At 46.8% G+C, this 144,179-nt stretch overlaps 1 protein-coding gene across 2 annotated transcripts; it reads left to right on the top strand.

The window, feature by feature from the left end:
* Nucleotides 1-45,079: 45,079 nt before the first annotated feature.
* On the top strand, nt 45,080-121,044 carry Baalc (BAALC binder of MAP3K1 and KLF4). 2 transcript variants are annotated; one of them, XM_059247665.1, is made up of 4 exons: nt 45,080-45,276; nt 107,822-107,988; nt 112,774-112,840; nt 118,851-118,960. In XM_059247665.1, exons 1-3 carry the CDS (start codon nt 45,117-45,119, stop codon nt 112,822-112,824), a joined length of 378 nt encoding a protein of 125 aa, XP_059103648.1. In that variant the 5' UTR covers nt 45,080-45,116; the 3' UTR covers nt 112,825-112,840; nt 118,851-118,960. The 2 variants fall into 2 exon arrangements, with proteins under 2 accessions (XP_059103648.1, XP_059103647.1); XM_059247664.1 differs by lacking the exon at nt 112,774-112,840 and having other exon boundaries at nt 118,851-121,044.
* Nucleotides 121,045-144,179: the final 23,135 nt, after the last annotated feature.

The following is a 144,179-nucleotide window of genomic DNA, read 5'->3' as shown; positions in this document are numbered from 1 at the left end:
TCCCTCCCCAGACTCCTGTCCTCTTGCCCTGTGCTTCAGACCTAGTCTTATGTTTCACAGATTGGAGACACTGGACTCCCAGAGGTTAGCTGCTATGGTCCTATAGCTGAACAGTGTGCGTGGTACATTCAGATCAGAACTAACTCAGCCCCACTCCCTATCCCGTGTGTGTGTGTGTGTGTGTGTGTGTGTGTGTGTGTGTGTGTGTGTGTTTCTCTGCAACCTGCACATGCCTGTGGAGAGATACTCCAAAGGGAGACAAGAAGGCAGTTTGGTTCAGCTTGGCCCAACAGCCACTGGTGATTGTGGGGGTCCCTGAATGCTCTACTGCTAGCAGAGAAATGAACAGCAAGGGGCAGGAGGGAAACTCTTATTGTAAATTTGTTTTTCTCAGTCAGTCTATAGGACCTATCTCTATGGGCTTCACAATGAGTTTCAATGTGGCCACATCTGACCTGTGTTCAGTTCACTTTGTTCCTCCACGAGATCTCTGTAGGTCTTGTTGTGCACTCGGGATTGAGTTAATTATCACCAGAAAAGTTTTCACCAAATTGTGCTGTTCAGCTCGACTTAACCAGCCCAGGCCGGTTCAAACTCCTGAAGTATGACGCTAGTTTATTTTGGACATATTAAGTACAGTACAATTTTGGGAAAAAGTTTCCTGGTAACAATTATTCCAATCTCATGTGCATAATAAAGCTTAAGGTGTGACTACATGGAAACTCTTTTGCAAAAACTCTTCATGTGACCTCTACCATGAAGATGGGTTCTACAGCTTAAGGGCCTAGGATCTGGTGTGGTCTCAGTCACATAGATAGCATAGAGGTCACCAAGCTATAAAGTACATGTGACATCCCCCCAAGGATGGGTTCTTAAGGACTGGAAATGAAACTAAAGATAAAGGCCTAGGGAGGAAGGGTCTGGACAAGCATTCTGGAGATTTGGGTGTGACCTTGGCCTACAGATAGCAAAAGTCACCAGGTTATTAACTCCATCCACCCCAGCCTTCTGGGTGGAAAACAGGTATACGTCCCTTCCATTGAAGAGATAAGCCTGCATGATTTAACATTTCTGGTTTCCCCAGTGCTTCTCTGTTGGGCTGTGCTCTCCCCCGTTGGTCTAAACTTCAGGAGTCTGACCCCAAGTTGTTTATTTTAGGTATGTTTAAGCACAGCACAATTTGGTGAAAACTTTTCTGGTGATAATTAACTCAATCCCGAGTGCACAACAAGACCTACAGAGATCTCGTGGAGGAACAAAGTGAACTGAATACAGGTCAGATGCAACCACATTGAAACTCATTGTGAAGCCCATAGAGGTAGGTCCTATAGACTGACTGAGAAAAACAAATTTACAATAAGTGTCTGGGGAGGAGCTGGTGCTGTAAAAGTCTCCGACCACACAGATAGCACAAAAGTCACCAGGCTAGTAAACATGTCCATGCCTGGCTTGGTTTTTATAGGAAAGAGAAGCTGGGGGGAGGGAACTAGAGCTCAGGGGCTGCAGAGGTTTAGGGTAGGGTAGGGGATGGGGAGTGGGAGGTGAGGGTGGGGAGTGGGGTGGGGGAGTCGGGAGTAGGGGAGTGGGCGTGGCTAGAAGTGCCTAGAGGACCCGGACTCCATCTGTTTTGAGATGTTAGTAGGCACCTCAGCTAGCCATTGTCCTGGGTTTCTTTGGGACTTAAGGAAGACACTTAGCCAAGCACCTTGGGTTTATTTTTGCTCATTCTTGCCATCTTCTCATTTGAATTTGGAAAGCAGATGTAAATGTTGGTGTAGTAGCTTGTCTGCTCCAGCTGCAGGCTCTAGTGGACCATGCTATTGTGAGTTCACAAGGGGAATAGCCAGGAACTGAGGTTCTGGTGGGAACCTCATCTCACCTAGACTGTCTGTGGCAAAACAACAGAGAACATTTAGAATCGTGGGGCTTTCGGGTTGATCAGTGAGGGATCCAGATGTGATACTTCTTCCTTATTTGCTTTAGCATTTTTATTGTCACTGTTTGTTTGAAATAGGGCCTCACGACACAGCCCAGGCTGGATCAGATGAATTAATGTAGCTAGGGCTGGTCTTGAACTCATGAACCTCCTGATTCAGGAGGCTGAGCAATTGCATTCTGATGTCAGGTTGTTTGGGACAAGCTATCCAGTCCCCCTTTATTGTTTAAAGACATGGCAAGATTTATCCAGTAAGCTGAAGGTATCATATCAACCACACAGAATGTTTGATAAGCCAAACATGCATGACATTGTTTAAACATGGACCCTGGACTATCCCTCCTGTTCTTTCCTGGGCCCTAACTGGCTCCCTTGACTTGTTTTCTGTGGGGCTGGAGCTAAGTTGACCAGGGAAGCAGCCACTGCAGAGCAGAACTGGAGATGGGGATCTAAAGGCCAAAGGGCGAGGGCCAGACCCTCAGGAAATCTCGCTTCCACGTCTAAAGCTGAATCACCTTCATTGTGTCATTTCTGTTACCCCCAAATGAGAACCGATTAAATACTCCCTAGTTTCACAAGCTATTTAATCATGAATTATATTATGTGTGTGTGTGTGTGTGTGTGTGTGTGTGTGTGCGCGTGTGTGCTTGTAGTATAACTGTGACTGTTTGATGTCCTGTTTGGTATTCTGTTTTCACTCATCAGTGCATTCTTAATGTGCCTAATTATCCATTCATAGTTTTACTGCAAGTGTTTTAGGTATTTGCTTTCAATGGGAAAGAAAACGGAACCAGGTATAGGTGATGGTGTTATCTGAGCCAGTTTTCCTTATAGCAGCAGTGTTCCCATGGCTTGGCTTTCAGAAAGTGTGACGCCTAAGTAGAAAAACAGCAGCCAGGGCTGGGGCACCACTCAGTGGTGACGCCCTTGTCTAACGTGTGCAGGGAAGGCCCTGAGTTCAACCTCCAGCACTCTGAAGAGAAATACAGGAGGAAGAAAAGGAGGAGAAAGAAAAGGGGCAAGGGAGGAAGAGGAAGAAAAGAGAAAGGAGGAGGAGGAGGAGGAGGAGGAGGAGGAGGAGGAGGAGGAGTCCTCACTACTGCACTGAATGCCACCTGCTACGTTCTCAGATCCAAGCTACTTTCCATCTACATGGCTTCCACATCACTCCTCAGTCCACATTACTTCCGCCAGCTGAGGCTGGTGGTGGGGAACATCTTCGGCTCTGTCCTGGCCTTGTGCTCACTAGTGATGTTTCTGTTTGCAGGTTTGGATGCCCAATCCAGAGCTCTCCAGTCTGGTGTAGTGGTTTGCTGAGGCTCTGGGAACTGGCAGGGAGGGGGGTGACCACATCTGAATTGAAGCATAGGAAGGAGTTGAGTCTGGAGAAAATTCCCCAGGGAGTCTGCTCAGGCATGTGTGTGTGTAGGTGTGTGGGAGGCCAACTGGGAGACTGGCTCCCACATTTTACCCCAGGGTACTCTTGAGCAGAGAGGGATAAGAGATTTAGATAGAAGGATAGAGGGGAGAGAGACAGATAGAAACACAGGACAGCCTCAGGACGGCCGGCCCCTTCTGTCTCTTCTAAAGGCTGTTTATAGGAATGCCAAGGGGTGGAGCAAAGACCTTACCCTAGTTCAGCCAAGTGCAGACCTTTTCCAATCACCTAGTAACCACGCATGTGGTCTAGCAATCCTCTAACGCAGCTCTGTGGGTAAAGCAAGCTCAGATCTCACTAGGAAACCTTTGTAGACCTCCACATAGGTGGTTCAGCCCCTTCTCTCCTTCATCCTGACTTCTCAAAGATGCCTTGTGTGAACCGGGGATATTAAAAGGTAAGCCCGGAATGGGCTGATTGAGTCCAGGCATGGATGGATGCCACTTTGGGAGAGTGGCTAGTGGCTAGCAGACCCTGCTGTCAGGTTGCAGCACCCACTGCTGGTTTCCACAGGAGAGACACAGTCCGCTCACCACCCCCACTCGTGGCCCGGTTTCGCTGTGGGAGAGCTCACTTTCCACACCACAGAGACAAGGGCCATTTCGTTAAGTTTGTTTTGGTTTTCAGGATCAAACCCCGGGCATCACACATGCTGTGTGCAAGTTCTACCACTGAGCTCCAGCACAGACACAGATGTTGCAGGAGCGGGGCCAAGGAGCACACGACTGAGTCCTAACCAATGAGCTGTAAGGGGACTCGCTAACCGCTTGTAGCAGCCATGCCTTCTGGCTGAAGGAAAACTGTGTAACGACCCTTCGCCCCTGCCTTCTGTTGTTCTACATGTGGTTCTTTTATGAACTTCTGTAGTGTGGGTATGCACTCACGTGCACATGTGTGGGTGCACATGTCTGAGGACAACCTGTGGTCAGTTCTCCTCTTCCGCCATGCGGGTCTCAGGGGTGAACTCTGGTCGTCAGGCGCCAGAATCCGCTTGCTGGACCGTGCCGCTCTGTTTTCTCGGAAGCAGCTCTCTGAAGATGTAATACTTGGAGCTTTGGCAATCATCTTGCACTCAAGAGGTGATGAGCCTAAGGAAAACCTCAGCCCTCTGAGAGTGAGCTGCTGAAACAGCCTTAAGATCGGCGTCTGTCGTCAGGCTGTGTGGAGACTGAAGGGTTAGTGAGCATCAGCATGGTGTGAGATTCAGCTGAGAGGTGGGTGGGACTCTGAGGGTGTTTGGCTCTCAGCCGAGGTTGAGAATGCGGACTCACTCCTGACTCGAGGGCACCTTTGTTTATTGTTTGTATTTTGATATACAATCTTGCTACAAAAACCAGGCTCATCTCAAAGTCATCATGCAGCCTATGCGGGCCTTGAACTTGTAATTTTCCTGCCTCAGTCTCCTAGGTACTGGGCTTGCAAGCTTCCATGCCCAGCCCTATGGCTCTTTCAGGGACAAAGTCTCCTTGTTACAGGCTCTGCCCACTCTTTCTTCTTCATCCCTGTTCTTGCTGCCCTCAGAAACCCGCTGAGTGGTTTTTCTTGTCTTAGCATAAAAACCTGGCTCTGACCTGTCAGTTTTTTGTGGGGCCTAGGCTTTTGGAGCTAAAAGCAGGCACACATACCTCTTCAACTGTAACGTTTTTTCTTTCTTTATCAAAGAATCCAGGAGCTTCAATGAGGAAGAGCCAAGAGGATTGGGCTGGGCAGGGCAGGGGTGAGGTGGTGCTGGGCAGGGGTGAGGTGGTGCTGGGCAGGGCAGGGGTGAGGTGGTGGCAGAAACCACCTGTTTATACATTTGAACCCAGGACTTTGTGGGATGCTCATCCAGCAGCTACCAGCTGAGCTGTATCTTCAGTTTGCACTTTGCTTTGTTGTGGTCTTTTTTTTCATCCGAGAACCATTTTCCCAGCCAGCTCTGCCAGGATCCACACGCTGGGGTTTCACCATGGGGGCGAGGGAAAGATAGCTCTGTCCTTGAGAAGAGCAGTGAAACAGGGTGTATGATGGTTAGTGGAGAGAGACAGCAAAAACAGGGGCAGGAGATAGTAGGGAGGGTTTTTTGGTTTGTTCTGTTTTGAGATTTTATTTATTTTTGTTTTATGTGTTTGGGTGTTTTACCTGCATACACATCTGTGTGCCGTGTGCATGAAGTGTCTGTGGAGGCCAGAAAAGGGCATATGACCCAATAGGGCTGGAGTTTACAGAGTTGTGAACTGTCATATGGGTGCTGGGAATCGAACCTACAACCTCTGCCAGGGCAGCCAGTGCTGTTCACCACTGAGCCATCTCTCCAGCTTCCAAGAGGCTTTGCTCTTCAATAAGATGTCAGCATTGCTGAGAAAAAGAGCTGAAGCAAAAGAGTCACAGAAGGGAACAGTAGGGTTGCCTAGAGCAGGAACACCCATGCTGGGGGAGGGGCAAGTACAAATACTCTGAGGCAGGAGACTGCCAGATGTTGCAGAATATTCCTTTACATTGTGTGAAGATGTGTCACTGTGATTGGGTTAATGAAGAGCCGAATGGTTATTAGCTAGGCAGGAAGAGGTTAGGCGGGACTTCCGGGGACAGAGAGGTCTAGGGAAGATGAAAGGCAGAGTTGCCAGTCAGATGTGGAAGAAGCAGGATGGGCAGTGCAGAGTAAAGGTAGCTGAGCCATGTTAAATAATGTAGATTTAAAAATATGGGTTAAGTTATAAGAACTAGTTAGAAACAAACCTAAGCTAAGGCCGGAGTTTAATTAGTAATAAGTCTCTGTGTCATTATTTGTGAGCTGGCAGCCTGAAGAAAAAGCCTCATACACGTGGCACCCAACGTCCAGCCACATATATCACAGAAGGCCTGAGAAAGCTTTAAAAAATAAAAGTTGAGAACACGGAGTCAAACGCTGCTTCCTGGTGACCACGGGTCTCTTGGGTAGTCTTGGCAGCATATAGAAACATAGCTACTGGCCACTTCCTGCAGGTTGGAGCCAGCTGCCAGCACCGTGCACTAAGCTGACTTGAGCAGTGGCTGACATAACAGCTTCAGATTTGTGTCATGTGATCAGAGAACACTGCAGATGCTTAGTAAAGGCAGGCCAAGACACATAAAACCTCTAAAAATACACAATATGTTTTAAAATGTGCGTAGGCTCAAATAAAGAAGAGAAAATGGGTATAGACAGTCATAAAAAGTTTATAAGATAAAGTCTTTAGAGAATAAAATAATACAAAAAAGATAAGCCACATAAACATAAAAAATACACAGAGAGTCTGGATCCTATATGATGTCTTGTTGACTTTGAATTTTTTGAATTCTGATGAGTGAATCACAGCTGCTGAGAGACATGTGTAACACGAATTGCTAAATGGTCTTATTAATAAAATACCCAGAGCCAGATATTGGGGTAAAAGCTGAAAGATCAGAGAGGCAGAGCAGCAAGCCACTAGTTCTTACCCCTACAAAATCCTCTGCCAAAAGAGAGTGAGCTCCTCTCTCCACCCCAATTTATCACTTCCTCTCTCCACCCAGCACTATCACTTCCTGTCTGTCTATACAGACCTCCAGACCTCTATGATTAACTAGTGGCTAGCTCTTTCTTCTGATTTTCAGGCAAGCTTTATTTGTTAGATCACAAATAAAATATCACCACAGACATGGGATTGTAAGAGGGACTGCTGAACTAAACCAGCCTAGATACTTTAGGAATGCCTTAACTTCAAAATGAAATTCAAAAAATGTATTGCATTGGGGAAGAGTTTACGTGTGGCAGGGTACTATGTTGTTCCCTTTGGGGGAGGGGGCTAAGTAGGCACAGAGTCAATGACACAGACTCTGGGAGAATGTTGAAACAAACAAACCCAACTTATTCAGGAAGAAGCAAGCCTTATATACCCTCCACCCCACCTTGGGGGAAAGTCTGACGAATATATATCTGCTGGTGTAACATGGCTGCCTCTCATTGGTCCAGGTCATCTCCAGATCATGTCTCAGCTGCTGTTGCTAAGGCCCTTAGGCAGACCCAGATTGGTTCACAGAAAGTATTGTATTAATGGTTTGGGCCAGCTGGCCCTCAGGCCTGTTAGGGATGAGTCATCCCACATATCCACCCCTTTTAATTATTTTATGGGACATGCTCAATGGGAGCTAGGGTGCATTGCCCTAACTTTGTTGACTCCACCTCAGGAGAGCTCAGCATAACGGACTGTGCCTGACTTAGGTTGGCTTGCCAAACAAGCTCATACCTGTCATTGACTACCAGCCCTTGAAGAGCATCAATCCTAGAGAGCTGTCCGGGCTTTAGGCAGTAGCCTTCTCGGTGAGCCATGTGTGCATTATCTCTCTAGGAAGACTTTTATCTAGGTGTCTGAGAGCCAATAAAACCTGTAGGGTTGCCTTTGTAATCACCTTTTGTTGGTGAACCTGTTGTAGAAGACATTTGAACAGGAGGATTAGTCAAAAATTCAATCTCAAGGACATGGGTGGGACCCTAGTCATATTAATTGTACCAATTGAAGTCTTTCTGGTGATCCATTAGTGACCCTGTAGGGGGCGAGGCAATTGCTTAATATCTAGGGTCACAAGCCAGTAATGACATGACCTTTACTAATGCCACAGTAGTGGGGCAAATTATACAATACCCCTCTGAAGCTTCTTCTTTGGCCAATGTCTCTTGGTCTGTTGCCAGACACACATCTCTGAAGGATATCCATATTGGCATGGTGGTATTCTGGGGGAAAATGCAAGCATACCCTTGCCCCCAGGTTAATATGGGAGCAGGGGGTTGTCACTGAAGGGTGATGGGATCTCTCCCACACACCAAGGGCAATGGTGTCTCCTAAGGCACATAAATAAGCATGTTGTCCAATTTGGGCTTATGTGACAGGGTTAACATATGAGATGCTCAGTCTGTGAGCATCTCAAGAGAAACCGCAATGTTGTACTGTATATTAAAATGAGCCTGAGCCTCAGCCTGGTCATCATGGGCAATGCGCCAGTTAAGGAAGACTACAGGCTCATACATAGCCTTCATCAAATGGTACCGGTCATAATAAGTCTGTAAATGCATTGCCTATTGCCGTAGGACTTGCTCAAAATATGGTGAGTCAGGACCTGATTCATTAGCAGCCTTACAGACCAAAGGCAGGTCTGCAAGAGGGGCAGGTATGTATGGCTTGTTGGCCACTTTGGGGCCCACATTAACTGGAAATGCCATGGTGGGCATGTGTGGCACCATAGGTGGAATAGGCGGGGAGGTATGCAGAGCAGCTGGTTCGGCAGGCAGACATCCAGGCAAATCACTCTATGGATATTGCAGTGGGGGGGGGTAGCCACTTGAGGCATGGGGGGAGGGGCTGCTAGTGTAGGCTTGGGAGCTGCTGCAGTCAGTTCCTTTTTCTTTCCATCCCTTTACTTTACACCTATTCTCATCCATCTCCTTGTCAGCAGAGGTGGAGGAAATATCAGTCATGGATAGAATGAAGGTAATAGATAAATTGGTGTTACATTGTTCCTGGCAGTGCTTATTGTGGGCCTTAATGACCTTCTCAGTAGAGGAGGACTTTAGGCCAGCAATTATAGCCAACAAAATGGGTATAAAAACAATTGGAGGGTTATTCCCGAGGCCACTTCTCTTTTTATGGCCAGGAACAAAACTCTCATCCAAAGATCAGGTTCCCACATGTTCTCTGAAAAGATCTGTGGAGCAAGCACTCTTAACTGCTGAGCCATCTCTCCAGGCATCATAACCCACAAGCACATGCATGCACTCACAAGCACACACACACACACACACACACACTCACAACTAAAAATAGTCAGACCATGGCTCCATTTCCTGAGGGTTTAGCACTTATATGGAAACACCGGGAGAGCCTGAACAAAAGTATGTGCCACCCTACTGTACAGACAGACTCACAAACAAGACAAACAAAAGAAGGAAGTGGGAGTCCCAGCATTTACCTGCTGAAGGGACTGAAAGCACAGAATGTAGAGGGGCCTACTCACCGAAATACACCACGCAAGGGGGCTGCTCAACCAGCACCGCACATGAGTAAAGGGAGACAAACAGACCCTGTTCAAGCCCCAGATGTCCCGAGTTTCAGCACCAGATGTGGCAGGGTCCTGTGCTGTTGTTCCCTTTGCGAGAGGGGCCAAGTAGGCACAGAGTCAATAACATAGACTCCGGGAGAATGTTGAAACAACAAGCTCAGTTTATTCAGGAAGAGGCAAGCCTTATATACCCTCCACCCCACCCTGGGGAAAGGTCTGATGAATATGCATCTGCTGGTGTGACATGGATGCTTGTCATTGGTCCAGGTCATCTCCAGATCATGTCTCAGCTGCTGTTGCTAAGGCCCTTAGGCAGACACAGGTTAGCTCTCAGAAAGTATCTTTTTTACTGGTTTGTGCCTGCTGGCCCTCAGGCCTGTTAGAGATGAGTCATCCCACATCCTGTGGAAACAAAAGGCTATGGATTCGTTCAAGGTTAAAGACAATCAGGCTTGATTGGGGGAGATCTCCTGAAAATTCTGCTACTGACATAAGTAAATAAATGTAAAAAACTATAAGACAGATGATATGTATTTTACCTGCTCAAACATAAAACAAAAAAATCATCTTTGGCTGGCTTGTGTACAACACACAGTTCATACTTGTGTTAATACAGGTATGTATGTTACCTTTAAAAGTTTATGTGTTTTCAGAGCAAAGGGACCAGACACCAATGAAAATGGGTAGCCCAGGTGATCCAGTCTCTCAGGGTGCCTCTGTTACAGTTTCCTCAGAATTCTACATCCAGAACAGGTTCAAGGCAGTTAGCCAAGGTGGTACACTCTCACAGACTATTCTAACCAGGACTGCAGATAAGGCTTGCACTTTTCCATGGCACAGAGATTGGACAACAAATGTTATGGCTAGTTTCTCCAGGACTTGACCATTATCTTAGTGTTCTCGGGGTCTCCCAAAGATGCCATTGCCCCCAGACAACAAGAAGCAGTCTAGAGAATACAATGCCCATATTCCCAAGAGGTGGGGTAGGTAGTTTTTGGTCATTTGGTGGGTTATGGATGATTGATATCGTTTAGGGGGTTTGGTTGCAAATTGTTGCTGGTCATGATCAGAGAAGAAAACTAAAAAAGGAGATTACATTCAGGAATCTCTTTCTGAAGAAAAAAAAAGGGGGATATATTATAAAAATGATAGAATTAAAGGGTAGATTGTTGAGTCTTCTTTTGAAGAACCCCTAATCTCAAATATTTTACATTGGTATAGATTTTTGTACATTGATACAAATTTAATATTATTTTTGTTATACTGTATATATGTTTCTACTCTTATTTAAGATATTGTACCTATGCAGCTCATTTAAAAATGTAATGCAAGTTTTAGTTCTTGAAAGCTATTTAGAATAATAAGAAAATACAGTTTAATAGTCATCTATAACAATCAAACTTATAGTCATGTTAGGTATGTTTTCAAGGTCATGCAGATATATTTTGGGTAGACAGATGGTCTTCAAACATTTCAAAGTCCTACAGAATATAGCATTTAAAATGTTTAATAACATAAGGCTTCTCATTAACAGTGAGACACATCTGCTCCTGGCAGCACCAATACACTTCAAAAACAGATGATGGGCATCAAAGAACCCCTATTCTTTGTGGCAAAAGCTAGCCATTTGGGCAAGAAACTGCCCTTGCTTCAACTGCTGACAGTATGCTGTCCAAACCGGACAAACAAGGCACAAAAGAAAATGACTGCCGAACATTGCCAAGACAGGGTAGCACAATCCTTCAGAATTCCTGCTTCACAAAAAAGTCTGTGAGATAGTCTAGACCTGTAGGCCAAAGATAGATGCCCCAACATCACAGAGGACTCTTGGGTGACTATCCAGATAGCCATATGTTTTTGTCATTTCTTAGTTTTGGAAGTTACTTGCTCTACACTTCCTGTTTACTCAGGTAATATTATATCCCTCTTGGACCTTTGATGGGGTTGAAGACTAGATAGTTATAGATACAGTTTCCCTTAGTCATGATAGAAAGTAAATTAGTAAAACTTTGGACTCATCAAGGGAGGATAGATAATGGAGTATTTTCTCTAAATTTACCAAATACAAATGGACTGGACATCGTAAATGTAATTCTAACCTGATAATTGTTCTTATTGTTTATAGTTTTACTATGTTAAACTTGTTTACTATGTTAAAACCTTTCCTTTTTATTTAGACAAAAAGGGAGAAATGTTGAAGAATATTCCTTTACATTGTGTGAAGATGTGTCACTGATTGGTTTAATAAAGAGCTGAATGGTCAATAGCTAGGCAGAAAGAGGTTAGGTGGGACTTTTAGGGACAGAGAGATCTCGGGTAAGAATAAAGGAGTAGTTGCCAGCCTGACACAGAGGGAACAAGACATGCAGGAGGAGAGGTAAAAGCCATTAGTCATGTGGCAGCACAGAGATGAACATAAATGGGTTAATTTAAGTTATAAGAGCTAGTGGGGCAAGCCTAAGCTATAGGCTGAGATTTAATAATTAATAACAAGTCTCTGTGTCATTTTTTTGTGAACTAGTAGTCCAAAGAAAAGTCTGTCTACAGCCAGGCATGGATGGAAATAGTTTGTGCTGGCATGGCTGCATGGGGTGGGGGGGCAAGATGAAATTAGTCCTGGTTCAGAGCTAAGGTTCAGGCAGATGGCAGAGGGACTGAGGGAGACACTTTCAGGGTGACTCCTTGTGGATCTGAGGCTGGCAGAAGCCTCTGTGGGTGCCATCAGGAGGTCCTGACCTGTTCATGGTGATCCTGTGTGATGGTCGATATCAAAGCAGGGAAGGCTGCTTTTCAGTGCACCTGCATAAGTGACACCCATGTGAAGGAATTTGTGTAAACCCCTGGAATTTCAAAGGGTATTTTCTCCAGCAATAGAGGTAGTAAATTTCTTGTTTTTTTCCCTTTCCTTTCTTTTCTTTTCTTTTCTTTTCTTTTCTTTTCTTTTCTTTTCTTTTCTTGTTTTGTCTTGTCTTGTCTTCCTTCCTTCCTTCCTTCCTTTTTTTTTTTTTTTTTTTTTTTTGAGACAGGGTTTCTCTGGGTATCCCTGGCTGTCCTGGAACTCACTCTGTGAACCATGCTGTCCTCAAACTCAGAGATCTGCCTACCTCTGGCTCCCCAGTGCTGGGATTAAAGGTGTGTGCCACCACTGCCCAGCTAGCAAAATGTTGGGTTTTTTTTTCTTGTTTGTTTGTTTTTTCGAGACAAGATTTCTCTGTATAGTTTTCATGCCTGTCCTGGATCTTGCTCTGTAGACCAGGATGGCCTCGAACTCACAGAGATTCACCTGGCTGTGCCTCCTGAATGCTGGGATTAAAGGCACAAAATGGTTTTAAAAAATTCTTTTTACTTCATTTAAATTTTAATTTTTAGTCAATAGGATTTGCATTTTCAGGGAGTAGGATTTTTAAAATCCAAACTCATTTTTTTTTAAATTTCAAAAAAAAATTTAAGATTATTATTACAAAATTTTTCCTGTAATTTTTTGAACCTCATTTGATATTGGCATCTGTCTCTTTTCCTTTCCCTAATATTTCCCTTCCTCAGAGGCAGCAGTGGCATTGAAGATGGGCTGGACATAGCTATGCACACACACACAGCCACTGCAGGAAGAAGGAAACCAATCCAGCAGGAAGTCTTGTCAACAATGGCGTTAGTTGGCATTAAAATCTTAACACTAAAGCCAGACACTGTGGGCACACCTGTGGTCCCCTGGGTGCTGAGGCAGGAGGGTTTTGTTTGAGGCCAGCCTGGACTACACCCTGAGACCCTGTCTCAACAATCAAGAGCTGTCATGCAGCTCAGTGGTAGATGCTTGTCTGGCATGGCGGAATGCTGGGGTGGGACTGGTGTGTGTGTGTGTGTGTGTGTGTGTGTGTGTGTGTGTGTGTGTCCAGGCAGAGCTGCGTTTCTTCTGTCGCCCCGTCTCTCCTCTGAAATTCTGGGCTGATATGAGTCAAGGACGCCTATCCTCATCCCGTCTTCAGCCAATGGCCAAAGAGGTGACAGTTCTGCCATGCCGTCTGTCTTACACTGTGTGGTGTGGTGTTCTGGTTAGCGGTGTCCACCAGCTAGCTGCTCATCAACCACACACTGAACCATGATCCTCCTGAAGGGAGGCCTGAGTACGATGATCATCACATGGAAGGGGCATCTGCTGGGTGTGTGCTGGGTACCCACTGTGTACTGGGTACCTACTGTGTGCTGGGTGCCCACTGTGTGCTGGTTACCTACTGTGTGCTGGGTGCTCACTGTGTGCTGGGTGCCCACTCTGTGCTGGGTGACCACTGTGTGCTGGGTGCCCACTCTGTGCTGGGTGACCACTGTGTGCTGGGTACCTACTATGTGCTGGGTGACCACTGTGTACTGGGTACCCACTGTGTGCTGGGTGCCCACTGTGTGCTGGGTGCCTACTGTGTCCTGGGTGCCCACTGTGTGCTGGGTGCCCACTGTGTACTGGGTACCCACTGTGTGCTGGGTGCCCACTGTGTACTGGGTACCACTGTGTGCTGGGTGCCCACTCTGTGCTGGGTGACCACTGTGTGCTGGGTGCCCACTCTGTGCTGGGTGACCACTGTGTGCTGGGTGCCCACTGTGTACTGTGTACCCACTGTGTGCTGGGTGCCCACTGTGTACTGGGTACCCACTGTGTGCTGGGTGCCCACTGTGTACTGGGTGCCCACTGTGTGCTGGGTGCCCACTCTGTGCTGGGTGCCCACTGTGTGCTGGTTACCTACTGTGTGCTGGGTGCCCACTGTGTGCTGGGTGCCCACTGTGTGCTGGGTACCTACTGTGTGCTGGGTGCTCACTGTGTGCTGGTTACCTACTGTGTGCTGGGTGCCCACTGTGTGCTGGGTGCCCACTGTGTGCTGGGTACCTACTGTGTGCTGGGTGCTCACTGTGTGCTGGGTGCCCACTGTGTGCTGGGTGCCTAGTATGCTGGGTGCCTACTGTGTGCTGGGTGCCCACTGTGTGCTGGGTGCCCACTGCATGCTGGGTACCCACTGTGTGCTGGGTACCTACTATGTGCTGAGTACCTACTGTGTGCTGGGTGCCCACTGTGTGCTGGGTGCCCACTGTGTGCTGGCCCTTGTCAGCTACAGGAGATACAAAGAAATAAAAGCAATTCTGACTCTGGAGGCATCCCTCCCCCTTTTCTTTAGCAATACGAAAAGGTTCAAAATAGGGCTCACCCTTCAGCTTCTAGATCCCTGGGGAGCCTTGTTCATGAAATGTCTGTGTCCTGGTCCATCCAGAGGAGAGGGAAGGTGGAAGCTCAGGTTAGGGATACTGGTGATCATCTGGACAACAACGAGGCTCAGGAAAGGCAAATGGGACCTCACGGCCGCCCTGATGCCGAGGCAGGCTACCCGGTGGTGCCAGGGAACTAGAGAGGCCGGTGTTGGTGTTCAGAAGTAGGAGAGAGGTTGGGATGACCTGCTGGGAGGCAGGAGTGTTTCACAGAGGACCGGAGAGGTTCCAGGCCACAGATGTCCAGGGGGAGGAAGCTCTGCCCTTCCGCCCTCTCTGTTTGTGTGGGAGTGTTGGTCTGAACTGTGTAAGCCGTTGAGCAGACTCACCTCTGCCCCATCCTTGCCAGTGTCCTGAGCCTAGATCCAACCCCTTTGCGATTTGTAAGTAGACTTCACTTCTGAAGGATGGAGGCCAGGTGTGGTTCCTAGCCATGCCACTTCCTCAGAGCAAGTGGATAGGGAAAGGAGCTGTCTGTCATGGATAGCTCTGTTTTTAACCCACATGCTAAAGCATCCTTGGGTACTCCCAGCAGAGAGGTCAGCGAGAGGACTGTCAGCCCTCTGTGAGGAGGATGGCGCCTCTGACTCGGAATCTGCATTGTGGCCTCCTCCAAAGGAGGAGAGGCAGATTCTCACGTTCTTAGTGCTGTGGGGTTAGTGGATTCATTAACCACTCCTGAGCCTCACCAGGGATCCTTCTAGAAGGGGCCCAAGAGTTTGTAAATAGAATCAATCAAGCACACAAACTCCACCACACCAAACTAAAAACATCAAAACCCGGTAAGTCAGGCTTGCCGGACAGTAGGGGGCTCTATTCACCCATACGATAAAGGAAAACTGCTTATGCTTAGGAATAGAGTACCACATTTTAAATTTAACAGATATTTAAGTAATGATTAAACTTAAATTATGCTTTGAAGATAAAACTGCCTAGCGCTGGGAGTGTAGCTCAGTGGTAGAGTACATACACACAGGAAGCTCTGGCTTCAGACCTGGCACACCCCTGCGCAAAAGCATGACAGAAATTTCTTAAAAGCTGAGACCAAACCCACGGCTTGCAGTATCTGACCCGCGCCAGCCATGCGCCTGGGGTAATTATCATCAAGTCACTGTAGTGGCTCCAGCATTTGTGGAGGGTTGGTAAGTGTCACCCTGAGCTAAGTGCGGCCCACGTTGTCTTTCATTTAATCTTCAGAGCAGCCCTGTGGTGATCACGGTGACAGGAAACTGGACAGAGTCAGCCGCCACCCGCAGACACACCAGTCCTCCTCCAGTCTGCCCGACTCCGAAGTTGAGACCTTAACCACTGGCACTACCACCCCCACCGTGTGGCAAATCACTTTTCCTTCTGGACTCTCAATGGTGGTCTGGAAAGCAGCCACGTCTTCCTAGGCAAGCTCTCATTTTGAACTTGGAAGGGTAGGGAGAGATTATTACTCATGATCTGAGAAAAAGTTGGGGGCAGAGGAGCACTCTAGCTGGTTCTGAAGTTGGGGGATCACCCCAGCTTGTTCTGAAGTCTGGGGGAGCACTCTAGCTGGTTCTGAAGTCTGGGGGAGCACTCTAGCTGGTTCTGAAGTCTGGGGGAGCACTCTAGCTGGTTCTGAAGTCTGGGGGAGCACTCTAGCTGGTTCTGAAGTCTGGGGGAGCACTCTAGCTGGTTCTGAAGTCTGGGGGAGCACTCTAGCTGGTTCTGAAGTCTGGGGGAGCACTCTAGCTGGTTCTGAAGTCTGGGGGAGCACTCTAGCTGGTTCTGAAGTCTGGGGGAGCACTCTAGCTGGTTCTGAAGTCTGGGGGGGCACTCTAGCTGGTTCTGACATCTGCAGTTGAATTGGAGGCAACCCAGTTATTTCAGGCAGCTGTGGTTTTACTGCTGATGGTATTTTGGGGAGAGGTTCTTACTCTCAGGCTCAAGAGCTTTCCTCCCTCTGCTGTAAGTTCAGGGCCAGGCCAGGAGGGAGGAAACTTAAATTCTAGCCTGGGCTTCTTTTACTTAGATGGGGGTCAAATCTCTAGCCTTCTGGAATCTTCTTGGAAAGTACAGATATTTATTTGCTTGGCTTCCCTCAGAACGCAGGTTGGACGGGTCAAGGATTGCGCAGGTGGGCGGCATCATGCGGTCAGGGCAGTGCAAAGGGAATGTCTTCTGTGGAAGGTACCAGTGTTTCCCTCCGAGGGAAGCGTGGTGTGCCACCCAGGGAGAGAAGCTCTGCACAGGGATATTTTTGAGACTGATGCAAAATCCTCAGCAGTGACGTTCCAGTGACTCAGCTGGTGGGCGGAAGTGATTTTAAATAATGACAGTATCACCATCTCCCTCCTACAGCGTCGCACATCACCAAAATACACGCTCACTGGCCCTGAACCCACTGACTCAGCTGCTCTGCACGGTGTTAAAGAGAACAAAGGGGGCACAGGTGGGTCGCAGGCTGTACCTCTGAACCACGCGAACCGTTCTGCATGTGGGGAGCAATGTCTTTCCCTTCCTCAGAGAGCAAGCACAGAAAAACAAGGGTGGGAAAAGGTCACCTTGTCCATCCAGCCTCCGATTTTAAAACAGTCCTCTAGGAGTTAAGTGCAGCATAATTATAGCCACCATTATTGGATAGAGGCCACTCGAGCTAATTAGAAAGGGAAGCCACCCAATTGCAGTTAAAAACATGTACAGACTGGTAGCGCTTTTGGAGAGGAAGAGACCGCAGAGATTGAATAGAACCATTTACAGATGTCTGCAGCCAGAAGAACAGGAGAATCAGCTCAGCTCAGAAGTGCAGGTCATGGCCATGCTTGGAGCTAATGAGTGACCAAAACAGTGCCTGTCACCAAGGCAGCCTTGTGTCCTCCCTGACCCTGGGGGCCTTCAGAGGTAAGGGGTCAGTTAAGGACTCGGGCTTGAGAGGGATTGCAATGACCCCAGCAACAGTCAGTGGTGGGAGGAAGGGAAGGGTGGTTTCCTAGGAGCTGCCTCCTCCTGAATAAACATGAGATTGAGGTAGAGAGGGCTGTGTTGGAATAGAGATGCCAAGTATGGCTAGAGTGTACCGTATGAACCGCAGGCTGCGATGGTTAGAGACTTCAGCTCCACGCCTCACCTATGCCAGAGTCTAGGGCTCCCAGTGGAGAGCTGAGACCTGATGGTTTGCTTTTATGAGTATTGTATTGAGAAGCAGTCATAAACTGGAGGCATGGCTCAGTGTGCCTGATGCCTTGGATTCTACAGAACCGCCACCCAGCAAACAAACAAACCATTGTAGACTGTGAGGACACATACAGATGAAATAAGGTCTGATTCTTGCTGAAAAGGAGTGTTGGGTGTGGTGGCTGATATCTGTGACACCAGCACGTGGGAGGCTGACAGGGGACCTCGGGGTCCCGACCAGAAAGCCAAATAGACTTCTCTCCAGTCTTTTCCTTTCCTTTCTGTTTCTCTGCACATTTACTTTAGAAAACTCAAAACTGTAAATTCTTTCTTCTTAGAAATGTCCATAAATCCTTTCGGAGAGTCTATTGCAGCAATAATATATGCATTTGGCTGATTATGACAAAGCTAGATAGACCTGGAGGAGTTGAGAACTCTTCCAGAGGATGAGGCCAAGGCTCAAGGAGTCTTGGTGATACTGGCTTTAGATTATTAGCTGTTTCCTGATACAAATTTCTCATAGGCTATTGCTTTTCCATCATTCACTGGGCACAATTTCCTCTATACAATTAAAGTGTTCATATATCTTCTCCAACTGTGCTTTGACAGACACAGTCAAAATCCCTAATTTCAGGCTTTTCTGTAATTATTGTCATTAACAGCATCCTGCCAGGATCATCCCTGGACAGATGAAAGTATCTTATCAGAGATACCTCACAGACTCTCTAAGAACAGACTTAAGCACCCAGACTATGTGTTTGAGAAGGCCTGGTGGATGTGCTAATTAAGCTTAACTTTCCCCTTTTCCAAATCTTATCTCTAGTTTTAGATCTCCCTTTAACAATTACCAGGAGCATCTAGCTGTGATGGAAGTTGCCTAGCCAAGTTGCCTAGCGACCGAGCACACTTCTCCCGCCCTGCCAGAAAATGGCAGAAACCTTGGACAGATAGGAGCCACAGAAAAAAAAGAAGGCAGTTTTATTTTCACTCATGACCCAGCAACTTATAGATTCTTAACATTTTCAACTAACCATGTCTATGAATATAGTTGAGAGTATAAATCTCTCTTCTTAGATATTAACTGAATTTAGCCTTTAGTTAATTCATTTCCCCATTAGTCACTTCCCTTTTGGGTTGCAGATGATGGTTGTCAATTACTGCTCTTTTGTGTGGATCTTATTGCTTCTCCTTTTGACCCTGAGGGAATTCAAGCCTGGTGACCTTACCTTAGCCAGAGCATTGCTATTGCATGAGTATGTAACTGTAAACCGCAGAGACTTGAGGACAACATTTACTGGAGAACGAGACGAAGAACTAGAAGAACAAGATGGAAGATGAGGAAGAGCCAGGTGGGGAAGAACTAATGGGTAAAAATGAGAGGAGAAAGACCAAGATGGGCAGAACTAAGATGAAGGAATCAAGACAGCATTTAGAGGGGACGGCAGATAAATGTAGAGAGAAATCCAGCAAGAAAGGAGGTAGGTAGGCATGAGAGCTGAATAGGAGCCATGGAGAGAGGACTGACTCTGAAGAATAAAGTGAATGGACTAAAGAGTTTCGTGTATGTAGATTATTAGAGAATCCCTCAGATTAATCCGCCACCGGTAGCATCTCTCCTGGGACTCTGGGTGAAGGCTATCAAAGGGCTGGACCCCAATAGCTTTTGGGAATTGAGCTCTCCCCCTCCCCCATCTTCATGTTCTATCTTGATTGTTAGAGTGGAGAGCACATTAAGTTTATGGAGAGGGATTAGAATGTATCAGCAGTGTAGAGCGTGATTAAACTTGAAGTGTACGTAGAGATGGACATCTTTGTCCATTCGTAATGCTACACTGAAAGGCCTTGGACCAGGTACCTTATCTACATGGAAATTTAGTTCTTGGAGTTCTGGAGTCTGGAGCCCAACCAGACGACAGCATGTTAGGGTCCCATGAAGACTCTTTTTGACAACTTTTCTCTGTATCCTCATTGATGAAGGGAAGGGACTGGGAGGCTGGGGGGCTGGGGGGTGAGGCAGCAAGTTTTCTGGGTCTCTTTTATCAAAGTGAATACTATTCATGAGGACCCTCTCTTAAGACCTAATCGCTTCCAATGACCCTACTTCCTGATACCATCACCTTGGGGCTTAGGTTTCAACATAGAAATTTTGATGGAAAACCCAAATACTCAGTCTCCAGCAGTGGATATAACTGATTGAATATAAAGTATATTTAAGTAACATTTATTCTAAGAAGCAATAATATATTTTCCTGTAACAAACCCTGAAATTTAAAAAAAAAATACAATTTCTTTCTTATCCCATGTGAGGTCTTGTTTACATGGTAGCATCAGGGTAGATGCTCCAGTGTGGAGTCTTGTGATGATACACAGTGCAAAGCTTGCCCAGGGTTACCCCCAGTCCATCCCTGTGATGATTCAGGCAGAGGCTGGTTAACAGGAAGCCCAGCATGTGGTGGCTCCATGCAGCTCCCTGGGGAGAACCTTTGCTGTCAGAATCCTGTGCAGCCCACAGTCACGGGTTTGTGGTGAGTCACGATCATCTGTCTACAGGGATGAAAACTCTGTGATTCAAACATGTCAAGGTTGATGGAAATATTAAGGGGTCTCTTCCTCAGGGGGAAATGAAAAGTCTGTCTTTAAATATTTCATTTCTTTTAAGAGATGTCACATTAGCTCACTGTTGAAGCACTGATTCGTTTAGAAGAAATCTTGTCAGGGTTTGTATTTGGTTAAGGACAAAAATTCTTCTTGGCGAAGACAGTGAAGGGCTCGGGAAGCAGAGATTCTTGTCAGTGTTTGTGAAACCTGAGGAGAACCTGCTTCTTTTCTGTCACAGGAGCCCTGGTTTCTGCTTCCAAGGTGGGGGACATGGGTATGTTTGTCACCAGCTGGGCAGAGACTAATTCTCTCCATAGGACTAGGCAGGGCTGAAAGAACCTGGATTATAGTTCTTATAATTAAGGAATCATCACAAAGTTGGCAGTTATCAAATGGGATCTGAGAGAGATTTTGAAAGAGGGTTGTGTCCGTTGTGAACATTGCTCAGCTATCCATTCCCTCCAAGGGGAGAGGGGAGAAAGTGAACCAGCATACGACTGCCAGTCTGGAAATCCTGCCCACCAGACAGCTTAGGATGTTTGCCAGTCACTCCTGGAGGGAGGGATGAGAGAGGGGGGAGAAGGTAAGGTAGGAGTGTGAAGTGTGTGTGTGTGTGTGATGTGTGTGTGTGTGTGAGATGGGTGTGTGTGTGATGGGTGTGTGTGATGGGTGTGTGTGTGTGAGATGGGTGTGTGTGATGGGTGTGTGTGTGTGTGAGATGGGTGTGTGTATGATGGGTGTGTGTGTTTGTGTGTGATGGGTGTGTGTGTGTGATGTGTGTGTGTGTGATGGGTGTGTGTGTGTGATGAGTGTGTGTGTTGGGTGTGTGTGATGTGTGTGTGTGTGTGATGAGTGTGTGTGATGTGTGTGTGTATGTGTGTGATGGGTGTGTGTGTGTGTGTGTGTGTGATGGGGGGTGTGCATATGAGAGCTTGTATATATGGCCAACACTGGTCTGGCTAGTGACGCTGCTTCTGGGCAGCCCAGAGCCCAACAAGCTCACCCTCCCCTGGTCATTCGAGGTCTCTCTGGATTCTGGAAACAGTGAGTCTGTGAAGTCAGTGATACCCTCAACCACTTCAGGAGACTTCAGTTTAAACCAACAGGCATGCTTCATTCTTAGAGGCCAGGGGAACTGGAGAAGGAACAGAAGGAGACATGATAAAAGCCAGCTCTAAAGCATTTGCTTTATTGGGCTTAATGGCAGCTCCAAATTCCCATAGGCATTCATTAAGTAATTAAAAAAAAGAGAGAAAACGAATGTGTTACTGTTAGGGTTGCTGTTGCTGTGATGAAACACCATGACTAAAGCAACTTGGGGAGGAAAGGGTTTATTTGGTTTACACTTCCATATTGCTGTTCATCATTGAAGGACGTCAGGACAGGAACTCAAGCAAGGCAGGAACCTGAAGGCAGGAGCTGATGCAGAGGTCATGGAGGAGTGCTGCTTACTGGCTTGCTTTTCATGGCTTGCTCAGCCTGCTTTCTTATAGAACTCAGGACTAGCAGCCCAGGGATGGCACCACCCACAATGGGCTGGGCCCTGCCCTATCCATCACTAGCTAAGATAATTCCCTACAGGCTTGCCTATAGCCCGATCTTATGAGACGTTTTCTCAACTGAGGTTCCCTCCTCTCAGGTGACTGTAGCTTCTGTCAAATTGACACAAAACTAGCCAGGACAGCTACAAAGTAATTAAGTAATTAAAAAGAGAAGGAAAACTAATTTGTTATGAAGTAAATTTTATTAGACACCAGAAAGCCAAGACTGGTGCCCTCCTGCAAGAATGGGCCCACCATTCAGCATTTTAGAAACAATAATAGTGGATGGTGGTTGAGATATATGAAAGAAATGGAAACGGCATCTCTGGTCCCAAACACACTGATGCTAATAACAAGTTATAGTTCTGAGTGGTACCAGAATCGATGGAGTTGGTCTTCATGCCTTCCCAGCCCTCTGTGAGGGAAGTGGTGTTGCCATCTCCGTTCTGATGAAGACACTAGAGAGTTAGACGGGGGAGGTGCCACAGCCCCCTCTTTTTAGTCAGAGGTGTCCCCTGGGGAGGAGCTGTTCTTATCTTCCAAAAACACTGTGGCTGGCACCGTGGGACCACAAATTGTCCTCTGACCTCCACAGACACACCATTGGCTTGAGTGCAACACAGACACACACACACACACACACACACACACACACACACACACACACGAGAGAGAGAGAGAGAGAGAGAGACAGAGACAGAGACAGAGACAGAGAGAGACAGAGAGAGAGAGAGACAGAGACACAGAGAGAGAGAGAGATCATTCTGCAAAGTTGTAAGGTAGAGCCTAATTGTAGTGGAGACCTCAGGCTGTTGGAAACGGCAGGACCATGGGACATCCCCCAGGGACAGACACAGGCATGAAGAGGAGCCCGCTCAGGAGAGGATTACGTGTGCTGAAGACAACGGAGCTGGAGAGGTGGTGCGGGCCAAGCCTTCGGTGCACAGATATTTCATCATTATCTCTAGCTGCTGGACACAGACTGAAGGATTTGGTATACACCTTGCTGACTTTTGATGTGGCTTGGGTCCAATCTTTCCTTTCTATGGCCCCATTTCTCTCTTTTTGGTGTTATTAATTAGAAATACAGCCAATCAGTTTTAACTGATACAGAAACTAGCTTAATCTTCTCAGGGTGTGTCAGTTCAAATAAAATTTGCTGAACTTTGCTGTGAGTAGAAAGTATACTCAATCTGTGTCCAGGGTTGAGTATAGCTCTTGCATATTTGATGATTAACAACTTATCCACTGATCCCCTTCCTGTGGGGAAGGATTTTATTTTCTTTAATTGTTTCAGATTCTCCAATATTATGTGTATTGCCATGCTCCAAAACACCTTCCTAACTCTACAATTTCCTTGTCCAATGTAATGCTTTAAGATAGTTTAGAAAACTCATGTTAACCCAAGTCATATGGTCCAATAAACAGCAATTGTAAGAATATTGTATCCTACTGCTGTTAGCATTCAGACCCGCCCCTTGGGAATCCACCCAGCCATTTTACATAAAACCCCCTTTAAGAGAAAAAAAACTCTCCCTCTCTTTTTTCTTCTTCTTCTTCTTCTTCTTCTTCTTCTTCTTCTTCTTCTTCTTCTTCTTCTTCTTCTTCTTCTTCTCCTTCTCCTTCTCCTTCTCCTTCTCCTCCTCCTCCTCCTCCTCCTTCCTCTCTTTCCCCCCTCCTATGAGGTGCACCTCTCTCTCTCTCTCTCTCTCTCTCTCTCTCTCTCTCTCTCTCTCTCTCATAACTGAAAGGTTTTCTGTTTCCTGGCTGGCAGGTGGTTGGGACAAATCTCTCTCCCCTGCCAGTCCCGCAGCCACTCAGAACCAAGTAAACACACAGAGGCTTATATTAATTAAAACTTCTTGGCCATTAGCTCAGGTCTACCACTAACTAGCTCTTACAATTAAACTCAGCCCATTTCTGTTAATCTATATGTTGCCATGTGTCCCGTGGCTTTACCTGTGTGCCATTACATGCTGCTCCCTGGACAGTGGCCTGGTGCCTCCTGTCTCAGTCTTCCTTTTCCCAGAATTCTCCTTGTCTGTTTATCCTGCCTATACTTCCTGCCTAGCTACTGGCCAGTCAGCTTTTTATTTATCAACCAATCAGAGCAACACATTCACAGCATACAGAACATCCCACAGCACTCTCTCTCTCTCTCTCTCTCTCTCTCTCTCTCTCCCCTTCTCCCTCCCTCCCTCCCCTTCTCCCTTTCCCCTTTTATAATAAAACTTTCCACATGGGCGCCACTTCTGCATGGTGTGGCTTTCCACTGTGCCCCCTTGCCCACCGCCTGCTGTATCTTCATGGTATGACTCTTTCTCATCCTCTGCGGGCACCTTGGCTTAAACCCGCTGAGGCCGCCCTGTGCTATTTTACAAAAGGTAGCCATAACAATCTTTCTCTCTATACATGTTCTTTCAGAACCTTGCTACTCCGTCATCAAGAGGTTGAGTCTCCATCCCTGCCCCTTGAGCCTAGTCTGAGAGAAGGGATGCTTTGAACTTCTGATGCTGGTGGTCATGAAAGATGGTAGTCCTTCTGTCTGCCATCCCTCCGTCCACCCCCACTTCCTGACCTCTGAGCCTCTGGGTAAGACATCTGGTGACCCAAAGCTCACTGTATTGTATTCCTTACAGCAAAGGGATAGAGAGAGAGAGAGTGGAGGAGCCAGCCCTGTCGTCAGCTGGCAGCAGCTTTGCAGACTAAGTGTGACCCGGCAGTGAACTTTCCGGCAGTTCTTTCTCTGGTCATCATGTGGGTACAACTATGAGAGAGAGAGAGAGAGAGACAGAGAGAGAGACACAGAGAAACAGAGAGAGAGAGAAAGATCCACATAGCGCTAGGCAATAGTGCATTGCTATTATTATTTTAGATCAAGTTTGAAACCAATTTGCTACACAGTAATGCTGAGGATGATATATATATATTGGATGCTAGGTGCTTTGTGGAGATTGCCTCATTTAATTCTGATTACCCCATAAGCATTTACACTCACTATAAGAGAAGCAATCTCTCCAAGGTCATATGGATGTGAACCTGAGATTTCAATTCAGAGACGCTCTCTAACACCCAAAAAGTCTCAATCACTGAGCCCAGCTCCTACAGCGTCCTTGTCTTCTGCTGGGTCACAACATGTTCTCTGAGTCACGTTTTTATTGCCCTGTCTCCCAGCAGCAGAGAAACATAGAGAGTGAGCAGACGGGGAGCCACCCAGCCTTCATGCCTCTAACCAAGTCTGAACCCCAATATTATAGCCTTATCCCTTTAGTTTTAAGAGTGAGAGTTGCTCATAAAAGTTCCCACTGGTGGGATGTGGGTGGAAGCATCTTATTTCACATTAGTCATATATGATCACTGAAAATGAGTTTATGGGGAGCTTTCCAATGGAAACCTTCCCCCCCCTCCAAGTTAGCAAATAAAGAAATGGGTTTCACTCTGGGGTTTCACGCACGTGTATCATTATACTTTATTCTTTTCAGCTCTACCACTGCCTTCTGCCTGCCTCTCCCCTCTGCTGGGAAGTTTTCATGACAGCTGAGGGGAGAGAGGAAGAAAACAAAGAGAAGGGAAGACACAGTGACCAGGACCAGATGCTCTGGAGCAAGGTGCAGCTGAGACGGAAGCGGGAGGCAGACATTCATTCACTGTCATTAAAAAGCTGCATTGGAGGAGGGGCAGGCGGGGCGGCTCAGTAGGTAGAGGCGCTTGCTGCCAAGCCCGGAGCCTGTGTTTGCTCCCCAGGACTCATGATGGAAGGAGAAAGCCAACTCCCGCAAGCTGTCCTCTGACCTCCAGACACACCGTGGCACATGCTCCCCACCCCGCCAGCCCCAAAAGTTGCATTGGCAGGCTCCGAGAAGGTAGGCCCTTCACTGAATGCTGGATGGCATTCCCCTCAGCTCAGGTGAGTGGAGCTGCTGAGTACCCGGATGGATGGAGTCAGTTACTCCTCCTCAGGAGGGATTTCAGGGGACACTTCCCAGAGGAAGCAGCAATAGAGTTGTCCCTTAAAGGAAAAAAATGGCGAGCCAGGCCAGCAGGAGGGGGAGGCCTCTCACAGGCCAGCCCAGGCCAGTAGGAGGGGGAGGCCTCTCACAGGCCAGCCCAGGCCAGCAGGAGGGGGAGGCCTCTAACAGGTCCGCCCAGGCCAGTAGGAGAGGGTGGCTTCTCACAGGTCCACCCAGGCCAGCAGGAGGGGGAGGCCTCTCACAGAGTGACAGTGCACATGTGGCATGGCATTCACAAAAGCCGGGAGCATTTAGCTCAGGAGGGCAGAGGGCTGGTTGGAGAGTACTGAGGGGGAGCCTGGCCTGGGGGTGGCAGAGGACCCTGGGAGCTGATACAGTTTAGATGTTGTCTCCTGGGTGATGGGAACCATGACGAGTCTGCTCACCTGTCACTTCTATTACCTGGAATGGATATGGTTTTGTCAGCACCAATCCTGAAACTGGGCCATGTATTTTTTCAAAGCAGGAATCTCCTCTTTCTCTCTCCCTCTCCCTCTCCCTCCCTCCCTCCCTCTCTCTCTCTCTCTCTCTCTCTCTCTCTCTCTCTCTCTCCTTTTTTTTTTTTTTTTTTGGTTTTTCGAGACAGGGTTTCTCTGTGTAGCCCTGGCTGACCTGGAACTCACTCTGTAGACCAGGCTGGCCTGGACCTCAGGGATCCTCCTGCCTCTGCCTCCAGAGCGCCACTACCACCGGCCAAAGTAGGAATCTTGCGATGAACATTTTCATTTTCTTTTATCTAAGTAAGGTCTTCCGGGTAAGGCGCCAGGGACCGAGTATGGAGATGAGACGTGCTGGTCCACCCTCAGTATGCTCACAGTCTGCAGAGAGGTGGGGACGTGCAGACACACTCCACATGGTGATGCAATGGCAGACCACACATTCTGAAGGTTACCGTGAAGCTGCAAAAGCCCCCATTTCCCAATGAGGACCTCCTCGCCATCACAGCTTCTCAGTATAACACATTGCACTCCTGTGTGTGGTAATGCAGGAATAAACAAGCCTATTGAGAGGCCAGCTGTATGAAAGTATAGCAGATACAATTAATGCACCATATGCAGTGCTTGAGAATAAATGGCTACATTACTGTATTTATGGTATATGTGTTTGCTCTATGATACTATTGATTACATTTGTTCTTTGGTAATTTCACACACACACACACAGCATTCTGATGAACTTCCCACCCCTCTTATTTCCCTCCCATCTCTGTACCCCCCCCCTTCCCATAAGTCCCTTTTCCACATTTGAATTATTTAATTTTCTTTTGTTGCTACTGATTTCCACCAGGGCTGTTTGCCTGACCACGGGTTTAGAACTACTCACTGGAGCCGGGTGGGCTCACTGTTGGGCAGACAACTAAGGACAATGACTACCCTGTCCCTCTAACATCAGTAACCAGTTGTTCAGTGGGGCGGGGGGAACCTGATGAGGCCCTCCTGGATTCATGATTGCCTGTTGACTGACCCAATCTTGTGCAGATCCAGTGCAGGCAACTTCGGCTTCTGTGAGATCATGTTTGCCATGGCTGTGTCAGAAAGGTTCCAGCTTTCAGGAAAGGAATAAAGTTAAATTCAGAAGTAACGTGCTCTTTGGCTGTCAACATGGTCCTTTGCTGTAGCCAGAAGATTTTCTGTGTCCTGGCCTGCCGGCAGTCGGGACAAATCTCTCCCACTCATGTTCCCCAAGTAAACACACACAGAGGCTTATATTAATTATAACTGCTTGGCCATTAGCTCAAGCTTAGTATTGACTGGCTCTTACACTTGAACTCAGCCCATTTCTGTTAATCTATATGTTGCCATGTGTTCCGTGGCTTTACCTGTGTGCTATTACATGCTGCTCCCTGGATGGCAGGCTGGTGTCTCCTGACTCAGCCTTCCTCTTCCCAGAATTCTCCTTCTTTGTTTATCCCACCTATACTTCCTGCCTGGCTACTGGCCAATCAACTTTTAATTTATCAACCAATCAAAGCAACACATCCACAGCATACAGAACATTCCACAGCACTTTGCTATTTCAATTATTTTTATTAGTATTCAAGTATATGTGTAGGTGTCTGTGTGTATATATGTCTGTGTATATATGCAAGCGTGTGCGGGTGCTCCCAGAAGGTAGAAGAGGACAGATGATTGTGAGCTGCTTGACATGGGTGCTGAGACCAGAACTCAGGTCCTGGGCAAGAGCCTTGAGTGCTCTTAACCTCTGAGCCAAGCCTTCATCCCTTGGTTATTCTCATGTGAAATAATTCTATGTAAAAAGATGGTTTCTATGTAGGTAATCTTCATAGCAAGTTTTATTAATTATGCTGAAATTCTTGACTCTCATCTGGTGAAAGCTTCCACCAGACTCTGGGCTGGGGTGCTCCTTTCTCTCTCCATAATTTCCCCTGACTTCATCCTGCCTCAAGTCAACAGAAGACACCATGAGATCTTTATTCTGAGAGAAATTAAGGATTCTATACAAACTCATGTCTCAAATGTATGTCCCTGTGTGTGTTTGTGTGTGTCTGTGTATGTCTCTCTGTACGTCTCTGTCCGTGTGTGTCTCTGTGTATCTATGTGTGTCCCTGTGCTTGTGTGTGTCTATGCGTCTCTCTGTTTGTGTCTCTGTGCGTTTGTATCTGTGTTTGTGTTGTGTGTGTCTGTGTGTATGGCTTTGTGTATGTGTCTGTTTGTATGTGTGCCTCTGTGTGTTTGTGCGTCTGTGTGTGTTTGTGCATGTGTCCATGTTTGTGTCTCTGTGTGTTGTGTGTGTGTCTGTGTGTGTGTGTGTGTGTGTGTGTGTGTGTGTGTGTGTGTAGGATATATACCTGAGCTCAATCTTGAAAGACCAGTAGGAACTGGTACAAGATGTTTCTGGCAGATTCTGAAGCAGCAGGTCTGCACTCGCCTCCTAACATGAGGAGATGTCATTCCAGAAGCCTCCAGGGCCTCTGCACCCAAACTCCTCTTGAGGAAATCTCCTTTAGAAGGTGTTAATAGACAGATGTAGAAAGAAAGCCGGCTCCAGAGAGCACAGTCACGCTAGTTTGTCTTGCTGATTTTCTGGGGGCCTTTCATATGTTACTATGCTATCAGCAACAGACTCTTCATCTGCAGAGCTTGAATTCTGCTCTCTGTGGAAGTTCTGGAAAGTTTGTGAAGTGCACACTCCTCAGTGAGGTGTAGAGTAACAAGTGATTCAGCAACTCCGGAGCCCTCCCATCCGGCACTCACTGTCCTCAGAAACAATCACAGGCTCCAGAGACAATACAATCTCTTGGGTGAACGATGGTGGTGCTGTGGACTTGCTCATAGTCCATCCTCACACAGCCTCTCTCCTTGTGACATATGAAGAGCTTGTGGCATTTTCTGTCCCCTGGAGTACAGCACCGACAGATACCTGGGTCAGCGCAGTGATGGTGAACACACATCAGCTTGGGTAGTGCAAAGCCCAATGTTAGTCACGCTGCTGAGGCAGGACGGAGGAAAGGAAAATTAAGCAGCTATGGGAAGGAGAAAGGAATCCAGCGGAGCCTCTCACCAGCTGCGAGTCAAGAATTCCAGCACAATACTTTCTGCTGTGAGGGCTACACAGAGACAAGATTCCCTTTATAGGGAGATATTTTCAAATACACATTAAAATAGTGAGCATGCATAAGAGTAGGGCTGTGTGACTGTTGAGTGTGGCCTCCTTCCTTTCCCAGACATTTTCTGGGAATCTCAGAGACAAGACTAAACCTTTGTTTACAGTAAACACATCCTAAGGTTCCCACAAGGCTGTGACCTAGGGTTTGACTTTATCAGCTGCCAGCCCACATCAAGCATGTCAGGAACACCCTATGATCAAAAAACAAAAAACAAAACAAACAAAAAAACAAAAATAAGAAAGAAAAGACTCAATTTAGGCTTCCCCTGGAGAAGCCCACACTCAGGGTCTAGGGTGTGTCTTGTTCCTTCCTGAGTGCCTTGCTTTCTATTGACTTCCATATTTAAAAATGTATGTTCAAAATGTTTGTTCTAGTCCAGTGAGACGGTCAGTAGATAAAAGTTTGCTGCACAAGTTTAATGACCTGAGTTTGACCTCTAGAACACACAGTGGAAATAAAGAACACAGAGAGAGAGAGAGAGAGAGAGAGAGAGAGAGAGAGAGAGAGAGAGAGAGAGAGAGAAATCATTTTAAAAATGCCAGAGCTAGAGAAATGGCTGAGAAGTTAAGAGCACTGGCTGCTCTTCCAGATTCCCAGCACCCATGTGGTACCTCAAAATCCTCTGTAAGTCCAGTTCCAGGGGATCCAATACCCACTTCTGGCCTTCCTGGGCACGAGGCATGCACGTGATGCACAGACATGCATGCAGGCAAAATACCCAAACACAAAATAATTAAATGAAATTTAAAGGAAGTTTTAAAATATCTTGAAATTCTCTGTGGTATCCACATACCCTGTTCACCTGAGTGGAGGGCCCCAAAACATGAGGAAACTCCTCGGGCTGCAGTGTGGAGCTGTGTCTTTGCCTCTGTGTGCCCCTGCCCCGTGAGTGTGACCGGGAAGGTGTGTCAGCAGGAGAGAGGTCTGTGTTGTAGTTTTCAGTGCAGCAGAACCAGGAGAGGGCACAGACCAGCGTCTCAAGACAAGGGTCTCGATCTCCAGCACCTGGCTGTGAGATCTCTGTTCGCTCATCTGTAAAATGGGGACACTGCTGATAAGGCTTACTTCAGGAGACATCAGTGAACAAGGGATGTGGACTTGTTTTTGAAGCTAAGAGGTCTTAGAAGTGGTTCCTTACCATCATTTCCCCCAAGAGCGAATCAGCCTGGGTCTAAGAATGAGATTGCTTTAGCAGGGTCTCTGTGATGCTGGCCTCAGCAGGGATCCAGCCCACTGGAGTCCTCCCAGTTCTGATCGGGAAGCACATACTGCCAAGCCGTGTGCACAGGTCCTCACGGCTTTCACCTGACCCCACCACCCTAGCTACACTTGGTGGGGGGAAGGTAGGCCTCCTCTCGGGGCTGCCGGCTGTGTACCGGAAACCCTGCCCCTTTCCTGCGCAGCTTGGCCTCAGGGGTAGTCCGAGGGAGCCCGGCACAGATGGAGTGGGGGTTGCTGTCTGAGCCCCGGTGCCTCCTGTGTGCCTGGAGCCCAGGGTGGAGTTGTGCTGCCTGCCTCCCCCCTCCCCCCAAGCTCCTTTTCAGCTTCTTTCCTTGTCTGACTGGTGCTCCTCCTCCATAAACACCTGATGCTGCTGTGGCCAAGGGTGTGGCTGTTCCCATAGTAAAAGAGCCTGACTCATGGGAGAGTCTTAGCGGATGGAGTGCAGTTTGTTCTAAGAATGGAATTGCAACTAACGGCTAGTGACGGGGCCCAGCAAAGAGGCTCCCAGCACCTCACACTACAGTGGAGTCCTGCCACCGGAGGACCAAGTGGGGAGTTCTTTGTGTTGACTGAATGGGCGGTAAAACACTTTCCTAACTGACAAGTAGGAAGCTTGTGATGGTGTATATGATCAGCTGTCACTTGTGTAGAAGTGACAAAATCAATAACGTATCCCTGGGCTATCACACGCTCTGATAATAACTGTTAGTGGTTGTGGTGGTTTGAAAGAAAACGGTCCCCAAAGGGAGTGGCACTGTTGGGAGGTGTGGCTTTGTTGGAGGAACTGTGTCACGGTGGAGGCGGGCTTTGAGGTCTCATATATGCTCAAGCCACACCCAGTGAGACAGACCACTTCCTGCTGCCTGCAAGATGTAGGACTCTCAGCTACTTCTCCAGCACCATGTCTGTCTGCACACTGCCATGTCCCACCGCGATGATAATGGACTGACACTCTGAACTGTAAGTGAGCCACCACCTAAATCAAATGTTTTCCTTTATAAGAGTTGCCGTGGTCATGGTGTCTCTTCACAGCAACAGGAACCCTAAGACGGTGGTGGTGGGACGAAGCCCCACACTACCACCGGTAGTTTGAGGAGGTCTACCCTCTAGGGACCTCCACTCCAGTAAAACTAGATACTCTACCAGCTTTGGAAGAGAATTTCAGGGCAGGTCAGAACGGAAGCACAGTTGGTGAGTTTGTTAGGTCAAGGTAAATCATCTACATGCTTTGGATCCAAGTGTAGGCTTTAGGGGTGCCTGCCAGATGCCCAGGAAAAAAGACAATGGCCACCTACAAGGCGCAGGCTTGTCTAAGGAGGGTCAACCACCCATAGGTGTTTTTGGAATCCTGTGTGCCTAAATTACATTCTCAAAGGATGTACTTACAAGGTTTAAAGATTAAACACAGTTTAAACAGTAAGCAAAAGGCTTATCTTTCTCATCTTAAAGAATTTCCATTTGTTCCCCCCCCCACACACACACACGTAATTTTTTGTTAATTATTTGGGACTTTCATACAATGCACCCCATCACACTTGCATCCCATTCCTCCTAGGTCCACCCTACCACCCTGTGCCACCCCCATTCCCCCCAAAAAAGCCCATGAAGTCCAATTTGTTTGTTCATACACTCATTGGAGCATGGTCAAACTCCCAGGGGCCAACCCCTTAAAGGGAACTGAGTCTTTCCCCATTCCCCGCCAGAGGCCGTCAACTGTGACAAGCGACATTTCAGCCTCTTTATCACAGTTTTAAAGACTGTCTCAATAGCATCACGTCTGGGCTGTTTCTTTTTTATAGGGGTGGGGAGGTTGTCCCAGCAGCCGTCAATGGCTCCCACTCCCAGATGTGAGTCTGCAGTCATCAGCACCACTGCAGAGGATGCCTCCCTGCCTGTAGCAGCCAGTAGCCACACGAATCACGGATATCAATATCGTTTCTGTTGGCTGCTCAGATCATGGAAGTCTTGCTTGTTGTTGTGTTTTTGTTTGTGTGTGTGTGTGTTTGTTTGTTTTTCAAGACAGGATTTCTCTGTGTAGCCCTGGCTGTCCTGGAACTCACTTTGTAGACCAGGCTGGCCTCAAACTCACAGAGATCCACCTGCCTCTGCCTCCCAAGTGCTGGGATTAAAGGCGTGCGCCACCAGCACCTTAAAGAGACTTAATCCAGAAAATGGACCATTCTTCATCTTGGATATTTTGTTGTTGCTCAGAGTCAGGTGATCGGATGGTTTGGCAGTGTATCTGGGGGCAGGGGCTGCATGAGCTCCAGGCTGCTTGCCCTCAGCGCCAGACGGCCTTTCAGCACCCCAGGAATGACCATTGTGTTGGCAGCCTGAGGGAAACCCAGGATCCAAGAATTTCCATTTGTGAAGGAAGCTGTAAGGTGGCTTCATGAGATACATTATTGGGTTTAGAGCCACAAACATCCTGGCCCTACATAAGCGCAATTTGGTTTTTTTATTTTTTAAGATTCATTTTTATTGTTTTTAATTGTGTGTAGGTGTGTGTGTGTGTGTGTGTGTGTGTGTGTGTGTGTGTGTCTGTATGTGGGTATGGACATGTGAGTACAAGTGCCAGTAGGTGCCAGAGGCATTGGATCCCCCAGAGCTGGAGTTATGGATGGTTGTGGGCTGCCTGACTTGGTGGCTGAACTGAACTCAGGTCCTCTGGAAAAGCAGCAGATGCTCTTAACTGCCAAGCCCACAGTTCGCTGCTTTTTATATCCTTGCTTGAGAACCCTTTAGGAAAACAAGCACTATGTAATTTCTACTTCGGTTTATTTATTCATGGTTTCTGTGTGTACATGCATGTGTGTGCAGGTGCATTCACCTGTGTGTGTGTGTGTGTGTGTGTGTGTGTGTGTGTGTGTGTGTGGTGTGCATGTGTAGGCCAGAAGTCCACATTGAGTGTCTTCCTCATTGTTCCTCATCTTATTTATTTATTTACTTTGCATTACTGGGGATTGAACCTAGGGTATCAAGCTGCAGCCCCAACTCACCACTTTATTTTTTAATTTGTATGTTTGTATACACACATACACACACACACACACACACACACACACACACACACTCTCAGAGGTCAGAAGACAATTTGTAGGATCATGTTTTCTCCCTCTATCACATGGGTCAAGCCCTCCAACCTGCTGAGCCATCTTTTAGGCCCTCTGCCTTTTTTAAATACAGGGTGTTACCATGTAGTCCTGCCTGACCTGGAACTTGCCGTATAGACCAGGCTGTCCTGGAACTCACATTGTTCTGCCTGCCAAGTGCTGGAATTGAAGGTGTGCACCACCCTTGTCAACTTTTCAGCCAGGCTACAGATCTTGTCTGCTGGACCTGGGATCTGAGGACCTGAAAGAATGGGGCGGACTACAGTCTACTGCTGTAGACAACCTTACCTCAGCTTCAGTGTACATTTATACACGAATGTAACAAAGAAAGCAATGAGCTAACGAAGATTGTTTGTGTTCAGAAAAACATGATCAGAAGAACATGTAAATAAACACCAGTAAGCACATACTAAATATTAATAGAGCAACCCTCTCCCTGAACTTTCTCAGGACAGAGCAACTGAAACACAGTTGCCTGGCTCATGCTATGGATTATATCTGGGAAAGGAAGAAAGCAAGGCTGCTGTGAATGTCTTTCTGTACGCTGGGAATATATGTTGTTCCCATCGGTTAATAAATGAGCTGCTTTGGCCTATGGCAAGGCAGCCTAGAGGCAGGTGGGAAATCCGAGGAGAGAGACAGGAAGAGAAAGGCAGCATCTGAGAGGAGACTCCAGCCAGCCACCCAAGGAGCAAGATGCCAGCAGACTGGTAAAGCCTCAGAACATGTGGCAAAACACAGATGAATAGAAATGGGTTAATTTAAGATATAAGAGCTAGCCATACAGTTCGTAATTAATATAAGCCTCTGTATGTTTATTTGGGTCTGAGCGGCTTCGTGACTGGGCAGGACACAGGAAAACTTCCAACTACACAAGGCAGAAGGCCATATCCAGATTCAGGGTACGCTGACCTGATTGGGTTCTATAGGTATGTTGTGACAACAAGAATAAACATGTCTTATAAATTGAAAATCAATGTTTATCACAGGAGCTATGAAATCATAGAAATCAAGAACAATCCAGGGAACACAATTCACCTGAGGTGAAAGGCGCTCCGCCTCTCCCCTGGATCCTCTCTTGTGGTTCCCCAGGGTGTTGTTCTCCACGCGTCATTCCTTTGACTGTGTCCCGACACTCCCTCACCTCTCCTACCTTATTTTTTGAGGCAGGGGCTCGCACTGGATCTGGAGCTTGCCATTTCAGCTACACTGGCTGTAAGCCCCCAGCATGCACTTGTCTCTGCTCCCTTCCCCCAGTGCTGGGACTGGGACAAGTGCTCCCGCACCAGCTTTTACATGGGTGCCGGGAATGCAAACCCAAGCCCTCAAACTTTACCCCTGGGCACCTTCCCAGCACTGGTATTTAGATTTGTCAGTTGAGTAGAAGTTTTTGACTCCTAGGCAGAGTCTAAAGTGAGGGGCTTCGTTCCTTGTGGAACTCTTCCAGAGCTGACTTCACAGGGGGCTCAGGCTCGCTCTCTCTCCTTGCTGCTGCTCCAAAAGTTAGCATCTGTGACCTGGCTGTGACAGTTTCCTCCTAAGGTTGGTGGCTCCTTCTGCCTCACTCACTTAGTCCAGATCTAATCACCATTAACAGTTTGCTCTTTCTTGTCGACTTTCCTGCACTAGAGATACCAGAGAGCAGGTTAGAACAGCACACTTCTTGGTGTGCCCATAAGAGCACTTCTAGAGATGTTTGGCATGTGGGATAGTAGCTGAGTGGGAAAGGCCTGCCCTAAATGTGGGTGACATCCTCCAGTAAGTTGGCAGCCTTGACAGGACAGGGTTTAGCCAGCTGAAGAAGGTGAGTTCTAATGTCTTGAGTGTGTAGACTTCTGTCGTTGCTATGGACATCAGGCTCCAGCTTCTTCGGCCGTCTACCATGGATTCTCACCATTGACTCTCAGCAGCGGGCTGGGGCTAGAGCACTGGTCTCTCCTCCAGAACTTTCTGGCCGCTCAAGTAGAGCAGCTCCCGGGTTCTCTGGCTCTCTAGTTTGCAGATAGCTGGGGCTATCCAGACTCTAACTGTGTAAGTCAATCTAATACATCCCTATATAATCATTTCCTATTCTATTTGTTCTGTTCCTCTAGAGAACTCCAGCTAATACAAGTCAATTAGCAATAGTCCCCATTTTCGACATGCCTAGCATTTTACCAGTAATCTGTTCTATATAAAATATGGTTGCCTTGTAAGGTATGGCCTCGTCATAGTATTAGGTCCACTATGTTGCTATTAGGAGATCTGCTGTTGTTATAATAGAGGTGTTCTTGTTTATATGAGCTAAAAGGGAAATACCTCCAGTGAGCAAACGATGGGTTCACACTAAGTTGCTCCCTCTCTCTGGCAGCTGCGGCCTTGTTTAGTGAGTATGTTGACTTTCCTAAAACCATCTTCCCAGGAGGCTCAGCGCTCAGGCATGTTTACATGGGCTTTACCTCATCTGCCTTTCCTTAAAAACTTCTCTGATTACCATGTTCTTTTCCCCCTACAACATCTGCGTGCCTGCCTCGGGGGTCAAAAGGGGGCAAAGACAACTGTCTGGCCAGTGTTCTACTGCTGTGAAGAGACTCCATAACCACAGCAGCTCTTACGAAGGAAAACATTTAATTGGGGCCGGCTGACAGTGCATAGGTTTAGCCCATTGTCATCATGGTAGGACATGGCAGCATGCAGGCAGACATGGTGCTGGAGAGGTACCTGAGACTTCTACATCTGGATCCACAGGCATCAGGAAGAGAGGAAAGACACTGGAGGTTTCTGAGTGCCTTCAGGAGCTCCAGGAAACAGTTTTCCTCCGTGCTCAGGCCGTGGGCAGAGGGAAGAGAACACCGTCTTCACTTTTTGAGTTTTGCCGTCAACGCCATGCTCCCTCTCCCCTGGTGATGTACCTCAGGAGTCTCTGTCAAGGACCCAAAACCTGTTGTGTCTATTTCAGCTTTCTCTCCATCAGATTATTATCCTCAGGTCCTGCTGACTCTCACATGTGTATTTATTTTATTTTATGTGCAGGGTGTTTTGCCTGCATGCATGTCTGTGCTCCCTGTGCATGCAGTGCTTGAGGAGGCCTGAAGAGGGCACCAAATCCTCTGGAACTGGAGTTACAGGGGATTGTTAGCCAATTGTGGGTACTGGGAACCAAACCTGGGTCCTCTGGAAGGGCAGGGTTCTTAACCACCATCTCTCCAGCCTTCTCTCATATCCATACTAAGAGTCACGTGCTGGATTGCTGTGATCTGAGTGTGTGTGTTCATATGTTGAGACAACATCCTTGCAATGTGAAGCCTTTGGGGGAAGTGATCAAGTCATGAGAAATCAATTCCAGTTCTACAAAAGGGATCGGAGCCCTTATGAGGGACTGACAAAAGATAGTTTCATCTCTTCCACCCTGGGAGGACACAGCAGGTGCCGCCTGAGAAGCAGAAAGAAGCTCTCACCAGACGCCAAACCTGCTGGCACCCTGACCTTGTACTCCTAACCTCCGGAGCAGTGAGACATTCATTGCTGCTGTATTTTGTTGCTGCAGCAGAAGTGAAAAAAGACATGTACTGTCGACATCTTCATCAGTCACCGAGGAAGTTTCAATGAGAGTGCACGGCATGGAGTGCAAGGCCTAGAGAGTGCAAGGCCTAGAGAGTGCAAGGAAGGCATAGAGAGTGTAAGGCCTAGAAAGTGCTTTCTGTGGGAGAAGTCACAAGCAGGAAGTCTATTCTTCCTTATTCCTAAAGAGAAGCAACGTTCCATTGTTGCAATAATTGCAAGAGAAGCAATAATTCCATGATTACTGACTGAGATCTAGCTTCTAAATATTCTCTTCTTGACATTTATATTAGTCTTTAGCAGATGAGTCAACGTTTCTTTGTTCTGTTAGAAGAGAGAGTGCAGAGGACAGTACCGTGAGCTCACCCAGTGAGGACTCTACAGGTAATGCCAGCCAGGTGTAGTGGCGTGGGCCTGTAACCGCAGCCCTGGGGGACTCAGGCAGGAAGAGAATGACTTCAGGACAGCCTGGGTGACATCGTGGGAGGAGTCACTGTTTCCAGGGCATCCTCAGGGCTGGGCAGGTGCCTTAGCCAGGAAAAGCATTTGCTGAGCTTTCACGAGAGCCTGAGTTCAAATCCTCAGTGCTGACCTAAAAGGCACGTGTGGCCAAGCATGGACCTGCACCTCAGAGATGTGGGGCAGTGGTAGTGGTGCAAACTGGAGGCTTTCTGGGACTTCTGGCTGCTAGTCTAGTTTCTGGTTCTGTGAGAGAGACCCTGCCTCAGAGGAAAATGGGGAGTGAGAGACCCTGCCTCAGAGGAGAATGGGGAGTGAGAGAGAGACCCTGCCTCAGAAGAGTAAGGGAAAGGGCTTTCAGCCTGTGGAGGTGGAGTGAGGGCCTGGGGCTGCAGTTCCAGTGATAGAGAAATGCTTCCACGAGAGCACATGGGGCATATACTCACCAATCCATGTGCGTGTGACACACAGACACACATAAACACAGACAGACAGACAGACAGACAGACAGACAGACACACACACACACAACCTGCCTGGCACTCTCAGAACAACTGGGGATATGCCTTTTTGGATCTATTTTCAATTTAGCAACCTTTCCCTCTAACTATCCAACCTACGAATTGAGGTTTTTCATAAAGTTTTTTTGTTTTTTGGTTTTTCGAGACAGGGTTTCTCTGTGTAGCTTTGCGCCTTTCCTGGATCTCGCTCCGTAGACCAGGCTGGCCTCGAACTCACAAAGATCCACCTGCCTCTGCCTCCTGATTGCTGGGATTAAAGGCGTGCACTGCTGCCGCCGCCGCCACCACCACCCAGCAAGTTTTTTTTTTTTTTTTTTAATTACTGTTGCTCAATTTCCCTCCCCAGTTCCTTTTTAATATGTGGCCCACATTTTCTTCTAAGAGAATGAATTGGTTTCTTTTCATCTCACTAATTCCCTGGCACAGCACTACAACCACAAGGAGAAATGATGAAATCAGACACTTGGAAACATGGGGAACGGCTTTTCCCTGTGTCCTAATTTCAGGTGTATGATGAAGTGCTACAGAATATTAATCTAGGCACTGAGAGATTCTGAAGACCTTTATAGTCATTGAAAGAACCCATTGAATCTCTCTAGAATCAATTTAAAGGCGCCAGCCACTCTTCTCATGAGAACTGTTTGGTTTAAAGCTTCCCAGGTGGAGGAAAAAATTAACCACACAGTATTCAATTTAACGTTCAAATTTCACTTAAATGGACAAATGTTCTGTGGCAACATGGAACTCCTTTCTCCCTCACTTCTCCCCTCCCCTTTCCTCTCTCTTTTCTTCTCTCCATTCATGCAATCTGTTCTCATATTCTCTCCCTCTCTCTTCATTCTCTTCCAGCCTCCCTCCCCCATACCTCCCTCCCCCATACCTCCCTCCTTTCTCTCTCCTCCTTTCCCTCCATTTTCCTCTTTTCTAGCCTTTTGTACCAAATAAAAGTCTCATTTTCCTCTTGCAATTTTCTTACGGTAGCCTCCTTTCTTTTGTGACAGTCTGTCACAAAGTTGACCCCACCCACCTGCACCACCTGCGCTCCAGAGACCCTGCCTCAGAGGTGCAATTGTTCTTAAAGGCCAGACACTTTTTTTCTGCAGAAGTAGGAACTGAGTCGGTTGTATGCTTCGGGATGCTAATTTTGGTTTCCCTTTCTTCATAACTAAATTATAATTTGCAGATGAACGAGGAACCATCTGCAATCCAAGACTGAGGACCTGGAAGGGTGTTCAGTGGAAAGGGCTTTCAGGGGAGGTGGGGTGAGGGCCTGGGGCTGCAGTTCCAGCATGTTCCTTGAATCTGGAGCAGGGAAAGGCGAGCCTGTCAGAGGCTGGGAGTTCAGGACTCAAGGCAAATACTGGATATATCTCTATCTATACATATACATATTTATAGAGAGAGAGAGAGAGAAGATACGCCTACTCACTGGCCCAGAATTACTGCAGCTATTGAATCTCACTGGGACCACCTTTCCACTGTAAGGTGGTCCATCCGTCTTTACTCCTTTTGAAGGCAGAGCCTGAAAGAGAGGTCAAGTTCCTGCCGAGCCCTCTCTTCTGTCTGATTGTCTGCCACAGCAAAGGTCTCCTTTCTGTTCAGGACAGTTGGACAGAGCCCAGTTGTGCTGGGCCAGAGAAATGAGACCTTGGTGGAAGAAGGGCTTTGTGCCCTAAAGGCCCATTTGGGTTTCCATGGAAACAAGCCAGAGGTGGTACTCACCAGTTGGGGTCTTAAAGCCACAGATATCTTATCTAGAGAATCCCATCATTCAGCAAATACATAAATAAAATTACTATTTTTTTTTGATGCCTGCATGTGTGTCTGTGTATTTTCTGTGTGCCTGGTGCCTGAGGAGGCCTGAAGAGGGTAGATTCCTGGGACTGGAGTTACAGAAGGGTACGAGCTGCCGTGTGAGGACTGAGAATTGAACCCAGGTCTTCTGGAAGAGCAGCTAGAAATCTCTCCAGTCTTCTTAGTAATAGTTTTTAACACAGAATTTACTTCATTGCTCCAAGGACTTTGACCAAAGGTTGCTGATTCCCAGTCGCAGCCCTCCACTCTGTAGAATTCTTTCTCCTCTTCTTTTTTCTTCTCTTGAAATAGAATCTTAATGGACAGCAGTGGCCTCCGCCGTGTCTTGTGTTAGTGGACAGCAGTGGCCTCCACTGTGTCTTGTGTGTTAGTGGACAGCAGTGGCCTCCACCGTGTCTGGTGTGTTAGTGGACAGCAGTGGCCTCCACCGTGTCTTGTGTGTTAGTGGAGAGCAGTGGCCTCCACTGTGCCTGGTGTTAGTGGAGAGCAGTGGCCTCCGCCGTGTCTTGTGTTAGTGGACAGCAGTGGCCTCCACCGTATCTGGTGTTAGTGGACAGCAGTGGCCTCCACCGTGTCTGGTGTTAGTGGACAGCAGTGGCCTTCACCATGTCTGGTGTGTTAGTGGACAGCAGTGGCCTCCACCGTGTCTTGTGTTAGTGGACAGCAGTGGCCTCCACTGTGTCTTGTGTTAGTGGAGAGCAGTGGCCTCCACCGTGTCTTGTGTTAGTGGACAGCAGTGGCCTCCACCATGTCTTGTGTGTTAGTGGACAGCAGTGGCCTCCACCGTGTCTTGTGTTAGTGGACAGCAGTGGCCTCCACCATGTCATGTATGTTAGTGGACAGCAGTGGCCTCCACCGTGTCTTGTATCTGAGAATGTAGAGAATGATCCTGCACACTGGGCCTTCTGTCTCCACATCCTGAGTGCTGGGCTACACTGAGCCACCAGGCTCGGTGCTGGCAATCATACCCAGGGGTCCACTCGTGAGTTATTCTAGCCACAGAATTCCTCTCTCTCCATCCCTCCCCTCCTCAGTTCTTTCTTTCTTCTTCTTTTTTTATTTCTTTCAAACTTTGTGGAAAATGATGGCTAATTCATGGCAGTCAGGCTATAAAGATCCTGAACTGATACTCTATGATTTATGACATTTATTAGATTTTGCACAGTTACATTTAATTTATTAAAATTTATTACTAAAAGCTTGGAGGAAAATTCAGTTTCTGACTAGAGAATTATAATTAAAAGAGCAGATAGCCATTCGGTAACAGAGGTTCGTGGGTCTGATGGCGACTTCAGCTATGCAGAGATAACGTGCCTCTGACTTCAGACAGCTCCGCAAAGCTACCTAGCTCTCCCTCTCTTTTTTCTTTTCTTTCTTCCTTTTTTTCCTTCCTTTCTTTTCTTGTTTGTTTTTTGTTTTTTTGAGACAGGGTTTCTCTGTGTAGTCCTAGCTGTCCTGAAACTCACTTTGTAGGCCAAGCTGGCCTCGAACTCACAGAGATCTGCCTGTCTCTGCCTCCCAAGTGCTGGGATTAAAGGCATGTGCCACCACTGCCAGGCTCTTTTTTTCTTTCAATAGGGTCTCAGATGGCTCAGGCTGACCTTGAACTCCATGTCTACCTGTGGATTACCTTGAATTGGTCTCCTGCCTTTGCCGCCTCCCAAGTACTTGGATTACAGGCATACACCACCACACTTGATTTTATGTGGTGCTAGGGATTGAACCTGGGACTTTATGCATGGTAGGCAAGGACTTTAGTGACTGAACTACAACTCCAGGCTTATCTGTCTTGAGACAAGTTCTCATGTATATGTTGGGAATAGGAAAAAAAAACACCTTGTCCTAGGTGCTGCCATTCTGACTTCAGACTTTTTACCTGTAGGGTAAAGAAACAAAGTTCAGATTCCCAAGCCCTAGGGGAGCTGGGAACCTTCCAGTGGCTGACCTACTCCTCCTTAAACCACAGAAATAGTCATTATGCATATTTAGTTCTCTAGAAACATTATGGCTGTTCCTAACAACAGAAGGAACAAATGAATCTGATTGGTTGGACTGAAAAGCTTGCTTTATATGTTGATTGACAATGATGGACCATTCAAGGAAGCCCCTAATCTCTAAATCCTGATCGGTGAAAATTATAACTGTAACTTGGATGCAAATGTCTGATTTTTGTGCTTAAATCCTTGCTTCAACTGGCGTTTGGGGTCCAGTTCAGCTCCTGAGTCTGTTCTGCAGCCCGGGTAGATCAGCCCCCCTTCTTTTGTGCTGCCCAGCATTAAATCTTGCCTTGAGGTAACCTCTTGTGTCTGTTTGGGTTGATTTGGAGCCTCAGACCACAACACATAGTCCTGGCTAGCCTGGAACCCCCATCCTCCTCTTTCAGCCTCCTACAGGCAAGGCTTCCAGTGCAGAGCCATGCCCGACTCTACAAATGTGTCTCAGCTAGTTGGTGAACACAAGGACAGATTGACTGCTCTCTAAGTCTCAGAGGACCAACTCTCACTGAATCTTATTAAATACCAGCAAGAAGAGAGTCCTCGGGAAAACAGAACTTTGCCTGGTAGATGATTATGTAGAAATGATAGGGGGACGTTTTATTTGCAGGAAGTTCATCAGTAGTAACATCAGAAGGGAAGGAAAAAGGAATTGGAAAAACAAAGATGACTACCTTTACCAAACTTAAGCACTATGCCCAGCAAATTCACAAGCATTGTCTTGTGAGAACAATTTCTCCTTCAGAGGGATGCTGATGTTGTGTGTCTTGTCCCACAAGAGCAGTGACAGCAGCAGTGAGTGCTTCCCACATGATGGGTCCTTGTCTATGTCCTTTACATACAGTTCTTCACTTCATTTACAGCGACTGGAAGACTTCCCAATAGTCCCTACAGCTTAGAGCTTCTCCTGAACCAACCCGAGGACTAAGCCTTCACATGTGGGCCTTTGAGGGGCATTCCAGACCCACATCTGGCTGGGCAGGTGTGTATAGAGCATGGACACGCTGGATAAAGGGATGATTCATATTCAGGCAGAATGGATTGTGATGATGTGAGATTTCATCGTGCTCCTTAGGATGGTGCATGATTTAAACATGAATTGTTTATCGCACGTGGACTTCACTTGACTGCAGCTAGCTGAGCAGGAACAAGTAAAACTGTGAAAAGGAGGGACAACCATCTGTCCACTCGTCCGTCATTTCTGGACCCCTGCATCTACCGGGTACCTCTAGTACATCCCTCCTCAGTAACTGGCCATCCTTCACCTCCAAATGCTCGCCAGAATCTATGCTGGCCTCTCCTTCCGTTCGTTCTCCACCTGCTTTTTGAGTGACAGTTTCCTAGAGCAGATCCGGTGATGCTGGTGAGGTGTAGCCTGAAGTCTTCCACCACCCCACCTTTTTCTTCTCCCCAATAAATCCTATACCCCTTCCTCCGATCTTTCCCTGCCTGTCCGGCTCCAGCCGACTCTACCTCATCTCATGCTCACGTAGTTTCCCTTGCTCACCAGGCCCCAGTTCCAGGGCTTGCTTTGATTTTCTAGAGTTCTTCAAGCACCTTCCACCCCAAGCACCTCTGTTCTGGCCACTCTTCAGGTGTTGACATTGCCAAAGAGCTGGTTATGACAAAGCTCTTTGCTGCTCAAGTGAAGGAAGCACAGTCTCTGTTAGAAGTGCTGAGACTTCTCTCTGGGAGCTGGTTTTTGTTTTTTGTTTTTTGTTTTACTTCGTCACCATCATTATCATCATCATCATGATCATCATCACCGTGGTCATCATCAGTTTGATATTGGAGATTGAGCACAGAACCTCATGAAGACCCAATTATTTTTATACCAAAATATTTAGAGGAGGGAGCAAAAGGTGTCCGAGGACCTCTAATTTGCCACAGGCAGACGGAGTCACCCATCCTGGGTAACTGCTCACCCTCTGCCTCAGAGGTTGCAGAGGCCTGCTGGGGCAGCCGAGAGGGAAGACAAGCCCAGGCCTTGTCTGGAGTCTTCAAGCCCGTGCTCCCTTCTGCCTCGCAGACTCTGGTAAGTGTCCACAGGGACCTCCACCTGAGACTGGACTCTTCTTATCTTGAACGTAGTCACTATAAGAGGCTGTCTTATTACTATTCAGTGAGCATTCCTTGGAGTCCCCGCTGACACATGGTGATGTTTTGCTTTCTTGGGAACAAACCTGAGAAGACCACGAAGTTGCAGACCTGGCAGGGTTGTTTGTGACAAGTGTCTAATTGCATTGTCATGGGCCCTGCCCTGCCTGCTTCCCACCCTGTAAACAGGCACTGACTCTAACTTAACTTTCGGTGACAACACTGTCTCCCCAATTTCCTAGTGCTGTGTATCCACCGCTTTTAGAACAAGTGTCCAGAAAACTTGGGTGGCTTTCTGTGAGCTTCAGAGCTACCCAGAACGAGATCGTTTGATAGAAGGATGGATGGGTAGGTGGATGACTGGATCAGCGGGTGGGTGCATGGGTGGACCGATGATGGCTGGCTGGCTGGGAGCATAGGAGGTCACCTGAAGACCAAAGAGGGACCCCTTTCCCTCTTCCCACCACCTGTGTGCTGCTGCTTAGCATGGCCTCTCCCAGAGCACTGAAGGAGGGCTTTGCAGCGGGCCGGTGGGAGAGGCGAGGTTGAGAGGAGCTGGGGAAGGAGAGTGGGGAGGAGGAGGGCTTTGGAGGCGGAGAAGAGGGGCGGCGGGGCGCCCGGGGAGCCTGGCGCTGGCAGCAGCTCTGGCGATCAGGGGACCGATGTCGCTGCCGCTGCCGCTGCGGGCGCCTCCTCGCGGGCCGGAGCTGCGTCGCCCGGGCTGAGCCGCAGCCGCAGCCGCAAGCCGAGCGGCCGCCGGGCGCGCCCGCAGCACGGGAGGATGGGCTGCGGCGGGAGCCGGGCTGATGCCATCGAGCCCCGCTACTACGAGAGCTGGACCCGGGAGACCGAGTCCACCTGGCTCACCTACACCGACTCGGACGCGCTGCCCAGCGTCGCCGCCGCCGACAGCGGCCCCGAGGCAGGCGGCCTGCACGCGGGTGAGTGAGCCCCGCGCCCGGGAGGCCCCGGCTGCCCGCAACGAGCCGGAGCTGCAGGAGAGCCCGGGGCAGCCGGGCGCCCCACGGCGTGCTGGCGGGTGGGGTGACCGAGACAGAGGGACAGAGTAGGACCTGCCGGCTGACCAGCTGGCAGACTCAAGCCCCAGGGTGCCAGGTCAAGGAGAACAGCTTCCCAGAGGACTGAGCTAACCCTCTACATTGCCGCGACCCAGCACTCCTTGGCCTCAGGCAGTCAGTGCATATGCATTGGCCCGGGCGTGGGTGGGTGGGGTGGGTGGGAGGACGGCCCACTTCACCCCCAAGCCTAGCCCTCAGCCCACTCCTCGTTTCCCACCTGAGCTAGTGGGCCTTTACCCAGCTTTGGTCCAGCTTCCCTTCTGGCCACCCGTGTACTCGACTGGGTGATTCTCCACCCACTGGGCCACCTGGCCCTCACACCTTTGGCGTTTGGACAAGACTCTTGAGCAGAATCGTCTGGGTGGAGCCTTCTTGTCTCCTCCCTCATCCCTCCTGTTGGGAATGAGCCCCACTGCAGGGCTTCAAATTCCTCACCCAGATCAGGGCGCAGTCCCTGCCTGCCCACCACCAATGCTGCTCTCCAGCCCGCTTTTCCAAGCAGTTATGTCATAGTGAAGGATTTCTCTCCTTATCCCAAGATGCTGGCATGCTTTATGTGAAGCAAGACGTAAGAGATTTTGACTACAAATGCTCTTACCTAGGTCATCCCTCGGACAGCAGGAGTCTGACAGGGATCTGCAGAGAAGTTCCTGGTCTAGTCACAAGTGTCAGGATTTGAGTTAAAGCAGACACTTACAAACACAGGCAGCTACTGTTGAGGTAGACTGACCTTTTGACCCTAAATGTGTTGGTGACATCACAAGGAAAAACAATAAAACCTCTCCACTTGTTACATAGATCAATATTTGGGTTTTTAAGTCCTGTTACCTGATCCCATTGTGTTGGCATTACTTTAATCTTGGGAATAGACATACCCACCCTTGATACCTACACTTGGTCCTTTTATTCATTTATTTTTTTTTTGGAGCTGAGGACCGAACCCAGGGCCTTGCACTTGCTAGGCAAGCGCTCTACCACTGAGCTTAATCCCCAGCCCTCCTTTTATTTTTTTAAGGACACAAAATCTGGCTCTATTGTCCAGACTGGCCTTGAGCTCCTGAGCTCAAGCACTCTTCCTTCTCCAGCCCCTCCCCCCTCCCCTACCCCCTTACCCCGTAGTTGGGAGATAGGCATAAGCCTCCCCTGGCTTGCCTGGGGAAGCTGTGGTAACGCTGGATTTATCTTAAAATTGTTGGACTCCCAGGGACCACGATGGTTACTGTGTGCTGCTGCTGTATCCAGCTGTTTCCCAAATGGCATGCTGGCTGAGTTCAGTGTCAGGAGGAGGATGACGGGGCCTTCTGAAGGTTTTGTAAATGTTAGCTGTGACAGCATTTTCTGAGACAGTGTCATACTTCTCTGGAGAGTCCAAGGCCAGGGAGGCACTGTAAGGAAACACGCTTGGAAAGACCCAGTTGCAAAGAACAAAGCGCAGCCTCAAAGAACAGCTGTTTGGTGGCACTCTGCGTGCACGTGCGTGCGTGCGTGCGTGCGTGCGTGCGTGCGTGTGTGTGTGTGTGTGTGTGTGTACGTGTGTTTAGTGTGTGGGTATCAAAGTCGCTGTGGGCTGGCTGAATACGCACATGCGCACTCCTCAAGTCTTTCCCAACACTTACTCATTATTTTCAGTCTATATGTCATGAAACCTGGTTCCTGCCACAGGTGAGGCACGGGATGAGAACTTTCCGAATAGGGACAGCCTTACAAGGTCCTGAAGACAGTATCGTTCAGAGGAAGGCCTCATGTCCAGTCCAGGGACGGTGTCTCAGATGGACAGCAGCATTTTAATTCCCTAGAAATTTCAGTCAGTCTCAGCGTGGAGGAATACTTCTGAAGATCAAGAATGAACAGGGTTTGCATGAGCAGTGCTGAACTGTGTAGTGGGTATATGTATTAGTTCTCGACCTCTGCATATGGAATTACAATACACAGAGCGGCTTAAATAGCCCACGTTGCTGACTCAGTTCCCATGGTTGGAATACAGGCCATTGCTTGGCTAGATCTTTGTTTAAGATCCCGAGACTTCAGACAAGGTATCGTCAGGCTGTACTCCTTTATTATTATTATTTATTAATTAATTTTTCCCATCCTGATCACAGTTTCCCCTCCCTTCACTACTTCTAGTCTCTTCCCCCAACCTCCCCCCCTTCCATTCCTCCTCCTTTCTCTTCAGAAATGTGCAGGCCCCCCATGTATATCAGCTAGCCGTGGTATATCAATTTGCAGTAAGACTAGACACCTCCTCTTTTATTAAGGCTGGACAAGGCAACCCAGTAGAAGGAAAGGGTCCCAAAGGCAGGTAACAGAATCAGAGACAGCCCCTGGCACCACTGTTAGGAGCCCCACAAGAAGACCTACACAGCAGTAACATATATACAGAGGACCTAGATCAGTCCCATACAGACTTCCTAGTTGGCGGTTCGGTCTCTGTGAGGCCCTATGAACCCAGGTTAGTTGATTCCTTGGGTTTTCCTGTGGTGTCCTTGACCGCTTTGGCTCCTATAATCCTTCCTCCTCCTCTCCCACAGGATTTCCAGAGGTCCGTCTAATGTTTGGCTGTGGGTCTCTGCATGTTTTCATCAGTTGCTGGGTGAAGCCTTTCTGATGATAATTGGGCTAGGCACCCATCTATGAGCATAGCAGAATATCGTTATGAATCATTTCATTGACTTTTTTCTTTTTTGTCAGTCATATTTGGTTCTATTGAGGTCTATGGGCTGTCCAGTCTCTGGGTCCTGGCCCTCCAGGCTAGGCCAGGGGTGAGTTCCCGCTCATCATATGGATCTCAAGCTGGACCGGTCATTGTTTGGTCATTCCCATAGTTTCCATGCCACCTTTGTCCCAGCATATCTTGTAGGCAGGGCAAATAGTAGGTCAGAGGTTATGTGAACCTAAGTTTTATGGAGTGCCCTGGTACTGGGTGGGGACTGAGGAGGGGCTTGTTTGCCGTAGTTTTGCATCCTGGAAACAATCATCTTTAGTCAGCTTGGGTCATCTGAGAAAGTTAGAGATTTGCTGGGTTTCTGCCGCCCTGGGCCATTAGCCAGGACTCCCCATTCTTTTGTTCCTCCCAGTCCCCACCCCCATGTGTACCCTGTGGGAGCTTTTCTAATGAACCCAACCCCATGACCCATAGGTGCCCGTGCCCTGTAGGGAACCAGAATGCTAGTCTCTGTCTATGAAAATCCTTTTCTGAGGGAGGGAGCCGAATGGAAGAGCTGGGTTCAAGACTGCATGTTGCAAAATAACCAAGATGCCTTTGTTCCAGGAATTAGAGCTGGAGAAGACCCTGGAGGTCATCTGTCCAGGGCACGTGGACTCTCAGATCAATTGTCCCCATCGGGAAACGTCCTCAACCATGTACCTCCAGTTCTCTCAGAACCCAAGACTCCCTTCTTCCTGGGGCCCTGGTCCCTCTTCCTTCGTGTCAAATGGGAACTTTTCTCTTGGTAGCCTTAACTGTAGGACCAACTCCTCTCTGTCTTCCATGCTTAGGGCGTAGGTGACGCAAGGTTGGGTTCCATGGGTTCTCCAGAAGGCTGAGCATCAACTGATAAAGAATTTTCCTAAGGAGCAGGCACCCGGTCTACTGTGCCTTACCTCAGCTAGTCCTACATTTTCTGTTTACTCTCTTCCTTGTAGTCTTTGCAACTAGACATCCCCCAACCTGAGTCAGGTGCCTTTCTGATCCCACAGCTTCTATTAAAAAAAGCTCTCCCCTAACCTTAACCCACTCCATGGAAACTTCTGGACCAGCCTAAAGATTCTATAGGCTCCCCACAACGCAATTCCACAACCGTGTCTGCTGAGAGGCTCCATTTCAGCACAGCAGCCTCAGACGCTCAGCTTTCACCTGTCTTCTAGACTGAGGGCGTGTCACGTGACAAGCGTTCCCTCAGCATTTGTGTAAGAGATCCGCATTTCACTGTGGGTGGTGGGAGGCGTATTTTTATGCCAGTTCCACAACTGAGTCTCTTGCCCGTCCCCCATTCCTCTCACTGACAATCGACCCTGGGGCTCTGCTTCCTGTTTTGGGAGGTTTCCAGCTGCCAGCGGAATGCAAGTGAGTTTTCAGATCCCACTCTCGGTAGGTTGGGATTGAAGATCTAGCTGAACTAGAGCAGCTGCTATCCTTCACCTGCCCGGATTTCCAACCCTGCTGCAGAAGGAAACAGAATCGGTCTGGTGTGGATTGATTCTTATAAAACCGGTTTGCTGGACTGTTTTGTTTGACTTCCATTGTGGGAGGGGGGGTCTCCAGGGAGAGCGAGTCTCCTGAGGTTGTCACGACCCGCCCAGTGCCGCTGTTCCACACACCGATACCCTCTCAGTCCCGTTTCCACTTCATTGCCAGTCTCTCCTTAAAATTTCAAATGTCTCCCACAAAATTTTCTAATCTATTTAGAGAGTAAAATGCTCCAAATTTATCTCAAGTAGTTCTTTATAGCTTCAAATAATTGTGCTAGTATATCGCACTTTGGAGAGTTTGGGCAAATGGTTTACCTTAATAAGCTAGAAGCCAGATAAGATACTTAGTATTATTATTAGCTACCATTTACTGATGGCTTCTGAAGGGTCAGGTGTAGCTAGAGTTTTCCTGCTTGGCCCACAGTCAGGACAAATCTCTCTCACTTGCCAGTCCCACAGGCGCTCAGACCCAATCGAATAAACACAGAGACTTATATTGGTTACAAACTGTATGGCCGTGGCAGGCTTCTTGCTAACTGTTCTTACAGCTTAAATTAATCCATTTCCATTAATCTATACCTTGCCACATGGCTCGTGGCTTACCGGCATCTTCATATGCTGTTTGTCATCTTGGCAGCCGGCAGTGTCTCTCCTCCGCCTTCCTGTTCTCTCCATTCTCCTCTCTGTTAGTCCCGCCTATACTTCCTGCCTGGCCACTGGCCAATCAGTGATTTATTTATTGACCAATCAGCAATACATTTGACATACAGACCATCCCACAGCAGTCAGGCACTGTTCTTGACATTTAATGTAAATCACCCCACTTAGTGTGTACAACAAGGATGAGACAGGAACCATTGCTCCTGTGTTTACAAGCCAGGGAAAGAGGCTGAGAGTGTTCTCTATCCCAGAACTGGGATCCAGCTTTCTCTGGTGGCAAGCACTCTTCAATAACCCCAGCCAGTGGGGGTTGGTTTTAGAGTCCTTGATTTTGCAGTTAATGGGATGCAAAGTCTAGCCTAATCTCTTGATGATCCAGGCGGATGTCCGACAGCGCCGGTCCTCTGTCTTATCCCCCTTAGTGTAGGAAGCTTCCTCCTCTGCAGAGCACCTTCCTCTGAGACTCTTCCTACTTCCTGTGATTTCCACCTGATGAACACCAGCCCTGTGGGGTCATGTCTTGCATAAACAGCTCTCTCAATCCTGGAAGATGCCGTGGGTCTTCTGCTACAGTTCTTCCAGGTCAGATGTGCCATACTGTAATCATCTTCTTGACTCTTGGGGCTTGACTATATTCTCTAAAAGCTCTGCTCACTCCATCCAAGTCTTTCCTTGACATGAGCAACCTTGATTAGAGCTAGGCTCTTGATGTTTGTTTAGCTGCACAGGACAACACAAGGGACATTCTGAAGCGGCCTCTGAATGCACCTCTCCTGGCACAGGGAAAGTCAGGTGAGAGTTTGCTCTTGTTGGCACATTACCTTAGTGACTCACAGAAAGCTCGTGATTAGTTAAAACCCTTAGCTCCTTCTTTCTAATCAAACTGAAGTTCTGCGGCATCAGGAACATTATTATGCTTCCTCTGCTATGGACCCAGCACTTGGGACAGTAACTGGAATATAGATGACACTCAATAAACATCAAATGAGTGACTCCCTCCCAACCCTGTGAATCTGCACTAACATAACTGTGTTAAGTAACCCCCAGTTTGGATGTTTGCATTTATTGTAAAAATTCATCTTAGTGGTTTCCAAATTACTGTTTAAGTCTGTTGACTTTTGTTCACTTTGATGATGCTATGAAGAGAACATTCTAGGCCTTCATTTCCCCATGTTTATAGACTGAAGATGGAAGATTATTTGTTCTTCTGTTTGTTCAGTAGACACTCAGCACAGAGATGAGTAAGTCGCGTTTCTTTATTTCAAGAAGTAGATAATAAATGAGAGACCGACCCAGAAACGTCAACCAGGTCAGCGTGGTCCATGTTGCAGGGGAAATTCAAGGTCTAAGCATTTCGTTCAGCCTGGGGAGTTACTGTGTACACAGATCATAGAAGAACCAAAGAAACAGGTGTTCCCATGGCTCCTTCCAAGCAGGAAAGGTGGAGGAAGGCAGCCTGGCTTCCCCAAGAGATGTCCTGAGAGGGACAGTCCTGGGGAGAACCCCCAACCTAGGTCTTCCTGTGCATGAAACCTCCCACCCCAGCCCCAGCCCCTTCTAGACGCCTGTTAAAACTGGTGCCTCTGTCTTAAACTAATGATTAACTCACATCTGCCACCTTCAAGGGTGCTGGTTAGGTTAGGTAAGTGATGCCTGGCTGAGCGAGGCTGGTGAGGGAGCTCTCCTGGATGGATAATCTAAAAAGTTTACGTGTTCCCTTTCCCCGTAGACCCCAGATAAGATGTTATCTCTCATCACTTCCATCTACTCATCATTTTTAGGTTCTTGCCTACTATTGGTTGCATAGTAAGAAAATATTTCTTTTTGCTCTACAGAAAGCTGTTATTTTTCTTCTTATTATTGTGGGCATGAGAGCATGCATGATGTGTATGGGTATCCATGCCACAGTACCCTGTGGATGCCAGACAACAGCTTTGTGCAATCTGATCTCTCCTTCCCCATTGGAGAATTTATCAAGGCAACTCCACGTAGTTAAAAAGGAGGTTTATTTTGGGGTAACTTACAGCCAGTAAAGGGGTTGGTTACAGGATCCAGGAGAGGTGAGGTGCAGTCCAGTGGGGTTCTCTGGAGAACTCCGCTTGGTCTCCCATCCAGCATCCAGGATCAAAAGGAACCAAGAGCGTGGGCATATCCGGGTCTTGAGGGCTCCTGTCTCGGCCTCACCTCAGGGGCCTGTCATAGGTAGGTGTGACAGTTACCAGAAGCCTCACTGGGGGTAGTACTTCCAGGTCAAAGCTGGAACAGCTACCCACTGCATTCCCCCTTTCTGTGAGTTTCCAGGATTGATCTCAGGCTTGCTGGCAAGTGCCTTACCCACTAAACCATCTCTCCAGCCAAACCTGTTAATTAGGAGGGATTTGTTTGTTTTGTAAATGGTACAAGAAACAGGTGACAACAAACCCAAGCAATTTATACACCTCTAGGAAGTCCAAGTTCTCATGGTCGTTCCTGCTCTGACAGTCCAGTGTCAGCATGGCTACATGGCATTGTCCAGCCCCTTTGAGGGACTAAGGAGCTAATGGAGTTCTCAATAGACAGACAGATGGGGGAGGGGCCTCAACTAGACCATAAAGATGGTGAACTTCCAAAATGGCTGGCTTCTTCCTTACCCTCCTGAGATAAAACCCTAGTAGCTTAAAACAAAGGCTTGGCAGGCTTCTTTCCCCACGACCAGTGGGGTTCCCCTTTAGTGGGCTACTGAAGTGTAGTTATACCATCTCATGAAAGCATTCCTAAGAATACTTTAAGTAGTAAAATTACCTTGGTTAAAACTCGTCTCTGAACCAACCATAAATTCTTATACAATGTGTCCCTGAGCTAAAGGTTAACTGCTGGACCACTGAACTGCTATCTCTCTGCTTCTGTAAACAATGCTTGCTTGCTGCAGATGTCCAGAGCTGCCTTTCTGTCTATGTCACAATTGTGGGTTTTGCCCTTGAAAATTCAACCAACTGGAGGTTGAGGCTGCTTTCCACTAATCTGCTGGGGACAGGCCTGCTGGCAGTTAATAAGGACTCCATTCGACTTATTTAGGCCTCTGGGGAGTTTTACTCTTCAAGTACCCCGTAACACCCCTGCCTGTGGACCTGTCCAACAAGTTCAAGGTCAGACCAGAACCTGTGTACCTCAAACTTGTGGACCTATGAGTGTCCTTATCTTTGTTTAAACTGACCAACCCAATTAGGAGAGGAAGACCCCTCCCCAAGATCTTTAAAAAAAAAACCCAGCCCTCAAGAAGACAGAGCTTCAGTTTCCTGAGTCCACCTTCTGTAAAGCAGAGGGTCTTTTTCTCTGTGTGCCTTGCTGTGTGTGTTTCTGTAGGTGGGGTTTTTGTCAGGACAGCCAGCTCCCCAATAATTGTCACGGAGACTTATTAATTATAAATGCTTGGCCAATAGCTTAGGCTTGTTACTAACTAGCTCTTACAACTGAAATTAACCCATATTTCTTATCTATGCTCTACCACATGGCAGTACCTTTGTTCAGCACAGCATGTTCATCTCCTGTTTTCTCTGCATCTGGCTGGTAACCCTGCCCTCTGTAGCTGGATGTTTTCCTGTGCTCACCCAGCACAAAGGTCCCACAGCCACTTATAAAATTCCTGTGTCCCACCTGGTCCTGCAACTGCTCAGACCCAAGTAAACACACAGAGGCTTATATTATTTTTAAACTATGGCCATGGCAGGTTTTTTTGCTAGCTAGCTTTTTGCTAGCTCTTAGATCTTAAATTAACCCATTTCTACAAATCTATACTTTGCCGTGTGGCTCATGGCTTACCGGTACCTTTACATCTTGCTTCTCATGGCAGTGGCTGGCAGTATCTCCCTGCCTTATCTTTCTCTTTCATCTCTCTCTAGTTAGAATGTCCTACCTAATCTTATTTTGCCTCACCATTGGCTAATAGCTTTATTTATCAACCAATCAGAGCAACACATATTCACAGCATATAGAACAATGTCACCCATCATTTCCCCTTTTCTTTCCATTCAAAAGGAAGATTTTAACTTCAACAGCCCTTCTCTGCCCCACTATTCCTTTTCTTTGTCTGCAAGCCCCACCTAACCTCTCCCTGCCTAGATATTGGCCATTTAGCCCTTTATTAAGCCAATGAGAGCAACAAATATTCACAGTGTACAAAAAGATTGTTCCACAGCATGTTTCCTCACCTTAAAAAGCCTTGGTTTACCGGCTGATTCTGTTTGCTGTGTCCGAGGTTTCTCCTGCTGCTGTGTGCCTTTCAAAAGCAAACTTGAGCAGGACCCCCTAGACAATACAAGTTGGCCACTAGGTAAAATAATCCCGACCTGACCAGCTGTACATTGAAGTGATTCCATTGTTGAGTGCAACAGCATTCCAACTCGCCTCCTGACTCGTAGGGCCTGGTGGATAGGGGGTGAATAGGGTAACTTTCTCTCCACCATCAAGGGTCTTTACCTGGCTTCTTCTGTTCTCAGAAGTTCCTCATGCTTGGACCCCTTCAGCATCCTCCTTCAGGATACCTTCCTCCAGTATCTGTGCAATTCATTAGTAAACTTGGTTCTTCTTGGCCAAATCTTCCCAGTGCCTTTCTGTGTCTGGCCCAGAGCTTCTGAATGTCTCCAGAGCTGAGACAATGGATTTCTGATCTTTGAGCAGTTTGTGGTACTTTGTTACAACAGCATTAGTAAACTCCTACTAATACGTGAACACAGACACTGGACGCTGGACACAGTAAGAGGATTTCCGGCGTTTTCCCTCCTGTTTCCTCCCAAGATCGTGTCTATCCCTCTGCTTTTTAGATCTGGGTTGCTGTTTTCAGGAGGAAGAAGCTGAGGTTAGGTGAGGTTAACAGATTGAGCAAGGTCACATAGCTGGAAGGCAGAACAGCCTTATGGGAACCCAACTCTCTTTTTTTTTCTAAACCCTGGGCAACATCTACCCTACCGTGACTGCGACTTCTCAGCAGGAATTTCAAACTCTCCTCTCCCCCATCTGCTCGGTGTTTTGTTGTTTTATATTATGGATCCCTTTGTGGGTGCCTCCTACCAGCATTTTTGTGACTAAGGGCTGGCTTCCTGGAGTCCTGTGGCACTGAACGTGGCCCTTCCCATGCTTTGGTGGCCCACGTGTGCCCATCTCTAGAGAGCAGCATTGCGAGGGGACTTGCCAGGTCCCATTAAAGATGAATGTCTCTAGGAAGAAAAACACAGTTTTCTGATTTCAAATGAAACTTATATTCCTTGTAAAAATTAAGAGAGTTGGGGGCTGGAGAGACGGCTTTAGACGTTGAGAGTGGAGCATGGTGCACACCTCCTCAGGTCCCATTTAGACAGCCAGCCCCAATATCAGGCTGCTCACAAACTGTAGCTCCAGCTCCAGGGGGATCCAACATCTCTGGTCTCTAAAGGCATGAACACACACACACACACACACACACACACACGCACGCACGCACGCACGCACATGCACACGGAAACACACACACACACACACACACACACACACGCACACACACATGCCCACACACACAATTAAAGTGTGTGGAACTAGGTATACCTTATAATAAATACATCTTTTGTATATAGCCATTCCATGCTCTGCAGTGGAGGGCATGCTGTCTTACATTTTCCCCAGCTGTTTTCTGGGAGGTACAGTCTATGATATGGGAGCATGATAGCCTCTGTCTCAGTTAGGGTTTCTACTGCTGTGATGAAGCACCATGACCAAAAGTAACTCGGGGAGGAAAGGGTTTATTTGGCTTACACTTCCTTATCATTGTTCATCACTGAAGGACATCAGGACAGGAACTCAAGCAGGGCAGGAACCTGCTTCCTGATGCTGAGGCCATGGAGGAATGCTGCTTACTGTATTGCTCCCATGGCTTGCTCAGCCTGCTTTCTTATAGAACCCAGGACCACCAGCCCAGAGATGGCACCCACAATCAGCTGTATAGCAGGCTCTCTTGGACCACCAGCTCCCAAATTATGACACAGAGACTTATTATTAGTTATGAATGCTTGGCCTTAATTTATGCTTGTCCCACTAGCTCTTATAACTTATATTAACCTGTTTTTCTTCATCTATGTTTTTATCTTTCTTTCGTTCTGTATGTCCTACTTTCCTGTTTCCTCCATGTTTGACTGGCTGGCTGGTGGCTGGTGGATCTGGGTGTCTCTCTTTCTCCCTTTTTCTCTCTTAAACCTAGATTGCTCCTCCTACTTATTCTCTCTGCCTGCGTTTTATTAGACCAATTGGGTGCCTTAGGCAGGCAGGGTGAAACAAATGTAACAAATCTTTACATTGTTAAACAAATGCAGCATAAACAAATGCAATACATCTTTACACAGTTAAAGTAATATTCCACAACGTAAATAAATGTAACACATCTTTACATAGTTAAAGTAATATTCTACAACATTTCCCCCTTTTTGTCTAAATAAAAAGAAAAGTCTTAACCTTAACAGGGCTAGGCCCTCCCCCATCAATCACTAATTAAGAAAATGCTCTACAGGCTTGCCTACAGCCTGACATTGTGAAGGTATTTTCTTAATTGAGGTTCCCTCCTCTAGGATGACGTTAGCTTGTGTCAAGTTGACATAAATCTATCAAGCACAGCCTTTGCGTGGGAGTGGGGTATAGTTGGAGGCACCAGCTCCAGTCTGAGTCTCAAATGCCCATGAGGTCAAGCAGGTTAGCTATTCTCTCTTCTGTCTCATACAACGCCATCCATTCCCAGCTCTGGTTCTCTGGGTGCCACAGGGCAGGTGTGGAATGCCATGTCTGGTCATGAGGCTTTCGTGTAAGGAATCGAAGCTGGAAGCCCCATCTGCTGTACAAATGGTGCAAAGTGCCCCAGACTCTGGGTCCAGTTAGCCTTCCTTCACAGTGATGCTGTCTGTGCATTTTGGTTTTTCTTGATGTCTGCATAGGCATTTTAGTGGGCAGTTAAGCTAAGCTGAGTCAGTGCTGTTAGCCAGATGCCTGTGGCTTGGATCCACCCTAGAACTTACTGATCTTCTCCAAACCACTGCCCTATGCTTTGATGCAGCCACACTCAAGGGACCACACAGACAGACAGATGACGTCTTTCTGTTTAAGCATCCCGCACTTCCTCCCTCTGCTACCCAGCCAGCACCTCTGTGTACCGTGCATGACCCTGAGCCCTCACACCTCTCCTTACTCACCCAGCACCTTCCTTGCTGCTTTGCTGGAAGACCGCAAAGCTATGTAGTTAAGGAATCTGAATTTAACTACAGGTGTTAGTCGTGAGACCTTGACGTACAGGTCTCAGCCACCCTGGGCTTCCGTTCTTCTCTGATGGGATGGGAGTCCCTGAAGAATTAACACAGTCACAAGGACACTCAGAGTCTCAGCATTGGCCACACAGCCTATCACCCAGGACCTCTTCACTTCGCCTTCTCAGGCTTGTTTGGGTTTACCATGCCCAGTCTTTCGTCTTCCTGCTCCTCTGCTTCCTGTACCATGTGTCTGAGCTGCAGGCACCGCTGGAGAAGGAGATGAGTGACGCTGTGCATTAATTCCCTGTTAGGATGGTCCCCGTCTTACGGCTTCACTGCTGGGTTTTCTTCTTCTCTGAATACCAAAAGAGATCAAATGCTTGCCGTGGACTCTCTGGTCCTGTCTCTGTCCCCTATGTAAGAAGCAAGTCATTGTGGTCCATTTTCAGTCCGAGGTGCATTTAGAGCTCGTCAGAGACTCATAGATAAGCAGGAGGCACTAGGCCCCTGTGTTCCCTGGCTAAGCAGCTGGCACTGCTTGCCTGGGGACTTTTCATTTTATTTCATGTTGAAAAGTCACAGATAAGCTAGCCAAGCATGGTGGCACACGCCTTTGATCCCAGCACTTGGAGGCAGAGGCAGGCAGATCTCCGAGTTCAAGGCCAGCCTGGGCTACAGAGTGAGTTCCAGGACAGCCAGGACTACACAAAGAAACCTTGTCTTGAGAAGACAGAAAAGTTACAGACAGTTTGCTACCTGACTGAACCCATGTGTCAGGAAGAGGGGGGCATCTTGAGCCCCCAGAGGGCGGGGAATTTGGGGTGGGGACTGTGCTAGATGAGTAGGAGAGACTAACTCTACACTACCAGCCTACGGGGAAGAACAGGCGGGGATTGTGATCAGGAATAATAGAACACTGTTTTGTGACAAATTGGTGTGCCAGTCATTTTTGCCGTTTGTCTAGGCTGACCGCTGCTGAGACAACCCCCGTCCCCCACCCTCACCCCCAGCTTCTGCAGAACTGAAAATAAATGTCTCACTTTTGCTGCTGAGTCTCCAGTACTCTTATTTTGAAGTGAGGGTCTTTGTTTCCCACACCTATCATGCGATCTTTATTTTCAGAGTTTTAAAAACAGTTTAGCCATCCTCTCCTCTAGTCTGAGTAGAGGAGAGGATGCTAAGTTCACAGGCAAGGTTGTTCCTTGTTGTAACAACGCGTGGGGAGACCCTGTCTGCAGCTCTATTTACGTGAAGGTCTCTTCTGCACCCCATTGGCCCTCAAAGAGCACATCGTCATCAATCATGTGACCTCTGCAAAACCTGCTCCCACTGTGACCCTTGGCATTTATTTTCATGTCACAGGGAGAACAATATCTCCTCCCCCCTTCCCCCTTCTCTCTCTTTGAGACAGGGTCCCACTGTGTAGACTAGAGTCCAGATTATCCTTGACCTCTCCCCATCCTTCCTAAGTACTGGAATCATAGGTATGCAGTCACAGAGACTAGCAGAGGGAACAGTCTTTTAAATGCACGGCAAGCGCTGTTATTCTGGGCCAATATTTTTTAATAGCTTCCTTCTCTTCCTTTCTGTCTTTTTCTCTTCCCTTTGGTTTTAATTTCTGTGCATGAGTGTTTTACCTGTACGTCTGTACACCACACGCATGCAATACCTATGGAAGCCAGAAGAGGGCATCAGATCCCCTGCACCTGAGGTTACAGACGGCTGTGCGCCTCTATGTGGGTGCTGGGAATTGAACCCGGGTCCTCTGGAAGAGCAGCCGGTGTTCTTAACACCGAGCCATCTCTCCAGCCCTTTCTTTTCTCCTCTCTGTAGAATAAGAATCCCTTGCCTGACTCATTCCCTGCTGCATTTCCAGTACTGTTTATCCCACGGTCACTTAGAGTGGCCCAGCTCTAACGGCTCTTGTTCTTTGTTCATGGAGCCTGTTCCCATTAGCAGCCTTTGACGCTTGTTAGGACGGGCTTCCCCTGACCACACCCCAGCCCTTCACAAGCTTGACCCCACCCCTTTCTTCAGCTGTCACTTCCTCAGGGAAACCAGCTTTCCCCAACAACCGGTATTTCCTTCCTAACGTTGGTCTTTGTCTCAGTGTTTCCTGGTCCCGTGAGGTCAAGGGCCTCATTGACTCACTTGTTGGAACCCAAGCTCTTAGCACAGTGCTCAGCTGAGTGGATATTTATTGAATGTCACTCCGTGTACCAGTTACAAATCGTGTCTGGTCTCATGATAGTTTAGTAAGTAGAGGGTCCACAGCGGAAGTCTTCTTGGGAATTTCCTACTCTGCCATCCTTAGTGCCTGGATTTCATCTCATGACACAAGACGCCACGTTGTCCTGTTTTATTTATTTATTTTTAAAATTATTATTATTATTATTATTTGTTTTTTTGTTTTCGAGACAGGGTTTCTCTGTGTAGCTTTGCGCCTTTCCTGGAACTCACTTGGTAGCCCAGGCTAGCCTCAAATTCACAGAGATCCGCCTGGTTCTGCCTCCCGGGTGCTGGGATTAAAGGCGTGCCTATTTTAAGTCATATGTATATGTGTGGGTCTTCATGTGGGCATGTGCACCTGAGTACGGGCACCCTCAGAGGCCAGAGACAAAGGTTCAAGGCAGAGCTAGAGTTACAGGCTGTTGTGAGCCACCCGGCACGGGTGTTGGACACCAAATTTTTGTCCTTTGCCAGGGCAGTAAGTGTTCTTAACCACTGAGCCGCCTTTCTGGGCCCCCACACTGTCTTATTTTCACGGGAAGTAAGGGAAGAGTAGAAAGAAGCATTCTTCCCGAGTATACCCCTCAGGTGGAAAACAGCGTCTTTCCCGGCACCGAGTGCCGTAACTCTGGTTACGGTGGCCAGAACTGTGTCAGGTATTCCTAGCAGGAGAAGTGTGGGAAACCAACCTTCCAGGTGAGAACGTGCCATGGGCAAAGCCGCACGGCTGCTCTTCCGGCCGAGGAGAAAGGAGGAAGTGCTCGGAAGAAGGCTGCAGTTCTCACCCTGAGGGTGTGGTCGGAGAGAAGGTACAAAACAAGGGCAGGAGAGGAAAGAAGAACCGACGAGAGGGAGAGACAGACCATCCCCAGGAACTAAGGCGACGCGGCTGTCAGGATTGATATTTTGCTGTAACAGCATTTAAAGCTATTTTTGTGTGTTAAAATGATATGTGGGGGACAGCTTAGATGGGAGAGTGCTTTCCCAGCATGGACAATGTCGTAGGTTTGAACCCAAGCACCTCATAAAACCAGAAGTGGTGACATACCTATAATCCTAATATTCTGGAGGTAAAGACAGGAAGATCAGAAGTTCAAGGCTATCCTCTGCTACATAGCAAACCTGAGTCTGAGATACATGCGTTAATGTTGAAATACACAACTTTCTTTCTTTCTTTCTTCCTTCCTTCCTTTTTCTTTCTTTCTTTCTTTCTTTCTTTTCTTTTTTCTTTCCCCCCCCCCCCCTGAGATTTCAGGGTTTAAATCCAGGGCCTTTTACATCCCAGGCAAGCTATGTTCCACTGGGCTACATCCCCACCCCTGGAAATAATTTAAAAATAAGGCAATGCTCTTCTAACCTTAAATCTTGTAGGATGGTCCTGTGGAATTCTGTGTTGTGTTTCTTTTTGTTTCAGTTTCCTGCAAGTTTAATATGGTCCGGAGACTAGGGTACCAGCTTCACGAGAGGGAGCATTTATGAAGTGAGCTCTCTCTCTCTCTCTCTCTCTCTCTCTCTCTCTCTCTCTCTCTCTCTCTCTCTCTCTCTGAGATAGGTCTCTCTATGGCTGTTCTGGAACTTACTCTGTAGACCAATCTAGTGTCAAACTCAGAGATTCGCCTACTTCTGCCTCCCAAGCCCTGGCTGGAAAGGTGAACACCACCATGCCTGGTTTGTGGAGGTTTCTTGTGCAAGGTGATATTCATGCTCAACCTGGGGGCTTCTGTCAGGGAAGCTTCAGACAGCCAGCTGGCAAATTTTAAGAGCTGACTGCATTCCCTGTGGAAGTTGAAAGAATAAAAAATAAAAATTCCCTGCTTGTGGGCTTTAGCACATGCAGAAACCAGAAGGTTTGGAGAAAATAGCAGGGTTGCCATAACAACAGGGCACAGCATTGCTTACAAAGAAGCTGCAGTGGCCGATGATGCACACTTCCTAAGAGGAGGATGCAGGTTTAAGGACCTCAGTAAACAACAGACACATCTAAAGCCAAGGCCACGTTCAGTTTTTTTCTCTAGAACCACTTTCCAGACAGTCAGGATGTAGCAGCGAGGCTCAGAGTCGCTGGTGGGGTTGATAAGGGATGAGTATGCACGCACACATGAATGCAGTCATTGTCTCCTGAGCGTTGTTTGCATTCACGGGGGCCTCTCCAGTGCCAAGCATCCCACAGTTATCTAACCCAGCTATCTCCGTCTTACAGGTAGGAGAGGCAGAGGGGCGATGGTGCCTGTCTAAATGCACACGGGTTGTAAGAAGTGGGTGTGGTTCAGAACCCAGGCCTGTCTCACTTTGAACCTGGTGGTCTTTCCTAAGCGGCAGCTCCATGGTCAGGCTGCTACCTCCGCTTCTCACTGCTGTTTACCTAATATCTACAGCAGCTTTTGGACTGGCCCCTCGCAGCCCCATCCCAGTGCTTTTCACTCTTGCTGGGGGAGTGTTTTGACACAGCTGGGATCACTGTCATGCTATTCTCAGAGTGTCATGACTTCCCGTTGCCCACAAACTGTGAAGGCAGATGCCGGCCTGCCTCTGAAGGTTTTCTCTCTTGACTTGTCATCCAGTAGCTTCCCGGCAGCTTCTCCCCACTCAACTTGACCAGAAGGCTCTGAGGCTCTACGTCCTGCTGCCTATACCCCAAGGACTTTCCCTCCCTGCCCCCACAGCTCAGTCACAAGCTCCTTACGGATGCTGCTGGCTGTGAACTCATGGAGACCAGCGGCTACTGTAGGTCAAGATCAGCAAATGTCTGTAAAGGCGAGATAGTAAATGTTCTGGACTTTAGGGGCCTCGTGATTTCTTTTGCCGTTCCTCAGCTTCTCAGTTCTCAGTGCCAGCTCAGCCCCAGACAACTCAGGAACAAGCCTGGCTGTGTTCCAATGCCTTCTTCTTCATTTTAAAATGTTACCTATTTTCTTATTCTCTCCTCCCTCCTCCCCACATCTGTATCTGTGTGTGTATGAACATATGTTCATGTGTGCAGGTGCCTGCAGAGGCCTGAGGAGAATGTTGGATCCCTTGGCTCCAGAGCTACAAATGTTTGCAAATGGTCCAACGTGGGTGCTGGGATCCAAACCCTGGTTCTTATGACCAAGCAGCAAGTATTCTTTGTGTCTGAGCCACCTTCCAGCCCTATTTTTCATTTTTAAATTAACTTTATTTCTTCAGCATTTGTTGATGAGTGTTTGTGGGGTCAGAGGTCAGAGGACAACTTGTGGGAGTGGGCTCTCTCCTATTTGAACTCAGCCATCAGGCTTTCATATCCACTGAGCCATCCCACCAGTCCCAATCTAGCGTCTACTCATGTCTTAGGTAGATCTTTGGCGTTAGTAGATTTCAGGCTCACCGCCTTCAAGGCCAGAGACATAGAAAAGGGTGTGGGTTCTTCTGTCTCTAGTCCCAGCCCTCAAAGACATATCTAAATACCTTTGCAAATACCAAAATTCACAGTGTTTGTGCAATGACCAAGGAGTCAACGGGATAAACTTAATCCTCACTTTGAAGGAAGTTTTGCTTTTCTTTTCTGCTCTTAAGAAGGTGTCTCTATATGTAGTTCTGATCTGGAACTCTCTATGTAGACCAGGCTGGCCTCCAAATTCACAGAAATTCACTTGCTTCTGCCTCCCAAGTACTGGGATTAATATGTGCACCAACATTTGTGATAGAAGGAAGTTTTTAAAAGCTGTTAAACAACTTCTAATGACATTAGGATGCTAGGGAATGTAGATTAGAGACTATTGTTCATATTATGCTCCTGACTTGAAAGGCATCATGTGACATCACCCACAGTGGGGTAATCTCGGGGGGGGGGGTCCCAAAGATGAATTTTATCACCTTTCTGCTTCACAAGGAACCGAGCCCTCCCTCACTTGGGTTCCTGGGAACGGTGTGCCTTTCTGCTCCTTCGGTTCAGGCCACAGTTGACTGAGAGCCAAGGGGAGCTGCTGTGACCTGCACCCTTTTTCTAGTTGGCCTCGAGTGTGGAGTGTTGCTTCTTCCTGGTGTGAAGCACAATCATCCCCCTGGGTCCTTCTGAGCCGCGTGCTCACCTTTCCTTAACGGTCAGTGATGGCCACGGGAACATTTTTAAGAAATCGCTCCACGTCTGGTTGGTTCTGAGTCTGGGTAGCTGATGAATGGGAGCTCTGTTCTGGTGTTTGCTATGTGAATCAGGTGTTCCTTTGCCGAGAGGAGGAGGGGCTTGCCAGCCATTATGTACGGCTTCAGGAACTAAGCAGTGAATGTCCTGCAGAAGACATTATTTAAATAGAAGCTGCTGACCGTGCTAACCGAAAGTCCCATGTATACCAGCGCTCTTTAGACCTATATTTTTCCGTTTTGAATGTAACTTAAAAATCCAGACACAGACTATTCTGGGTTTCCCAAATCCCAAAGTTCCAAATCTACAGTCATGTGCAAAGCCCCAGGAAATGTAACAAAAAGTTATTTGAGAAAGTGACATAATATGTATACAATACACACACACACACACACACACACACACACACACACACACACTCTAGACATGTTGAATTTCAATTGAGCAACACATTATCTGGGTATAGTTGCTCAAAGTAATTCTGGGACTCCTTCATCACGGCCTAATGCATTTTTATATAGCATTTCAAGCACATTTAAGAAGTTACAAAAGTCTAAACTATATGCACATATTTCAAGACTATGCATATTTTATGTGGCCGTGTGAATTTGGATCTCTCCGTGCCCATCACTCGGCACCAACAATGAATACAGCACAAATCTGGCTTCCTCGCTGCTTCTTCTACTGCCCTTTACCACTCGGATACTTTTGGAGCAAATTCTAGGAGTCATGTAACTTCATCATAAATACATGTTAAGGGATAAAGGCTCTCTACATTTTATTTATTATTTTAATAAATTTTGTTTATGTGTATATGTGCATTGGTGTGTGTGTGTGTGTGTGTGTGTGTGTGTGTGTGTGTGTGTGTGTGCCACATGAGTGTAAAGCTCACAGAGGCCAGGAGAGGAAGAGGAATTTCTCTCCACAGAGCTTGTGCTGTTTCGCCTCCCCGACGGCAGTGAATGAGAATGCCCTCCTGTTTCCCCATAGCCTCCCAACAGAGTACTGTATCCTCAAACGTGGAGGTTTTTGTCATTTTCGCAGGTGAGACACGGTAGCTCAGCTAGAGTTGTGTGCCTCTCCTGGAGTGGGGTTGCTGTCTTTCCATAGGATTATGTGCAAACTGTCCTTTCTCCCCTTGCGTGAAGTCTGTCCGTCCGTCCTTTCAGGTTTGTCCTTCTGACTGTATTTGTTGGTTACAAATATTCACCCTTTGAGGATGACTGAGGCATTTTGAAAAGCAGAACATCGTTCAGGTCATTTGGTGAATAGAATCGCTGGAGCTCTGCTCTCAGATGGCACAGCGTGCCAGCATCTCTCCATATGGTCATTTGGCTTCTTACAGCTCCACAGCCCAAGGCTGTCAGGGTGTGTCCCAGCTAGCAAGGTAGAGCTGCCTTGCCTTTAATGACCCGGGATGGGTCCACGTGACAGTAACTCCTTGATGAAATGGGCTTTGAGGTCCGTGAGGGACCTTCAACTTTTCTCTCTCTATTGGCCTATCACTGTTTCTCTGGTTGTTATGAATTATTACGCATGTGTGTATACCTGAGGGTATCCTGAGTGTGCAGGGAAACATGCTGGCATGCTGGGCAGATGCAGCCAACCCACTCCATGCAGCCATGGCAGCAGGGCTGCAGGTGGACATTCACAACCCAGAGGCTGCATCCATGTGGAAGTGGTTTATTATAAAAGAGACAGAGAGAAGATAGGAAAGAAGGAGAAAAGAGAGGGGGAGGGGGGGTTCGCGGAAGAGAGAGGAGAAAGGGGCAGAGTTTTTCCTTAAGAAGAGGCTTCTGCGTCAGAATGCAGGGTGGAGTCAGGGTATGGGTCAGAATATTAACACTGGTAAGACATGGCAACTCCTGGGTCAGAAACAATGGACTTTATGACTGTGGAGGAGCCTGTTTCTTTAGGGTTAGCTCATCTGTCCCAGCTCCCTTTCTCAGTGTGTGTGTGTGTGTGTGTGTGTGTGTGTGTGTGTGTGTTGAGGCAGACTGTCTGAGTGGATAGCTGTGCCGTGAGACTGCTGTTCTTTCCACTCTGGGGACTCTCTGCTCACAGTCGTACCCGTGACCCTACGGAGAGTCTGCGTTCATTTCCACTGACCCTTTCGCAGCTTGTAGCAACATCATGGGCCAGTTTCTTCTTCCCCGGCTTCTTCTCTCAGCTTCACTATACCTCTGACCTGTGAGGTCCCCCTTTACTGTCCCTGTTCCTGTTCCTGCAAACCCTGCCCTGGTTTCTGGGGCTCTTCAGGCTGTTCCCCTGGCTCTCCTGACTCAGCAGGCTCACTCCCAAGGGATTCATCTCCACTGGCTATCAGCTCGTGGGTTTCCCTCCTGTTACCAATGTATGTCTGACTATTGCCTGCCGGCTGCCGCAGGTCCAACTTCCCAAGACTAGTGACCGCCCAGCTGATTCAGCCCCGACCCTGACACCTGCCCTGGATGATGCCATAGACAGTCTATAAGGCACTCAGCACGTGTTGACAAAGTGCAGCACTAGCATTGGGGCATGCCTGTCTGAATAGACATTTCTTTTTTTCTTGAAATGCTGGGAATCAAACCCCAGGCCTTGTATATACCAGGCAAATGCTCTTCCACTGAACCATGTCACCAAGTCCCAGGCCTTGCTGTGTTGTTTGAGATGGGTCTTGCTGTGCAGCTCAGGCTCAATAGACTTTCGCTGTTGTTAGTATCAGGCACTGTAGCTGTCTCAGCCAACTTCATGGGCAAACATAAAACACGATGGATTTCCTAATTGTGTGTATATGTGCCTTTTTTTAAAAAATATTTATTTATTTATTATGTATACAGTGTTCTGCCTGCACACCAGAAGAGGGCGCCAGATCGCATTACGGATGGTTGTGAGCCACCACGTGGTTGCTGGGAATTGAACTCAGGACCTCTGGAGGGGCAGCCAGTGCTCTTAACCTCTGAGCCATCTCTCCAGCCATGTCTTAATTTTTGTTTGATTGTGTTTTATTGTTGTTACTGTTTTCAGTCTTGGAGGCCAAATGCAGGGTCTTGCTCATGCTTGGCAAACATGAGCTGTGTCCCAAGCTAACTACGCACTTTTATGGATTGGGTTTCTTTCAGACTGTCCTTTCTAATAGCCTTCTGTGTCTACTAGCTCCTGGAAGCGCGCCCCCGCTCCCACCCCCACCCCCGTTTGCTCCCTCCCCCTGTCTGTCTCTTGAGCAGCTTCTTCCCATCAGACATCTTTCCTTCACTTCACTCATCATATTGCATGAGTTTCCCAAGCCACCCTCTCTGCATGGCTTCCTAGGCCTCCCCTGGGAGGAACGAATCTCTTCCTCACACCTTATTTTATTAGTTTCTCTCAGTCACTGTCTTGCTGTGTGGTTAGCTCTGTGTACATGGGCCTTGCTCTGTCCTTCCACAGCAAGCAGAATTTCTTGGGGACAGAAGTTGCGTGGTGCTCATCGTCTGTCTCTTACGAGAGCCTGAGGAAACGGAGATCCCTTTCCCAAGGCCTGCACCTGCTTTTGTCACCCACCTCGTGCCGTCTGCATGGCTTCGCGGTGGGTGGCTGCGTGGCTTTGCCAGAAGCCCTACCTTCCCTTTGTCCTCCTGTGAAGTAGGTGCCACTTCCATCAGTATCTGAAGCAAATGATGTCGTCCACAGAGGAGCCACGGCCACTGGCGGGACTGTGGCACATGCGTGGTCAGCCTTAAGAATTCATAACTAAGCCAGGCGGTGGTGGCGCACACCTTTAATCCCAGCACTCAGGAGGCAGAGGCAGGCGGATCTCTGTGAGTTCGAGGCCAGCCTGGTCTACAGAGTGAGTTCCAGGACAAGCAGTAAGGCTACACAGAGAAACCCTGTCTCAAAAAAAACAAAACAAAACAAAAACAAACAAACAAAAGAATTCGTAACTACTACCACCAGGCTGGCTCTCCCATTGCCAAGGCAGCCAAGGATGCCCCTGCTCCTTTCCAAACTCCTTTTTTTCTGCACCTGCTAAGTTGGCAACACACATATATGGGGAGTAAAGGGGGGAAAAGCCGCGGAGAAATCACGCTCAGGTTAAGAGGGTAACTTAGTAGGTGCAACGCTCACAGGTGCTCAGTTGGCAGAGTGCTTGTGTAGTATGCTTGAGGCTCCGGGTTCGAGTCTTAGCACTGAATAAAAAGAGGCATGGTGGTGCAAGTCTGTAATCCCAGCAGTTAGGACGTAGAGGGAAGAGGATGAGAAGCTCTAGCTGGGGACTGGGGAGATGGCTCAGTCGGTAAAGTGTCTGCCGTGCAAACATTCAAGCTGTGTTTGGACCTCTGGCGCCCACGTGGTAGCCGGGTGTGGTTACACACATGTCTGTAACCCTAGCCTAGTGAGCACAGCGGCAGGTGGACCTGGAACTTGCTGGCTAGCCAGTCTGGCCAATCACTGAGCTCTGGGGGCCAGTGAGACCCTGTCTCAAAAAGATAAGGTGGAGAGTGACGGTGGAGTCAGCCCATGGCCTCCATACGTAAGCGTACCCACCTGCACACACGTGCATACACACACATTACACACACACTACAAAGACGTTCAAAGTCATTCTTAGCTGCCTAGCAAGTCTGAGGACGCCCTGGGCTACCCGAGACCCCATCTGAAAATAAATTAATGAACAAACAAAAACTTCAAGAAGGAAGAAAGGAAATCATTTTCATTCAAAGCCTGTGACTGGAAGGGATGCTTGTGGCTGTCAAGGTCCCCCTGCAGGTCTGAGGAGTCAAGCCCCTCGTGCCCCAGGGTCCTGCTTACAGCCTCACAGTTTGGTAACCACAGAAGCAAATGCCTTTTTCTGATCTTTAAAAGGGGCATTTTTTTTTTTTAAGATTTATTTATTATGTATACAGTGTTCTGCCTGCAGGCCAGAAGAGGGCGCCAGATCTCATTACAGATGGTTGGGAGCCACCATGTGGTTGCTGGGAATTGAACTCAGGACCTCTGGAAGAGCAGCCAGTGCTCTTAACCGCTGAGCCATCTCTCCAGCCCAAGGGGCATTTGTTTTTTGCACAACCAACACTCAGATATTTTCCTTACTCTTGCTACTGTTCTAACGATATCTTAAAGCATCTCTGCAGCCAGGATGTCTCCACTGAGTAGATGAGCACTGAGTCCTCTGTGACAGTTTCCTTACAACAAATACCTCTGCCTGGAGTGTTATAATCACATGAAGGACCTATCGAGTGCATAGTCGTGCTGGTACTGCGATGATTGCAACTGTGACTCCAGTGTCCCTCTGAACTCTTCCTCCGTCCTGTGCCCTGAGGGGGTCTCCATTGTCTGCTTTGTCTGGTGAAGACCACACTCCCTCAATGCGGGGTGAGGAGAGCCTTAGGAGAGGAGTTCCTTTCGGTCAGGTGTCTTTAATGACCAGAACGCAGCCTTCTGCCCCCGTCTTGCTGGATTCTCAGAGTGCACTTGCTGCTGAAGCCTTGTTTCTGCTTCTGCCATGCCTCAGAGCTGACCTTTGCTCCTTACGGAGACTGGGAGGAGTGTGTGTGGGGGTGGGGTGGGGGGAGGATGGGAGGACACTGAAGTTAAATATTCACCTTGGGCAAAGAGCAGGAGCAAGCAAGGCTTCGATTTTAAGTCCTTCTAGAAAGTTTTCTTTCTTTCCAGGAGCCTCCTGGAGTCAGGGTATAAAGTGGGGATATGTGGATGAGGAGGAAGATTCCCTGTGGAGAAGTGGGGCTTCTCCTCAGGCCGGCACACCGGAGGATGGAGATAGTGATTTTCCTGTAGTCTGGAAAGGCCTCATTTTATCTTAAAAAGTCTCCAGAATGCTTAAATATACTTGATGTATCTCTGAGTTGTTGAATTTATTCAAATCCAATAAACACACTAGCCGTTAATAAGGTACATGTGCTTCTTTAAAAGCCTGGCAATAATTTTCTTAAAAACGAGCCATACTTACTGGGTCTGTTCTTGTGTGTACAATACTAAACTCAGCATCTGAAATTGGTTTCTAGTCTACAATGCCCAGGGTGACTTAGCTTCAATCAAGGGACACTGTAAATCTAAGTAGACCCTGGGTGAGAATGGCAGCACACATCTCTAATCCTCCCACTCAGGAGGCAGGGACAGACAGAGCTCTGGTAGTTCCAGGCCATTTTAGGAAAAGCATGTACAGAGTCCTCGTACCTAGTACTTTCCAGATATCAGGGTAGTCAATGCTGGGAGTTTTATGACAGCTGGAAGGGAGTGACCATGGAGGGGGAGGGAGTGAGCATGGAGGGGAAGGGAGTGAGCATGGAGGGGAGGGAGTGAGCATGGAGGGGGAGGGAGTGAGCATGGAGGGGGAGGGAGTGAACAATGAACAGGGAGAAAGCAGAGCTGGATCACATGGGATGCTGTGGGCTGTAATAGATCTTAGATGCACTCAATCCTAACAACCAGGAGAATCTCAGAAGCCGTTTGGATAGAAAGTTAGTCTGATCCAATTATAGTTGAAAACCTAGGAGAAAATGTTTTTCAAGGTTATAAATGCATGGAGTGTAAGTTCTTCAAGGTTTCCTGTGAAATCAACAGACCCACGACACTTCCCGGTTTCAGTTTCCTGGCAGTAAGTACATTCCACAGTGTACACTAACCCGGGCAGTATTTATTTCTAAGTCTTTAATAACGTTCAGGCCTTGCTCCACTGTCCAGTCCAACAGTAACTGGTGTTACTATGGTTACTATGCTGTTATCCGCATAGCAGGCGAGAGTTTGCTCTTTTGCACACTCCCAACCACTCCCAACACGTGTGGGACAACATTGGGTTAGGTCTGTTTGATTCGTTCTGTGTTATTTTGTGGACACTGCACAGCTAAGCCCTACAATGGGCATGATCACTTCCCCTTCCTCAGACAATATTTTATTTTAGTTGTCTGAAGAGTTACCTTTAACCTTGACTCTATTACCAGTTCACATCATCTTTCTTCTGGTTGTGTAAATTTTATTTCAACAGGCATAAACACATAGACTTTTTAGTTATTTAATTAATAGTATAATTAAAATGTAATTACACCATTTACCCCTTCACTCTCTTTCCTCCAAGACCTTCCATGTTCACCCTCTTAAATTCATGACTTTTTAAAAAAAATTATTATTGGTACATATACATGCAAATAAACATATAGATTCAACCTTCTGAGTTGATGTAGTGCGGGGGACCCTGAGAGTATCCCTTAATGCATGGAACCACGCTGGGCAGATGCAGCGAGATGCATGCCATGCGGGGCATGGCGGTGGTGATGGCCAGTGATACACATCCCAGACACTGCATCCATGTGGAGAGTTTATTATCATAGAGAGATGAGGAGGCAGAAAGACAGAAAGAGGGAGACAGAGAGACAGAGAGACAGAGAGAGAGAAGGAAGGGGCAGAGTTTTCCCTTAAGAATTGGCTTCTACGTCAGGACACAAGGTGGCCCCAAGGGGTGGGTCAGAATATTAACATTTCTCCGTTTTGAATATTATAAAAAGAGTGAGTTATGAGAGCAAGTAGGGGAACAAGGGTGCTGAGTTCTCGAGGCTACTTCACGCTGAAAAAGGGCAAAGTGTGGAGGGGGCAAGCGGGAGTCACGCATGGTGGGAGGCATGAGTGAAGAAGAATCCAGTTAGCTCTCATCGTGGAGATCTCGGGCATCTGTTCCCTGAGTGAGCTGTGTCACTGTGAAAATCTCAGGCATCTGTTCCTTTGAATGTACTGAGAGAGCAGGTTACTAGGAGAAAAAAAATAGATTGTTAACATGAATGAGACACAAGAGCAGGTATGTCCTTCATTGGGACATCTTGGAAAGCGAGGTTCCAGTGGCTGGGCAGGTGCCCGCCTGAGCCTGGAGAGGTGGTACCGGCAGTGAACCGAGGGATGATGTGTTCCTTAGGAGTGCAGGAGCCATCACATCTGCCATTTCTCTGGAGGTGGCGTGCATCCACCCCAGGTGGTGTCCTTGGTTGGAGGTTGGCATCCTCAGAGCCGGTGCCAGCTGGTGCAGGGCCTGGCATATCTGGGGAGCCCATTGGCCCAGGCAGGAGGGAAACTGCAAAATATTCTCAAAAATGGATGAGGTCAAAATGGGCTCTGGAGACTGTTAATTTTTATCAGATCAGATTTTTGATGCAGTAGCCAAACTTTCCCCAGGGACCTGTAGGTATCTATAAGACTGCTGAAATAGATTTACATCATAGCAAAAAGGGTTGAAAATCCATAGAAATGCAAGGGCTCCTAAGAACTGTCTGTAGTCAGTGTTGTATCAGTTTATCAAAGCAGCATTTATCAGTATTAAAACTTTGAACCTCTGGAGTTACATCTGAAACTGGTCTATCCTGTATCATGAAGTCTATGAATGAGGCATACCTGTCTGTAATATTAATAGGAAACTTATTAATGAACTGTCAGTGATCTTGGGATTGGGGCTGTCAAACTGATGCACCCTAGTCATCAAACATTGTCAGATCTGAGAAGGATAAATTTAAGAAGAAGCAAGACAGCTTTCCAGCTACCTAGGCAGCAATCCCAAGTCTCTCCATGGTTGTGGGGGGTGGTTAGAAGCCCCAAAGGAAGCATTTCTTCAACTGATAGGCCCAGAAGATCTTACAGATTTTTCTGTGGAGTAGAAATTTGGGAAGGTCATTCTACCTGTCTTGGCAGAGAGGACAACCAATCCCCATTGCTCCAGTAATTCATGGTCTGTACAGGATCTCAGTATTTTGCTGCATGGCTGGCCTTGCCATAAGCTTCCAGGTGAAGGTTCTACAGCCATCTATCTTCTTGGAGATGATACAGGATGCTGCTGACAGGAATTAACATGTCTCTTTACCATAAAAAGCTTTTATATTAAATGCCATATTTTCAGATATCCACAGGTGTTTGAGGACTGGGGGAACAAAATCTGCTAGATGTATTTATAACTTTGAGAGCATATATATGACTTAAATCTGAATATAAAAGTTTTTCAGTTAGTTACAGCTTAATGAAATTAGCAAGGACAGAGAGGCTCACATTCTTTTTTTTTTTTTTTTTTTTTTGGTTTTTCGAGACAGGGTTTCTCTGTGTAGCTTTGCGCCTTTCCTGGAACTCACTTGGTAGCCCAGGCTGGCCTCGAACTCACAGAGATCCGCCTGGCTCTGCCTCCTGAGTGCTGGGATTAAAGGCGTGCGCCACCACCGCCCTGCTGAGGCTCACATTCTTAAGCCTGAATAGACCTTGAGTGAGAAAAGACATTCTTTAAGCTGTTGGCAGTGATATCTGAATCTAGTACCATTTTTCAGGCCCTGTAGCTGTAGTTCTGATCTTTGAGTACAGCCAGATTATAATTCTAAATGACTTATATAGAAATAATTATTTCTTAAGGTCATATAATATCTCCCTGGTTCTGCATAAAGAAGGTCAAGTGTCTTATCTTATTGTAGAACCATTTTAATTAATAAATATCAATGGGCATTTGATAGCCAGTCAGTCCTCTATGCCAGGGGGTTCCTTTTGACCCAGCACTTCAGCCTATTCTGGACAGGGAATGTGGGATGACATATTCTCTTCTGGAACTGCTTCAAGCTGTCATTGGTATGTTGTTATCAGGGCCCACCAAAAAGGTGAAAGCCTAGTCAAAGGGTGAAAGCCTAGTCAAAGGCTGAAAGTCTAGTCAGAGGCTGAAAGTCTAGTCAGAGGCTGAAAGGCTAGTCAGAGGCTGAAAGGCTAGTCAGAGGCTGAAAGGCTAGTCAGAGGCTGAAAGGCTAGTCAGAGGCTGAAAGGCTAGTCAAAGGCTGAAAGTCTAGTCAGAGGCTGAAAGGCTAGTCAGAGGCTGAAAGGCTAGTCAGAGGCTGAAAGGCTAGTCAAAGGCTGAAAGTCTAGTCAGAGGCTGAAAGTCTAGTCAGAGGCTGAAAGGCTAGTCAGAGGCTGAAAGGCTAGTCAGAGGCTGAAAGGCTAGTCAGAGGCTGAAAGTCTAGTCAGAGGCTGAAAGGCTAGTCAGAGGCTGGACAATGGGGCATTTGTCAGTGTCTCACCTGGCTGTAGATGCAGGGAACAATTATGTTTGGCTGGGTTGATCCGCCATCAGCCTTTAGCAGGGCTATGTCTCACAGGTTGAAGTCAGTCAGACGGATGGAAGCTCACTGAAACAGACGCAGACTAGAGAAAAGAGTTAAAGTTTATGAACTTTTTGGAACCTCTTGGCCCTCTTGGTCTTAGTAATTGGGAAAAGGGAAACCAGGAGGGAGATAAATATATAAAAGGACATAAAAGTTTTAGATAAACTAGCACTATCAATCAATATTGAAATCCAAATAATGGAAAATCAAGTAATGCGTAACCAAGAAAAATTTAAAATCCTTTTAAAATCCAGAGCCTGTGACCCAAAGTATATCAGTTGTATTAATGTTAAAATCTGAAATTTTAAAATCTTAATATAATAATACCACCTGAATGTGGTTCCATGGATGTCTTGGAGTGGAATGTATGCCTCACCCATAGGAGCAGCTGTGGAGGAAGGAATGGCAGGCTGCGACTGAACTTCCTCTTTCCCAGACGGCTGAAGCCTGAGAGAGGCAGCTGGGGAACACCAGGCCATGGCCAGAGGACTTTTCCTCAGCCCGTGAAACAATGCATGGTGGGATTCTCTAACTTCCTTCCATAGTAACCGCCTGAGTGCAGGGCGGCTTGCCCATGCTGCCCTTAGTAAAGATGGCAGTGAGGTCATATGACCTGCCTGTTTTGACCTTAGACAAGATGGTATAGCTAGACCACGCAGTTACCCTTTTTTAAGATGGTGTTGCCTGATCACATGATCGCCCCTATCAAATATGGTGCCTGACCATGTGTTCATGTGTTGTTGTTGTTTTTTTTTCCAAAATAAACTGAGCAGATAAGGAACAGATAAATTGAAGCATTTAAATTTCAGAAAGAAATATAGATGGCCAAATCAGTCATACATTTCCACTCACACATAGGAAATAGACTTTGTGAAAGAGAGAGACAGAGAAGTAGCAGTGCAGCCAGGCAGGAGAGAGGGACCCTCCCAGGCTGCAGCATGGTGTGGGCAGCTGCAGAGGACCAAACCCAAGCCATGGGTTGGTAGCAGTGGTGGGGCTGGAGTCTATGCTCCTCCTGGCTTGACCCAACAGCGTGAGCGGCAGTGGCCACAGGAATAGTCAAGTGAACAGATATTTGTGTGGCTAGTCTGGGGTGAGTGGGTGGGGGGCTTCATACCAAGGAGGTCCTGGCAACAGAGCCAAAGTGACAGAGAGAAAAGGTTTAAGACATAGAATTACAGACAAGGATAGGGATTAGTAGCAAGGGACAGGCAAAGACAGTGGGCTTTGCCTGGAGGGGAATTTTTCATGTCATTGAAAGGAACCCAGTGACAGGTGATGATGTAATTTCTCAGCAGAGGCTGGAGGAGCATGGGAGGTGGGTGATGGGGAGGGGGCTGAGATGGGGTGGGCACATCTTTCCACAATGAGGTAGAGAAGGTCCAAGGGCTGGAATCTCTAGTGTCTCAGAAATTCAGTAAGGACTGACCACACAAGCTGCTCAGTGGACCATCATCCAAAAAGCAGGGGTGGAGGGGCAGGAGCTTGAGTGAGACGCAGCCGTCTTCATATGCGGTCACATAGGGACAGGGGCTGAAAAGGCCATGAGCCCCACAGACAGCAAGTGCAACAAGACTGAGCTCCAGCGTCCCAGAGGGTCAGCGAGAATGGCTCATGGATCATCATCACAATGGCTATGGGCCGTGCGGGGCATAGGCCCGAGGGACTTAGAGCCCAAAAGAGAAGTGGTCAGCACCACAACCGAATCCTCAATTGTGAGAAAATGGCCAAAAGAGAAAGGAAGAATCTTACCGATCTGATAGAGTGAAGAGTTTCCCGCGGTCCTCCAGACAGAAAAATGGTGGGTGGTACAGGGTCCCAAAAGCTTCTCAAGACTGCCACAGGCAGGAGAAAGCAGTGGGATTGCCTGGCAATACTAGGTGCCAATGTTATGATATTGTATATGGGAGGTCCTGGTGGGTAGAGCCAAGGTGCCCCACGGCGCGTGAGAGACAGAGACGCCATGCAGACAGCGCTCAGTAAAGAGTTTTATTTGGTGGTGGGGAGAAGAGAGAGAGGAGAGAGAAAGAGACTGAGAGAGACAGAGAGAGAGAGAGAGAGAGAGAGAGAGAGAGAGAGAGAGAGAGAGAGAGAGAGAGAGAGGGAGAGGGAGGTGAGGGGTCTGAGAGGTACACACCTCATGGGAGGAAAGCAGAAGGGGAGAGAGAAATGAGCAGAGTTTTTCCTTAAAAAGAGACTTTTGTGTCAGGATGCAGGGTGGCACCAAGGAGCCAGATCAGAATATCAACAGTAGTGTTGTGTGTTTACATTTTTAGGTCTGACCACTTGGTATCAGTTAATCATTTAGGGGCCATCCCTGAAGAAGACTAATTCTCCCTCTCTCAGCAGTGGCCTCTGGGAGAGGCCACATGAGATCCCATCCATGCTGGCATGTCAACTGGTGCTGTCATGGCTCCAGTCTTCTTTAAGCAGCTGTGTTACTGAGATTTCATGGGCCTAACTTTCCAGTTATATCCAGAAGACACAATCTTGCAGCTGACTTCCCAGTCCTCTGGCTCTTTCCGATCTTGGTTATAGGTATTGTGTTGTAGATGTATCAGTTGTGTAGGGATTGTGTTGTAGATGTGCCAGTTCCCATTGGGCACCCCATAGTCAATTGTTCTTGGGATTGTGTTGTAGATGTATCAGTTGTGTAGGGATTGTGTTGTAGATGTATCAGTTCCCATTGGGCACCCCACAGTCAATTGTTCTCTGCATTTTGACCAGCTGTGATGGGCGACACCTACTAGAAAAAGAAACTTCCTTGCTGGGGGATGAGAGGTACACTCATCAGTAGTTATGAGAATCAGTATTTAGACTGCAGTTAGGAGTTGCACTGATTTAGGAAAGTGACAGTTTTTATGCCCAGATCACGGGGCCCCCCAAAAGGCCACCACAGAGACTGAATCCCATATGTAAAAGCAAAGAGCCTTTATTTTCAAGCTTGGAGCTTGGTCTCTCTATCTGTCCAATGCAGCAGTGAGAACAGAGAGCCCTGAGCCCAGGCAGTTTTTAATCATAACAGAGGTTGGGGTGAGGGGATTTCCAGGGTTCAGGACCCTGACTGGCTGACATTTGTCTAGGGTATCTTGGTAAGAAGGGGAAATAGGTGTGTGCTAGGCTCAAGGGTATCTGGCTGTCTTATCTAATGGTTGGGATGTTTGGGATATTAGGTATTTGGGATATACCTAATATCCCAAACATCCCAGGATGGATCCCTGAGTGGTGTCAGCTTATGGCTTTACCTGGATCTGTGTGTTGCCTGCCAAAGCTGCTTTGGGGCCCCCCACAATAGTAGTGTGTTCTCCTCTAAGATCCATGAATGACCTTACTTGCCTTGGGGGGGTTGGCTAGGTAGGTTTACAATACCAAGCAGGATTTCCTGCCTGTTGAGTGTGCCCTAAGTCCCATTAGACAGCTGTTGGTTACTTCCAAGATGTAAGTGCCAGTATTGCACCTTTATGGATGTCTTGCCGTCCTGGTCATTGTTGTAGTTCATAGATGTCACAGCTGGGTAGGACTGTTGATTGATTTCCTCCCCTGGCAGCTTACATATCACTTTCTGATACTATGAAAGCCAGTCTGCAGAGAGGAGGCTTTCAAGTCAGACCCAGCTCAAATCCTTCCAGTTCTGCGTCCAAAGCACACAGTGTCTTCAGCGTGTCCCCTGGAAGCCCTTGTTGCTAGGTCTTTGAAGATGGAATATCTGTGACTGGATTGCACTGAGCAGACTCTTCCTCCTACATGGAGGAGCTGTGCCTATCAAAGCAGGAGAAGAAGCCTGGTGTCTTGGTGGTCACATTTTCAGTCGAATAGCCCCGATGTCAGTTTCTCTAAGTTATCTTCAGGGCAGAGGCTTTTATTGGAAAATAAAACCACGAGTTCTTTCAGGAAGGAGAAAGGGCAGCCATTAAGATCTGCTGGGTTGGGGAAACAATCCGGAGTTGTCGTTTCTTTATGAGCAGGTTTCTCACAAACCCCTTTCTCCTCCTTCCAAGGTTATACAGTGTCTCCAGCTCCTGAGTTCTGGAGACAGAAGTGTTGTGATATTGTATGTGGGAGGTCTTGGCGGGTCGAGCCAAGGTGCCCCATGGTGGGTGAGAGACAGAGACGCTATGCAGACAGCGCTCAGTAAAGAGTTTTATTTGTGGGGGGGGGGAGGAGGAAAAGAGAGGGGAGAGATGAAGGAGAGAGAGAGAGAGAGAGAGAGAGAGAGAGAGAGAGAGAGAGAGAGAGAGAGAGAAGGGTAAGGGGTGCTCACCTCATGGGAGGAAAGCAGAAGGGGAAAAAGAGAGAATGGGCAGAGTTCTTCCTTAAAAAGAGACTTCTATGTCAGGACACAGGGTGGTGCTAAGAGGTGGGATCAGAATATTAACAAGAGGTATAGTTCATATTGTATCTTTACTTTCTGCTTAGAGTCAGCTAATGTAGTGAGTGTTTGCTGGTCTCTCTCCTGCTTCAGATGTCTAATATTCACTTTGTTCTTGTGGTTTACGACTTACAGTGTTCTTATATTTGTTTTAGTGGGATTTGGTAGTGAAACAAAACTATTTGTATTTGCAATTATAAAATTTGCCATTTAAGACTTGGAATTCAAAAAGCCCATTAAAAATACCCGAACACCTTGTTTATAATGTACAAAATAGATCGGAGGGCTGGAGAGATGCCTCAGCAGTGTATACCTGAGTTCAGTCCTATGCTAGGTGACTCACAGCCGGCTTTGGGGTGTCTGATACCCCTTTCTGGACTCCAAAGGCATCTGCACACATGCATGCACATACCAACACACAGATGCACACACACACACACACACACACACACACACACACACACTTAAAAAGAAAATAAATCTTTAAAAGAAAAGGAAGTGGATTTGGTGGTTCTTGGTAGTTTTGATTGGAATGTGTCATGGGTGGAATTATTTGTCCAAGAAAGCTCTGTTCAAGCCCTAACTCACTTATTTGTAGGGACTTTGCTCATGAAATTAAGTAAAATGGTATCATAAAGGATTAAGGTAAACTCCAAAGGTATGATTAGTGCCGTTGTAAGAAGGATGCCTTTTAGACACAAGCACAGAGAGGAGAATGCCACCTGAAGATGGAAGTAGGGATTGCAGCAATCCACCTAAAACTCCAGGAGCACCAGGGCTGCCGATACACACAAGAAGCTGAGAGAGATGCAGATCAGATTCCTTCCATCGTCAGCCTCCACGAGGAACCCACTAGTGATGCTGTGACTTCACGCTTCTAATTTCTGGAACAAGGAGACGATGGGATTATGTTTCAGATCATCTGCGGTTGTTACCAGGGTGTCCCCAGACAAGAGAGCAATGCCCATGGGTTGATAAAGGGCGCTGAGAAGGTTTCAGGGGACAGTGTCTGCTTTATTGCACACGGGCAACCACTTATCAGTGGAAGCCTGTCGACTGTGGTTGGTTAGCACATTGCCTCTGATTGGACAGCGAGGGCTCACACCACCAGCGGAGTAAAGTGCGGAGAAGCATATTAAAGAGGAATATGGACTCCCCTGCAGGCCAGCTACCGGCTGCTCACGCCGCTTCAGAGTTCAGTGTTCTGACTTGAGGAGCACGGTGTGTCCTGCTTCTTATCTAGAAGTGCAGTGTGACAGAGGGGCTGGCCGCCAGGTCATGCCTGCCTTTTCTCCCACAATCACCGCTTTGGGGTTCTTTGTTACCATAGCCCTTCAAAGCTAGTGTGGACAGGTATTAGGCTATTGGTTGTGCCTTCTTAGAAAGGAATGTACTTTGAGAACATTTGGCATTCTTAGAAAGGGAAGGTACTTTGAGAAATGGCAGATGATTTTCTCCAGAACAAGAATTTGTGTTATGTTATTTATTAGCCAGCAGTTTTATTAAAAAAAAAAAAACTGCTTTCCTTCAACATTATGAAATTTTCACTGTATAGCATACATCTGTACACACCTCAATTTTCTGGATAAATTTTAAAACCCCTGTTTGAAAATTATCAAACCAGACAGAGCCAGTTGAGATTGAGGATAATACTAGGAAATAAGTACACAAACGGGAGTCTAAGCATGTCTGCAGTCATTTTGACACAAACATAAAAAACTTCCAGCCAGAGTGAACCCAACACGGATTGCTTCCTCCCTTAAAAGTTGCCAGAATCCAGTTTGATTTTTCAAATTCTCCCATGCAGTGCAGACTTTAGCCTGTTCACAAAGGCACTTACTTCTAGAAGTCCTTAGAAGGAAGGACTTCTAGGAATTCTGGAAAGGTTTTTGAAATCTCCTCTAAGGACTTCCTGTCGCGTGTGTTGCTTACTCTCCCACCCCGGCCTGAGCACTCATCCAGCTGCCCATCGCCAGCTGTTTTCATTGCCCTGAAGCTGGAGCTTTAGTTCTAAAGGGCACATTCATAAAAGCTGGCTCCACAGAGACCGGGGGTGAGCTGAGGACAGCAGCGAGGAAAGGTCTGCCTGGCGGACGTCCCCCTCTGGTACCTGTGTACCCGAACTCAGGAGACCCTGACAAGGAGAGCGCATCAGTGTTCACTATTGGTGACACACCCAGATATCCGGATTTCATGAAAAGAACAGACTCTGTGTCAGTCAGAATGCTAATTCTCCAAAAACAAGAACTTACTAAATGCACCTGGATACCCAAAGATTTCACCAAAGTTCTATTTCTGCCACAACTTCCGTGGCATTGTTGGTCCATGGTTTTTTGTTTTTGTTTTTCTTTAATAAATTAGACAGTTGTACACTGTTGCTATGTGGCCAACAGTACAAAATGACTTACTTTTTGTTGTTTCTTTTTTAAAGGAACTTTTGTTTTTACTTTAAAAAAATGCTTATTTATCTATGAGATAGGGTCTCACTATGTTGCCCTGGAACTCGTTCTGTAGACCAGGCTGGTCTTAAACTCTCGGAGATCTGCTTATCTCTAACTCTCAAGTGCCAAGATCAAAGATGTGTGTCACTACACCTGGCTGTTTTTACTTTATTTTAAAATTAACATTATACTCGTATATACTTATAAATTACAGTGTAAAATATCTATACATGCATATAACATGCAGTTGTTAAGTTGGGGTAGTTAGCATTGCCACCCCCTCCTTAAAGTCTAGGATCTTTTCAGTGTGGGAGGCTGCGCTCCTCTTTAGCTCCATGTCTAGTGTCATGGCTCCTTCTTTGGACCTTTCTCTGTTCTTCATGCTCTAACTGTTAGTTATCATGCGGCGCTGTGTTATTCATTAAGTGGCGCTGTTTACCGTTCAAGAAAAGCCACGAGGCACCACGAAACCTGCTATAAGAGTTTATTAGGGGAACGGAACAGAAGGGATGTGCTTAGACCTATGGAAATGGTCATGCAAGGAGAGAGAGAGGTATGTGACCCGCTTTTATGGATTCCCCCCGCACATGCGCATACAGGCTTACGTAGCTACACCACGCACTCACGTAGATTGCACGATCACGCTGTGCGCAAATCACGTGACCATGCAGCACACAGATTACACAGGTACTAAGGCCCTGGATTGACTAAGCGTCTTGCCAGCTGTGAGCGGTCATGTAGCTGGGGGAGTGGCCAGGAATTCTCACACTAACCCCAGCTCCTTATGGCACATTTATTTGTCCACCGAATCTTCAGTTTTTGAGTGCTTTGTGTTTGCTTCAGTTCCGGCAAACTTTTCTAGATTCAGTTGAAAATAATTATAGGATAGTATTTCAGGTATTGGTCATCCACCCCCACCTCACCCTGCCGTTTTTATTTCAGACTTCTGACTTCCCCCCAGTAAGGAGAGATTTGAGTAGTTTTTGGCAAGCTGATCTTTTAATAAAATCATTATAGGTAAATTATAATTTGATAGAACGACCCAAGAAAACCTCTGGCTCTGAGGAAGCCGTCAAAGGTCACTAGGATTCCACAATGACCTCTGCTCTGGCTTGTTACTAGCTGAGGCAAATCTCTCCATCTCCTGGGCTGTTTTCTCTGTAAAATGGAGACAATAATGCCAGCGTTGCAGACGTAAGGGTTAAGTGACCAGGATTGCTTGAATGACTTTCTAGAAACATACCACTTACTTTAAAATGCAAACCCACTCCTTACCATTTGCAGGAACTGTAATGCAAAAACAACTCACGAGATGCCCCTTCTCCCACAACTAGGACGCCAGTGACATTCTGAGGAATAGCCAGCATTTAAGACACCAGTTACCCAAATTCCTTTGGTTTATAGAAGCTGAATTGTAAATATTAGTTTCAGGGCTAGAAAAATGGCACACGTATTTTCTACTTCGCTTTGTCCCACGAATCTTTGGTTTCTGAGGCTGCAGACTGTCGTCTGAGTCATCATCATTATTGCTCTTATTTCTCATCTTATCGGTGCTGCCAACCTAACCCTGCACCGCTCACAGGCACTTCTAAAGACGGGAACTGTGCACCCCGTGATGTGGGCTCCACCGTCTCTAGCACAGAGTCCCTGTGCAGCCACGTGCCGGGCTCCGTTCAGAAGCTTTCATCCAAGGTGCCATTTTGCTCCATGGAACACAGAGGTCTCATCTATATATCCCTTTCTTCATATATCAAGACAATTAATGGAGTTGGTACCAACTCAGCCTTTAAAATGATGTGGATATGAGCAGAGTCCAAATTTGCTTATAATATTCTTTTCATAATTATATTCTGGATGGAAGCATTCAGAAGATGTATCCTAAGTTCCTACCCCACCAGGAGCTTGCTAACTACTCCATTTTTAGGCAAATTGAACAACACATGAGCTAGCAATCAACATGCCGTAGACTTTTAGCAAAAGGTAAGTTTTTATGAAATCGATGTCAATACTAAGCACTCAGGCCATAAATTTAACCTTCACATTTAAGGCTAAATTAACTGTATTTCAATGATTTCATGCTTGAAAATTAACTAGATTTCAGCGATTCCATGTCTTAAAAAGTTAAAAAGGATTCAAGTAAGTGTTACTCAATTTAAGCCTTGACATTGAACTGCAGGATGGCCGCAGGGAGAGCGAACCACAGGGAGCCACAGGATTCGTGAGTGTGCCCTTGCCCACAGCCTCACCTTCTCCTCAAGAGCTGCAAGGTCCTGGAGAAAACACCTCTAAATCTCACCACACAGAGAAGGAAAAAGACCCCATGCTCACAACGGACAAGATCAACCTAGGAGAGCACAGTAGCTTCCATCCAGACACAGCCCAGAGAAGGGAAATTGTATCTGTAGGGTCCAGGGAGCTTTCAGGAACATTCCAACGCCAAATGTTGGAAGCTTTAGACTCTGGGAAGGGGCTGGATTCTGAGTCTATTCCTCAGGCCTCCTCCATTGGGATGAAAATTTCACAGCAAAGAATAAACACACACGTTCCAATTTGGTTGTTTGGGAAACCCCTCTGGCACGAACCAAACAATAACAACAGAGAAACAACAGACCTACCACCCAGGCCCAAAGAAATCAAAGCAACAGCAAACTATGTCAGTATGTTCTGGAAATCAAAGTCATTTATGTGTTTGCTGATGGCAAACAGACCTGTCAGCTTCTCATACTGTGCAGCTGGGATAAGACTGTAAAGCAAATTCCACACTGAGTCCTGGTCCTGCAAGACACAGCCTGCCATGAAGCAGGCTTCTCTAGCCAAGGCTTTGGGAATCTGCTGCAGGAATGCTGGCTAGCTCACTTTCTCTGCTCACCTTGCGAAATGCATGTATGGGCAAGGAGCAGGAGAAAGCCTGCATGAATGCAATCGGAAATACCGAATGGAAATATATAAAATGCAAGGGTGATGCATGAGCATTTGGACCTGAAAGGGCCCCGAGGATACAGCCAACCACTTCTCTAGGTCACGCCAGGAAGGCACCGGGACTGCGTAAGCTTGGGCAGTGCTCCATAACCATGAACTCTTGTGGGCAAGCACAGTGTGTTGAGGGGCTAGAGGCTGTGTGAAGCCCTGCGGTGTTAAACCTGCTTGTCAAGTAGGGTGAGCTGAATGGTGCAGATGCATGGCCACGCTCAGATCCGTGTAGAGGATTCCCCAGCAGCTCATTCCTTCAAACACTGTGGGCTGCAAGGACTCAGGTTTCAACACGGTTCCTTAGCCTTCCCCCGACTCCATTCTAACCCTGTGGCTTAACACTGGCAAGTCCAGAGGAGTAAAAAGGTCAGAAGATGACCCTCAGCAAGGAGAAACTGGCAGGGTCTGCAAATTAAGAACTTTAAATTGGAAAACATTTTTTAAAAAATCAGTGCTAACAGAAAACTGGGAAAAGGGCTCAATGACCACCGATAATCCTTGGCTATAAAAGACAGCAATAAACAGAAAAAAAAAACCCATTACTTCTTGGGGGGTTGATAGAATGACTAGACCCCCATGGGAGGGTGGATATTTCCCATGTTGCTGTTCTCAGTGGTGATGGGGGAGGGGTTAGGATTGCTTTTAGGATGCACTCCACTGAAGGCAATAGAAGCTTGATTCAAAATAGAACTAAAGAGTAAGGGAATTTAGCCTCGAGTCCTGACAGTGCTGAAGCTGGGTGACTCGGGGTTCAGCTCATTTCTACCCTCAGCCAACAGCAAGATCAACAGGGCTGGTCCAGATGTAACGGTCTCACACAGCAACGTGCAGCCTGTTTCTCATAGGTGTTCTCTAGACCATCAGGAAGCCCAGCATCCCTCCATGGAGACCTCCCAGCAGGCTTCCAAGGGGGAAAGGGATGGTGCCAGAGCCACTGGTGAAGGTTAGTGGCACCCTAGGTAACAAAGTTTGAGCTGCATTAAAGTCAGGTGTGGCATTACTCAAAATCTCTACCCTGGGGGGCTGGGGAGATAGCTCAGTGGTTAAGAGCACTGACTGCTCTTCTAGAGTACCCAGGTTTAATTCCCAGCAACCACATGACAGCTCACGACTGTTTGTAACTCCAGTTCCAGGGGTCCCGACACCCATGGCAAAACATCAATGCAATAAAATAAAAATAAATAAATAAATAAAAACTCTCTACCCTGAGATCACTGAGTTCAAAGCCTTTGGAATTCATCATCCAGTAAAACTAAAGAAGAAAATACTTTTCATCCCCATATTCACACAGAGGGAACAATTAATTTAACATAGCAAGTGTTTATGGAGGATCTATTACATAACAAGGTCTGTTCTGGGCACTGTGGAATAGTGACAAAATAAAAGTCCTTGTTCTCAGCTAACTTCTAAGTATAGGGCAATGGAAAAGTACACAACTGTGTTAGAATTCAGTGCTATGGGGAAACTAAATCCAGCAGAGGATAAGATGGGCATGCACGGGGTGGAAGTTCTTCTGGAGGAGTTGAGGAGGCCCAGCAGCCCCGCTAAGAAAGGAGACACTCTGGCCCTACACTCCTCAAGTGCTATACTGTCTAATTTTCTCCATACGCCACTGGGGTAAATCGTCTCTGCCACCTGCCATTTGGAAATCTTTCCCTGTGCTTCTCTGGTTCCACAGAGGTTGAGATGGGAGGGACATGTGAGAAAGGATCAGACTGGTCATATTCCTACACCACAGATCTTCCGAAGTTTTATCTTACCTAAATGGTAGTTTGAATGAGAATGCACCCCCCCCCGCCCCCATAGGCTCATATATTTGAATGCTTGATCTGTATACAATTGGTGGAACTGTTTGGGAGGGGTTAGGAGGCGTGGTCTTGTTGGAGGAGATGTGTCACTGGAGCTTTGAGGGATCAAAGGACCATGCAATTCCCAGTTCGCTCTGCTTCCTGCTTGTGGATGTGGATGTAAGCTCCAAGCCACGGCTCCAGCTCCGTGCCTGCCAACCTGCTCCCATGCTCATGGCATCATGATGGTCATGGACTCTAACTCTGCAACCGTGAGCCCAAAATTAAATGTTTTTTTTATAAAGTTGCCTTGCTCATGGTGGCAATAGACAAGTGACTACAACACTGAGGCAAATCAATATTTCTAGTGAAGAACTTTGAAGAAAAAAGATAAACAGAACCCAAAGAAGAAGAAAATAACATGAAAACCCAGGAAGGGGCACAGAAAAGTCACCCAAGGGCTGGATGCATCACACTTTGGCTGAGCCTTTCTGGCTAGGGAAGCCTGCAGCATGTGGACACTCAGGCTTCAAGTACAGCCACCATGGAATTGTTAACAGTGGCCAGTTCTTTTCTAATACAAAGGATAGAGTAACTATCTGGCCCACAACCTTTCACTCCATGTCTTCCCATTAACCTAAGCATAGAAGGATTGAAATTGGTCTGAGGAAGTCATAGTTGTATCCCTGGGGCATGTAAGTGGCTGAGTACTGAAAAGCACCAAGTGAATTATTGTGCAGTTTCTGAAGGCAAGTGGGAAAACGTCCATCTCGTGAGCTGCAGCAAATCCCTGTTGCTGTTGTAATAGTTGACCACAGCTTCTTATCTTCCAGGACTGTAAGTCAGAAGCCTGATGTGATCTCATTGGGTGAACCACCACCTGACTGCAACCAATCACTGTACGGAGTTTCTTTCTCCATCAGTTTTGCAGAGGTCTACTCACTCCCCTGGATTCTTGTCATCAACCTTAGATTGATTTGTGCTCAGCACAAAGGGCCTTCTCTCACTCATCATATGTAGGCTTACTGCAACCAAGCACGCTAAGATGAGCAGGGAGCAAAACTCATCTCAAAATCCAGATGCTTCTGCAACAAACATTAGCTTAATGTTTCATTTAATGTTCGATTTTCTGCTAGTTCATGAAGGTTCCTATCTTCCTTCTAAACATCCTTGAGATGGCTCAGCTTCCAGGTTGTGAGCTACTTATCACATCAACTTTCCTTCTAGTTTTACGGATACTCATGAGTATTCCAGGTGTAGGTCTCAGTTGTTAGAAGAGGTATCAATGGCAGGTCATCACTCTCCCTGTCATGTCTGCCATCAGAGCTGGAGTCAGAATATGAAGGGCTATGGGGAAGAGCACGGACATCATGACAGTTGACCCTTAATTTACAGCTGCTGGCTCCAGGATTCAGCCTGAGTGCCCTCAAGTATAGCTGGAAGGTTCTCTAGTCAAGCCTGGCCCCAAGGTCCCACGTTTCTCTGGTCCCACCCGGCCCCACGGTCCTGCAGCCACTTATAAAATAATTACTCAGAGGCTTAATACTATTTACAAGCTATATGATCTATGGCAGCCCTCTTGCTAGCTAGCTCTTATGTCTTAAATTAACCCATTTCTATTAATCTATGTTTTGCCACATGTTCCATGGCTTTACCAGTCTGCTGACATGTATCTGCTTAGATTTCCCACCTGCCTGTAAGCTGCCTTGCCATAGGCCAACGCAGCTTTATTTATCAACCAACATATTCACAGCGTACAGAAAGACATCCCACAGAACTTCTCTTTTTCTGTCTAATAAAAAAGGAAGGTTTTAACTTTAACATAGTAAAATTACATATAATAGAACAGTTATCAAGCAAGAATTACAGTTACAATATCTAGTCTATTTGTATTTGGCAAAATTAAAGAAAATATTCTATCTATTCTATATTTGTGAGTCTAAAGTTTCATATATAATTTACCTTTTATCATAACCAAAGAAAATTATAATTATCTAGTCTTCAACTATATCAAAGACCCCAGAAGGATATAATATTACCTAAGTAAACAGGAAGAGCATTGTAAGAAACTTTCAAAAATCTAGAATGACAGAGACAGCTGGCTGCCTGGACAATCACCCAAAGTTCCTCTGTAATGTTGGGGCATCCTTCTTCAGTCTACAGGCCTAGAGTGTCTCAGTTGCTTCTCCTTGTGTCCTGTAGAACGTCTGGCAGTCTTCTCTGTGAAGCAGGAGTCTGATGGACCATCTCTCCTTGTTTGGGCAAAATTTAGTGGTTATTTTTCCATGGGTCCTGCATGTCCAGTTGATACAACATTTCGTCAAGCAGTCCAGGCAAGAGCAGTTTCTTGCCCAAATGGCTAACTTTTGTTGTAAGGAAAGCAAACTCCATGTGGAATTTGCCCATCATATGCCCATCACCTTCTCTGAAGTAGATTGGTGCTGCCAGGAGTAGACATGTCTCAATGTCCAGAAAAGTCTAAGTTCTTAAAACATTTTAAATGCCATATTCTGTAGGTCTTTGAAGTATTTGAAGATTATCTACCTAATTGAAATATATCTATGTATACCTAGAAAACTTAACTAACATGACTATAAGTTTGATTATCATAGATGACTAATTATTAATCTGTATTTCTTAATTATACATTGCAATTTTAAATGAGTTGCATAAACATTATACCTTAAACAAGAGTAGAAATATTCATACAGTATAACAAAATTAACTTTAAATTTGTACTAATAAACCCAAATCCATATCAATGTAAAACATTTCAAGCAAGTTGTTGCTCTTTTAAAATAGATTCAATAACCTACCCTTTTATCCTATCATATCTGTATCCCCTTTTCTTCTTTAGAAAGAGATTGCATTTATAATCAACCTCCTTTAAATAAAAATAAACATTTATAAACAATATTTTTGGAATTTGGGCATAGCTTCTCATACTACTTCCTACTGGTTGGGGGCACTGGTAGTCTTATGGGGCCACAAAGAAAATTTTAGGATTATGGTCAAGTCCTGACTGGGGTAGTCTGTGAGGCTGTATTCTCTGAGTCAGTTGCCTTGAAGCTGTTCTGGATGTTGGATCATCTGGAGACCTCTCAGGGGGTTTTCCTTGATGGAACCATATTAACCTGGAAAGAATCCACAGCTTCTCATCTTCTGTGGAAAGAAAAGCAGAACCTCTTTTCCAAAGCAACATATCCTTAGACATAAATTTTGAAGTCAAGATACTTTTAAAATATACATACTGGTTTAACTCGGCAACCTTTACAATCAAATCTCTCTCTCCAGTTAAAAATCCCCAAATCAGTATATTAACATGCAGTATCCAGATTCTTTGTGTAATTTCCATCCTTCCATGGCTTAACTTTCATATTATTCTTACTGTCTCTTTAAAGACTTTATTTTTTTAAACTATTTATTTCTTTATATAACTGCATGTACTTCTTTTCCTCTCTCTTCCAAGCCTACGTACATTTTTATACACACTGTAAACCATTTTAGAGTTTTATTCCATCTGAATCTGTCTTATTATAAATCTATAACCCTCCTCTGACCAGAAGAAATTTTAAATTGTTAAGCTACTTGGCTAGGACAAAAGCTGCAATCCTGGCTGTTGACTCTGCCCCCCTCAGCTTCCCAACACGGCGGGGGTATGTTTACTGCCAGCTCTGCTGCCCACGGGATTGTTTCCTCTCTGCCAAAAGGCCTCTTCATCAAGAGATAATCTCGCTGCCTCCTCAGAGATTCTTGACCCAATTTACCCAAATAACACCTCCTTGCTCTCTGTCAGCACGAGTCTCTCTACGCACACACTACATGTCCCCCCAGAGACACACTGGGTAGAAACAATCATTTCTGGAATTTACTCTCTGAGGCTGTAAGTAAATGTTCTTGTGATCGCTAGAACAGGGGTGAATAATCTTGGGCTGTTTGCTATCTGTTTCAAGTTTATAGAATTTTCCAAAGTTTAATTCTAATATCCTCAGGTATTGCTGGTCTCAGTGTTCAGAGGTTACATGAAAAACGAGCATATTTTGGGCTAGGGAGATGGCTCAGTGGTTAGAGCACGAAGGTCAGAGTTTGGCTTAGTATTACCAGAGGCAAAGTAATCCTGGCAGGGTGTGGTGGTCTGCCTGTAATTCTCGCTTTGGAAAACAGAGACCGACTCCCAGAGCAAGCTGGCTGGAGACAGCTGTATTGGCCAGCTCTGGGTTTGACGGAGAGACCCTGCCTCAGTGAAGAGCAATGGAGGAAGGTTCCCCACACCCACCTCTGGCTTTCACAGGGACATGCACATGTGGACGTGCACACCACTCATGAACACATGGAAAAGAAAGGAAAAGCAGAGCGAAGAGAACACTCACCGCCCCTCACTTAGGTCGTTTTCTCAAGAGCCCCGACCTTTGTAAAGGTCATTACAAGCTGCGCTGCCCGGGTGCAGCTCTGTTACCTGGCTTTACCTTTGAACAGAATCCCTCTGCCTCAGCGACTTCTTCATTCACTATTGCGCCCCGCTCTTGCCTCACACATCCGGGCACTCGTGTCTCTTTCCAACACATCTGCTTTTACTCCATGTTTGACTGCGGGCACCGAAGTCTCCTCTCACTCAACGCCACCAATGCCCTCACCCAGCCGTTCTGAGCTGGGTGGTTTTGCCCGTAGGGGGCATTTGCTACTGTCCAGAGATGTTGTGGGTTGTCAGAACTGGAGTGTGTGGGTGACGATGCTATTGCAGGGGGTAGGCAGAGGCCCGGGTGCTGCTGAATCGCCCCGGCACTTTGCACAGCTCCCACCGCACCCCCACCCTGTCCCCAGATACCAACAACGAGGATCTTCACGCTGTGGTGCTCAGGCACCGGGAGCACACAGAGCTAAGTCATGAAATAGTATGGGGGGCCTCTTGTGTGTTATGTGGTAATCCAGAACAGGCCCTTGGTTTTGCTCACATCCTCCTCCACCTCACCGGGTCAGGCTGAGCGCTGGAGACAGATCTGAGGACAAATGTCGATTCTCCTTTAAAATTTCCCTCCTCTCGCCCCTGGGGTTTCCTGGGTAAGGCTTGCTTGCTGACTCCTGTTTCTTTTTGGGCCAGGGATTTGGGGCAGTTGCTTACTTAGTCTGTGATGCAGATTCACTGCTGGCATCCAGTCTGTCCCGGCGTGGGAGACTCTAGGGCACATTTCAGCCTTTGTGCAAGCAAGACAGACTCTTGGTGACGTCCAAGCGCTGGGAGCTTGTGTAGGAGTGTGTGGGTCACACTTGTGGTTTCTGCTGCACATCAGTTAAGATTCCTGGTGGCATAAATAACATCAGAATCCAAAAAGCCGGGTATCACTGAGCAAAACTGGAGACTTCCTTAGCTTAAGGAATGGGAAGGCTGCCGATCAGGCTGACTTAGAGACTCACATGACACCAGAGACCCATGTTTCCCTCTCCATTTCTCAGGACCCTTCAGCATCAACTGTATTCGTCAAAGGTTCTTTCCCTCACCTTGCCCAGACTCTAATTGTGACTCACTGTATCTCCCAGATTCACATCCAATGGGACCCACAGGCCCTTTTCTGGTAGCTCTGGCCGAAGTCCTAGGGTTACTGACTATGGATGAGTGATGCCCCAGAACAAATTACACCTCCCAGAAGAATGCAGAGAGGGGCCTGGCTTTGGCCTTGGTCCCATGCGCTAATCCACTCCACGTGGCCTGAAAGCAGGTGGAGTTACTGGGGCATGGTGGATGGGGAATGGGCAGACAAGCCCACTGCAAAGGCTTTAGAATCGTAAGGTTCCGTAGAATATAGACTTCGGGGTGATGTTAGGTGGGTCAGGAAGAGGAGCTAATGAACGAGGAGTGTCCTTTTAAAATAAGAAAGGATATTGTGTTGGGGGTGCAAGATGTGTCAGAGAAAGGAGGATTGGCAAGAAATACACAGGTTTTATTTGTTTGTTTGTTTGTTTGAGACAGGAGTCTCAGCATAGCTCAGGCTAACCTTGAACTGGCTACGTAGCAGTTGAACTTGAACTCCTGATCCTCCTGCCTCCACTCTCAAGTACTCAGACTGCAAGTGTGCACCATCACACCCAGCCCAGTGTAGGGATTTCTAGAGGATTCTCTGGCTGTGAATAATTCACTTGTGGCCTTTCATAGACCTATAATTAGGAGACTACCCCACTTTCTCAACCTGCCAGTATCCGAAGGTTATAAATACTGAGTTTTGTTGTGTGTAACATTAAGATATATTCAATGGAGAGGTATACATCTTTTTAACATATTAATTTATTCATGTTTTATGTTTTCCTTGAAATTTGATTATGAAATCTCATACTTTCAATAGGGACTTTCTAAAATAATACTCCACCATTGTCTTTGGAACACTGAAAAGTGTCAGTTGAAGTAATTTTCCCCTCAACTTCAAAGGACATTTTTTTTTACATGTTCTCCAAACACTATTTTTTTTAAAGTGGAGGACTCTGATCTTATGCAACAGGGAAACATGGCATGAAAAAAAGAAAACCTTGCTGTGGGAAGATTCATTCTTCCTTCATGAGGAGGAGGCACCGAGGGATGGAGTGAAGTCCGCCAGCGGGAGCTACTGCAGTAGACAGGGTGGGGCCAGCCAAACCCTTCAAGTGGGAACACAAGCAGAGAGCCAGAAGCCACCTGAGGAAGTCCACGGGCAATAGCGTCACACTTGATAACAGAGAATGATGGAGAGAGGATGCTTGCGCATCGTTTTGATCAAAGGCGAGCAAGCTGGTGTCGTGCTCGACAGAAATGACCATCAGGGAGAACCCGCTTGACCATTGGGGATATGACTAGTTCAGACTGGACACACTGAGTCTAAAGTTACTTGAGAGAACCCCAGTGGAAAAGGCAGACTGTAGCTGGTTCTACAGGAATGCCAGTGGTGCTTCTGGATTCTTCCCCTGTCTTTAGGCACAAATCTCTCTTAACTACATTTTGTTGGCCCTTGCACTGTTTGGGCGGAAGTCCTCACTGCCTCCTGTCTCCGTTGTTCTACCAGTCAAGTCTCCCTTCTTCCAGCTCCTCTTTGATACAGCATCTTTGTGCCTTCAGTGTCTTCTCTCCTGTTTTTATTATGACCTTAATTTTGTTTTCTTGATTGCTAATTTAGTATTCATTGAAGGACAATATAAAGCATGACACTATATTAAAAGCAAGTCGAGAACACAGACCATTCTCTAACTTGGGTGTTGAATATTGTTCTCTTTATTGGACCTCTGAGACCAAAGTACAAGGATGAGTTGACTTACACAGTCTTTTCTGATTTAAATTTCTTACTTTCCCACTGGATGTATTTAGGAGCGATGATGGTACTCTATGTCCCTGTAATCTGGCAGAGCCGGTGAATGTCTGGAATCTATACAACTTCTTCAGTTGCTGGTTGAGATGAACTGGTAGGTGCATAGAACTGAGTGTCCCATTTAAGCCCATACCGTGAAGATGGATGTGGTCTCTGAGAAAGGACCATGATAGAACAGAGTGGAACAAGATTGTTAGGATGCAGCCAGCAAGATGGCTGAGACCTGAGTTCAATCCCCGGGACCCATGTAGTATAAGAAGAAAGTTGACCCCCCCCCTTCCAAGTTGTTCTTTGACCTCCACACAACAAGCTGTGGTCATGTGCTACAAAACAAATAATTTAAAATCAACAGCAAATGGAAAAAGTTCTTAGGGTGCCCATCTTTCTCTCAGCCATGGATAAGCTACCACTGTTCATCTGGGGACCAGAGACTCCAGGCCATGGGTCAGTAGTGTAGGATCTGAACAAACAGGCCCAGAACTGCGTCTAAGGCCCAGCATGACCTTCGCTCTTGGGGCCGCCCACAGGACTGTCTCCCTTCTGGATGTCCTGGAGTTCTGCCCAGCACAGTGATTGTAAACGAGGACCATGAAGAACTATCGGTAGTCATTTTGTTATTGTTGGATGCTGAAGAAGAGCTGCTCCCTGGGAAGCCCTGGGAGAGGTTGGCTTGCCTCAGCCTTTACATCCCTGTGTTGTGGTTAGCTTCCTGTTGCTGTGATAAGCATCATGACCAAACGCAACTTGAGGAGGAAAGAGTTTGTTTCAGTTCACAGATTACAGTCTATCATGGAGGGAACCAGGGCAGGAACTTGGAGGCAGGAAGGAAGCAGAAGCCATGGAGGAGTGCTGTTCACTGGCTGGCTTCCAGGCTCACATTCAGCAATCCTCACAGCCCAGGGCTGCCTGCTTAGGTCTGTTACTGGCCATAGTGGGCGGGGCCCTCCCACATCAGTCAGCAATAGAGAAAATGTCCCATAGACGTGTGCAGAAACCAGTCAAAGGGAGGCAGTTTCTCAACTGAGGTTCTTCTTCCCAAGTGACTGGGTTGTGTCAAATTGACAACAGAAACTAACTCTGACATCTTGGCTCCATTATGACATGCCAACAAAACTTCTGTTTCAAAATGGAACTTGTGCAGGAAAGGTGGATTGAGCTCACAGGGGCAGTCACTGCCTTCGTGCATGACAATGTCCAAATACTTGCACTGGATAAACAAACTCCCCTCGTGAGCAGCAAGACTGGTAACGTAAGCAAAGCCAACTGCATCTACTTCCAGAACCTTCGGGAACTTGTCAAGACAGGGGAGCTTGAATTTGTCAGTTGTTTGGAGGGAAATGTCAGTTTAAACTTACATTCTGAACAATCTCACAAAAGCTTACATGACAGGGAGTAGGAAATGAGAGTATATTACCATAGTTCAGAAATACAAAAGCTGGGGTTTTGTTTGATTCTGATGTCTTCACGGCTGCTACAGAGCAGGGCTGCATGTCACCAACTGTTTAACCATGAATAAGAATGACATGGTGGCAGGTCATGAGGCCACCTCCTCATTCTGAGCCCTTTCAAGCCTTTCCCTCTGGAGGGTGGTTACAGATGATTATTCTAATCAATGTATACCAGCATTTTTAGTTTTCTCCCCTTTCTTTTCAAATATTTAATTGCATCAGGTAAGAGTTTTTAAAATTTGTTTACGTATATTTTTGTTTATTTGTTTTAGACAGGGTCTCCCTATATAGTCCTGACTGGCCTGGAACTTTCTATGTAGACCAGGCTGGCCTCAAATGCACAGGGATCCCCCTGCCTCTGCCTCCCGAGTTCAGGGGAGCTTTTTAACAAAAAGTTCCTTTCTAAAGTGGCACTTTGAGCTGCAGCGTTCTGATAGAGATTTCCAATGTACTGAGTCCAGGGTTGGAAGATAATATCTTAATACCTTCCAACAGCTAGGGAAAAAAACCACAAAGAGGAGGGCAGCCATCTAGGATCCCTGCCTCCAGGCTGGCATCTGGGTCTTCTTTGCTGTTTTGGGGTGCCATTGCCCACAGAGCAGCATCCGTGCTTCTTAACAAGGGACATATGACCACCGAGAATTGGGCTTCTGGGTTTCCTTGGCTGGCCTTGTGCATTGCCAGTTTCTCTGAGCTGCCTCTCTTTCCAGCACACCCAGGACCTCTGAGGTCTCCCAACCCCGCACACCATACTTCGCTTTGGATCCTCTTGCCCGATCCCTGGGACAGAGCTGTATGATCTGCTTCCGTGTAGACTTTTCTCTGGCACTGTTTGATTTCATCAGCGTGACGAAGATCCAGGAAGCAGCCAAGCCTCACATTGTCTGTCCTACAGAAGCTGGGGCTCTGTTTTCATCCCTGCTCCGTGAGTCACACTGCAGCCTTCTGCTCACCAGGAGTGCCTGGACACCGACAGAACATCAGTCTGCCTCCAGCTGGGTCTTTTTCGTCCCTTGACCTCTGGATTGCATTGCTCCCGTGGGGCCTCTTCAGCTCGGGGTCTGAGTCCCTTCGGAGGTGGCCACCCCTGGCCAGCTGAGAGGCAAAGCTGTTTACTTGGCAGAGCGGATGGCTGATGCTATCTTCTTGGCCCCACCCATTTCTCCCACCTACGCTGTGTGTTCCCTTTGCTCTCAAGGAAGGATCTGAAATCAGACATTTGTAAGTTGTCGTTGTGCCTGGAGGTGGGAAGGCGTGAAATTAATCCTGACCGTGTGCCAGCTCACCTACTCTCTCTTCTTTGATCACCAATCTTTGATGTAGCTATCATGATTCTCATTTTATATCTGAGGAAATGAGGCTTAGCGATGTTAAGTAGCAGGGCAATGACTAAGACAGTAGACAGAACAAGATGTCTTTGGAGCCACACAGACCTGGGTTTGGAGTCCTCACCACCTGACTATCTTTGGGCTAGATACTGGGCTTGTCTGGGCCACTGGGTTCTGGTTTGTTGTCTCAGCGGAGTTTGACACTGGAGAGACCAAAAACATGGCAGATGTGGTTGTCTCGGAAAGGGCCCACAACTTGCAAGGGTGCAGAGCTGGGATTGGTTCCAAGGCAGCGCCTGCTCCACCATGACCCATGCCTTCCGGTACCCAGTGAGTCCATCACCGACAGCACTCACTGAGTGAGCACGAATTTAAGTCACAAACTCACGAAGTCTTAGGGTTCCTAGTAGAACAAAACAGATTCAGAGCAATGGGCAGGGGTCTCAAACCCTGCTCTGACCCCCAAGAAAAATGTCACAAAGGCATGTGTCCATGTTCCATGTATGTGTGTGGAGGGCTGTAGAGGCCAGAGGTCAGGTGTCTTTGTTTTGATCACTCTTCACCTTGGCTTTTGAGACAGGCTCTCTCACTGAACTTGATGCTTGAAGATTTGCTAGACTGGCTGACTAGCAAGCTGTAGGGATCCTCCTGTTTCTGCTTCCCCAACGCTGGGATTATAAGATGTGCTACCACACCTAGTCCCCCACCCTACTCCACCCCCCCCCCCCCAGCATGGGCACTGGGAATTGAACTCAGACTCTCAACTTGCATGCTGAGCTCTTTAGCCAACCAAGCCATCTCCCAAGGCCAAGGAATTTTCCTTCGCTGTGAGGTAAAATCTCTTTGAAATCCTCTCACTCTCAGACCTTTACTGATCAGGCGGAGATTTGCCGCAAACATCTCTGCCAGTGTTTCCCCCATTCTTCTGCCTTTCCATTCATTCTCCACCTGCACCCGACTGGATAGGTCTTTTTCGGGTATATCTTTTCTTTGATTTCCTTTCCACGAGTTACCCAGCTTTTCCAACTCAGAAGCAAGTACGAGTTCATTGCAGCAGATAGAAATCCTTCACCTTTGAAGGCTGTAAGAATTGCCAATGGCTTCTGTTTGATCTCTGGCACAGAAGAATGTGACTTGACAGGATCATGTTCACTCTCTCCCTTGAACTCAAAAGCCAGCTCTGAGATCATCCTAACGAGAGCCCTCTGCCTTTGAAAGACAGAGAGGCGGAGTCGTGTTACCACTGTCTCACTCCTGAAACGGACATTTTGATCCCCTAATGCCAATGGTGCCGTAGAAGATGCCATCCCTGCTCTCAGCTTGTGGTGTTATCACAGAAACCACGAGACTGGGAAGTTTATAAAGAACAGAAATTCTCACAGTTCTGGAGGCTAAATCTAAGATCAAAACCCTGGTTGTTTACCAGAGGCCTGTTCCTTGGGGATGACACCATCCGGGTGTCCTCAACACAGCAGAAGGAACAGAAGGGCAGAGGGAGGTTGAACAGCCTGACCTCACAGGTGGAAGAGTGAAACAGGCCTTGTGTAGGGTGGAGTCCTCATGACAGTAACTCCCGAAGTCTCACCCCCCCCCAACACCACAGTGGGGATGAAGTTTCAACGTGATCTTTGGACAACCCACAGCACTTGTGCAAGGAATTTCTGTCATTAGAGAAAAGGAATGGATGTTTGGGAGGTTGGGGACCCTTAGCCCTGCTAGCATTTCAGTAGTAGAACCGGACGCCCGAAGGTCAGACCCTCCACACCTCACCAGAGGGTATCATTATCCAATACCCCTGTCCATCACACACACAGGCTGTGGAGTGGAAGGGAAGCCCCAGATGACTCTCATCTGCACCATCCCCGCCCCTGCTGTCAGTAGGCATTGGGGTCCCTGCAAGCAAGGCAGGGAAACATCCCAGTGAGGTGAAGAATGAGACTTGGGTCAGCACCACTTTAGCAGGAACTGGGCCAAAAGCTTCCGGAGTCTGACCTCGTGGCTTATTCTTCTTACACATAGTAAAACTCTGGGAAAAGGTTTCCACATGACAGTTATCACAACAAAGCTTCAGAGATGTCTACGTCAAAACTCCCTAGCAAAGTAGCAAAGCACCTGTGACCTTTACAATAAGAATGAGTTCAACTGGCTGATAAACAGAGCTCAGGGCAAGGGCCTAGAGAAGAAGGATTTGTAATAAACATAAGGATGGGTTCTACTGATGGAGGATGCAGAGTACATGGGACCTCTCATAAGGATGGCTTCTATGGATGGAGGATGCAGAGTACATGGGACCTCTCATGAGGATGGGTTCTATGGATGGAGGACGCAGAGTACATGGGACCTCTCATAAGGATGGGTTCTATGGATGGAGGATGCAGAGTACATGGGACCTCTCATGAGGATGGGTTCTATTCACTGAGAGACAAAGCTCAGGATTGGGGCCTAAGCAATGTCCTGGATTTTGGAGGATTTAGGAAGGCGGGCTCCATAGAATAGCACAGAGATCACTGGTTGTTAGATGACATCAACGCCAGCCTTCTGGGTGAAAAGGTACCAACCATTTCCTTTCTGTGAAGAAAAAGGGCCTTCATGCTTCACAATTCTGGATTTTCTGGTGCTTTCTGTGAGCTGTCTCTCCTACATGTAGGGCTCAGGGTGTCTTTACTAAACTGCAGGGATGGTTTTAGCTAACTGCTGTCACTAGAGGGCTCTGACATTCATGAGAATTGTCCCGTGGCACAACCCATCAACGGGCACATGGCACAAGCTGGGGCTTCAGGAGGAATCTGGAGAAGACTTGCATTCTGTATCTAGTTTGTGCTCAGATGCCAGCCTTCATGGGAGCCTCTGGGGAGCCACAGCAAGCTGCACAGGAACAGGGCAAGCAGCTGGTTGCCTGTGCCAGGGCTCTGCTTCGACCAGCACAGGGATCAGAGCTGCCGGAGTAGTTCATGCTTGTACCCATGTCCCTTGCGATTGCGGCTGTTTGGTAAATCAATATTCGTAAAAACATCTACATCAACACCTACAGGCCTAACATCAGCTTCTTTCCACAGTAAGATTCCTACTCCAGCAGCCCGCTTACAGGTCAGGACTCCTTCAAACAGTTCCTGAGTGTCTCATGTAGGCCAGGCACATATACACAAGACATTTTAATGGAGCCTTTTAGATAGCATGCCAGGCAGGCATGGGATGAATCATTCCAACAGTTACAAAAATCCAGAGAGGAAGGGTGACCCTGTGGGGTAAGTGGGGAGTCCAGCCCTGTACAGGAAAGCCCTTGGAGAAGCCAGGCTGAAGTAGAGAGGGAGAAGGCTGTGGGGGGTGCTTCTGAGTAAAACAGACAGTATTGTAAAGGTTGTGGGTGGCTTCAGATGTCCCACGGGCCTGAAGCAGAGATGACAGGGAAGGGGGACTGAACCCACCAGGCCAGAAAAGGCAGGAGAGCCCACAAAGAGCAGGGTCTGGGATCCATGCAGGGTCTACCATAAAGAGCAGGGTCTGGGATCCATGCAGGGTCTAGAGAAACTGCTGGAAGGCCAGGCTGGGGTGGCTGAGGCTCTCAACCATTGCTGTCTCCCCAGTAGGGGGTGGAACCAAAACCACCACTCCTTCTTGACTTAGCTTGGCAGTCCCTCCCTGTCCCCTTGGGTGGGTCACCACATGTCCACAGCACCCAGCTTGCTAAGGTGCCCTGGAATCATTTCCCACCTCAGACCGGTAGTCACCATCCTGTCTGGAGTGGAGATTTACCAGGGTCACCTGGCCGCACTCTTAGCCTGGGAGCGGCTTCCTGGAATTCTGTTTAACCTGCCATCAATGACCCAGAAGGCTGACTTCATAGGTCTAAGGAGGAGAAGAGAAACCAGGGTAGTTTCCTTCAGTCACTCACCCTCTTACTGGGTGCTCTGCAGTGTGACCTACAATTCTGAAAGCAAGCTACTTGGATCCTAAGTTCTACTCTGCCCTAGAAGGACTAAGACATTTGAGCTGTGTCTATGGTGTGTGTGTGTGTGTGTGTGTGTGTGTGTGTGTGTGTGTGTGTGTGTGTGTGAATACGTGCACCACGTGTTTGCAGGAGCACACAGTAGCCAGAAGAAGGCATCAAATCCCCTGAAACTGGACTTAGAGGCATCTGTGAGTCGCCATGTGGCTGCTGGGAACCAAATCCTGTCCTCTGCAAGAGCAGTATGTGCTCCTGTGCTCTTAACCATAAGCCACCTCTCCACCCTGCTGTCTCTAAAGTAACAGACAAACAAAAAACATTTATATTGAAGACACAGCACATCTCATTAACCCGGAGAAGATACATTGGGACTCACTAGGATGTTTTGTTGTTTGGGTTTGGGGAGTTTTTTGTTTTGTTTTGTTTTAATGAGACTAAGCACAAATGTCCACGAAAGCAGAGATCTTAGAGTTTACAGACCCACTACGGAGTCCTGCTTCAAAGAGAGTGCCCTTAGATTCTTCCTCACATGACCAAGTGTGAAGGGAAGGCAAGCCTTCCAACTTTTGTATAAAGGCATAGCTTTCATCCATGAGGGTAGATCCCACATGACAATTTCTTCCTAAAGGTCCCACCTTTATTACTATTGCACTAGAAATTACCTTTCAGGGTATAATTTATGGAGGATACCAACATTCGACGCAGCAAAGTATAAATCTGCATCAGAAGACTCAGAGAGACTCTAAAGAGCAAAGCCAGGAGGCGTTGGTGGTTCCAGACGCCTTTGGGTCAGTCAAAGGGCATTTTTGAGTCCTGTACTGATTAGATCTATTGACTTGGTGGTAAGAGGACGTGAACAGGATGCCTTGTCTGGACATGTACAGAAGTAGGACAAGATTAAGAGATAAAAATCCCCTCCCCCATCCCAGCAGAAACAGGGCTGTGACCCGCAGAACCTCAGCCAAGGAAATCCACCAGCTCCTCTCCGTGGGAAGTGTGAGTCTGAGGGCCACTCCTCACACCCAGTTCCCAGGACTTTTCAGCCCCAGCACTTGCTGTCACCCTAAGGACGCTGCTTGGTGGGTGCTCGGGATTGCGCACTGTAACCGAAGAAAATGGGATCCAAAGTCAGCTTCACAGAAGAGGAAAAAACACAGGGTGCCTCATCCCTTCCTCTCAGACATCATTGTGTCAACACACTTTCAGATCATCATTTCTCCCTCCGGCAAAAGTCAACCTCTGCTACCCGCCTCCCTGTGTTTTCTCTGGTATGGACTTGAGGGACTGGACACAGAACAGGGGAGCAGGAAGGAAAGAAAGGAAACTGGGGAGGAGTTAGCTGAGAGTCTGCGACACCAGTGAACCATAGCTTCAGATGGAACCGGCACCTAAAGAGTCCCTGGTACAGAGAAGGGGCCAGTTAAATACCCTGAAAAGCATTGGCTGGTTGAAAAACGAATAATAGAAGAAACAAGTTATCTAACCTGAGGAAGAAGTAAGAGATGGATGAAACTGAGTAGAAACGTTTATGGAGAAGAGCAGAATGGATTAGTTTCATTGTCTACTTGTTAAAAATTGTGTGTGTGTGCGTGTGTGTGTGTGCATGTGCACACTCATGCACTGAAAATAGATAGGGGAGAGAAAGGCAAAATATCTACTAATAGTTGCCCCCGACTGGTAGGTTTATAGGTAATTTTCACTTTCTTCTCACCATAGTCCAGTTTCCTACATGAAACATCTCTTTAAAAAAAAAAAAAGATTTATTTATTTATTATGTATACAGTGTTCTGCATGCATGTATCCCTGCAGGCCAGAAGAGGGCACCAGATCTCATTGTAAATGATTGTGAGCCACCATGTGGGTGCTGGGAATTGAACTCAGGACCTCTGGATGATCGGCCAGTGCTCTTAACCTCTGAGCCATTTCTCCATTCCCGAAACATCTATTTTTTTAAGTAAGGTAAATAAACATTATTTTATAAAAGGAACTGCAAGATGTGAGTCTCCTTAAGATTCGTGTACTGTGCACTGAGGGCTGAAGAGGTGGCATGATCTTAAAGAGCACTTGCTGACCTTGGAGAGGACCTGCTTCAGTTCCTAGCACCCGTATGGTGTCTCACAACCACATGTAACTCCAGATCCAGGGAATGTGGTGGCCCCTCTGGCCCTTCCAGGTCACCAGGCACATGTTTTCCATGAAGATATATCAGACGAAACATTCATATACATAAATCAAAATAAATAATAAATCCATTTTTCCCCTGAAACAGAATTTCTCTGTGTAGCCCTGGCTGTCCTGGATCTCGCTTTGTCAATCAGCTGGCCTTGAACTCACAGAGATCTGCCTACCTCTGCCTCCTGAGCACTGGGACAAAAGGTGTGCACCATCACCATCTGGCAATAATAAATCTTAAAAAAATATAATTGTAGCAAAGTCTCAACTCTTACCCCTAACTTAGAAATATAATTGTATTTGGAGCAGGGCTTTTGAAAGTTAATCTGAGTGGACATTAGTCTAATGTGACTGGTGTCTTTATATAAAGGACATTTTAGGAAAGGCCCTGTGAAGACCCAGAGAGATGGCGTCCATCTATAAGCACAGGAGAGAGGCCTCCGGGGAAATCAAACTATTTATTTATTTACTTATTTAGACAAGGTCTTGCTGTATAGACAAGGCTGACCTGGAACTCACCGTCAGCCTGGTTTACCTGAGATTACAGGCAGGCCGACCTGGAACTCACCGTCAGCCTGGTTTACCTGAGGTTACAGGCAGGCCTCATCCATCACTCTCAGCTGGAAACCAGCCTCTTCACACCTTCCCTTGGACTGTGAGAAAACAAGGCACCACATTGCTGTGCTTCGCTGTGTTTCTAGGAATGTTTACATTTTAAGTGTTTAAGAGAAATATTCAAGGGAGAGAAAAAGGAAAGAGAGGGGGAAAAGGAGTGTTTGGGGCAACCTGGGAGGGGTACAGGGTGTCACCACCGTAGTCACAGTAACTCACCAGTAACTACCCATCTTAGAGGAAGTTGAATTTTTATTACAGCTTAGGTCAGGACAGCCCAAAGTAACTACTCCAGAGACCTGGCGAGGACAGCCTCAGATCTGCCCTATGAAAATCTGGGAGGAGAGATGAATAGGGAGCCCCCACTGAATGATCAGAGAGAGGGAAGGAAGGAAGCGGAGAGAAGACACAGGTTCCCGTGAGAACACAGGAAAGTAAAGCTGGCACTTCACTGTCCCTTAGGACTGCCACTCAGCTCCACAGCCTGTGTGTTGCCTGCTGAGTGTCCTTGTAGGGGGAGAATTCAGACTTCACCTCCTCAAGCAACTGCACACAGTTTCTGTGGCTACAGTCCTCAGTCCCAGCCCTCAGCTCTTCGCAGGCATCCCTCTTGCCTGTAGCTGAGGGCTTTGGGAAGAAAGCTGTTTTCTTATAACCTCAGTGGCTAAGTGTAGCTAGAGTTTTCCTGCCTGGCCCGCAATAAGGACAAATCTCTGTCACCTGCCAGTCCCACAGCCACTCAGACCCAACCAAGTAAACATAGAGACTTATATTGCTTTCAAACTGTATGGCCGTGGCAGGCTTCTTGCTAACTGTTCTTATATCTTAAATTAATCCATTTCTATAAATCTATACCTTGCCACGTGGCACGTGGCTTACCAGCGTCTTCACATGCTGCTTGTCATGGCAGTGGCTGGCAGTGTCTCCCTGACTCAGCCTTCCACTTCCCAGAATTCTCCTCTCTCCTTGTTCCGCCTATACTTCCTGCCTGGCCACTGGCCAATCAGTGTTTTATTTATACAGAACGATATCCACAGCAGCTAAGGGCAAGTGTGACAGGTTGGCGACCCTCTCTGGGGACAGACGTTCCAGGCACTGTAGTCAGGACCCCTGTCCTTAGGGACTGTACAAGTTCAGAAGTCAGTCTCTCCCCCCAACCAATGCTGTGCAAGTCCAGATGCGCCTCTTTACTCTCGTCAATAAAACATTCTGAAGTGTGTTGCTCACGGGTCTCCCCCCACCCTTTAATACCCGCTTTCCTTAACTATAATTTGGTTGTACAGCCACCTGCACCACCAATTTTAGAACACTTTCATTACCTGGGGGAAAAATACCATACCTATTAAGAGTCATTTTTCATCTCTTCCAATGTCAACGCCCCTGGCAACCACTAAGCTACCTTTCCGTCTCTAGAATTGCCCGTTTCTGAATATTTTATAAGGTGTAATCATAAGCTTCTGTAACAGTTGCCTTCTGTAACTGGCTTTTCAGTTAGCATGTTTTCAAGCTTGGTTGGTGTATAGCATATACCAGTACTTCAGTGTCTGTATTACCAAATAATATGAATCCACCCACCAGCTGGTGAGATGTTTGGTCTACTTCTACTTTTTAGTTATTAGGAGCGCTGCTGCTGTGAACATTATGTGAGTTATTTGGCTGAGCCAACATACCTAACCAAGCAATGAAGAAGAAAGGAGGGCTTTATTTTGGCATACAGTTCCAGGATGCAGCCCATCGAGGCAAGAGGCACAGCAGCAGGAGCATGGACACACTGCATCTGCATTCAGGAAGCAGAGCGATGGATGCATGTGCTTGGCTCAGGGTCTCCTTTTTAATCCGTTTAGGATCCCAGTCTATGGAATGGTCCAACCCACATTATAGTGAGTCTTTCCGCCCTACCTAAGCTGGTCTGGACAACGCCTCACAAGACATGCTCAGAGATTTGTTTCCATAGCAGTTCTAAACCCCACCAAACCGGCAATCAAGATTAACCTTTACAAACATTTGTGTGCAAGTTTTTGTGTGGCTGTTTCCATTTCTGTTAGGTGTGTACCTAGAAGTGGCATTGCTCGTAGACTCCATGTCTTCCTTTTTGAAAGCCTGGCCGCGGGAAAGCCGCTGGAACGCTGCCTGTCACAGTAGCAGGAGGGGCTTCCTGGCTCTCCACATCTGCGTCAATGCTAGTCGCCATCTTGTTTGTCTGATCTGGTCTCCTGGGGCAGTGGTGATGTCTCATGGTTCCGGATCTCCTCGCCGTTTGCCTGTCTTCTCTGTGCCGGTGTCTACTCAGACCCTTTGCTCATGCTTCAGTTGAACCATTTGTCATTTTCCATTGTTGAATTGCACGAGCTCGTTCTAACAGGGATACAGTTTCCCAAGGTTCCCTCCTACCCTGTGGATTACCTTTTCATTTTCATGGTCGCCTGTGCATTGGACGATGTCCAATTATGGATTTCATTGTTTTTATTTGTACTTTTGGGTCATTTCCAAGGAACTATTGCCTAACTTGATATCATGAATATTTGTCATTTATATTTTAAAGAAATATTTAACAGTTTTCTCTTTTACTTTTAGATCTTTGGTTCCTTGTGATTTAACTTTTGTGTAGGTTTTGAGGTAGAGGATTCACTCCATTCTTCTGCATGTGGATCTCTAGTACATCCATTGAGAAATTATTTTTCCCCTTTGAATTATTTTGGCATCCTTGTCCAAAATCAATCATCCATGAATGCAAGGGTTATTCAATATTTTATTAGAATATCTAATAATACCAATGCAAAAGGTCACATATTATAGATCATGTTCAATTTATAGTTATTCATCAGACTAAAGAAATGGCAGGCATCACCATCCTGTTCTAGTTCACTTTGAAAATCAGAAGACAAACTCTCAGTAAGTGGTTCAGGAGTAATAATTTAACTTATAGCTCAATTTAGACAAAATTACCATTGGGCATGTGTTCTGGATCTGAGCCTAGACAGGGCTCAATGAGCCAGGGATCCATCTGATGCGACATCAGAGATTCTTCCCAAATAACTTAGCAATGTCTTAACTTTGATGTCTGTCATTGAGGGGAAAACACTTGTAGTCACTTCTTCGTGACTCTGGGCAGACTTTCTGGTCACCTTGACCAGGAGGAGCCAGGTGCTGGGGTTAAGGAGCAACTCATCCTCTGTGCGCCTGCCAGCTACCATTTTAAACCTCCCTATTCCGCCCTCCTACCCAGCTTCAGTGCTAAGATAGCCAGAAGCTTTGGCAAGAAGCCGCTGGCTATAGTTTCTCCAGCACCGGCCGTAGTTTCTCCAGCACCGCTGTAGTTTCTCCAGCACCGGCGGTAGTTTCTCCAGCACCGCTGTAGTTTCTCCAGCACCGCTGTAGTTTCTCCAGCACCGGCGGTAGTTTCTCCAGCACCGGCGGTAGTTTCTCCAGCACCGCTGTAGTTTCTCCAGCACCGGCACATCTGTTTTCCATCCTTTGGCAAAGTCAGTAATTTGGTTTGCCTCTCGGAGGGGATGGAAATTTTGTAGAGGATGTTAAAAAAAAAGAGGTACTCTAGGGGCACACAATTTTTAAGGAGCCAGCAAATCTATCTTACTTTATTACACTGCTCTAGAATTCACTGTGAGAAAATAAAGATTTTTGCCCGTAACCTTCAAGACCAATGAGAGCATTAATCTGTGAGATACTGACAGGCAGGTCTGAATATAACTACATCTATGTTCATAATACAATAAACCTTTGAAGTCTCTAAAACCTTCTGCCTCAGAATCTAGGGGGACTTTCAGAAATCCACATTCCTGAGTCTCTACTGAATCAGAAGTCTGGGCAATGGATGTTAGGATCTGCCTGCTGGGTCTCCTACACACCAAAATCAAGAACTGCCTGCTTGGGAGTTTTCCCAGGAGGAAGCACTTGCTTGTATCCCAAGTGTCAGAAAAGCACAGATCTAATTTAATTTCCACTCCTTTAAAATCAGGATGCCTCCCACCACCCCCAGGCTAGAGTAGGGAGAGAGTGGTAAGCAGTAGATACACAGATGGGACCCGGCGCCTAGCACAATACAGGGACCACTTCATTTATTGAGAGAGAGTATAATGATTCCTAGCTCACTGGACTACTGTGAGGATTAAATGGGACAATATACACAAAGGCTCTAACAATGTCTGGCACAGACAGTGTGCGTATTATTTATGGCCCAGCACCAGCTGTGTCCCCTGATGGCCTCTCATTAGCCATGTGGATTACGTTCTCGGCTTGTGAGTCACACAATCAGCTAAGTGCGTAGCGACTGGCCTCACTGAGCCTGATATATAAGCTGAGAAATGCTCACAGCAAGCTGAAACAAGGTCAGCCCACTGCCAGGTGTAACCTTTCCAGGGTGGTCAAGAGGTTACCCTGAAAGGTCACCAACACACCCAGTGTTTCTGACTGTGTGGATTTAACTTGTATTTCTTACTTCTAAAACATGCCAAAATTGGTAAATACAGAGCAGCACAAACAACATCCTTCCCTTCATTATCCAGAAGTATACCCTATGCAAGAAAACAACAACAACAAAACCCACCCTGCTGGCTACCTCTCAGCTACAGCAGGCATCTCTGCATGGTGCAGCCATATGGTGCATACATAGGACCTGCTGGGCTCCGAAGGGTCCTGGCTTGGCATCAAAGCTCAGTGGTTGCCATCTTGGAATTTTGGGCCATTTTCTCTTTGCATTTGAGTCTTACCAGTGAAATTCAACGCCCCCGAGTGCAGCACGCTGCTGTGAGCCAAGCCCCTGATGGCCATCTGGCCTAGGCTGGTGGAGGAGAATGGATGCCCTCACTGGCTGCTCCCTCACCCCGTAACTCCTGCCGCATCTGGCTGGCTTCTCCCGCTCTTGGCATATCCCCTCCATGCTTCTTGGGCCTTTTTCTCTTACAAATAACGTACCTTTTATGCTTCATGAATTGCCCCCTTGTCCTCCTCTGGCTCTTCAGTGAGGCTGTTTATTTAAAGTCCTGTGTTTCTTGGCGTTTGTTATGGGACACACTTGCTCAGTCCTATTGGTGGAGATGGGAAAAAAGAATCTCAGTGTAACCTTCAAATGAGTGACCTTAGTTCTAGGAATTTATCCCAAGAGAACCACTAAGAATAAAATTATGAATCAAAAGGAGTATTATTCCAGTAACATTATTACTAGAAAGTGGAAAGGCATTGTCTAGTTAGAGGGGATTGATTAAATGATGGCTTTTCCGTGCAACCAGCAGACATGTAAAAAAAAATTCACGTGGCTGAATGTTTAATGGTGAGGAAAAGTTGTCATCAATGTATTAAGTAAAAATATCAAGCCACAAATTACTTTAAAATCTCATGTTTTTACATAAAAACCCACGTATTCTTTCAGGAAAAGACAGCTTTACGTGGTAGAATTCCGGCAGACCTTGCGGCTGCCCTGTTCTCCAGCACCTTGGGGTTGTTTATAACACCTGCCATAGCAAGCCTCTGGTGCCATCTTCTCCTTGCCTCCCCAGGTGTGCTGGAAGATGGACTGTCCTCTAATGGTGTGCTCCGATCTGCAGCCCCAGGTGGAATAGCCAACCCAGAGAAGAAGATGAACTGTGGGACACAGTGTCCCAACTCCCAGAGCCTCAGCTCAGGCCCTCTGACCCAGAAACAGAATGGCCTTTGGACCACAGAGGTAGGGGTCACAGCCGCAGAATCAACTGGGGACTGGAAAGCAGGGGTGGAGTTGACTTTAAATCAGGACCACCAGCCTTGGTGATGGAGATTTTCCACCCTCCGTGTAAAAGGCTATTGGGTTTTAGTTAACCTACAGAAGTGTGTCATTGATATCAGCCCTCTGGAGGAAGTGTGTGCTTGCTTAGGTACAGCGTTGTCCAAGGATCTCCTGGTCAAACTTGGCATTACCTCTCACCTTCCAACCAGCTGGTCAGTGCAAGGGTTCCCAAGGGTGATTCCTGTAAAGTATCATAACATCATTTCCCTGAACTCTCGCTGTTGAACAGGAGGCAGGTGGTGGGTCCCTGAACCTGGCTGTCATCCTCTGATGCTTTGCTTCCTGGAGCTATTGATCGGAGGTGTTTCTCCTGCTGTGCCTGGCTCCTCCTTGGAGAGGCTGCAGCCCAGAGCTAAAGTTCTGAGCAGGCTGGGGCTCTGTATCGTCTCTTCTTCCTCCTCCCCAGGTCCCCCTCCCATTTTCTCATGTTCCCCAAAGTCCACCACTTACTGTCTGCTTCAGAACGTGCTGGTCCCACGTCTCCCAGCTCTGATACCTGCCTCCTGAGGGCACAGCTTCCTTCCTAGTGATGGAATTCTTGCTTGTGTCGCATCAACAGTTGCCTTTAGAGGCTTTGCTCAGCAAACTGGTTGCAAACTCATCTCTGAAGTTCACTAACTGAGTAGACTTGCCAGAATCAATCTCTCAGAACCTCGGGTTCCTTAAACATACAGTGGAAATGGAATAATACCCAAAGGAACAAAAGATGAGTCTGCTCTTGAAAACTGAGATGAACGTAAAACAATGGCAAGGAGGATGAGAAGAACAGCTCGGCGCTCAACACAGTGACCTCGTTAAGTGGAATGCTCATGCGTTTCTCCTGTGCACAGTCACCTGGATGATGGTTCTTCTCCAGGGGGCACCCTGGGAAAAGCATACAGCCTCATGCACACACCTCTTGCGGTTTTCTAGTTCAGATTCACCAGAGAAAATGTGTGGGTTAAAGGTAATCCTTGCTAGGCCTTGAGAGTTTCCTCATGAGTTCCTACGAGCACCCTTAAAAGCTTTTTGAGTGCTGTTCCGATGCCAGGCACGGTTTGAGTGCCAAGAGCCCAGGAGAGGGAACGCCAGAGGGCTGTTTCCTGAGTGCCAGGGGCATCAGCGTGAGAGCGAGAGGCAGACGATAAGATAAACAACATTGTTGCAGACTTGACTGTGTTCTGAGGGACCTGGGAAGTCACCAGTGGGGGTAGTAACTTCTCTGTTAGCGCAGATGGCCCCTCCAAAGCTCAAATTCATTTCTGAAGGATGATGGGACTTAATGAGTGGTACCCATGATGGTGAGCAACAGCATTTTGTGTTTGGAGCCTTTTCTACTTCACGCCCCATCAAACAAACCATGTCTCTGTTTCCTCAGTTCCTTCTGGTCCCTGCTTTCTGACTAGCATCAATAGGTGCTAACTGGCAAAACCACTCCACCAACAATGATCTTTCACAAATTGGATTGGCTGTCTCAGTAGGGCGCTCTTTATATGCCTCGCTTTTCCTGATTGTTTGGGGGCCCCACTGACCTCACAACATTTAACAAGTCATTGGCTTGTTCTCTTTCACCCGGCTCCCCTCCTGTGTCCCACAAACAACACAAGAGGCGCCTCTGTTGCTTTCTGTCCGTTAAGGCAGTCCAGGAACTCTGGGCTGCCTCCAGACCCGTTCTCTGCACCTTGATATACCATTTTCTTCAGGCTTAGAGCTCATCTCCTCCCTTAACAGTCAAACAGACTAAACCCTCTCAAGGGCAGCTCGGCAGGTCAGGGTGCTTACTGCCAAGCGTGAGTTTGATGCCAGGAACCTATGAAAGAGAGAAGAGAGAATCAATTCCTGAAAGTTATCCTCTGATCTCCACAGCTACTCTACACACACACACACACACACACACACACACACACACACACACACTCACACTAAAATAAAACTCTTAACTGGGGCTGGAGAGATGGCTCAGCGGTTAAGAGCACTTGTTACCCTTGCAGAGGACCCAGATTTAGTTGCCAGCACCCCCATGGTGGCTCACCACTGTGGGAGGCACAGAGGTCCTTATGTTCACAGATAAACACTAGGGGAACCAGGACTGGAACAATAGGGAGAGATGTATAGCTTGTTTTCTGCCCAGAAGGTTGGGAGTGGACATGGTTGATAGCCTGGGGACCTTTGCACTGTCTGTGTGGCCAAGACCACACTGGATCCTCCCCCAGACCCTTCTCTTGAGCTTGTTTTTCTGGGCCAATCTACAGAACCCATCTTCATAGGGGATGTCACACGCACTTTACAAAGAGTTTCCATGTAGCCATGTTCTGCGTTTTGCTGTGCGCACGGGACTGGGTTCATTATCACCAGGAAACTTCACCAAATTGTGCTGTGCTTTAATATGCCTACAGTAAATTACTTGGAGTCAGACTCTCCAAGTGAACCAACACTGGCTTCTGAGCTGTGTCCACCAAACTGTCTTCCTGATTGGCTAGGGTGCTGAAGCACCACCCACCCACCCCAAGCATGCCAACTCCCCACTCCCAGCCCCCTACCCCCTCCAGCCATCTGTGACTCCAGCTTCAGAGATTCTGACTCCCTCTTCTGCCCCCCTGCAGGGGCATACATACATGGAGGCAAAACTCGAATGCACGTGAAATGAAAATAAGTAAATCTAAGCAAAGCAAAACAAAAACCCCTCAGGTATTCGTCAGAGGCAGACATGCCATGTGAACGCAGCTCTCAGCAGACGAAGCTCAGCATGTGGCTGGCTGCCCATGAGGCTTTCACATCTCCAGAGCTGCACATTCTCTCCAGTGGCTTTATTGTGCTTGGCAAAGTGACTAGCCGCTAAAGGAATTACCCATTGTCTGGATTACTTCTCAGCTAAGGGACTTCCTACAAAAGTATCCACCCCCAGTGTCTGGCCGACAATGGTTGGCAATGTGTGGCCCAGTGGAGGAAGCTTGGGTGAAACCCCACAGAGTTCAAAGGAAAGGGTCAGCGTGGAATTTCACCCGGACAATGGTAACGTGAGGCATTATCAAGGAAGAGCTTGGGAAGCGAAGGAGTCTCTCAGGAAAACAGAAGCAAGAAGCTACGTGGAGGGAGGGAGCAGATGGAACCGCTGGGGGGAACCAGGGGAAGGCTGTTGTTGGGAGTTCTCAGCAGCCCGCGCCTGGGAACTATTAGAGCAGCTGAGAGATTTCTGTAGAGATTTGGCCCGCAGCAAAACCAGTTCAGGTAGAAGGTGCTTGGGCCACAGCCCTCCTCCTTTTCCCTCTGTCCTTCCCTTGACATTCCAGGGTATTTTACGTTTAAGGCACCTACTAGGTGTAATAGTTAAATGCTAGTTGAATGAGACTAGACTAGCAGCTCACTGAGATTAAAGGGGGCCTGCCCTGCCACCACCACCACCACCAGCCCCGCCGCCCCAACTCTGCTATGGCGACATCACTCTATCATGGCAGCTGTTACTTTCCTTGTGATCATCTCCCTGAGGCTCATGGGGAAAAGCAACAAGTCCTTGTGACACTCGAGGAAGCCCAGTAGGGTAAGTCAAAGCAGGTCTGATCCTGCTGTGGCAAGCTAACAGCTGGCCTCTGGTGGAGCTGCTAAGATGAAATGTTCCCTGATTAACCCCAGGTTAATGCTCTAACACTCATGGTGTTGGGCCCAGGTCTCAAGACCTGCAAGCAAGACCACCACAGAGCCGATGTCCATGCAAGCACACAGAGGTTTTTAATAACAAAGCAAGCAAGCCCGGGGCTTGGTCCTCATGTCCAACATCCAACACAGAGGGTGGAGGAGGACGGAGGAGGACGGAGGAGGACGGAGGAGGACGGAGGAGGACGCCCGAGCACTCACTTGAGGGTTTATGTAGGAAAGGTGTACATGCAGCTTGGGATTAGATGAGGGGGTAGGGGTGAGGCAGGTCTTTGCAGTTACTGGCTGAACTATAAGCATGAGGTTACTGATGGCTAACAGGATCCAGGGGATCTACAGAGACATAAATTTTTACTCCCTATGTCCTGCTTTTGCTGAACCCAGGATATATACATTCAGAGTTATTGTTCCAGTCCTGTTTGCCCGTAAGTTCAGTTTCTGGTCAGCTGAGTCCATTACTCCCCATGTCCTGTTTTACCAAGTCCAGGATATATAGATTTATTGTTCCAGCCTTATCTTCCCCTGGGTTCAACTTCTGGTCAGTTCTAAAACTGCTGGTCAGCAAATACCTTTAGAGGAGGTGGGGAGCGTCTCTTAAGATGGCTACTGATTTTTCCCTTTCAATAGAATTTGGGAACTAGAGGTTTCTTGGTACCTGCCTTCCATTAATGGAGATCTGACAGAGACCTAAGGCCTTGTGATACAGTCTACAAGGCCTGATTTTAATCCTATGAGAAGGGAGGGAGGAGTAAATGAACACACCTACTATGTGCCAGACACTACATAGGACATCGTTTTTAACCCTCATGACTCTGAAAGGTTAAGTATCCTTCTGCACCTGGGAAAATGGAGGCCCACAGGCTGAATGTCCATCCAACAGGACACAGAGCTGTGCTATGCCTATGTTGAAGTTTAAATTTCTGTCTGTCGGCCTCCCAAGCCCTTTCCTTTCATTACCTGAATCACAGTGTTGGAGGAGTTAGTGTGAGCTTCATCAGAGTTCATCGGGATGTGGGACCTGGAGCCAATGTCTTTATTTTGGGTTGTCACCTGCAGGACATTGTCCTCGGCAAACCACATCAGCCCGAACAACTTCAGGTGCCTTAATGTGCAAGCAAACACGGTAAGATCACAGTGTTCCGGAGGTGATATGAAGAGCAATCAATGATTTATGTCACTGAGAGCCAGTGAGAAAGTTCTAGGGTATTCAGGCAGGGCTAACAGGTTCTGTGTCTGGGGAGCTCTCTCTCTCTGTCTTTCTATCCTCTCTCTGTCTCTCTCTCTGTCTCTCTGTCTCTCTGTCTCTCTGTCTCTCTCTCTGTCTGTCTGTCTGTCTGTCTTTCTATCCCTCTCTCTCTCTCTCTCTCTCTCTCTCTCTCTCTCTCTCTCTCTCTCCCTTTTTCATTCTGTTTTTGGAGACAAAATCTTATGCAGCTCAAAATGGCCTTGAATTCATTAAGCAGCTGAGGATAACCTTGAACTCCTGATCCTCCTGCGTCTACCTCTCCTGGTGTGGGATTACAGGCATGTCTCACTGTACCCTTTTCCTTTTCTTTCTGAAGGTCTATCTGCACGTGTCTGTTTTTCAAATCATGTGTTAGATGTCTACTGTGTGACGGGCAATGAGCTAGATCCTATAGTGAACAAACTAGCCTAGGACTCTACCTTCTTGAAGGTGTGATCTGATTAAAAAGTAGAAAGACAAATGGATGGGTGCACAGCTCCAGCTGTGGTTAAAGGGTAGACAGGAAATCAAGGTTTCTGAGAGAGGGAATAATAGAGTCCTATGATGCTATATGCTTAGAACATCCCTGGCATAGTCCATGAAGAATTACTAAGCGTGATTAGCTATGGGAAGGCACTAAAGACCAGAGCATGTTATCATGGTACCCTTCTCTACACTTTACCTTTTGTTTTGTCTTTTGAAATATAACCTCACTATGTACTCCATGCTTGCTCTGTAGCCTAGGCTGGATTTGAACTCTCAACTACTGTCCCTTATCCTTCCAAGTGCTGATATTACAGTGTACACTACCAAACTTGGCTCATCAAAAAAATTATATATATATATTTTTGAGATAGGGTCTCACTATGTAGACCAGACTGACCCCAAACTCATAGAGATCCATCTGCCTCTGCTGCCCAAGTGTTGGAATTAGAAGAATGTGCCACCCATTATATCAATCCTATTCTTTATTTTTATTTTTTTATGTTATGCTTTTTAGACAAGATCTCTAGTAGTCAAGGTTGGCCTCAAATTCTCTATGAAGCAGGAGCTGGCCTTGAATTTCTGGTCCTCTGGCTTTCACCTCCCAAGTGCTGAGATCACAAGGGTACACTATCATACCCAGCTCATGTGTAGCTCTTATAACTAAAAACGCTAATACTACAGGGGGAAAAGAAAAACGTATCTAGCAAACCACAATTTCAGTCAGTCTTGCTTTTCTTGTCATCTGCAAAGAACTATGAAATGCTTTGTACAGCCGGTGTTAGATCCAGGCATTGTACAGCCGGTGTGAGTTAGACACAGGCTTTCCACTTGGGGTGAAACTGAGAAGGGGCTGAGCAAATCATGTCGTGATCTTGAGTCTCCAACCTGTCCTTACCCACCGCAGGGAATGAGCTGGATCACAGACTTCTGAACCCCAAGAGAGACAAGTCCATCTGGGTTGGAGGCTGCCAAGGAGTTATCGCAGTCTATCTGGCTACCCTTGAGGATGGCAGCCAGCAAATGACTCTTAATTAAAGAGGCCGCATCAAGGGGACTCAAAGCTCTGACTCACAGGGTTCCAGACCTACAGAAATGGAAAATGAGACAAGAATAAAAAAGCTGTCGGTATGGGTGAGAAGCAGGAGGTGGCCCATTAATGAGAGTCAATGGTGACAGAGCTCACAAAACAAGAAAATTACAAGTGAAGGAAGGATTGTATTCACAGGTAGCTGTGAAAGGAAAAGGTGCCAGATAGGTTTCTCTCATCATCAGACAGAAGTGTGAGATTTTTTTTTTTTAAAGCCAGTAATTGCAATAGAGACACTTAGTTTTCCTTGTCATTAAGGCAGGGTGGGTGGGGGGGTGGGGTGGGGGTGGGGGGGTAGGGGGGTGTAAGTGGGGAGGGCGGTTAGGATAAGGGTAGGAAAGGTTTGGCTGGCTGAAAACCACATCAGAGGGGGTAAATTGATTTACAAATCAATCCTAAGAGACAAAGGAGTTTAACTGTTCTGTGTATCTCTGTAGCCTTATCAAAGAAGAGAAAATTGAAAATATCTGACATTTATAGTTTCCCCTTTCCCACTCACGTGGGCCTAGAATTTGTACTGATTCCTTCCTCACTGCTGCTAAAAAGTACCTGCCAAAAGCGACTCAGAGAAGGAAGGACTAACTTGGGCTCCCAGTTTGAAGGGATAATTGCCGCTCACAGTTGGAGGGATACAGTTCACGGTGGCGGCAAAGGCATGGAGGCAGAAGTTCCAGGCGACTGGTCGTACTGCGTCCCCAGTGTGGAGCAGAGGAACAGACAGAATTAGGGCTGAGCTCTAAAATCTCAAGTCCTTCCCCCAGGAACACACTTCCAACCTGGAGGCTGCCCCTCCTAAAAGTTCAAGAACATTCCCAAACAGCACCACTAGCTAGGGAACAAACCTGAGAGCCTGTGGTGGACATTTCACATTCAAACAGAATCTAAACCTTCTACGTTGTAACAAGATTGCAGTAATTACCAACCTCTGGATTGGTGTCTCAGCCTCCAAATATTCTTTTTAAAAAAAATTGCAAGAAAATGGTTTAACTGTTCTTAGAATTTGTTTAACAAATTCTAAGCCCATGTGAGTGGGAAAGGGGAAACTATAAATGTCAGATATTTTCAATTTTCTCTTCTTTGATAAGGCTACAGAGATACACAGAACAGTTAAACCCCTTTCTTATCCTTTTCTGGGCTGGTGAGGTGGCTTCCGTGGGTAAAGGCACTTGTTCTCAAACCTCATCTGATTTTCCATGTCTAGAATCCAAACAGCAGAAGGAGAGGACCGTTAAGGTCTGCAAGAAGTCCCATAAAAGACCACCAGTCATGTATGCAATCAACAAGAACATTTAATAAAAAAAAAATTCCAGCATGCTGGGGTCACCATCTGACAAAGTGGCAAATGGTGACCCCAAGAGAAGCTTGCAGGCTCCTTTTAAGCAGGATTAGGGGAATTCCAGGGAGGGGAGATTAGTCTAGGGGATGATTGGTGGGTTTAAACAAGAAGTTTACAGGTTGTTATAGGCTTGGTAGGTGGCTCTAGTGGTTAGGGACTTTCTAGAGGCAGGGTGGGGAAAATTATCTTTAGCTAGCAGAAGGCTATGGGGCATCTGCTGATTGGTTGCCCCTGAGCTGTGGTTTTCCAAGAACTGCTTGCTCAGTTCCGGTAAACCAAAACTGAGGCCTGGTCTCTGGCAGGGCTATAGGAGCCTGTCATGGCCCTGGTCTGGCTCCCCAGCCCTCTCAAGGACCAACTTCTGCAAGCTGTCTACATGTGTGTTGTATCATGGGTACCTACCTTGACCACACACAAACAAACAAATGAATAAGTAAATAATGTAAGTCAGAGGTGGGGGAAAGTGGTCAATCCTAACTGGTTTGCTAAATTTAATGTGGTAATTATTTGAAAATGGATTTGTCTATGGCTGGGAACTTCCTGTGTTCCTTATGGGAATCAAAGCCCCACATGTCCATTATCCAAAAACCCATCTCTTTAGAATGACTTTTGCTACTTGGTAGCTGCTGCAATAACCATCAGATTCAGCGGAGTAAATAAGGTAACAATTGGTGTGTTCGTCATGACTCTTCAAGAGAAATTAAAGACAACAGCTACCATTGGAGTGACTGGTCTGCCAGGGCCTGAGGAGGTTTCCAGACCATGAAACTCCTAATTTTAAAGTGAGTCATTCAAGGGCAAAAAGAAGTTGGTCCCCTTATTGTAAGCAACACATGGAAGCATCTCAAACATCTGAGAAGCAGACATTGTTTCCTTGTTTCTCAGGTAAAGGACTGAGACTCAAGCTAATGCACACATCCAGCGGCCCCAAGTGGTGGCAAAGCCTGTGCCAAGGCCCAGGTTGTGAGGCCTGTGGTGTGTGTTCTGTTTGTCTGGTCTACAGACTGTGGTGTGTGTCCTGTGTGTCTGTTCTACAGACTGCGGTGTATGTCCTGTGTGTCTGGTCTACAGACTGCGGTGTGTGTCCTGTGTGTCTGTTCTACAGACTGTGGTGTGTGTCCTGCGTGTCTGGTCTACAGACTGATGGTGTATTCATTAAGAAGCCGCCTCACTGTATTCAGAACTCAGTCATATGCACTCCATAACTGCTGTGAGAAGAACCATTTTGTAGTCTTTGACTCTTTACTCCAGCTTAGTAATTAGGAATCATCCAAACCCTGAATTTTTGCTTAGAGTTTTAAAACTTAAAAACAGTCTGAAATAGGGGCCAGGGGGATGATCTAGCGGCTGAAGTGTCAGCTGTGCAGGCACGAGGACCCAAGATCAGATCCCCAGCACCCATATCAAAGTTCAGTATGGCGGCCTGCACCTGTAACCTCAGGGCTTGGGGTGGGGGACAGACAGAGACAAGTGAACTCTCAGGGCTTGCTAGCCAAACAGCTAAACTAGCGAGCCTCAGCTTCTGTGAAAGATCCTATCAAAAAGATACGATGGAAACAATAAAGACATACAGAACTGACCTCTGGACTCTACCATTAAGGATACACATGCGCACACATGCATACACACACACACATACACACACACACACACACACACACACACACACACACACACACATAAATGACTGAACTAGAACATGGCATTCACTTTCTGTGAATAATCTATAATCAACCTTTTTGAATTATTCTCAACCTAGCTTTCTTGCCTCCCACCAGTCTGAGAAAAATGCTTCTGTCAGGGTGATTCATTTCAAATATGGCCTCTGTCTCCCATTCTCCGATGACTTTCAAAATTTTTATGTAACAACCTATGAAAGTCAGACAGGATGGGCCTCACCACCACCAGGCCTTTCTTTGGACCCAGTCTCATTATTTTGTTTTGTTTCCTGCACAGGGCTCTTTGCTGGCTGTCCCCTGTCCCCCAGCTGCAGCTGGCCAGCAGATCCCCTCTGGAATGGAGATCAGTGACATAAACCTGTGGTCATGACTTACAGGGTCATTTCATGCTTACTGCTATTTCCAGGAATCCACGCCCCTAATCAAAGTTGTTTTCACTTTGTGAGAAGTGAGGGGATGGGAACATGTTGAGAAACCTACAGTTTCGTTAATGCTTTTGTATTTAAAGTTAATTCTGTTCTTTTTTAAAGATTTATTTATTTATTATGTATATAGAAGAGGGTACCAGATCTTATTACAGATGGTTGTGAGCCACCATGTGGGTGCTGGGAACCGAACTCAGGATCTCTGGAAGAGCAGTCAGTGCTCTTAACCTCTGAGCCATCTCTAGTTAATTCTGGGCTTTTAGCAGGGGTCTGTCTTCACCTAAAACTAGACAACTCTGTGTTTTGAGGTATCTCTTTATCTAATAACAGACACTGTGCCAGGCATTGAACATGTGTTGTCTTATTTAGTGCTTACAAAAGTCCTATGAGGTCAATAATGTCACTCCCCTCTTCACAGATGAGGAAGCTCCATAGTGAGGTTAGAAATGGCTGCCCCATGGAGCTACATCGCCTGTGTTTGAACCAAAATCTGACTCCGAAGCTCAGAAAACTTAACCACCCCGCTAAGACCAACTGTGAAAATGTTCTTACTACCCTTTAATCTCTGTTAATTCATTCATTCAACCATGTTTTATGAGCACAGGACCCGTGCTAGCTTCGTATTAGAGAGTCAACAGAGAAACCTCCGAGAATAACCATGTATGTATGTATCAAGGCATCACGTGTTACCTCCATTAATGTGTGCAATTTTTATGCTTTTATGGAGCACGGAAAACTTTAATTAAGGTAAAGCTCTAAGAGGGCCTTATGTGTCTGAGTCCTCGATTCCCCTGCCTGTCTGTGTGTTTATAATCATCTCAAGAAATTAACGCAAATGGGATGAACTTTGGATATTTGCCAGGAACTGAATTCACTGTTTTCTGCTTTTTAACAGGCTAAAAAAGACGCCAAGAGAATGTCCACAAAAGAAGTCGCTATTAACGTTACAGAGAACATCCGGCAGATGGACAGAAGTAAAAGAATCACAAAGAACTGCGTCAATTAGCAGGGCTTAGATGTAGGAGCAGAGGAACTTCATTGTGGAGTTCAATCAAAGAATCTTGAAGAAGTGGGTGTCCCTTGTAAACATGGCTGCCTCTGAGCATCTGTAGAGATGGCTTGACCAGGCAACACACAGCCACCCGCGCTGTGAGGACCTTCTGTTTATCACATACAAAAAACATGGATGGAAAAGTTCTGAAATATGTTCACAGATTGCCAAAATGTGGTTTGTTTTTCCCCTTTGCAGCTTCCGTAGCATGGTCTGCTGTAGCCACGGCGAAATTCATGGGTCTGTGAACGACATAGAAATGCAGGAGTAGTGGATTTCTGGGGCAAGGGTCACACACTAGTGTGAAGCTCCCACCATGTGTGGTCTTAAACAAGCCCCTTCTCTCCTCCTCTCTGTCTAAAGACAACTATCACAGAACACAGTGTTTTCACTTCAGAGCTGGTTCTCATCCAGTTCTAAACCCAGAAATATAAGAACCAGAGAAACAGAAAAACTCACTTTGAGATAGCTCGATCCCAGCTGCAAACCTTGACTCCACCAGTGCCCGTGGAGCGTCTTTGAGAGGAGTCTGTGACACAGTCACACCTGCTCATCTTCTACCTGGAAAGGCCACCCCCAAGGCTGGCATCCAGACATTGGCTTCCAAATCAGAGTATCACAATGCCCGAGGCCAATGCATCCGACCTGCAGGCCCCTCTGGGACCTAGCTATGTGTTGCTTTTTCATAGCTTTCCAGTTCCCGTTTATTCCCATGACCTCCAGTCAGGTCATTTGCAATTGTAAATCAAAGACTGGATACCAGGAGGGAAGTGACCTAGGAACACGTGGTGGCACACACGATGCCCCTGTGCCCTTTCTGTAGACAGCCCCGAGGACTATGTTATTTTGGTATCTGCAAAGCAATTCGTTCAGGAAGGCGGAACCTGGTTGATGTGTATTCATGTTGACGTTAGCCCGACAAGGCACTGTGTTGGAAAACAGGCAGTCAACACAGCAAAATGATGCTTCGAGAGGAATCTTTTTCTAGCATTTTTTAAACACATCTTCCTGCAAAGTATAACCTAATGAGAGTTTGAGAGGGCTATTAACAAGCTTGGGCTTAGGAAAGGTGTAGTCTGGGTTGTATCAAACTGTACCAACAAACTCCACACTTAGCAGCAATAGCAGCCTGGTGACATGTTTATAGGACACAGTCCAAGGACAGTAACCTCAGTAGACTAAAATGCAGATGCTCACCCCTTTCTCTAATATTATTTCTCCAACACGTAGAATGGTAGACCGTGTATTTGTTAGTATTAAACATTCACTGCCAACCTTGTGCCAGCTGCGGTAACAGTTGTGGAGGGATTTGGAGTCTGGCCAGTCACGACTGTCCCTTCTGAGTCTATAGGTGAGCTTGATACTCAGGAGACTGACTTGGACCCTGCGGCACAGGACCAATTATTACAGTGGAGTCTCACTTTTAGGTTAAAGGTAGCTTTCTGTCAACCACAGATGTAGGTATTTGCCTGCCCACTGTCCAAGCCTTTACCGTATACACCACAGTCTCCCCAGCCTCTCTCCTCTTGACTCCTTGTCAAAGGGCTTTTAGGGAACTTCGCGTTCTGACAATTTAACTAATAAAACAAAAGCAAGCCCCGTGACTCCTGTGTCCTCAGTGGCACCGCTCGGCAGGAGCCCTGCTGCAAGGTTGCAGGCAGCGGGATCCCGCGAGCTCAAGGGCTTGCTCTCCAGGGCATGTGCGCTGTGTTTGGACATGCTGCTTCACCAGCTGATACCCTGTCAGCCACGGGCTAAGGCCAGCTTCTCTTCCCTGCTCTGTGTTTGCCTCAGTTCACTGATGCGCGCTGTTTGGAATTCACCATCTGGAAAAGTGGTCTCTGCCTGTATAGGAATACTTTCTCACTTTCAGAGAAGAAGGAAGGGAGGGAGGGCCTGTGATCTGGCCACACCGTTGAAATTTCCATCTGGCAAATTTTAAATGTGTGTCTAAGACAGGAACTGATTCTTACTATCCTATTGGATAACATTTTCCATTTCTAAGTTTGTGTCAATAAAGTCATTAATTTCAAACACATGTGGACTGTTACAGAGACTCTTTACTGGAACCTTAAATCTGTATGCACAGTCATGTGGATTTTTTTTAAAAACAAAGGCGTTTTACATAAGTGATTCCTTCAAACAGCCTTGTGTCTTAGGTAAGGAGAATTTAATTAGCTCCAACTTAACACTTACAGAGGTATTTATAGTCTTCTCCGCCAGGAATTGGTGGGCTGGGCTGCCAGACAGGGAAGCCAGCCTCAAGGTCAGTGTTCCCCACGCTCCTTGTGCCTGTCTCAGAACATCCAGCACAGCTGGAAGACTCAGCTGTTTAGAGGGGGAGCTGTCACATACCACGAAACTGAGCCAAAACCAAGCTTATGAGGACAAGGGGTGGATGGAGAGGGCCACAATTAGAGAGCTCACCTGGCCTGAGCTCACCTTAGCCTTCTGGACAGGGTGAGCCTGACCTGGTATGAGAAGGCACTCTGGGTTAAGGTCAGAAAGCAAATTGATAATTCAGGGAAGACAGAAACCGTACTCCTTATAACAACTGTCTAACACATATACATCATCTATTCTATACAATAAAGAGCAGGAGGTGAGGGCTAGGTTGCTGCCGATGCCCTGGACTCACGGGATGTGGGGTGGTAGACTGTTCCTCCAGCTGCCCATCTCCACAGTGCTGCCTGCACCCAGGCCTAATTGTGCTGTGTCAAAAACCTACTAGCTTCCATTTGGGGCCACTGCCCAATGTCACAGAAACACCTCCCCTCCATATCCGTTCCTCTAAGCAGGGTTCCTGAGGAGAGGCTCTCCTGCAGAAATCAGATAAAAGGCATGGTCTACTCAGCCATCATGCCGTACAAATGCTGGAACTCCAGGTACGTAGCTCCAGCAGGAACCCCTTGTTGAGAACTCCATGTACACTCTCTCCTTCTCAGCTAGATGGATGTTCACTTGTGGGTCCCCTTTCTTCCTGCTGCTTAGAATGTGGAGGTAAAAGCTGGAGCAACAGTCCACTGGACTGTCAAATGGCCTTGGAGGGGAAGTTATGCCAAACTGAGCAACAAATTAGAAGTAGCCCGGGATCCTGACTCCATGTCGCCTCCCGGATTCCCGAACTGTCCGTACTTGACTGTGTGTGACCAGGAAATACGCATTTGCTTCATTTAATCTACTCTTTCAGGTTGCAATTCATCAGTGAAACTAATTTAAATAGATGTAGAAGCTTCATCTTCTTTTGAAGAACTGGAAGGTCTCTGTCTCTGCGTCCCTTGACACAAGTTTTCTGGACCTCATGTCTGCATGAGCTAGGACTGGTGTCTCCAGATGCTGAGGGACCCACCACTCATGTGACTTACACATTGTAACTCTGTTTGTCACCTGCCTCAGGTGTATGACTTTGCAACCCCTACTCCAAATCCCTGGTTTTCTTGTTCTTTTAAGGGTCATTCAAATGCAGCTTGTTCTCTCCTCATTTCCACAAGTCTGGGAAGTAGCTAATTTTGGGAAATTTTCTGAGGAGATAAATTATGAATATGACTCAACAGCTAAAATTACGCATTTATTCACTTTCATATACTGTAACTATATTCATTGAAAATCTCCAGTGTGCCGGAAATAGCAAATTATCGCAGTCATTTATTTATCTATTTATTGTTTTTGTTTGCTCTACTACATTAGCGCCACAAAGTCTGGTTTTTTTATTTCTGATTCCTAGCACATTGGAACTTTTCAATAAATATAGACTGCATTTTGATCTTATTCACCCCCCAACCCTCTTGGACCTCTTTCCACGTCCTCCCCCACCTCTCCTTCACAACTAGTCCCCTCATAGTTCTGCTTTGAAACGTTATTTTAGTGAGATTCTTTGTAAGGCTCCCCCGGCCCTGTCTCTGGCATAGAAGGTTTCTTGCAATCATATATAGAAGACAGCTTCCGTGGCCTTTATCTCCGGCTCTCAGGAGGAAAAATAGCCAGAGCTTTCCTCTTGGGACGTTTTCTAAAGTGCCCTTAGTTCCAATAACTCTTACGCCAGAGTGACATCTTGGTGGTTACATGCTCCATGACTCTTCAGTGACAATTTGTCTAACTTATTAAAATAGGAAGTGTATACACTCTTTCAACAATTCCATCTTGAACTATACGCGTGCTACAGACTGAACTGAAGTCTTAACCCCACGTGTACAGGATGTGGCTGTATTTGGACATGGGTGTTTAAAGCGGCAACTGAGACAAATTGGGGTCATCCGTGTGGGCCCTGAGCTTATGAATGTTGTTATCTTTTTTATTATCTACAGTGGCTGCCCCTTAAGCAACGGCTCCTGCAGCAAGGGCCGTGGCCTGAGGGGATTTTGTTCCGTCAGGCACCGACTCTTTCAAAGCTACTAAGGGAACTTACCTAAATCTAAAGAGTTCACGATTCAACGGTTTAGGTGGGATTCTGCTCACTCAGAGAGGCTGGATAGCAAGTAGCTAACTTTCTCCCTTTGCTGATGTCTTCCAAAACACCCAGCATCCTTCTCTCAGCCCCCACTTAAACACTTGCTACATCAGGCTCCTCCCTACCACTTCCTGTCAGCTACGTGCTGACTCAGCTTCCTGCTTGCAGGCTAATTTTATTTAATCAAACACATCTTTGAATTATTAACAAAAGCAGTAGGAAAAACCGCAACACACTTTAAAATAATTTTTCCCCAACAAATGTAACCTTGGTACTTCTACAAAGGAGAGATTAGGACAGACAGACACACAGAGTGGGGAAGTCCCTGTAGAAATGGTGGCGGGGCTGGTTACTACCCTGAAAGGTCACGAGGCATGGCCACAACTACCTAGTAGTAGAGCTTTATTAGGAGAAAGAGAGGTGGGGGGAGACAGAACAGAACAGAGAGAGAGGGTGGGGTCTGAGTCACGGCTTTTTAAGGCGCAGGTGGGCCTACAGAGCTATGCCATGCATGCACTGATTGCATGGCTATTCCACGAGCATGTAGTCACCAGTGCACACTGATCCTTTGCTTAACTCCTGAACTGCGCATGTGCGGTCAGGCACCTGGCGTGAGGGCAGAATCCTAACACCTGTGAGATAGTAGAGGAAGATGTCCACCTACAGACCAAAGAGAAAGAACTCAGAAGTAAACATCCTGCTGATCCCTTGGTCTCAGACCTTAGGACTCCCGGTTATGAGAAAAGCAATGTCTGTGAAGTCACCAGGGTTGCGGCACTTTGTGAAGGCATCGCTTCTGGAGGACTTTCTGTTACCCCTTCCAGGGCATGAATGGCCAGGACATCGGTGCTATTGGTACTTATTCACTCCCTTCCCCCATCCCAGCATCCTTCACTGAATGACTGAGTTTGGAAGTCACTCAGCTTTGGGTGGGTAATGCTAAAATATGTGCTTTATATGAGCTCCTAGAATTTTCCCAGATGTATTAACTCCAGTTACCCAGCAGGTAGCTAGTTTAATAACATACCCCTTTATTGCACACTTCTTTGATTGGTCTCTAGGGTAGGCACACTGCTGCAGTTTCAGGCTTCAATATGAACACCATCCTTTCTCCTGTCTCTTTTATTACCACACCCAGACACCATATATTTCAAAGACTCGGTTTCTTCCTCCACTTTCTCCTGAGCATGCTTGGAATATCAGAAAAACCCTCAGTTGTCCGTGTGCAACCCGTGGTTTCCTTGAATCTCTCAATGTTTTGCTTGAATATGGCACCACAACAAATGGATTTTATGGCAAACAAAAACAAAAACAAAAACAGAAAAAACCAGGTTAATATTCTGTTTCACCTCAGAGATATAAGACATGTTGTGGAAAGAAATGCCCCCAAAGACACCTTGGCAGAAGTCAGTAGCTACATGAGTTTATAAAACAGGCAGGTAATAGAAATGAGTTTGTCAAACATTAGGAGCAGTAAGACCTGAGGAAATTAGTGCATTTGTGTTTAAGAGCACTGGATGTTAAAACAAGACAAAACAACAGTGAGGACAACAGAAAACCACTCGCTAAGATAAACAACTGGACCCGGATTTTGAAATCCACACTACAGATTAGTGTTGGATCAGATTCACGACTGATAACATTTGATAAGGGCTTTTACTTGCTTTTGACAAATGTATTTGCTCTTTGAACTCATTCTGCCCACGGACTGAACGTCTTTATGTGAATGTATGTACCACACACTATCTTCTCTGAAGACTCCATCACAAGGTCAGGTAAAGAAAGGAGTCCAAAGAAAATACACCATATTGTGAGACAGTCAAGACCAAGCCTCAGTCTCCCCAGAGAAGAAAGGTGTTTGCGCCAGTGAACTCAACTAAAGCTCTTAAGTGACCACGTTGTCCAGCATGTGACTGCTGGTTAAAATCTCACTTAGTAGTTATCTGGAATATCAGCAAGGTCGTCCACTGTCATTGAGCGGTTTGGTGAGTGTGGAGGGGATCCTAGGTCTATTTTACTGTTTTCCATTTCCTTTTCAAGCTTCTACCTGTGGATTCTGCTATTGTGACTGAAACTTTCTTCTCTAATGTCAACAGTAGGGTCAACAATACTCTAATTGCCGAGTCCAGTGACGGTGTGACTCTTCATCTTGCTTGGCCTCTCTGCTTCAGTTTCTTCTTGGCCTTCACCAGCTCTCTCTCCTTGGGTCACTCTAGCTTTTCTGATTTTATCATTTGTTATTCTCTGTTAGGTTTCCATTGCTGTGAAGAGACACCATGACCACAGCAACTCTTATGAAGAAAAATATTTCCTTGGGGGTGGTGTAGAGTTTCAGAAGTTTGGTCCATTACTGTCATGGCAGGAAACATGGCGGCATGCAGGCAGACATGGTGCTGGAGGAGGAGCTGAGAGTTCTACATCTGGATCCACAGGCAGCAGGAGGAGTCTAAGACACACTAGGCTTGGCTTGAACGTCTGAGACCTTAAAGCCCACTCCCAGTGACACACTTCCTCCAATGACTCCAATACCTGCTCCAACAGGGCCGTAGCTCCAAATAGAGCCGCTCCCTGGTGACCAAGCATTCAGACACACGAGTCTGTGGGTGCCCCATGACCTCCCTTTGTCAACTCCTGTTCGCACCTATCCTGGACTGTCATAGTCCTTGAGGTTTCCTCCTCAGCATTCCCTCTTTAGACTCCACACACGTTTAATTTATTTCATTTAGTTTTTGCCTCTGAACAATTTCATTTGATCCCATGGCCTGAGTGATTTACATCCCAGGTTCATTCTGCATCCCAAGCTCCTGTGGTGCATATCTAGGCAGTCACCGGACACAGTCATTGGAGTGGCCTCTAGACCCAGGAAACCTCAGTCCTAAGCACTAAGCAAGGCTACATCTCCTGGCCTCTCTTGCACTCCACTCCCATACCATATGACACTGAATTTTAACTTCCTTCAAATTGTTCCCACAACCATTGCCCTTGGGAGACCATGAAAGACAGCACCAGAGGGGATTTATGCTTAATTATCTGGGGAATGTGGACGTAATAAAGGATCCAATGCAATTTCCCTGCTGGATCAGTCGGGTTTAACTCAGCAATGTCTAGGTATTTATTGCCAGGATAAGTTTTACAGCTTCACTTTTGCAGATCAACCTTCTCCTGGTAGAATTCCCTTTAATATATGAAGGAATGGGTGGGGAATGTAGCCAAGTGGATAGAGTTCTTACCCAGAATGCATAAGGCCCTGTTGTCCATCTCTAGTGCTACATAAATCAAGCACTCTGGAAGATCAGAAGTTCAAAGTCATCCTCAGCTATGTAGTAAATTCCAGGCCAGTTTAGGATACTGAGACCCTGTTTTTAACACCACCACCACCACCTTGGGAGCTAGGGAGACTGATCATTTGGGAAAGTGCCTGCTTTGCAAGCAGGGGGACCTGAGTTCCATCCCCAGCACCCAGGTTAAAAGCTGGGCATGGAGGCCTGTGCTTGTAATGCCAGTGCTCAGAAGGCAGAACAGGCAGATGCCTGGGACTTGCTGACCGGACAGCCCAACACGACTGCTAAGCCCAGGTCAGTGAGAGACTTTGCCTCAAAACAACAAGGAAGGAACTGGAGGGATGGCTCAGCAGTTAAGAGCACTGGCTGCTCTTACAGATGACCTGGGTTTGATTCCCAGCACCTACACAGCAGTGCACAACTATCTGTAAACTCCATTCCCAATAGATCCAGCACCCTCTTCTGGCCTTCGAGGGCACCAGACAGTACTGGCACACGTGCAGGCAAAACATCCACATACATTAAAACAAATATATAAATTTCTTTTTAAAAAGGAGGATGGCTTCTGAGGAACAAACCCAAAGCTGAACTCTGCCTCTGTTCCTGCCATACACACACACACACACACACACACACACATACACACACACACACACACACACACACACATACACACACACACATACACACATACACACACACATACACACATATACACACACACATACACACATACACACACACATACACTTGCACATACACACACACACATACACACACACATACACACATACACACATACACACACATACACACACATATACACACACACATACACACATACACACACACACTTGCACATACACACACACACATACACACACATACACACACATACACACATACACACACACACATACACACATATACACACACACATACACACACATACACACACACATACACACACACATACACACATACACACACATACACACACACATACACACACATACACACACACACATACACACACATACACACACACATACACACACACACACATACACACACACATACACACACACACACACACTTGCACATACTTAAATCCTCTCACACACCTAAGTATGTTTGAAAAATAAGACTGCCCTTTCTGAACTAAATATCCCATTGCCCTTTCTGTAACACTGCCATATGCTGAGAAGACGGCTAAAATTGTGTTTGCCTTTTAAATTTTATTTAATTAGTCAAAGGTTGTGTCCTTATGTTCTAATAGACAAAGCGACTGTTGGATGACCTGGGAGGCAAAGAGAGGTAGCCAGAGAGCCTGTAAAAACAGAGATAACACAAGCTTCGCCTGCAGAAGACAAATCCAAGCTTGAAGTCTCCAGCTGTGTGTCCTGGGGCACACGAGGGAGCTTCAGAGATTCACTTCCCTTTAATGAAATAACATCATCTTTTTGAGGGTGTATTGTGAGGATTAAGTGAGATAACAAATGTAGATAGTATGGCTTCTGCCACAGGATAATCATCGCTCTGCCTGTCAGGTACCATTCTAGGTGCCTTGCACACTCTACCTCTGATCACCAAACAGCCCTGCCCAGGTAAGCCTTACCAGCTCCACTTTACAAGGGAGAAAAAAACTGAAAGGTTCACAGACACACAGCGAGGGAGCCACAGAGGCTGGGGTTTGCCTGTCTATAGAAACCCATGGTCTGTCTACTGGGCTCAGTAAAGTCCACCGCTTCTCTGTCTTGGGGAAAGGCGAGAGACTTCACAGCTCTTTTCATAGTGTCATCCTCACAGCACTTCCAGCTTGCCAGGGCTGATCACGGAGGAAGCATGGCAGCCTATGGTCCAAGCCTGAAGAATTTCACCTTTGTTTCTCTTGACTCTCCTCAGCAATAGAGCCCAGCAGTCCTCTGAGCTATGGCATTAGTCCTCTGATGCTAATACTGATAAGTTTGGGGGGCACTTAAGGTACTTTGTGAATCTAAGCCTTATGGAGCTGTCATAGTAATCACTCTTCTGTTCCAGAGGAAGTGGAAGCCTGAGCTACGTGGGTCCCCAAGGAGAGATGAAATGCCAGACTGCAGTGAAAGCTACTTAGAGTGTGAGGCAGGAGGATCACTTGAGTTGAATTGTTCAAAACCACCTGGGCAACCTGAGACTATCCCAGCCAAACAATCTACCAGGAGGACATCTTGAATCAGGCTTGGGGTTTGAAGGAGCCTTGCCTTTGTGGCCATGTGTAAATTGTCTTAGCACTCTGTATTCCTGTTTGCCTGTGTATACATTGGGCTCACAGCACCTCCTGGTTTGGGGAGGACTTAGTAAGGGTACAGAAAAGTACTTAACACTGTCTATTAGCACATGAAAATAAATATGTTGCTGAATCCCTTGGGGAAGGGGGTGAGAAGGCATGGCATCAATGACACAGGCACTGGGGGTCAGGTAAAAGGCAAACAGCAGACTAATTTATTTACTAATGGAGAAAGCCTTACATACCCTTCTCCCAGCACCCAGGCTGCATCCCAATCCTGTGACATTGCATGGTTGCCCCTCATTGGCTGGGCATGATCAGGACCTCTGACAGTGTCTGTTGCTAGGCCCTCAGGCAGACTCCAGATTGGCTCATAAGGAAGTATGTTATGTGCATGCCTTGGCAACTGGTTTGAGCCTTATCTTCTTGCAGATAAACACAAGACTTGTTTTTATTTATATATAAATAAAAATATATAAATATATATATAAATAAAAATATAAATTGCTGAACTCAATTTAGTCATGAATGTTGCAGCTTTCAGAGAAAAATGTACAGAAAGCTGGCTCTCTCTTTACTAAGTACTTTGTTCTTGAAGACCACAAAATGGACTGGTTTTCAAGACAAACACTTCAAGATAAACAGAATTACTTTGGGTACATGGACTCAGCTCTGGGCAGAAGCACTGACTCAGGGTAACCTAGATGAAGGAAGTTTTCTCGTTGGTTTTGGGCACTGGAGGATATTTTTCCCCAATTGGTAGCTAGCAAATGAGGCACAGTTTTAGACATAAAAGAATCCCTTGTGCTGAGGTTTCATAGTGTTCCTTTGTACCAATGAATTGTCCAGAACTGAGCATTAAACCACAGTGCTCTTCTCCAAAAGAGTAGAAAAGTCTGTCTCAGTAGTGTGACATCAGCAATCCCACTATGGATTCAAGAAAGATGGAAGAATATGAATATTCAAAGCAAACATTTTATTGGACATGGAACATTAATTCCCTTCAAACAAAAGATCTTTCTAAAACATCTTTGAGTTTCCTTTGAGGGGAAGAATAAGGACAAGTCTCCTACTAGTTCACAAACCAAATCAAGGTCCATTTTTGAGACACAGACAAACTCTGAGCAAAGATGACAAGATGAACGGGCTGTGGTGTGGTGGCCTTGGCCTTCCAAAGATACTTTAACACACTCCCCAGTCTCAGGCCAAGAGCCTGGGGTTCAGATGGATTTGGGCTCAGCTCCCAGCTTGGCTACTTTTACACACAGCTGTCATGGAGCTTTCTTTCTAACTGTGCCTTTAAGATGCAATGTAGAGCTCTCTAGCCAAGATGACTTCCTCATGAGCACATTCTCCTTGCAAAGGATCTCCTTCCTTCCTCAGTTCCTACTTTCTGTGAAATGCCCAGGAGGCTGCACAAGCCCATGGTCTTGAGCTACACAAATGGGCATCTCGTGTGTCAGCTGATACACCTCTTCTCTTAGCCTACAGGCAGAAAAGCAAGGATGTTCCCTCCTAAGGCACCCTGAATGGGAATGAGTGGGAAACCATCCCCATAAACACATTTGGGTTTTAACAATGTACTCTAGAAGGGAAGCTTTTCCCTGACCTCCAGTGGCTCTGGGACCTTTCTGGACCCTCTTAGGCAACAGAAACCCACATACTCTCTGAGCTGCAAATATCTCCATTCAGAAATTTGATTAATTTCTAAGACTCACTATTCTGTGCGGAAAACTTTACCCAGAGGTGAAGTTCTCCCCACCTGTCCTTGTCAGGGCCATCACGTGGTGGCCGTCCTGTTGTGGGGGAGGTTATAGCTAGCTTCTTTCCATTCTTTGTTCACTGGCTCACCCTTTCTTCTCTTTTGAAGTTTGACAAAGGATAGTGAGGGAATCCAGAGTTGTCACTCAATGGAAGTTCACTGTCCCTCCCTAGGGTACTTTACGTTTTTGTTCCTTTGGGGTTTTTTCCCTGGCATTCTTCTTGGCTGCATAAACTTCCCTTCTAGGCTTCCCTGCCCACCCCTACTCCTGTGGTGGGAGGAATGAGGCCCACTTCTTTTCTGTGGCCTAGTGGTCCACTCCACATGCACTACCTCAGCGGAAGGCGGTCACCCTCCCAGTCTGTCCCCATGGCTGCAGTCCAAATGGCTACTGCTTAGCTCTCAATGGACATCCCAGCACCAGTAGGGGATGGCAACAGGCCTCTGCAGAAGGAAAATTTCAGCTGAAACCTTAGTGGCCAAGAGCCAAATGCACAAGGACCTGGGAAGAAAACAGTCCAGGCTAGGACAAGTGCCAAGACTCTGGACATGGATTTGACAGTGAGAGAAAGTTTGGGGGCGGGGGAGGGGGGTGATGGAGGAGAAAAAGGCAGAGGCCAGATCTGGAGCATTTCATGTGCCATGGCGAAGAGGTAGGTTTTGTTTCTGAAAGGTCCTTCTGGATACTGTTGGAAGTGCTAGCAGATGGATCTGAGACATTCTAGAGTCTACAGAACTTTTTGAATCTGCCTGGAATTTGTATAGAGACAGAAGAAATCAAATCAAGTTCCTGGATTTTTGGTAAAAATAGTTAGATGCTTAATAGTGTCACCCACTGGGAAAAAGTAGATACATAAGAAGGACGGGTTTGAGAAGAAAAGCTCAAGAGCTTTGTCTAGGCATTAAGGTGTAGGTGTTTATCAGCCATCTGAGCAGAAATGGAAAATAGGCAGGTGGGAATGCAGGTCCACAACTCAGACATCCAAGGGATGGTCAGGCCTGAAGACAGACATTTTATATCACTCGACCCAAACCAAGTTCAGCATCACCCCAACTTAGCTACTGCCCTGGCTAGCTCTCCCTCTCTCCTCTTGGTGTACCATTTCCTTTCTAGACTGTAGGCTACACTACATGTCTTTTCTCACTGTTTACTATTGTCTTCCTGATATTATTCTCATTCTCTAAGCTCATCATTTTCCTCACACTCATCAAGATGCTTTGTATATTGACAGGAGCTCACCTGTCCTCCAAATTGTCCAAAACAAACCATGGAGGCACCGTTGATGGTCTCCTTTGCTTTTGTGTCTTGTCTCGAGGTTCCAAATGTCTCTTACATCTGTATTCTGTCCTTGTGTCTCACAACCACCACCGTAGTTCCCAAGTTTCTACAAAAGTCTCCTCCCCTGTCTACCACTCACTCCATGCCTAATTTGGGCACCATACTGCTGACAAAATTATCTTTATGTAACGCAAATGTAATGGTCGTACTGGCCACCCTCAAGTTTTAGACTCACATATAGGTGGCGTCATGGTTGCTTCAAAATCCGGCTTGTTCCATCACCTTCAGTGACTTCTGTGTCTAGAGCAGGTCCTTTCAGGTGTCTTTCCAGGGAAGTGAGAGCAGCATCCCCCTCTGCAGCTAAATCCAGCCCAGCTCAGTCCAGCCTGTAGCACAAGGAGTCTGCCAAGGGAAAAGACGGGGTGTGGTGGGAGAGTTCCCCTGAGAACAAAGAGATAGAATCTTGTTCTGCCACTTTTAATATCTGAACCTCCTTCGCCTCATCTGGAAACTAGAAATACTCAATATACACTAACTGTCTTAGTTAAATATCTGTTGCTGTGGTTAACACCATGACCAGAAGCAACTTGGGGAGGAAAGGGTTTATTTCGGCCTAGAACTCTTGGGTCTCTTTAAAAGGAAGTCAGGGTGGGAATCTGGAGGCAGGAACTGAAGCAGAAGCCATGAGGAATACTGCTTACTGGCTTGCTCTCCACAACTTGCTCAGCCTGCTTCCTTATAAAATTTTGGACTACCTGCCCAGGGGTGGCACCCCTTCCATGGGCTGGGCGCACCTACAATAATCGTTAATCAAGAAAATGCCCTACAGACAATCTGGATGGAGGCATTGTCTTATTGAGGCTCCTCGTTCCAGATAAGTTTAGCTTGTGTTAAGTTGACTAAAAGAAAAACAAAACAAACAAACAAAAAAAACTAGCCAGCAAACTAACCAAACCTCAACCTTCACTTCATTTCCAGTAGTTCTCACTGCCTGAAATAACCAATTTCTCAACAGAGCAGGTTTTCAACGCCCCCCTGGTCTCTGTAGCTCTCACCAAATGTTCACACCTTTGGAGACACCCCAGTCCTCTCCCTTGCTGCCTTCAGACACTACCCATCACACGCTCTGTGTCAGGCACAATGTCCCCTGGAGCATCTGTGTCTTCACTGCTACTGGTTAGCTCAGGCTACCCCAATCCTCAGCAAAACCTCTTCTTCTCTCTGATCAACTGCAGTTTCCCCCGAGCTATCTAATGCCCTGCTTCTCTTTCTACACAGTGCTTGTGAAATCCGTGTGTGTGTGTGTGTGTGTGTGTGTGTGTGTGTGTGTTACAGAAGTGCTTAGAGTTGTCTACTAAGCGATTAACAGGCCTCACCTTATCATACACTGTGTAGGAAAGCCATGTCCTGTGGGAAACACTCTGTTGAAACTTCTATCTGTTCAACAGATGCTTATTAAATTGAAGGTTCTTATGATATATATAGCATTAGCAGAGTGTATGGCCTAAACGCTTACTTTGGACTCTATCAACTCGTTTGCTCATTAACCAAGCTCTTACTGGGTGTTTTAGGGACTGGGGACATGTAGACTTGAACAGAGTTCCGACCTTGAATATCATAGACAGCTGAAGTACAATGTGGTAAAGACAATAAGAAGTCAACAGAAAAGCAAACATGAACACAAACACTGTATCACTGTAGTGATGTGCCTTGGATGAGTCAATTCAAATTTTGGAAATTCCTACCATATAGATAGATAGACCCAGCCATGTTAACTTAATAAGGAGTCAAGGAAATACTGCTTGTTGAATGCATGCATCCTAAGTGCCAAGCAATGTATACACACTACATCACAGTCTCAGATTATTGAGCTTACAATCCCCACATTATGATGGGAAGCTTGAATTGTCACGTGTTGCATAATGTCATACAAAGTACTTAGAAGTTGTGAGCCAGTTGACTGGCCCGAAGTATCAAATTCCTAGACACAATCAGATAGCACTTGAGGCTGCAGGTCGCTTGTCCTCTGCACGTACATCTTGTAGGAAATAGAGCCAGTTATCTGCAGCTCTGTGAACCTTTATCTCAGCCCAAAGGCTCAAGTATCAAAGGAATCAGCGACATTTGGCCTGGAGGAGATAAAGATACAGGATCCTACAACCGAGATAGGGGGAGATAGCCTCAGAGACAAGCAAGGAGAAACTGTCCCTTTGGAAGCCTGAAGACAGTTCTTTCTGAAGTCTTGCTCTTGAAAACACCACCCACCTCCATCCAGGGCTGGAGAAAGAGGCTATTCTTGGCCCAAGAAGGTTTTGCTTTTGTTGTTGGTGTGTCCACGTGTCTACGTCTGTGTGTCTTATAGGGTATGCCATACGTGTTTGGGTGCCCACAGAGGCCAGACAAGAGTGTCGGATGTCCTGGAGCTGGAGTTCCTGTGTTTTCAAACTGACTGATGTGAGTGCTGAGAATTGAACCTGGGTCCTGTAGACAAGTGGCAGCTGCTGTTAACAGTTCGTTAGAAGTTTTTGTTTATTTTTTGTTTGTTTGTTTGTTTGTTTGTTGTGTGTGTGTGTGTGTGTGTGTGTGTGTGTGTGTGTGTGTGTTGGGGGTGAGATAGGGTCTATGTAGACCAGGCTGGCTCTAAGCTCCCAGAGATATTCCTGCCTCAGCCTCCCAAGTGCTGAGATTAGAGGCCTGTGTCACCACACCTTGGTGGCCTAAGTTTTTATCTACTAACCTTAGCTTCCACTCAGCCATCTCTCCAGAGCTACAGGATGCAGGGAGACTGCAAGCACAAGATGAGGACGTGGGAATATGTTGAGAGAGACACCCTGCTAGGATTTCCAAGAATGTGGAAAAAAAAGAAGCTAAACATCCTCAGACTCCGTGGAAAGATTACGATGCTATTTATCTTTCTTCAGTGAAAACAGAACTCCTGCCATGAAGCAGAATTGCTTTATATGATGTGAGAATGTTTTCAAAGTTTGTGCTGAGGTGCTAAAAACAGACTGTATCTTACAGGTGTTTTCTATCTCCCCTCCCACCCCACTCCCACCTCTGAATTCCACCAAACAGCATGCTTCCCAAGGCAAGAAAAGAACAGCAGTAACTGGGCAGGGCTCGCTCTGAGTTCAGCTCATTCTTGGCCACCATGGACTTTGGACAGGTCACAGAGACGGAACAAAGTCCTCTTGAGTTCTGTTAATACAAGTTATTCTACAGTCTTCTGCCTTCCACACCAAAGAAAAGATCTACTCAGCTTTCCACATCTCCTAAAAGTTACAGTAGCCTATCAAAAGTGCCACAAGGCTGGTGTGGGGGCAGAGTGACAGATTCAGATCTCTGTCTACCCACACTGACGTCTTCGAGATGTGTGATCATTCCGGTCCCAGGGTCTCTGAACCAGCAGTTTCTCAGAGTCTTGTGCAGGTGCAGGAGACACACACCATGTGGCTTTGGAGCCACACAGGAAAGCAGCTTGGTGACTTGACTGCTTCTGTGCAGTCAGGACCGTGAGGTCACTGCACTGCTCTGCGCACAGTCAAGTTGCAAGTCAGGCTGCTCTGGACCTCCGGACCACACCAGCTCTTCTCCATCACTGGGTTCCCCCTTTTCTTGGGTTGGAGTTGGGGCTCCATGTGGACCCCTTACCCTCTGCCCCAGTCCCCTAGCTCCCATGGGACTGAAGGAAATGTAAGGTCAGGGTGGCAGAAAACCCTGAAGACGATGGCAAGGGAGGTTTTTGTCCCAAATGAACAGAAACTGAACTCATAGTTTTGTTTGTTATTGGGCCTAAGGGACAGTTTTATTCTAGAAAAAAAAAAAAAAGAGGAGAAATAACCTTTAAAAATAGACGTATTTCAAAATGTTCACAGTTCAATGCGTTTACCTTTCATGATCTCTCATGTATTACAAATATATATCTTCTCAGATGCTTGGGTTTTGTTTTTTTGGTTTTTGTTTTGTCTTTTCTGTCTTAATTTGTGTGTTTATATATTGTTTTTTTTCCACATTATTTATTGGCACTTTTCTAAAAGTCTCAAACACATTAAATTTCTGGTTGGTTGAATCTATGGATGCAGAAAGCCAATTGCACACTGCTTTAGATAAAATTTTTGTTAAAGTATTAATACGAATTAATAAAGTAGAAGTTACACCGAGAATTTGTTTTCAGAAACAGTTCCTTTGTGTGGTTTTCCTGAGGTCAACTCCAGAGGGATGACTGGAGCTTTCCAATTCTCTGCATCAATTTTTAAAGAAATAAAAGTTTTTGAAATACATGACCCTTATAGAAAAATACAGAGATGCTTTTAAAAAAATGACTCTTCAAAAGCTGGAGAGATGTCTCAGAGGACCCGGGTTCAATTCCCAGCACCCATATGGCAGCTCACAACTGTCTGTAACTCCAAGATCTGACACATAAAATAAAAATAATGCCTCAACACAAAATAATTTTTAAAAAAATCACAGCTCATCTCACTTTGCAAAGAGAATTGTGACTCTGAGTCATTGTGGTTGTGTCGAGACATTAAGAGGAGGGGCATTTGTCATGTGGGAACACAAACTTGGGGGCATTTTCCTTGCTCTCTAACAGTAAATATCATCAATCTCTCTTGTCATTCTGACTGTCAGGCCTGTCCTGTCCTGTCCTGGCTCAGGCTCCCCACAGGAAGGGAGTCTGGCAGCCACAGAACTAACCAGAGGACAGACCAGCCACAGGAAGCTCAGGAGGTGATGGCATTTCCCAGGCCTGCCCTGCTCCGGACACCTCGGCCCCCACCCAGCCTCTGTGAGGGGTGGGGGTGGGGTGGGGTGGGGGGGAGGCAGCCCTCCCTTCCCTTGAGGAATCTGAGTTTCAGAGTTACTTTAGTTTAGAAGGCACGGGTTAAAAACCTGCCTCCAAACCCCGCTCCTCTAAATACTGCATCTCACACTTAACAACTGTGGAGATTAGCTTTCAGCGTGATTTTGGGAGGGGACGCCATGATTCAAGCTTTACCCTCTAACTTCCCCGTTTACAGCTGAGGCGACCCAGGGAGAACAGGCCGAGTCACTGCTCAGTCCCCTCCTTAGATCGCTGTTGGAGAGAACAAACACTGACCCCATCCCCAAAGGCAGCAGCAAGTAAACTGGGCAGCACTCCAGGGGAGGGGCACTGGGAGAGAAGAAGTAGGCGCTTTGGAGCTGGGCAGATGACAGCCGAAATCCCGGCCTGACCCTTGTGTGACTGGGAATGGATTACCTAATGGCTTCAAGTCTATTCCCCCAGCCGGGAAATGAATAGAGGGTGAGGCAGAGCTGAAAGGACCCAGGTTAAAGACGAACAAGGGAACTAGTGTATACAAAACACGAAGCCGCCAGGCACGGGGCAGGCATGCTGTGAGTGTTTGTGATTGACTTCCCTTTTAGAGCAGACGGTTCTGGAGACTCAGGCGACTGGTATTCTTCTGAGGCAAGGGGCAAGCTCTACTGCCCTCCCACTTCGGACAGAATTGAAGGCTGGCTTGGTGTTCACTGGAGTGGGCAGAAAAGGGCATGAGGTCACATGGCAATTTTCTGTCACAGAGAATGTAAAACACAATTCCTAAGGACGTGGTGATACGGTTTATTTTTTTAAAGACTTGTTTTAATTGTAACCATGTGTGAGGGGTGTAAGCATACTGAGTGCAGGTGTCCATGGAGACCGGAAGAGGGCGTCGGGTCCCTAGAGGTAGAGTTACAGGCAGTTCTGAGCTGCCCAAGGTGGGTGTTGGAAATCAAATTTGGGTCCTCTGCAAGAACAGTATGTGCTCTTAACCACAGAACCATCTCTTATAATATGGTTTAACTAAAGTTGTGGCATCATACTACAGAGTCTATACAGTAAGTATTTAGAACTTTTTCTAAGGTATTTTTAGACATCAGAACTTATGTGGCTGTTCTGTTCCACATACTTTATTTGCTGGTTCACTAATGGTGACCATGAGTAAGAATTTTATAACTTTTATAGTCTTTACAGTGATACTCAAAAAGGTCCTGTCGAATAAGCAAACTTGAATTCTTTTGTTTTGACAAGCTATAGTTTATCAAAGATATTCCATCTCTTCTTCCCTGACTGTGGAGAAAAGGGTTCGATAGGTCTGTCTACCTGTGGAGACAGCCCTGGGGTGGGCTGCCAGTGTCTCAAGAAGAAAGCTGCTGGGGGAGATGGTATCCAGGTCACCAGGAAACAACAAAGGCTGAGTGAGAACATGAGTCATAGTTACATTACACCTTAGAGCGCTCGCTCGCTCACAGGAACGTCTCTGAAAATAAATCTGGTGCCAGAAGAGCCCCTGGATAGGCTGAGGGCAGTGGGAACAAAGAGTGGGAAAGGGCAGAGCTCTCAGGCTTACCTGTCTGGGGAAAAGAAAGGCAGAAGCGCTCCATTGTGGAGATCAGACACTAGTGTGGACAGGTCGTGCTCCTGGCTTTGTGAGATCTGAGAGAAACAGCTGGGCCCCAGCTGAACGGGAGCCTGACAGTTCCATGATTCTGGGTCAGCTCTTTTTTTTTTTTCTCTTAAGACTAAAGAATAAAGGGCTAGCTTCACACAGATAGTGACTCATGGTCACACTGCTTTCACACCTCCTTCAAGGATAGAGATATAGGCGCCATAATAAAAAAAAAAAAAAAAAGGAAAAAAACTCACACAGCTCGCAGGGAACCCGGGCCATTTAGCCTGATGGCACTACTCAGACATCAGTGCTAAGCTAATAACCCCCAGTTCATGCACAAAGAGAAAGTAGGTTACAGCTTTCTTATAGAAGTTACTTGATATAAGCACATGTTTTATGCTACATAGTGTGGTCTAAGAACTTGGACTTGGGCGAAGGACATGTCTATTCAAACTCCAGTTCCCCGGCTCTTAGCTGTGTAGCAGTCTTGTTAGGACGCAGTTCCCCTGGGCATGAGATGAGATGACAGCCCTCACAGATCTGATGGGGGTGTGAAGTGCTGCTGCTGGGCACCCAGGGATCCTGCCGAGGGAGCAGCTGATGCTTGCAATCCGAGGGCCACGTATTGTGAATTGACAGCACAGTGGAAGGACTTGGGATGGTGTCTGGTTCTCAGCAGGGGCTGATGAACCCTGAGCTACTGCCCGTGAAGCTGCTTCTTCTTTCTCCCTGAAGTCAACTGTGGTAACCTTCAGTACAAGTTGTTTTAGAGATATCTTTCTCTTCTCAATAAACTTCTCCTAAACCAAGGTATAATTAATTATCCTAGCATTTCCTAAAATGATGCTTAAAAATCATCTCCACATGACCACAATATTGGATTCATGGTAAATAACAAGTATCTGTTAACTGATACTTCAAAATGTTTTTCGCTATACAGGTACTGTATTTTATAATCTCAAAGCCAGGAAACCCCCTTATACCCACAGTCTGACAATGGACAGAGTGTTTAGAATTGAGACTTCCCCAAATTATCTTGACTATGTTCTATAACATAGAAATGTATTGAGCTCAACTGAGTTTTGTCATCGAAATTGCTTCCTAGTTCAATTCTGGCCTGGGGAGTCCATGGCTCATCTCTAATGTGGCGATGGGGTGGGTTTCTCCTCTGGTATGCTGCTCGTTGGTGCAATGAGTTGCTACCCTCCCTCCTACTTGTCTGGTTTCCAGAGCAGCTGTTCTCACACAGCATCTCTACAAACCCACATCCCAGAGCCTTTCAAGAGAGGGCAGCATCACACAATCGGATATGCCATTCTCCAAAGCCCCACAGAGAAAGGAAAGATTTAGTCACCACTGACTGAAGAAGGTACATCTTCTAACCCCTATACATATTCAGAATGCTAGACTGTATCCCATTGAACCCAACACTGTATGTGCACATAAACACCATGCCCCGAGCAACAGCCAGTGCCGGGCACCATGGGAGCTCTCTCATCCTTTCTCCTAACCCTCAAGATTGAGGGATCTCAAGGGCCAGCATGGACTCACCATTTTCAGAATCTTCTCCAGGAAGCTTGCCTGATGCTGGCCAGTTCAGTGGTTCCCAACCTTATCTGAACATGGAACACATTGCTAAGAATGACATTTCGGCCGGGCGGTGGTGGTGCATGCCTTTAATCCCAGCACTCGGGAGGCAGAGCCAGGCAGATCTCTGTGAGTTCGAGGCCAGCCTGGGCTACCAAGTGAGTCCCAGGAAAGGCACAAAGCTACACAGAGAAACCCTGTCTCGAAAAACCAAAAAAAAAAAAGAATGACATTTCTATTAATATTTTTCAGAAAACACCAACTTGAGAAACTACTCACTGGATTTTAAGTATTGCTTCCTCAGAGTTGGTTTAAAGTGAAAGTGACTCACTAGCCATTTTGGCCATTTGGTAACTCAGGGGCCCTTGAAAGCTTTAAATTATAAAACATCTTTGAGAATTTGGTGCAAGGACAAAACGCGTACCTCCCAAGGAAGTAGTCTGCTTCCTTTTTCCGGTTTGTGACTCACTGTGTCTCCTTTTGCGTCAGCTCTTTGGGATCACAAGTGGAGACACTGTCAACTCATGTTCTTCTCTCTTATGCATTTTCTTTTTTAAAAAATATCTTGATTCTCCGTGTTCTTTTTTTTGTGTGTGTGTTTAAGCTTTATTTGGAGTTTTAAAATTATTATTATTTGAGTTATTCTTTACATTCTTATGAGTGGTATTATATTATTTGTGGAATTGAATATGAACAAAGTAAACAAATCAAGCCTGATGTGGAAAACATAAGTCATGTGGCCTCTGTGTTATCATGGGAATGCCTTTGGTATCCAAGAATCAGCTTTTAAAAATCAATACTATAAAATATAAGCTTGTGGGCATCAAAAGGGAGACAAGGATCTTCAAATAGAGGACATTCTTGTATATAAATGCCTTTGCTTAACTTCTATTGGAATCTTCTTCTTAGATTGCAAAGCTAAATCCACGTCTACACTATCAAAAGCAGTAATAAAACCACCCACATCCTTGCAAGAAATAAAGGAATGCCCTATACTAGACACAGCTCTTGGGAAATTTAATTTAATTAACCAAGTTTGAATAACTATCCCTTCCTTAAGAAGTAGAATTTGATGCTATGTGTGTTGATACTCGTGGGAAGCTGAGGACTACAAGTTCAAGTATGAGTTAAGGCTGGGCTATAGATTGAAACCCTGGAGGAGGAGGAAGAGAAAGAAAAGACAGAATTTGTCAACATAGAGGAGCAGTAAATCATTCGGGAAGTTGGTGAGCTGTGCCAATCATTGAAGAACAGTACACAAATGTTAACTAACAGAATTCAAAAAACAAACAGAGCCTGGTGTTAGCTACTGTGTCTCCCTGCAGACCTTTCAAAGTTACTATCGCAAACAGTGTGGGGGTGGGGGGGGAAATACTTATTAGAGGCAGGCTACCTACAAGAAAGAATGAAACAACAGTGTACTAGGTCGAAGACAGGCTACAGCTGGTGTGCCAGGGATTCAGGTGCCATTTATGCTTCAGTCTGGATTGAAGCCTTTGAATTCCAACTGTTCTATCCACATCTGCAGCAATAGGAACTAAAATAAAAAAAAAAAAAGAACAGTGCGGGGTGGGAGGTGAGGGGTGGGAAAGGAGTGTCCTTTCCATCTGTTCTGGTCGTTCCACGGCCATTCCACAAATTCTGACTTCCACTTTCCTTACCAGGCTGTAGTCATGTGGCCATAGCTAACATGGAGATATCCGGGAACATGTGACCTTTTAATAGGACATACAGCTGATATAAATAGGATCCACACTCTGTTAGAGTAGAAGAGGAGGATGCGTGTACGGCAGAAAACACCAGGATCTGTTACACCTTTAAAGAACCCAACGGTCAAAGTTGGTACCACAAAGTTGGTACCACAAATCTAAATTTACTATGCAAGGCAAGTTCTCACCCTGGTGAGATAAGCATCCTTTGGACTAAGTCGGGAAGTGGGAGGAACAGAAAGAAAATGGGGCAGGAAACAAATGCTATGGGTCCCCAGGCAGATTGCTGTACCCAGATTTATCACCAGATCCTCGAGAAGAGAGACAGAAACCTCAGACATACTGAAGGCACTCCAAGGCAGAGAAGTCTCTTGTTCTCTGATAACTACCCAGGAGGTTAATAAGCCTCATGATACTTCCTCAGATCTATCTGGTCAGGTCACAAAATAGGCCCAGTAGCTTTTATAACTAGACAGAGCCTGAACCAAACCTTACACTGAACCAAACCAAACACACACTGCCTCAAACTTTACACTATCATGGAAGAGCATCAGAGGGCCCCAAGCCTTTCCTTATGCATTGGGAGGGGACGGCTCAAAAGTCATTGAGAGAGGCTATTGGGTGTGGAGGTTGTGATTGAGATTCAGGGTAACCTTCATGGACCAGCTCCAGGAGACCAGATGGAGTACTCAGATGTCCTAGAATATTCCTGCTGGGATGATGAACATCTTCATAGATGCCAGCAGGGACAGATCCTGCTCCCTACCAGTGCTGTGGGTCTATTATCATTAGATTTGGGGAACAGGGACTAGAGGTAGAGTGGAAACCTTGCATTGAAGAGAAAAATTAAACTATGATTTGACCAAAAATTCTGATTGACTAATCTTACTTTAAAATGTCCAAGACTGAATGATGACACCAGGTATAATGAGAATTTTAAGGTCGAACTTTGGCTGTAGACCATGCCTGACTGTTTCCAGTGTGGCTTTGAACTTACAGAGATCCGGATGGATCTCTGCCTCTGGAATGCTAGGATTAAAGGCATATGCTACCACTACCTAACCTCTATGTTTAATATATTATAGCTGTTCTGTTCTCTGACCCCCAGATAAGTTTATTGGGGTGCACAATATATCAACCACAGGCTCTGTCTAAGGTGGCCACTTTGTCCTGGCTTGTCCACAACTCTTCTAGTTCATAAAAATAGGTCAGGATCCCAGAAGTCCTGTTCAACCATTCTGGGCAAACCAGGACAGTTGATTGCTGTGTGGCTTGGATATGGTTTGAGCGTCCTAAGGCCTTGGGTGTTGGAATTTAATCCCTATTATGAGGTATTAAGAGGTGGAAATTTAACCTGACTGAGGTGTACAGGTGAGATAAGCTCAGAAAGGTGGAGATGCCATGATTGAATCCTGGTTGGCTTCAGAAGAGTGAGGAGAATGAAAGAATCTAGACATGGGCTGCTAACAGGCTCAGTTAAGAGCACTGACTGCTCTTCCAGAGGACCTGGGTTCAATTCCCAGCACATATATAGTGGCTAACAACTATCTGTAACTCCAGTTCCAGGGCATCTGACTCCCTCTTCTGGCCTCCATGGGGACCGGGCACACAGACATGTAGGCAAAACACGCATACACACAAGAAATAAAGTAAAAGAGAGGTCTGCACAACGGCATGCCCTGTCTCTTCCCACACTATGCACCACCTCAGGACTCTGCAGCAAGAAGACCATTACCAGAGGAGTCCCCTAAACCTGATACTTCCAGAATCGTAACTGCCATGAGTGTGCTACGCCAGAAACATGGATGAACACATCTGTGTGTGTCCAAAGTGTCCTAACAATGAACTCCCAAAGCTTAGTGGGTTCAGTGTCAGCAACTGATGTGTAAATCCACCTCCTTTGGTAACCTAGTAACCAAATGCACGTTCTGTTATTTCAATCTTCAGTACTAATGTTAGTCTCATACCACACGCATCACACACACTGTATATACGGTCCATTTTTCATTACTGTATATACTTGACAGGGTTTACGTTGTAAAGAAAAGGGCTTATTTCGGTTTGTGGTTCTGGAGTTGTTGAGACCAGCCTCTGCTCTTCTCTAAGTTTTAGCATTCTATGGAGAGCAGTGTTGCAGAGTATTTTTAATTCTCAGATTGTGCACTGTCTTAAGAGATTACACTTTACAAGCATCTTTTTACTTCGTTTTGAGGGAGAAGGGAGGAGGCTGAAGGCCCTGGGTGGGTCTACAGACAGCACCATCTGTCAGGTCCCACCCATCCGTTAGACTGAGAGACGACTTTCCCAGGAGTAGAAAAGAGGCTGCCCAAGAAATTTATCCAGGTGAGTTTGAAAACTGTGAAGATACATGAATGTATTAAAATCATGTCAGGGAAATCAGGCCCAAGAACTTATCAGACACGCCA

Source organism: Peromyscus eremicus, chromosome 20, assembly GCF_949786415.1.
Source record: "Peromyscus eremicus chromosome 20, PerEre_H2_v1, whole genome shotgun sequence".
NCBI lineage: Eukaryota > Metazoa > Chordata > Mammalia > Rodentia > Cricetidae > Peromyscus > Peromyscus eremicus.
Note: the sequence above shows the minus strand (reverse complement) of the source record. Positions and strands in the feature narration are given on the sequence as shown.

Excerpts from the sequence above, each read along its gene's own strand:
- Baalc (XM_059247664.1), top strand. The coding sequence starts at position 45,117 with ATGGGCTGCGGCGGGAGCCGGGCTGATGCCATCGAGCCCCGCTACTAC. Across the intron at positions 45,277-107,821 it reads GGCAGGCGGCCTGCACGCGG|GTGTGCTGGAAGATGGACTG; the intron begins GTGAGTGAGCCC and ends TTGCCTCCCCAG. Across the intron at positions 107,989-118,850 it reads ATGGCCTTTGGACCACAGAG|GCTAAAAAAGACGCCAAGAG; the intron begins GTAGGGGTCACA and ends GCTTTTTAACAG.